Source organism: Haemaphysalis longicornis, unplaced genomic scaffold, assembly GCF_048455015.1.
Source record: "Haemaphysalis longicornis isolate Haplotype H1 unplaced genomic scaffold, Haemaphysalis longicornis Haplotype H1 scaffold_1, whole genome shotgun sequence".
NCBI classification, from domain to species: domain Eukaryota; kingdom Metazoa; phylum Arthropoda; class Arachnida; order Ixodida; family Ixodidae; genus Haemaphysalis; species Haemaphysalis longicornis.
The window spans coordinates 398014123-398158301 of NW_027526203.1; the positions used below are offsets into that span (position 1 = coordinate 398014123).

Genomic DNA, 144179 nt, shown 5'->3' on the forward strand with positions numbered 1-144179 from the left:
AGGCCTTCGATATCCGGGCTCCGAATAACTTCTCCCGTTAGCAAACGCCAAAGGTAGTCGGATCCAATGAGCAGACCGAGGCCGGGCTCTGAATCTACTCCTATGAACATCTGCTGGTCAGCAAAGACCTTGCCCTGCCTTCGCAGATCTTCTACGAAAGAGATATCAGCTGATGGTGCTGATACATCTTGGCAGATGACAGGTACCACTATCGCTTCGATGGAGTGGACATCTGTAGCGTGTTGGCTCCGAAGGGGAACTTGAACGACTTTTCGCTTCTGCGCACACGGAGTAGAAGCATTGCCGAACGTGTTGAATGCGACCGTCGTCTCGTTCACAACCTTCAAACGCAGCTTGGTTGCGAGGTCTTCGGTGATGAACGACCTCTGGCTTCCGCCGTCGAGTATACCTCGAACGAGTCGGCTCCTCCCGTCGTGGCTCAACCATGCTCGGAACGTCTGAAGGTACACCTCATTGTCTTTAGAACGATCGTTCGACTGTTCGTTGCTGCTCTCTCCAGACGCTTGAACCGGGGCCGATACGCAGACCGTTGTTCCCGGTGCACCCTCGGTTGCATTATTGCCTTTGAACGAAGGGTCGCACATGGTGGTTGCATGCCTCCCGTGGCACGACGCGCAACTCAATCTGGCCCTGCAGTTTCTCGCTTGGTGACCCTTGGTCGTGCACCTAAAACATCTTCTGTCCCTTGCGAGATGCTCTTTCTTAGTAGCCAGCGAGAGGTCGGCGGTGCATGAACGCGTGCTGTGCTTCTGGGAATGGCAAAAGAAGCACTCCTCCTTTCGGTCTTTGCGGGCAGTGACGTGTAATGCCGACGCCGTGAAGGGGCAACTTCGCTGCTTCTCTGGTCGGTTGCCAGCAACTTGTCGCTGGGACAACTCGCAGCACTGCTCGCGGCTCTCTAGCTCCATCCTCACAAAGGTGAGCAGCTCTTTCAATTTATCGTCCGCTTCAGCTGTCACTGCCAATGAGCGGGCTGGGAGTGCCTTGTCTGCTGGGGAAGGGTTCAGCTCTCCCGATGAATTGGCTGGAGGAGGGCCGTACCCTGGGGAGGAGGTCAGCTCTCGATGCCGCTTCTCTTTAGTAAAATTCAGCACAATATCGTGTGGGAGCGCGTGCTGCAATATATCTACGAGCATGGCAGAGAAGCTGCAGGTGGGCACCTTCAGAGAGTTCAAGCAGCGGCTATGCAGCTGCACCGCATCGTAGAGCTGCCTGAGCCCCCGTATGTCAGCAGACGATTTTACAGGCGACAGATTCCTCAGTGCGGAAAGATGATGCTGCTGAATCCTTCGCTTGTTCCCGTATCGCTGCTTGAGGATTTCTATATATCATCCGCATAACAGGCGTCTGTGGTCGGTAAGCCTGCGATTGCTGCAGCCGCCTCCCCCATCACGTAACGGCGCAGATAATAAAACTTCGACGTGGGCGTCAGAGCGTTGTTGTTGTGGATGGTTTGCTCGAACTGCTCCCAGAAACCCGTCCAAAGCTGAAGCTCACCTCGAAAGACCGGTACGTCCAGCGGCGGAAGCCGAGGTCCCGAGGTCGTGGCCGCACTTTCCTGTCTGAACGGGACCATTTCGTTAACAGCCGGCGAATGTGGGGCGTTCTGAGCGGCTCGTTCAAGAAAGTCGATCTTGCATCGAATTTCCGCCAACGTGTCGAGGGTCCTATCATTGTATTCCTCGGCCGCTTGATACTCGATGTCTTGTTCCTCCGCCGTAAGGAAGGCCTCGAGCTCCTCGCTGATCTTCAAGAGCTCGGCGTGGTTGGCCATGAGTCGATCTTGCAAGCCCGTGAGCTTGGCGATGTCTTGACATCCAGCGTCGAGCAACGAGCGAGCTTCCTTTATAAGCCTCGTATTCTTGGCTCTTCGCGGAGAAATCTTGCTCTTCAGTCGCTCCATTACGCGGTAGGCTGCACCTAATCGTCCCCCCAGCCGTGACGTTCCAGGACCACTTCGTTAAACGATTCCTCCCCCACTCGCAGCGCGAAGGGGCGGAGCAGATGAAAGACGGGCCCTTGAGGTCGTGCGTTGAAGTCAATCGTTGCCGCACGGGGTTTTCGGCACCAAATGTTAAGAAAGGGGCGGGCGAAGAGAAGCAGAGAGGCAGGAGGCCACCGTTCCGAGCAGTTTCTTCTTCTTCTCTTTATTCCTCTACCTCTTTTTCTACACTCATCTCAATCGCCGCTTCGAGACCATGCATTTCGGCAGCCATTCTAGGCGCGCAGAGTTCGATATATCGGATGTGAACTTCGTTATAAGGAATATTTTCCCCATGTATTTCTGTAACTAAAATATTTTTGTTCGATATATAGCATAATTCGCTCTATCCGGGTTCGTTATAGCCGGGTTTGACTGTACACTACTGTCCGCTTGGTGCGCTTGTGTGCCCTTTCAAGCCGTGTTACGCATAGAGTTTCTTACTAGTATACTTAGTAAGAAACTATATGGTGTTACGATGAGCCGGTTTCTATATATGCTCTGAGTTCGCCCGACGTGCGGCGCCTGCGCGCTTCGCTAAAAAAGCGTGCCAAATCCGTCCGTCTGTGTTCCATATATGGCGATGTATACGCTCGGCGGATATCAGCGTCGACGCCCGAAGTGGCGTAGTCGGCGAGCATCGTAAAGCGGGCCGAAGGTTCGGTGTTTTCACTCCGGCTCGAGCGTCTCGACATTCGGGGACGTGCTTTCGCACGGGGAAGTGCCGTTCCGTTCACCGAAAAGCAACCACACCTTTTTCTTTTCTGTAGCAGGCCGCCATGCATGAGACAAATTCAACCAAGCTTTTTTTTGTGGGATAGCTGTTAGCAAAAACAAGTCCCTGGCCTGCGTCTCGACTGTGCGGTAGCTTTTTATGAGTTAACGATGGATCTCTGGCTTAATTTCTTGCAGTATTAGCGTGACGGGGTTCATCTGCAAGATCGGTTCGTAACAAACAAACGTCATCACGGCCAGAATGTCTGAAAAGCACCAAAACTACACACAATCATAGATGCTCGTTGACGCCCATGCACTGTATGCCAAGTTCTCGCACCGCCGCACGCAGGCAACGCTGGTCTACCAGAAGCGGATGCTTGTAGGTCGCCGGGAGAACTGGTTTGCGAGTATTTTCCTCCTTTCCAGGGCCAAATGCACTGGGGTAGAGCACGGTGTAAGAAATAGTTGGGTAGAGCCATAGAGTTTATTACCTTATACACTACAGATATGGTGGCTAGAAGGGGGAGGTGGCGTCAGTGCGCTTGCTCCGCTCATGGGAAAGCGATTCTTCTTTTCATGACACGGCCGCGGTGGCGGGGGTGGCGCTCCGGTCAGCTCTTCGACAAGTAGTATAACTCTATGTTTCGACACCCGTTGAAAGCGAAGCACGGGTGGGGTTGGCGTATGACCAGGAGCGTTCACTTCGTTTGAAATGCGCTTTACGTTCCGTCGTCTTTTTATTAGTTTGCACACGTGTTTCTTTGTGCCTTGTAGGCTGAGCTTGTCACTTTTTGAAAACTAATTTTCTGTCAGTACTGAAAGCGGTAATCCAGAGCTCATTGCAAAACTCAATGAGCTCTGGCGTTAAACGGAAAGCGTCGCCGATGCACGGCTTTGCGTTTTTCAATTCGTCGTTTCCGTTAGGTTGAGGTACGTAGCTACCGTTATATTTACAGTTTGGTTTCCATGGTAACTACCACACTTTTCACTTACCGGAACTACGAAAGGAGAAATTCCGTTGAGCCCATGGCTGTTTCGCATTCAGGGTTCCCTACGGGAAGATGGCGTAATTTTATTAGATGCGACAGGGCTATGTCCCTCCCTTGTCGTTGTTGCGCCATCCACACCCCCACTGTGCATGCTCGGCTTGCTGAACGCCCAGTGATGTCTTACCCTTTAATGGCTCCTGGAGCGACAGTGTTACCGGTGTCTTCCTGGGCCGGCCCGAGATGAGCCGAGCATGCGCAGTGGGGGTGTGGACGGCGCCACAACAAGGGAGGGACATAGCCCCGACCATGAGATGCTGGAGCGACAGAGTTGCCGGTGTCTTCCTGGGCCGGCACGAGACGAGCACGCTTCCCCTTTAAGGGCTCCTGGAGCGGCAGTGTTGCCGGTGTCTTCCTGGGCCGGCGGATGGATGGACGACGGACGACGGAGCCGAAAGCATGAGATGCTTTGCGTCTAAAAAGCGCGTACAGGACGCCTACGGGCGGCCTACCTGCCACGGCGACGACGAACGCTACCGCGGTAGCGTCGTCGCCTTTTAAGTGCGAGTAACGCGCCTTATATCTTTAACGCATTCAAACTACGTCGTCAGCGGCGTGCGTTGGCGACTCAGCGGTGTTATAGCGGCTTGATAACTGCGTGGTGTACACGTGATACTACAAACCCGATGGAAGAGATGGAAGAGAAGGCGGCGAGGCGGTGGGCTGCGGGGGCCGAGCGCAAGCGCCGCAAGCGGGCCGACAACCGTGCATTCGCACTTTCACATTCTCCCCCTCGGGGAAATGCGGGGGAATTTTTTTGCACAATGACGCTACCGACGCCCATGGAGACGCAAGCGCTCCCAATAACTCCCCAACCGTGCCTGATATCGCGAAATGTGAACCGCAAAGCGCCGATTCGGCGAAGCACGAGATTGCTGGGACTGAAAATGTTGCAGCATTTACAGTTTGTACCATGGATCACCAGAACCTTGCATTCGAAAAAGTCGTTTTCTTCACTGGAATCGAGAGAGAGAGAAAAATTACTTTACTCCCACCTCCCCTCGCGGGAACCCCTGTGTAGATGCGACGCATAGGGGGTTCCGTTGTTGTTTCCGTTAGGTTGATTCTCCTATCGCGTGAAACGTGCCGTGAATCCCCTGCCGCGGCTATGACGCAACTTGGCGCGGCTATGACGCAACACAATCCACTTTAATCCAATACAATCCAAATCCAATCCAATCCACGCCAAGCCAATCCACTCGAATCCGATCCAATGCCCCTCGCGAGAGTGTTCGCTATCGGAGAGGAGAGGGGGTGAGCTGCTGAGAGCGCAGCTCGCGCGGCGAGGAGAATGGGGGAGGGGTGTGGACGGACAACAACAACGCCGTATGGAGGGACAAGGCGAGTGAATGAGATGCAGTCGCATCTAAAAATTACTTTTATTGAGGCCATTTCAGGTGGCCCTTGCCGGCGTCAGGCGGGGTGGAACCCTATTCACGAGTCCTATACCTTCACTGCAATTGAGCGCAGTACGTCTTAAAGTGAAAATTTTCTTTCAAGCCACATAGTGAATAACGCAGAGGCCACTAACAGTGCAATGGCGCAAGAGCTGGTTGTGGAAGCGGATACCTACTTGATTCCCTGCAAACGATTTGGCGGAAAGGGTGAGTTTGCTGCTAACCCCAAACGCCAAAAAAGACCTGTGGTGGGAAGACCTGTGGTGCTAAAATTAAGAGTGCTGTATTAGCAGAGTGAATTAGTTTATTTTGCTTCTCAGGAGGAAGTGCTGCTGTATGCAAGTATACCCACGTACTTTTTCACTCTTCGTGTTTGTGTAAATGTAAAAAAACTGATCACCGTAGTTGAAGACGTAGCAATTTAATTTTTTTTGTCATCGAAATTGAACACTGCAGTACTCAAATGCAAACTTTTTCCATTGAATTTACAGTTCAGCCTTGATATTAGTGCATTTTTTTAAAGAAAATAAAGTACCTTTACTGTTATTTCTCCTAGTTGCAGACTTAATCCATTTTTTATTTGCTTTCAGTAAAATGTTGGCAGTCTAAATATGAACAGGAAAGAGATTATATATACATCAAAAATGAACAATTTGTTTCTTCTGCTACTTGTTTCTTTCTTCTTGCGTGTATTCGTTAGTATACACTTGTTTTTTTCTTCCGTGTATTCGTTAGTATACACTCGGCTTTTAAAAAATGGCGGTTTTCGTGCTCTTTGTGTTTATACAAACGGGTACGGTCCCTTCTTAGTATTCTGTCTAAAATAACGTCGAGTACAGAATGGCAAGCGTGGAGCGGGATTGCATAGGTTATGCGTATCGGAAAAGAACGCGTTGAAGTGCTGAGTGAGAGTTGCGAAGTATATGCCACTTCAAGCCACCTGCGTGCCTAGTAAAATTACACTTGCGCATGTGGTGAACTTCTGCTGGTTAGCGCTTCCGTCGCGCGCCGAGTCGTAGAGCGGCCAGGCGGGCATCGAACTACGGAAAGCAGCGCCACCGTGCGCCAGGCATGAACCGGCGCATCGCTTTTGACCAGCCCTTGGCGTCACCTCCCCCTTCTAGCCACCATACTACAGAGGAATCTGGCGCTAGCGTCTATGCGGCTCACATCAAGGCCGTCTGTGTCATCATGGGCCGCCCTTATACCATGCGCTCGCCTTAGTTTCATCCTTGGCTTGGATTGAAACGTTTTAGTGGCCGTATATTCGAACACAGTGCCACAAAAGCGCAAATAATGGTGGGTTATCTTATAAGTGGAAAATAAAACAGGCTTTTTCAAAGCTAAGGAAAAAGGAAGCAATGAGTATTTTTGCCGGAACGGTTGTGCCTGCTGTTCTGCAGGTCAAGCTGGTAGTTAACATTAACCCATTAGAGATTCCCATTTTATTAATTTTATCATTATATCAAATAACAGAGCACAAGGACGCGGGTTCGATTCCCGGCCGTGGCGGCCGCTTTTGTGATTGGAGGCGAGAGGCAAAAACGCCCATGTGTACGAGATTTCGGCGCACGTTAAAGATCCCTAGGTGGTCAAAATCAATCCGGAGCCCTCCACGGCGCGCCTCATCGTCTGTGAAGCGTCGGCGCATTAAAGCCTACAATCAATTAATATCAAATAATAAGCTTCAAAAGCGCGGAAATGTTTTTGAGCGTGTCTATGAAAACGTCGCCTTCGAGGTGAACCGGTGCACCGACGGTCAGCTACAGTTCAACAAAACTTGTTGCTGAGCGAGTTGGTTCATGCTTGAAAAAGGAAAACGTAGCGTAGTGTTAAACAGTGGTGAGCGAAGACAAGATATGGACGGCCGCAGGCGCCTGTATCTGTCGTATCTGGTCTTCGTCGAAGTACACAAAGTTTCGTTTTTTTTTTTTTCGTCAGCTACAACTTTCGCGGCGGCATATTACCCGCTCAGTCATACGTTCCTTCGACTACGGCATGACCAACGTTATGTACGATCACGCAATGCCTGCTCTTTCACCAAGCACGCAGTTGCCACGGCTCACAGCTAACACAGAACAGCAATGCGGAACACGGAACAGCAATTCGGAACAGCAAGGAACACGTTGAAAACACAAAACATGGAGACTTTGTTGTGGTTCGTCCCCTGTTTATTCCATATTCCATTATACATGCTAGAGACTCTGCTGCCCCCCCCCCCCCCCCCCACTAACCCCTCATTTCTTCTTGATCGGACCTCGCTGTCGCGTGGCGGGCCGCTCGGAGTATAGACCACCGTACTGGTACTTTGCCTTCTGGTCGTACGGTTTCAGGATCTGAAAGCTGCACAGTAGCGTCTCGTCCACGGACATCATGGCCCCGGCGTTGTCGAACTCTCCGCAGTAGTTTGGAGCTGAGAAGAGTGTCACCAGGTGGCGCTTGCCGAAGAACTCATAACCATCCTCCACCACCTGGTGGGCTCTGCAGATCAGGTCGAAGTCGTGACGGTTGAGGAACTTGCAGACCACGTCGGGACCAAAGGTGAAAGACACGCCGCGGTCGTTCTCCTCCCAGCCGCGGACGTCCTTGTCGGGATCTGACCAGAGAAGGTCACACACCAGGCCTGTGTCTGGGACGTCTGTCGGTCGCCTGATGTTCCTGATTTGCTCCATTGTCTGCAAGTCGGGAGACAGCCCTCCGTGACAGCAGAAGATCTTCTTGTTGACTATCGCAGCGATGGGAAGACAGTCAAAGCAGTCTGTGAAGGTCTTCCACAGCTTCACGGTGTAGCGGCGCTTGCAGTCGTCGTAGAAGCCGTACATGCGGTTTATGGAGGCGCACTCGTGGTTGCCCCGCAGCAAGAAGAATTTCTTGGGGTACTTGATTTTGTAGGCCAGCAAAAGACAAATGGTCTCGAGGGACTGGGGGCCCCGGTCCACGTAGTCCCCCAGGAACAGGTAGTTGGCCTCCGGGGGGAAGCCGCCATACTCCAAGAGCCGCAGCAGGTCCGTGTATTGACCATGGATGTCGCCGACGATCTTCAGCGGCGCCTCCAGTTCCAGCAGGGTCGGCTGGTCGAGGAAGATCTCGCGCGATTTGAGGCACAGGCCGCGCACCTCCGCCTCCGCCAGGTCCACCGTCGTTCCTGGGCGGCGACCCCGGACCTCCAGGAGCCTGGCAATGATGCCGTCTACGTTCAGCCCGCCCTCCGCCATCTTCACCCTTTGATGCTTGAACGCAGGGCTAAGGCAGGGAAAGCGTTCGGTTGCACGAGGCAAGAGATGCGATGGCGACAGCCGGCGTTGCGTGGCAGAAGAAGAAGAAGATGATGATGGTAGCATTGCTTCTGGCTAGTGCGAGTGATGATCAGAATGGCCACCGCAGAAACCGGTATGTAGACGATGCTCACGCTATTTTCCCGACCACTTAAGAGAAGGACGCAGGGCTAAGGTAGGGAGGTGTTTATTGGGACATTCCCGACCGAGCAGCAGTTAGAACCAACGATGACGATGACGACGACGACGACGACGATGATGATGATGATGGTCGCTCGAGGCAAAGGATGCGATAATGGGTGCGCTCCAATTTCCCCTTTACAGGGCATCGCTACCGTCTTAGCGGACAATCCGCCATATCAAGCTCCGTTCCAATTCTAACGAAGCCGGTAACGAAGGCTACTCCGAGGAGACACCATCGTAGTCAACAACGATGCAGGCTACCTTTCTGTATGAACTAAATGTGGCCAACGCCAACTTTTTGCATACTAATGTTGTAACAAACTAACTTGTTTTTATTAAATGCTTTGTATAATTTACAAGTGATAAAGATGTTTTTGCTTATTTTATTCACGGAATGTTTACAATAATAATGCCGTCATTTTTTTTTATGAAACTGTGGCTTGCGTTTGTTAACATGTCTGCTACCAGGATTTCCTTCATGGTCCTGACCGCTGCGCTGTTCCATCTCTTATTGGTTTAGACGTCTAATTAACTGCTTCGTAACGCACTAGCAGCAGCATAAGATAAGATAACTAGCGGTAGTACCCGGCATAGCCCGGGTTTTCCGGTATAACAGTGGTATAACTCAGGAAGGAAAGCCAACAGTCAAGACCACCGATGAAGGCATGTGGGAACTAGTGCACCATTTTAAGTGCAGAGCACTTTATGGGCTCGCCTTGTCGTCTTAGCTCGCTCACGGTCGATGCGACTGCCGGAATCAGGCGGCGCAGCGAGATAATGGACCCAAGTAGAGCCTTTTGTACCGGGGTCAGGGAGTCACGCTGAGGTAGCTAAGGCTTCGAAATCCACGTGGTTGAAATAGCCATAACCGTTCGAACCTCGTGAACCGCTGGCGCTTGTCATGCATCTCCCCGTTGTTTATCGCGACGAAAACTGCAGGTACATTTCAGGCAAAATCTGTGTATATAACCGGCAGCCCCAGCGTTCATTTAGTTACGAACGCTCATCGGGTTGGTTTTTACGAAGCGAAAAAAGCGCCCGCTCAAGAAAAAAATGGCGCGTTCGAAATGACGCAGAAAGGCTACAGTCGCGCAAGAAAAAAATGGTGCGTTCAAAATGCCGCAGAAAGGCTCCAGCCGCGCAAGAAAAAAATGGCGCGTTCGAAATGACGCAAAACAGCTCCAGCATACGAAATTAAAGCAAGCACAAAAAGAACAGAACTCCCGCTAGCGCAGTTTTAGGCAGGGGGCGCGCGAGCACAGCGAAGGCGGGAAATTTGAAATGCATTGGGTGGCAGCAGTGAGCTGAGCGGATAACGGCGCTGCAGCCCATTATGGCGAATCAATGCTCTGCACTTCCAACAGCTTTCACATTGAGTGGAACGGCTTTAATTTTTATTACCTTCGTGCTTTTTGTTTTTGTGATGCGCAAAGTTTGTCTCCAAATTTTTTTTTAGGGGCGAAGCTCCTTAAGGCGTGGGTCTGCCCATCCTCGACGTATGTATGTAGCCACCTCTAGTTTAGTACTTGGATTGTTTACTAGATGGCGTGGCTACCTCTAGATTAGTTCTTGGATTGTTAACTAGATGGCGGTACTTGTATATGATGAAAAGATGCGCTTGGATTGTTTACTAGATGGCGTGGCTACCTCTAGTTTAGTTCTTGGATTGTTTACTAGATAGCGGGGAGCGTTGTAATAAAATCCGTTCGCTGTTGGCGCGCGCTCGGAGTCGCCCGATGGATAAAGGCCGACCTCCATGCAGCGAAATGTAGGCGAAAAGGCGGCGAACGTCGCCCGGCGGCGGCCGCTCCGCCGCCGGCGTCGAAAATACGGCTGTTCGTCGGCGATCTACGCGAGCTAGATGTCGAACGCGCGGCGGCGAACGCGACCGGAAGCGGCAAACTGCATTTTGAGGCCGCAGCCAATCACAGCCTCGTACTTCGTTGTACTTCCTGTCCTGTCTTCCATCGGCGGCGTTCGCCGGGTCACGTTGCATGGAGGTTGGGGTGGACGAAAACTGAGCGGCGCGTCAAACCACGGCGTCCGCCGCGAACAAATAAAAGTTGATTTGTATATATACACACACAGTGTTTCTCACGTCCTTCTTGATGATGTAGTGGGCGAACTTTCACTGAAGAGTCACGGTTTTACCGATGATTTCCCCTCAGGAGCTTCGCCCACTCATCATCATTCACCCCGTGGATATGCTGTGAAATTTTTTGTTGTTGTTCTGTTCCATGCGCAGGTGGAATCTCCTGTCTCCAGTCCTCCCTGACCCACGTGCATATCACGGCATTGTATAGAATGCCGTGATATGCGTCGTACCTTTTTTATACTTCGCTTTTGTGTTTTGCTTGTATCCTCCCACGGTTTCTTCAATTCCTCGATGAGGTCTTCGTCTGTGCTTGGTAGTTATGTATCAATCTTTTGAGTTGATGTGTTGTTGCCATTTTACTCTCTCTGTTTCCCATTAAAGACCGAAGTAGGTGCGACGTGGCACCTACTTCGTACGTCGTACGTACGTACGACGAGTGCCGAGTGTACCTTGTAGTGTAGTGCAGAATCGGGACCAATTTTGCTGGCTGAGCTGCTTTGCATATTCAGCTGCTTCTTTCGTTAGCCGAGCTATACGGACCCAAATCTTTCTGTTGGTTCTATGTTTTTTCCAACATTTGGTTAGTCCTCTTCGGGCTTCTCAACGGTGTAGTAAGTGCGTGTCTACAGCCGGGCAATCTTCGGTCAGCGTAATTTCCTTCGTATGTTTTTGGGTGGCTGCAAGCACTTGTGCTGTCCATTCGTCTATTGCTTGGATGGGGCAGGCTGGTGCCGTTTCGCGGAATTTTTGCCAATCTGTGATGCGAGCTGTGCCTATCTTCAAGGATCGGGCTTTGTGATGGGGTAGCTGCAGCTGGATCATGTAATGATCGCTGCCGAGTGTTTCGTCTATGCATTCCCAAATTGGATCTTTGATGCCATGGGTCAGCGTAAGGTCCGGGGTCGTGTCGCGAAAGGCACTGTTGCCAATTCTGGTTGGAGTATCTATGTTGTTACACAGATGAAAATTGTTATTACAAATCGCTTCGTATAATTTCTGCCCTTTCGTGTTGTCTGTTTGATACCCCCACGTAGTATGGTGTGCATTAAAATCACCGACGATTATCAAGGCACGTCCTTTGGCGCGCTACTTAACCGTCTTGAAAAGTTGATCGATTTTACCCAGGGATGATGATGGGAGACTGTAAATATTCAAAATGAATATGCTGGCTTGAATCATCTTGTCCGGGATAATCTCGACAAATGTATAATCCAAGCCTGTTGGTAGGGTATGCACCTGTGCTGCCTGGCTTGCTTGAACCAGGATCGCTGTCCTCGGGAATGAGCCCGCTCGTCACAAGCCCACTCGTCACCGGAGAACTCGTCATAGGCCAACTCGTCACACCGGCCTTTTGGTACAGTGCCATCTCGAGACAGGAACTCTCGTGCAAGGCGCCTTTTCGTCGCAGGGATTTCGTTACACCGCGGCCGGGTGAACAAAAGCCTGGAAGCCTTGAACGGAAATTGGCGTTGAAAGCCGGTCTGAGGCTGGTTTCTACAATGGTGAATTCGTTACGGCCTAGACCCGCTGTCCTCGCTCTATTATCAGTAGCGGGTCTAGGCCCGCTCGTCACAAGTCCACTCGTCATAGGCCAACTCGTCACAGGTAAACTGGTCAGGAATGCCAACTCGTCACAGGGCATTTCGTACGAGGAATTCTCGTATCACCGGAATATTCGTCACACGGAAAACTCGCATTACGAGCTTGTTTTCTAAAGCGATGTTTCCGCCTGCTATATAATGATGTAATGCTATAAAATGATGTAGGTGAGCGAGTGTTCTTTCAAAGTTTTTAACGCAGGAAGTTAGGTAAATATTCCTCCATACCGAGGTATATTAAAATGATAATAGCATGCAAATTCGTATTACATGGCACGCAAAGAAAGTAAACAAATTGTTATAAATGACACAGTGAACAGGTTGTACACGAAATAAAAAAATGTTTATTGCACTCGCTTTGTACTGTTGTACTATTTGTACTATTGCACTGTTGTCTCACTTTGTAGGCGTCTTCAACGCTGGGTTGCGACGTTGTTCACTTCATCAGTACCGGAAGCGGATGTTGCGAGCAATATTCCGAAGCGTATTTATTGACTGTGGCTCAGCCGTCGTGATCAGCCAGGATTCTTGCGATGTGAACGTTGACATCGTGGTACTTGCGAGCGAACCATGGGGGGTGCCGTCCGACGATGAATGTACCACCACCATGAAAAGCGACAACGGAACAGTTAACAAAAGGCCCCACAAAAGGCCCCTCGTCGGGTCAATGTAAACCCGACGAGGGCGCGTTGAGTCGAAATAAACAGGTTTTTTGGACTCGACACCCCCATTTATAAGCGGACGGGGTGGGTCAGAGAGCCGTCGCGGCGAGTGCAGTCAACGTGGAGGCAGGGGGTGGGTTAGCTCGCTCGTCGGGCTAAGTCGGCGGGCCGCGGGGAGCAGAATACCGTATTTGCGCGGTTCTAACGCGCCCCCAATCGTAACGCGCGGGTAACTTCGCGCAGGAAAATTCGAAAAAAAAAAATTTCACAGCATATCCACGGGGTGAATGATGATGAGTGGGCGAAGCTCCTGAGGGGAAATCATCGGTAAAACCGTGACTCTTCAGTGAAAGTTCGCCCACTACATCATCAAGAAAGACGTGAGAAACACTGTGTGTGTATATATACAAATCAACTTTTATTTGTTCGCGGCGGACGCCGTGGTTTGACGCGCCGCTCAGTTTTCGTCCACCCCAACCTCAATGCAACGTGACCCGGCGAACGCCGCCGATGGAAGACAGGACAGGAAGTACAACGAAGTACGAGGCTGTGATTGGCTGCGGCCTCAAAATGCAGTTTGCCGCTTCCGGTCGCGTTCGCCGCCGCGCGTTCGACATCTAGCTCGCGTAGATCGCCGACGAACAGCCGTATTTTCGACGCCGGCGGCGGAGCGGCCGCCGCCGGGCGACGTTCGCCGCCTTTTCGCCTACATTTCGCTGCATGGAGGTCGGCCTTTATCCATCGGGCAACTCCGAGCGCGCGCCAACAGCGAACGGATTTTATTACAACGCTCCCCGCCATCTAGTAAACAATCCAAGAACTAAACTAGAGCTAGCCACGCCATCTAGTAAACAATCCAAGCGCATCTTTTCATCATATACAAGTACCGCCATCTAGTAAACAATCCAAGAACTAATCTAGAGGTAGCCACGCCATCTAGTAAACAATCCAAGAACTAAACTAGAGGTGGCTACATACACACGTCGAGGATGGACAGACCCACGCCTTAAGGAGCTTCGCCCCTAAAAAAAAGTGACACTGACGGTACTGCGCAGATGGAAAAGACATGACACCACGTACCTGGAAGAGGGAGATTTTATTTGGCGTATGCAGCTCTCAACGCGCCATGCGATTTCGATTCAACGCGCTTTAGTGACGCTAAACGCACCCTCGCAGGGTCAATGTAAACGGGGCTATGGACTCGACGAGAAAGGGTCGAGTCGACTGGTGGGTTCAGCTACCTCGCCCCCTCCCGACCCCACCCCATCGAAAGAATTGAGGTGAGGGGAGCGGTGGGGTTCCCGGAAAAAGGGCTACCGTATTTTCACGATTCTAACGCGCACTCTCTTTTACTAAAAGGTAACCTTAATATTTGCGTGCGCGTTACAATCGGGCTCAAAACCGAAACAGGCTTTAAAGCAGCCAGCAGCATTGCAGCATTGCCATGCGCAACGGACACGAAGTCCCCACAAAATCCTACTCAATCCAATAAAAACAATCCGTCAACACCACGTGAGTGAATTTCGGCGCACTGATTCCTCAATGGCATACCGCATACCAGACTTGGCAGTAATGAAATTACAGTAATTAAATTACTTTTTGCTGTACTTCAGGCCAGTAATTTCATGGAAATTACTCATTACTTTGCCAATTACTTTTGACTACGATATAGCCTGTCCGCTTCTCTTACAGCATAAAAAGTTGACCAAAAAAAGTTGGCCAAGTATAGAGTTCCAATGCCCATAGAGTCTTTGGGCATTGGAACTCTACGAACACGAAGGAAACAACGTTTAATATCTCTCTCCTTCAAGGAGAGAGATATATGTACATGGGCGCCCTGCTACCGACATTGCGGTCCCTTCAACGATCGCTTCACAGTCCTCGGGAACTTAAATACTGCACGCCGATGCTCGATGGCATCAAAAGCGGCCTCGAAAAAAGGTACGTTGCTGACAGTCTTATTACGTTATGAACAATATGAAATTGTTCGGCGCTGCTACAATCTGAGGTACTTCGTTGTTGGTGCACAGCGTATACGTCCAATTATTATGATTTACAGCGCGCATTACTGAGATCATCAAACCCAACTAATAGCTACACAATTATCGTTGCATACTCGATGACATTATAAGACAGTACGCTAATTGCTCCCTGCGCTGTTCACATATAAACAATATTTTATCTTCTTTTTTATCTCAACGTATGGCATGTTTAACGTATGACAAGCACAACAATATTACAATCAACAAAAAATAAAATTATTCCCTGTGCAGCCATTCACTTCACTCATTCATGATATTGTTCCAGATTCTCGAAACCCCTCGAGGACCCAAACAACCTGGTTGCTGCCGCAACCCGTCCCCGCTTCAAGTTGGCGTGGCTCGACGACGAGCGCCTTGAGGGGAAAAAACTGGCAGCTGGTTCGGAGCCACTTCAACGAACTTTCCCTGCGATGAAAGCACCGGAAGCAACACGGCAGAATTCAAAGATGCCGGCGATGGCTTCTTCAAGATCAGGAGGGCCGGGCCAATTCAGCCGCCAAGCGATGAACTCGAGCGTTCGAGGAGCAGCGGCATCGCCGATTGTACTGTTTTCGAAGGGTACCCGAACATGAAAAAGTTCTTCATTATGTTCAACACAACCCTGCCCTCATCCGCGCCAGCGGAGCGTCTTTTTAGCATGGCAAAAGACACTCTGTCGTATTTGAATCGCAGCTCCTTCTGAGATGTAATAAAGATATCTAACATATCAATGTATAGCGCTGTAAATAAACTGTACATAAGTTGGTGTATAAACAAATATTTTTTGGGATTGCAGTGTATATGTATGAGTGTTAATAAAGTGTATATGAGCTGGTAGTGTATGAGTGATGAATTTTTGTTAAAGTAATTTCAAAGTAATTTCATTACTGTTGAAAAGTATAGTAATGTAATGTCATTACTTTCGGTCACCTGTAATTTGTAATGTAATTTAATTACTTTTTAGAAGTAATTTTGCCATCTATGCCGCATACCTGGGTCAGCTGTTGCACATTTTTTTTTGTTTCTGCAATTAGCCCGCAACGCTTAGAATTATGAAGATCAAGGCACTTGAAATCGCAAGCAGCTTCAGTGTTTCCCGTTATGACTTCATTACCAGCAGGAGCTGGATAAGCAATCTTATGAAGCGCAATCCTTTTTGGCTTCCACAGCTGCATGCGCCAAATAATATCTCCCTCTTCCAGGTACGTGGTGTCATGTCTTTTCCATCTGCGCAGTACCGTCAGTGTCAATTTTTGTTCTTCGAATGTTCCTGCGCAAAGTTACCCGCGCGTTACCTCGTGATGTAAACGGGGCTATTGTGGCTGCCCTCGCCGGCGGGCGCTTGGGTGACCGTGAATTCGCCGAAAGCGGCTTGTGTCCAGCAGCGGCGTCAGTCCCCGCCGCGTCATTGTGCACAAAGCCAGGTCGCTTCCCGTCGATGAGGGGGGAAAACCGTACGGCCGTGCGCCGATCGTAACAGCATCTCCGGCCGGCGGGAAGCTCCCGACGACATTGGTTTCCAGCCCATGTAGGAGGGAGGCTTGTCCCAGGTAGACACTTCGGGCCGGCCCACAAACACCTCAATCAGTCCTTCCCGAGGGTAACTGTACGTTCTCATTGTTTTAACACGACGAAGCGGTCGGAATCATGGTCGGAATCACACACCCACCCACCCACCCACCCACCCACCCTAACACACACACACACACACACACACACACACACACACACACACACACACACACACACACACACACACACACACACACACACACACACACACACACACACAACAACAACAACAACTACAAAGCAAGCAGGCGCAAAAACAATCTCCTGAAAGACCACCAGGCTGCCTCGAAAGTTGATTGATTGTAGGGTTTAACGCGCCGACGCAACGCAGGCGATGAGGCGCGCAGTAGTGGAGGGCTCCGGATTAATTTTGACCACCTGGGGATCTTTAACGTGCGCCGAAATCTCGTGCACACGGGCGTTTCTGCTTTTCGCCTCCATCAGAAAAGCGGCCGCCGCGGCCGGGAATCGAACCCGCGACCCCGTGCGCAGCAGCCCAACGCCTTAGCCACTGAGCCACCGCGGCGGGTCTGCCTCGAAAGTCAAACACACTGACTAAAACACATCTAACCTGGCAACACTCAACACCAGAATATGAACTAATTATAAATAAACCTGGTATGCAAAACGAATCAACAAAGGGACTCATCAACCGCAGAACTCAATTATGGCAATAACAAAAATATTTCAGGAAAAAAAAAAACACATGAAACCATATTCCTCAAGGCAATCTCTACACTAGGGGCAGCGGCTAAGGCCGTCAGCATTGCCATTGAGCTTCCCCTTTTTGTAACGGACCTCAAATGAGTACTGCTGTAAAGCGAGGCTTCAGCGCAGGAGGCGGCCGTTCTTGGCGGGAATTGTGTGCAACCATGTGAGGGGACAGGGGTCAGCGTCAATAACAAAACGTGAGCCGGCGACCCGTAACCAACCATTATTTCAGTATTTTAATCTCTAACGGACGTTCACTACCCTCTGAAAGATCGAACAGTATTTGAAAAACTCCGCGACATTGAATTGATAGCGACACTGGGCCTCCTCGATTATCAGTCCCGGATCGTCCGCGGACTGCCCGAGACGCTATCCGGCGCTCGATTTTTCTATGTATTCTTATGGGACTTCCGGTCTGAAGGCAGTCCTCGGACTGCCCGCGGATCGTCCAGGACTGGTAAATCGAGGATCCCCACTGTTGACCGTGGCTTCTTCTACACTGGTAAGTGGCTCGATGTACTCGTAGATCTAGCAACCATAGGTTTGAACAGCCATAATGAAGGGAGATGTTTCTGCTCGCCCTCATATTTTACCACCCAGATAATGGCCACTCATTCGATGCCGTGATCTACTACGGGTACGAGTTCACGTTAGTCCTGTGGGTTCTTTTTGTGCCGTTGATTCTGCGTCGAGTGACTTCATCCTGGCAGCTGCCGTCACTTTTGTTGTTGGCAAGGTAAGCTTAGGGCAGACCTTTCTTTAGTTTCTTACTCGAGGTGCTTGTCCTGGTTGATGTTAGGCAGCGTAGCCTTAGTGGTGTATTGTTAGCCAGCGTTTCAAAGCAGGCAGAGTTCGACTCAGTGTTAGATCCCTGCACAGAGTTCCGCGCGAAATATTTTGCCGACTTGATTGATTGATTGTAGGGTTTAACGCGCCGACGCAACGCAGGCGATGAGGCGCGCCGTAGTGGAGGGCTCCGGATTAATTTTGACCACCTGGGGATCTTTAACGTGCGCCGAAATCTCGTACACACGGGCGTTTTTGCTTTTCGCCTCCATCAGAAAAGCGGCCGCCGCGGCCGGGAATCGAACCCGCGACCTCGTGCTCAGCAGCGCAACGCCTTAGCCACTGAGCCACCGCGGCGGGTATTTTGCCGACTTCCAATTTGGTTGAATTTTTATTTATGGACACTTCAAGAGGATAACTGCATTTACCCAGATAGCTACAACTATTTTGCCAATTTACCAAGTTGTGCAAGAAGTTAAAAAAAGCTATAAAATGAATATAGTTTGGAAAAGAATCTTGTTTCGTGCGCTTCCCGCGTGATCAGAGTTGATTTTTGCTCTTAGAAAGTGGGGATTTATTACAGACGCTTCAAAGGTGGCGTCGGTATCTCCGCAGGCGCAACTTGGTGAAAGACGCCCTCGTCGATGAGAGGAAATTTTGTGCACTGTTCATGAAGGACGCGGATGCAGTGGAAAAACGTGATGGGTGCGCTGCTGTTCTGTGGTGGTCTCGTCGCTGCGGTCTTGCACAAGACGTCGATTGGCTGTGCATGCATGTGAGAAGGCGTCAAATTGTCCCTATTAATAAAAAAGAGTGTAGGAAAGTACAAAATCAACAGTGCATAAAGACACCAAAACAAACATGATACAGTAAATGCCTCAAAACAGTACAGCACATGTACGAAGTAAAAAATATGGTCCGCACAATATATTGACATCAATAGAAAAATATATTTGCAAGAAAACACGTAAAGCTCGGGTGAGGTGGCTTGGTTTTAACGGAGCAGTGCGGTTTGAACGGAGCAGTAGGTATCCAGTGACATTGTTTGTCAGCCGTACTTTATTGCCTCGGCTAGAGATGAGCAAACCTTCAACATTCCGAAATCATTTGCTGTATTAGCATCTGTCGGGTACGAAACTATTGTGCGAAACGTCTTCAGTTTTTCGAAAGTAGACGCCTACTCTTTGGATTTCGCGGTCGAGTGCAGAACTGGTACGGCGCACGACGCCGCGCTTTCGTAATTTAAAATACCCATTTTTGAAAAGTCATGCGAAGCAAGAAACAAGCGCAAGGCTGCTGTTTCATTGGTTCGGCATTTTATACGTGGTTTTAGTAAGTCATGCGATAGCTTTATCGAGCCCTAAAATTGCTGCGTGGGTAAGTTGCGACGACGACGTAAGATAACAGAGTTTCTCAAGTAAGTCCAAGGACGTACGCCATTATTTATAAGCGAACTCTCGGATATAGCGTGGATCTTCGTGTTCCATTTATCCGTGAACGCCTACACGACTGACTGCTTTCGAACTCCAAACGTCAACAACTTCGCTGCCATCGACGCGATGGCAGCGAAGTTGTTGAGGTTTGGAGTTCTGAAGACGATGAGGCTCAGTGAAAGCGAAACGATGTGGCAGGCAAGAGACAAAAATGAAAGCACAATTATTGGTCTGTGCGCAGCTAACAGTGTCGGAAAGTGTTCGCCAAAAAGATAAAATAGGCTGGTGCACCTCACCTTTTCCCACAAGCTTTTAAGGTAGAAATAATGGTTTTTCCTTTCTTTACTGCGACGCTGATTGTAGTTTCTCAGCGTAGGCTTTTCTCAGCGCGGAACGAAGGTTCTTGCCCGTGAAGGACTTGGGGATGCTGTCAACGAACTCCAGTCCACCGTGCAAGTGCTTTTGGTAGCTGGACTGATCTGGGAAGGAAACATACACGCACTTGAGAGCTGCAGTCCTGAAAAGGGGATCCGTGGAGCCCATATTGTCCACCGAGATACTTAAGGGGGAAGGAGAGGAAAAGGGGCCCACGAAACCCGCAATGTTGAGTGGCATTATCATCCCCCTATGTCCGTCTTTTCCGGTTCATTTAAGCTAAGATGTAAACGGTTGGCTTTATCGCAAAGGGTACAATCTTTTGACTCCTGTGCACAACCCGAGTTGTTAGCTTGGCTTTCTAACTTATAGCACCACAGCTTTCTGAGAAAGTTTCAACATACAGGAAAAATGTACAAGTGCTGAAATTTGGTAAGAACAGTTGCTTACATAACCTACATCTTCACATCGCTTTCTGAAACGAGGACCTCTACAACTACTGTTTTAACCCCGCTGCGTCTATAGTTCATACCACAAGCTGCGTGCAGCACTGTTTAGACTACATTGTTGCCAATCGAGCGCCCACTGAGGGCGCCTAACAAACCGCCAAGGAAAGCGAGAATAAGCGCGGGGCCTTGGGGTCCCACCTGGCGGGAAGGGAAACTGAAAGGCCCTTTCAAAACACCCTTCACGGTGAGTTAGGCGCCCTCAGTGGGCGTTCGATTGACAACAATGTAGCCTTCACAGCGCTGCATGCAGGTTGTGGTATGATCTATAGTATTTATATCGAATAAATGAAGAGTAGATGCAGTGATTACCATTACTCTAATATGAACATAAGCGCACTGATAGCTGGACAAATATTAGACGTGACCCCCCCCCCCCCCCCCCCCCCCCCCCCCAATTACCCAGAATGTCGCCACAAGGTGCGGAACATTTCACGCGAACATGAACGACCTTCTGGCCTGTGTTGCCTCCCATGCAGCGTAGGCAGTCAAACAAGATATGAAGCACTTCTTAGGACGAACTCATGACGGAAGCAGGCAGAGCACGTTCCACATATTCGTGTTGTTTCTGCTTGCTTCCTTCATTTTGAATTGTGTGGTTGGAAGGTAGCGCTTGTGAGCCAACCGGTGTGTCGAACCGAAACAGAACGAGAACCAAACCGGTATTTTTTTTCTGCAACAGAATATGAACCGGAACTACTATTTTTTTAACTATACTTAACTCGAACCGGAACTGAACAAAAACACATCCGCAACAAAAACGGTTACCGGTTCGGGACGAAACGATTCGACCATCCATTCTGTGCATATACAATGCGCGGTCAGTGTCATTCTGAATTTTTTCCCTTCGCGTGCCATCAACTTCGTAATCTCAAACGCACTTTTTCCTTATAGATCAGTCACAACACTGTCAGCGCACTCTTCGTGGTCGCAACATACTTAAAGAGGCGCGCACCACTGCTGCAATGGTGTATTGCAGGTGGTCGCGCGATCAGAGTGTAAGGCTGGGCAAATGAAATGTCGCACTATCGGCAGCCTGCATGCAGGCGATATGAGACATTGACTTTGACCTTCCTTCTGCGACTGTGCCGGGCATTCAGGCCGCAAGATTGTTGTAGCGCGCAGCGGTGAAGGTTCACCCCTAAACGTGCCTCCTTGTTTAATTTCATAATTTAAAGTGTAAATATTTGACAAATATGAGCCGTGCAGTGGCTTAGTGAGTGGCCAAGCCGTGGGCTGCTGACCGCAAGGATCCGGGTTCGATCGCCGCTCCCGGCGGCCCATTTTTCTGTTTTAGACGGAAAGAGAAAACTCCCATTTAGAGATCTCAACGCATGTTAAGGCTTCTTACGTCGTTAAGCTATTCTGCAGCCCTGTAATGTATACGGGCGCGCTTCGTACCACGTATACGTAGCATGAGGGCATCAAACGCGCCAATACTTTGCCCATCACGTGGTTTAAAATTATTACTGGCAGAGTTCATACACGAATATTTTCTCTTTTTTGATGCTTTCAGCCATCGAATGAGCCCAAAACCAAAGGCAGATTTTTCTTCAGACATCCGTTCCTTTGCTTGACCTTTCACATAACCAAACGCGAAGGCAGCGGACGCCGTGGTGCCTGGTATAATCGTCAGTTTGTTCGGTGTGCAGAGCGGACCAGTTCGAGTTTTTTTAACGCACCCAAACAATGATAACAGACATAGCAGCGAAAACTGTTAGCGTATGGTACGCGTTTTATCCTTAAAAAAACTGAACCCCCGACCTTGCAGGCAGTACGTATTTCGTTAGTACGTATTTCGTCAGGCAGTATGCAAGAAAGGCAGGCCGCTCCATGGCATGGTCTCATGCGCCTAGCCAGGTCGGCAGGCTCACTGAGGAGTGAGCTCACACATCCCCCACTCATCACTCACGAGTGAGTGGTTTGTAGGCCTCACCATCGTTTCGGCCTGGCGAGTGCGAGAACAATGATACTCCGCAAATATTTAAAATAATGTTTAGTGCTAATCAGTAAGGAATTCGTATAGTATAAGTAGTAAGTAGTAGTATAGTATATAGTATAAGTAAGGAATTCGTATAGTATTCGTATATATAAGAAGGGTCGAGGAACGATCCTTAATAAATATTTACTGGAGAAATCGTTTAAAAAAATATGCGCAATATTAATTGCGCGTAAAACAACCATAACACCTACGCAGAAACGCTCTTTACAAAAAGTCTTCTCAGAGATATTGAAGAAAAGTAAATCAATGTAGTATCGGGATCCACGAAAAACCCTTAATACATCATTGCAGGAAAAATCGTTTCCAAGAAATTGAGTCTATTGGTAATTATGCGTAATTGTATTTGATATAAACTCAATTTGTTTTTTTCTTTTTGTTCTTTTTTTAGTCATTTATGTGCACACCAGAAACTCTATTTGTATCGAAATCGCCCTGCAGTGAAACGTCTGGGGGCCTACTTGTTGGTGTGCTGATATGTCCGCGCACCGAAATTCCGCGTAAAAATAACTCAGTTAAAACGTGTTATTCTATTCCTTACGGTCCGTAGATTTTGGATGGTGTTCTAGTTGATTCTTTTGCTTTGTTCAACGATTTGTTACCAGAATTTTTATTCGAGACATTGGTGGCAGTGAAGCCATTTTTTTACTTAGAAGCTATATATCATTCGTTCGTATGCATTTCTTGTTGTCGTGGTGCGTCAGCAGGATTGTTCAGCAGAATGCAATATGAAGCAAAGCGAAATTTCACCGAATTCCGACACATGGGCATTTTCGTTCCTTGCTGCCATTAGAAAACGGACGCAGCGGCCGGGAGAATCGGCGTCCTTGCGACCAGCAGCACAACTAATTAGCCCCTGAACAACTTCTGCGGGTTAACCACTAAACCTAATTAACACTGTTCAATTAAAACTAATCTTCAGCCACAGAAGCTGTTTAGCGCTGCTTCTATATCGGTAACAATCGTGCGCGACGGGTTTCATTGTCATGCAGCGATGCTGTCTTTCTTTTTTTGCTCCGTCGTCCTCCATCACTGCATTCGGGGTTTTCCCAAATGCGGGCCAGGGCCGTCTATTTGTTCTTTGCTTCGACGAGAAGGTGTCCGTTGTAGGCAATTATAATGAGTTCGAATGCTTGCAAGCGCTCGCGAGCTCCCTGCGCCAAAGCCTGCAATAGCACTGTCCCCACGTAGTCTTCTGCCCTACGCCGGTGCTAGTAGCGCGCCGCCGATCGCGCAAAAACGCTTCGTCACGTCTGTCTAGACAGACGAGTGAAGCGTCGTCTGCGCTTGCAGACGATGCTTTAGCTGCCCGGTTTTTGAGACGCTCGAAGTACCCTCGTTCCCGTGCTTGGATTTCGGGACGTTTTACGCAATTGCCTGCGTGGAAACGTCGAGTAAATCATTGGGCATACTTTCCTAAATGGGTGTGCGAGTTGTGGGGATATGTGTAGTGATAGAAACGTGTTTCAGGCCGTTTCCCGTGGAATAAACGACGACTGATATCCGTCTGGGCGTGCCGCGAAGTTTCCGTCGGTATCCGTTGCCCTCTGAACTGCAGTGAACTGAACCTTCCCGCGGTTTGGAGCCTTCAAAAGGTGACATGGTTGGATTTACCATTTTCAAACCAGGTGGTGGTAGGCAAGTTGGCCACAACAAAAATTTTCCGCGTCGGACGCTGCAGTGCGCCTAAGGTCTGTTTTTGCGTCAGCCACAGAGGTGGCGGAGGAGGCTGCAGGTGAGGAGCAACTTAGAAGTCATGCTCTGGTGCTTGTGCGTTAACTAGTGATGATGATGATACATGGAGTTTCCTACGGAATGTGTGCGCCGCCGGCTGTCTCGAAGGATGGATCAGCATGGAACCAAGATTGCCGGTAAGCTTACTATTTAAACCGTCATTTCCCCTGAGTGGAAATAGTGCGTAATCCGCTCATGGGAAGTTAAAAATAACCACTGTAGTTGCGGCAAACGGGCTGGGAAAATTGCAACATTTTTCTCGCTGCATTTCGTGGATCCTATTGTGCTTCGTGTTTCGTGACAGCGTTTGTGAATCACCATACCTTATGTCAGGGAAGGGAAGTGTCAGCACTCCGCAAGTTTTTCGAATGGCAGCAGAGCCCTCGGTATTTTTTTTCGATTCGAATGCCGGTTTGTACGGTCGAAAATGACTAACAAACTATCGCCGATTTAAACTTCTACATATATACCTCGTGAACTTCCAAGAATAACACCGGTGACGCAGGTGACGCAGGTGAGTTGGGCTTTGAGTGCAACGTCATTGCGACAGGTGAAGTGCTTCGTGAGCGGCGCATAGACGCTTCGTCACTGACGTCCAGACACCCGGTCGCTTTCTGTGCCTTCGTTTGGAGGCTGCTCCTTTCTTAAAAGCACCGTTTCGCGAACGCGAGTGCTCCTGCACGACGGCTTCCCAGACAGCCTTTCTTGGGCTACTTAGACATTTTGTTACGTCCGTCCGTCCGTCCGTCCGTCCGTCCGTCCGTCCGTCCGTCCGTCCGTCCGTCCGTCCGTCCGTCCGTCCGCGTGCGTGCGTGCGTGCGTGCGTGCGTGCGTGCGTGCGTGCGTGCGTGCGTGCGTGCGTGCGTGCGTGCGTGCGTGCGTGCGTGCGTGCGTGCGTGCGTGCGTGCGTGCGTGCGTGCGTGTGTGTGTGTGTGTGTGTGTGTGTGTGTGTGTGTGTGTGTGTGTGTGTGTGTGTGTGTGTGTGTGTGTGTGTGTGTGTGTGTGTGTGTGTGTGTGTGTGTGTGTGTGTGTGTGTGTGTGTGTGTGTGTGTGTGTGTGTGTGTGTGTGTGTGTGTGTGTGTGTGTGTGTGAGAGAGAGTGTGTGTGTGTGAGTGTGTGTGCGTGTGTGAGAGTGTGAGAGTGAAACTGACTGACTGACTGACTGACTGAGAGTGTTGAGGGCCAGTGGTGAGCGCGAGCGCGAGGGAGTGCTAGTGGTGAGCGGGAGCCCGTGTGAGTGCGAGTGACGAGGACGAGCAATGAGCGGGAGCGCGAATGAGTGCTTGAGATATTTTTTTAGTGGGTGCGAGTGAGTGACGTCCAGTTTTGCCGAGGTATGCCTAGCCTTCATAGTGACTTGCTGGCTATAGTCCAACTCACTCCTGCTGCTACTCATCCCGGAGGGGGAACACTGCTGTCTCCCCCAAAGAGTTCCCTCTCGTTGTTCACAAGCCAAGTTACCCTTCCAGTTTCTGATTGCATAATCTGTACTATAAAGTTCGGCAGTGTAGCGGAAGTTACGATGGCAGGCGTCAGGAGGGCGGGAGACGTAATTACAGTGACGCGCACATGCGAGATAGCTATGGCTCAACATACGCTGCGAGATCGCCGGTGCGGAAGCCACAACAGCAACACTGACAATCCAAGCCTCCGCCACCGGTGACCAGCCTACTCCACGAATGCGTCGCCAACACCGACACAAACGCAACCCCACAACACTTGAAGATTCTCTACCAGACAATCACATTAAGGTGATACTTCGCCCACAAGCCCACAAGGAGAACCTTACCAGTGTCGATGCCGCGACTCCCGCTGATCTTCTACAAGACCAAGTCGATCTACCTCGACACGCGGCGGACCAACCACGTCGCCACTACCGATCTAACTTCATTTGGGTGAGTATCCTGACAGAAGCTCGGGCGCAACGCTACCTTGAGCTCCCTTTCCTGCCCTGGAAGGAAGTCACACCCTTGCCAACCACATTCCTCCTCCCAGCGACGCTGTAGTAGGTGCCAGCTTCACGGTGCCGCCAGAATATGATGCGAACACTATCCTTCACGGCCTGTTGGATCGCAACCAGTCGATACGAATCTAATAAGGTACGTTGTTGGGCTAGTTGGTCGGTCATACTTAAGGGGATGTATAACGCTAAAAAAGACGAAGCACGGCACAAGGACGAAGCGCTCACTTTCAACTACTGGTTTATTGAAGCAAGCACTTATTTATAACAACGGATTACATAAAAACGAGCAAACTAAGCGACGCAAACCAAAAAAAAGGAAAAACAAATTTGATATTCCACAGCACATTGTTATCGCCCCCTTCTCGAGCCATGGGCTTCCAAGTCAGAAATCTCTTTTGGCGATGAAGCAATTGATGCTTGACTAATGCATCTGTCCGTCCGGCTTTGAAAATTTCCAGTACTGCCACTGTTGCTCTGGTTGTCTGGTTCTTGCTTTTAAAGCAAAGCTTTCTACCTCTACCCCCCAAGGGTTCTTTCGCGACCGTTGGTGTCACCAGAAAACTCCGGCGAACAAATAAAAGAATTTACTGGCACCGCCGCGAATCGAACCTGGAACTAATAGACTAACAAAGCGAGAGCCCGTTGTCTTACCGATTTAGCTACGAGCCCACGCAAAGACAGGGAAGACAGGTGGTGTACTCACCAAGTACATCTACGGGTTTACCCCCTGCGTTCTCGCTGAATGCCACGTGAAAGCGTCACGCGACCACTCACGCCCGTCTAGCGGCCCTGTGCGCACCTTGCTCATGTGCTAAGGGTTACAAAAATTAAAGGAAATTCACACCAATGCATGGCATTTCATTTCTAGTACGCCAATGTGCTAACGCCTGTGGCCTCAGTGTTCACGTAAAAAATCACAGCTCCTTGTCGTTCGCCCTCACGCCAAATCAAGGAATACATTCAAATACTCCTTGATGGCCAGACCATCACTCCAGGCCCCACCATCAAGATCCTGAGCCTACATCTCGAGGCTAACACCAAGAGTGACGTCTCCTTGCATCGCCTCAAAAACAGCAATAATCAAATCATACACATGATCAGGCGAATTGCCACCAAGAAGCGAAACCTAAAGGAATCCGGTACCTTTCGATTAATTGAAGATTTTGTCCTCTCGAGAGTCACTTACGTCAACCCCATGTCTTCTTCTCGACAAGGAAGACATAGAGATGCTTTATATAATGATTAGAAAGGCGGTCAAGCAGGCCATTGGTCTTCTCATGAGTACGTCCACACAGAGGCTGCTTAGCACGGGACTCCACAACACGGTGGAAGAGATGATAGAAGGCCATCTTTCAAACCAGAAGGTCCGACTCAGAACTGCGGTGGGTAACCGCATGCTTCACCAGATTGGCTGGGCAGCCCAGAATGTCACTCCGCTTGACGTACTCCCAGACTCTTGGCGACTAAAACTAAAGATGCTCCCTTTGCTTAGAAATATGAACCCCTCACATGACGAGGGTCACCGAAAAGCACGGGCTCAAGCGCTAAACACCACCCTCGGTGGGGATCACGCAGTTATCTACACAGACGCCTGCAAATATCGAGGGCAGCAATACGCCATCATCGTGGCTACCTCTAGAACCAACCTCCTTGCGTGTACCTCGCTTAGGACCCAAGAAATGGCGGCAGCGGAAGAGGCAGCCGTCACTTTGGCTCTCACTCAACCAGGGGTTCGGAGGGTAGTCACCGATTTACAGCAAACCTACTGGAATTACCAGTTGGGTTGGGTGTCCTGACCTGCACTGCGCGTGCTAAAAAACCACTCCCCAAACGGTTCCATTCAGTTCATCTGGACACCCCCTCACGCTTCAATGGAGGGCAACAAATACGCCCACCCAACAAGCCTGCGCTTTTACCGTAATCCCGTGCTATGGAGCTGCACGAGGACAGTCACCCGCTTGTCACGTTCAGGGAGATAACCCAGCATTATCGCCTTCTTAGACAGTCCGTACCTTCGCCTTACCCTGACCTTTCCAGAGAACAACAAACTACCCTACGACTCATACAATCCGGGCTCCTTCCCACAGCCTACGCGTCTTCACTTAATGCATCCGAATCGCTACGACGCTGAATGTAAATTTTGCTCAGAAGTAGGAACACTCCGCCCCGTAATCGGGGTGTGCGACTTTAGCCCTGAGCACCATCCTCTCTTTCCGTCAACTACCCAACAAGAGCAATGGGAGATGCTGCTGTCTAGCCCTTTTCTACCTACCCAGCTTCAGCGGGTGGAAGGAACACAGGCCGCGCGGACTGCATATGGGCCCCACAGAAGAAGGAATCACTCCCCAGGGCTGCACTCTGGGCCGTTCAGAAATCTGAACAGAAGTATTTCTTCCTCCTCCCCCTCCTTCTCTGCCGCAAATCTCGTCGCCTCCGTCCGCGGCGTATAGACGGAGAAGTCAGATCGTCTAACACCGGGTTGGAGCTTACTCTAATTTTATAAAAAAGTTTCCACTCTTGTGCTACACCAATACAACTCAACCAAACACCGTTCATTGATCATGCATTGCTTTAACCTTACCAAGAATATGTCTTTGAAGTAATAAATGGTGTGTTTAAGTGCATTCCACTTCTCTCTGGTTTTACTATTCGTAGAGCGATGTGAGTGAATTAAAGTGACGTGGTAATCGTTATGGGCGCCGTTTACAGCTTTGCTTTCCAACCACATTCACGGGGTGGATTGGCGCGAATTTTTTAGCAATATCTTGCAGTTTAAAAACAAAGGCACGCATCCACAATCACGACAGTGCTGCCCAAACGTGGCCCTGCTTCTGCCGCACGTTTTAGTTATGCTCCCTCAATCTGAAGTTTATGCATCGACCCGCTTGACCAATACGCATTCCTTGCCACACTGAGTCGGAAAGGAGTATACCACGCCTTCTGCTCATGGTACGAAATGATTTTCGTGCTTTATCGAGCACCCTTTCGGTACAAAACGTCGACCTTTGCACGCTTTTCAATCTTTTTAATATTATGGGGAATTCTGTGCAAATACGGTATTGCCACTCTTATTGCGTGGTTCGTCAGCGTTTCGCGCGTGTCCTTGGTCTTTAGCTCTATGTTTAAGTTTTGCGGCCAACCCTTCACCCACTGTAATAAGTAAAGGTTTCGGATACCCAGAGGCAGAAAGCCGTTCCTTTTGATATAAATAAGTGGTTATAAGTGGTTATAAATAAGTGCTTTTTTCAACAAACCAGTAGTTGAAAGTTAGCGCTTTGTTCTTGTGCATCCTTTCCGTCCTAGCTTCGTCTTTTTTTGCGCTATGCACCCCCTTCAGTACCCTTCGAATCATCGACGCAAAGCAGCTTAACAGCTCTAGTCGTGGAAGTCCTCTTTCAAGGCACTACAGTACTCTATTAGATCCGCTACAGGGTAGCCACTATGCGTTGCAACCCCCTCAAAAGAAAACAAGGGGCATGCTTTTCCTTCTGGCGCCCCGGCCACCGTAAAGACGTATGCCCTCATCCACCCACTGCGAAACGCTGCACCACCTGCGGTACACCACACCCCAGCCAAGCCACCCCTGCACGCCTTTGTGTATCATATGTGGCGCGGCCCACCTCACTGGGTCGGTTGGATGCTCCAACCGCTTGAAACCACAGCGCAAGGCCATTCCTCCAGCCATGACTGGGCAACATATTGCTTCACTGAAGACAAGCGGCACGCCACCTGCCACTTCAGCACCCATGCACCGAAACCATCACCAATACCACCGGCAAGCCTTCATACAGCCAAGTTGCACAAGGATTCCCTTCTCACCCGCCCAGAGGCCCGTCATCGCAGGTGAGCCCCCAGAGCCCTCCCAAACTACCCCATCCCTCTCTACCCAATTCCCTACCCCCAACGCGCAGGCAGGGCACTAGATACTAAACACTTATTTCGCGAAATGAAAACAGTGCGCGAAACAATCCTTAAAAGAACACGCGCCTTGCGCACGAAAATCACTCTCTCCGCCGACGTCTCAACTCCCCCACCCTGTGTACCCCCAGCCACACAAACACAGGCACAAGCACAAGCTACCCTTGAATCGGACTCCCACCCTCCGCATTTCAAGGGAAAAGCAGGATCTGACTAACCTCGCCAAGCTAAGGCGAGGTTAGTCCACCCACCACGCAGCAGGAACTTCGTGCAGAATTTCAATAGCTTTTAGCATCATTTGAAAACAAAACGACTGGGCAAATAACTGCGCTCCAGGGATCCATGCATGACCTTCACGCCGAAGTACTTGAATGGATGCGCACCATTACCCAACCGCACCTTGAAACAGCCCCTCCCATTCTAGCGCCCCTGTACGTTCCTCTTCATATTGAAGCTGACTCCGACCAGAATCCCCAATGCAGTGTTGTATGGCAATGGATACCGAAACAAACGGAACACCCTGCAGGCGCTCTTCACCCCATTGTACAAAACCCCTGATATTATAGCCTTACAAGAGGGTGGACCCAACGTATAACTCCTGAATTACACACCCTACCTCAACCCTAACTTTCTTCAAGTGGCCACGCTAATTCAGAGCAACTATAGTGTAGAGCAGCACATTTTCTCTTCGAACATCCCTCACATCTTCACCGTTATACTGCCGACGAAACTCGGACAGACCAGACTCCACGTTCTCAATATATATATAGCTCTCCAAAGCAAACAAAACACACCTTCGGCGACCTCTTCCACTCTGCTCTCGCAATCGCTAGAGTACCCCTTCACGACAACGTGTACCAAATATTACACCTCTGCGTAGAGCAGGGGTCGCACAAACACGAAAAAAAGATTTCACTTTATCTCCTGGCTCACCAACCATACCTTGCCGCCACACTTGCGCGCTCTGACGCAGTTCTTTCCGGCTCTGACGCGCCTCTATGACGCACGAGACACTGCCCAGTGCGGCGCCGCGAACGCGAACCACAGCGACAGCGCTCACCGTGCAACCGGAATCTGGTGGGCGGAGCATGCGCGTCGAGTGCTAAAAAAAAAAAAAGCGTGCGCAGGGCTTGGCCAACAGCACAGCCAATGACTGCACGTGCATCAAGGAGGGTTATGCATTGCCCTGTTTCTCTCGGTGGTCTTGCGCCGGGTCGATGACGTCGCGGCTTCCACAGTGCTTCGGAGGAGCTACTAGAGGAGGAGAGCCCCAGGCTTTATGGGTGACCCCTTTTAATGAGCGATAACTCGGCTAATACTTAACGAATTTAAACAATTTTTGCGGGACGACGTTCCTTGGATAGTACTCCAGTGACTGCGCACGCAAAATCGTAAGATTCGGCAGCCTATTTAGGGCCCCTTTAACGCCCCTCACACCGCACCACCAAGAAAGGAGGCCTCCTCTGGGACACTATTTAAGCACTCCACATTACAGCACACAATGAGTACGACCTAGCCACCCGCATTGGCACCAGCGTTCAACGCGACACGCTACTTAGCTGACCTTACACTATCGCACTGCCTCGGTCCGGCCACTTCGCAACCTACTCCACATGCACTGGGAAGTGACCATGACGTTACCGAACTCAACACTTCACTACAGCTATCCCCCCACGAACATCCCACTCACACTAAGATCACAGATTGGGAAGCCTTCTGATTACACAACCAACACTTACCGCCCCCACAAGGTAGCACAGGGGAGGGCCTAGAGGAGTGGGTCTTTAAAATTCTGCGTACAAAACAAGAGCACGATCGCCCAATCGACCCGGACATCCCTGCGGAGTATGTAGACTCTAAAATGCTTCACCCTTGGGAAGCATATGGTAGTCTCGAGCGTCGGTGGAAGCGTCACAAACACCGCCATCGACCCCGCCGCGAGCTAAATTTACTTCGGCAGGAAATCACCTAACATGCAACCTATCTGGCCAGAACTAGCTAGCTCTAACTATGCGACTACTATGAGGGGCAAGCTCTCCATGCATCGCAATTGGGCATTACTCCGCCATCTCCTCGATCCCACAAAATATCTAACGCACCGACATACGTGTAGCTTTTCCATAGTTTAAACTTTTCCAAAGAGGCCATGCTTCGTCAACTCCAAACAAAATACATTCTGAAGCCATCTCCTTCTGACTCGACTCCTCTTTTCTACAACGGCACTCCCAATCCGAAGCTAGATGCTGAGCTTACGCTAAAGGAGGCAGAGGCAGCCCTACGCGCCCTGCGCCGGTAAACGGCTCCCGGCACAGACAGAATTTCGAGCAAAATTCTTCGTCATCTCGATGACACATATATAGACCACTTCACCCAACTCTTCGATACACACCGGAAAGCTGGCACGCTACCTAGGAGTTGGAAGCATTCCAAAATCACTTTAATCCCCAAGCCAGCCCAGTCCGACCAACCTCACTCACCTCCTGCATCGGTAAACTTTCCGAACACGTCATCCACAATTGACTATTCGCATACCTTGAAGAACACTCTCTTTCTCCCCAACCGATGACATCTCGCTTTGGGTCACGAAAGGCAGCGATGCCCACATAGAGGCCACACTCTCAGCAGGGGCTGCCACGGTCTCCCGTCTTGCGGCACAAGCGGCCTTGACTTGCTCGACAGCTAAATTGGCGCTCTTACTTCCTCCACTTCGGGCTAGGCCCACTCCCCCGACCTCCATTCAGATTATCCTGGACGGACACCCAATCCCCCTGGTCTCCCAGCTACGCCTTCTCGGCATACATCTCCAAGCCAACAGAGACAGACTCTATTGTCACCCCTTTTAAAGACGAATGCACCGCGCGGGATGTCCGGTGTCTTCGTCTTATCAGACGGCGTTCAGGAACCCATGCTCCCTGGCGGCATCCTCGCCAGTTGGATGACAGCAGCTTGTATCTCGGGAAGAGAGCTGATTAATGTGGCCTCCCACTGCTCATTACTTCTTATATGTATGCCTTGTTCGAAGGCATGTGGTTTATTGGGGCATTGTCATGCCATGTGTTGTAGTGTGGCTGCTGCAATGTCACACTACTTGCATCTGTCCGTGTACCTATCTGGATAGCTGCCGTGACACCTGCGCATTCAACTGCTTGCCATTTGTTTAGCGCAGTGCGGGCAGCAGGACATTTCATTCGGAGCAGCCTATAGTGCTAGGTAATCTCTCGGTAAGTTGCCAGTCTGTCCCTCCCCCTCCTTCCCCACCCCGTCACAGACGGCACGTTGTCGGATTCGAAGTGAGCCTGGTTCGTGTATCCTCGCGCTGCTTCATCTCCAATCTCGTTCTCCAGAAGAGACGAGAGAGCTAGCGTCCATACCAGGTGGATGTGCCTTGAAACAGAGGTCGCGCTGTTCGTAAGTATTTTTGCAGCTGTGGTGGAGATCCTACCGAGCGCATAGTTGCGCATGGTGGGATTGGAGTCCTATATGACGGTAGTAGTCTGCGTGCCCGAATTGCAAGAGATATGACCACCTCTTCGCCCGTTTCTGGGTTGGACGTAGGGATTGAGCAGGATGAGGTGGCGTTTCCCTGGTGACCTACTACCACGGCCACTACCGCACGTTGGCCAGGGTAGCCCGCCGTCTCGACGTATCATACCGCTGGATTTGAGCTGTACTGCTTGTAGAGCACCTCAGCACGGGAAAGCCGACAGTCTTGATGGTACTCCGTATGCATGTTTCTATGGAGCGGGGCCACACTGATTTTGGCTCGTAGGTCCTCTTCAAAGGTGTCTTTGGTTCACTTCTAGTCCGCGTAAGGTTTGTGCAGCGACTCCAGAATGGCCCACCCAGTTGGGGTCCCAGCCAGCCTGTTGTACAAACACCATACATCTCTCGCGCACCCACACAATCCTCACTATTGGTCTCATCAAACGTATCGCGTCTCGGAGACATCGACTAACAAAATTAGAACGGCTTGCACTGGTGCGGCGCTTCCAGATGAGCCGTTTTTGCTATCACCTCCTGCACGCACCGCTCACCCGGTCCGTGTACATGTCCTAAACGTGCTTTACGGGCTACAAAAGCTCTGATCACGTACCTGCAGCACACAGATCTAGACCAATGTTTGTAAATAATTCAATGCTTCTGTGCGCATCAACTTCTTCAACATCATCCTCATAATCTTTATCACGTCATCATCTGGCGTAGCAAGTTAGGCATTTTAGCCCGGCTAACATCGCCAGACTTCATTAAGGATCGTTCTCTCTCGCTCTCAACGCGGCTTATTCGACGCTTTACTTCGTACAGCCTATCGCTCCGTGCTACTGCTGCAACGACACGCACCCTGCTAACGACTTCTCGCACTTGGAATACAAAATACCATAGATGAACTAATTGAAGCCCATCGCCTCGCCCAGCTCACGCGCCATTCCCAGACCCCGGCTGGTCGGCAGATCTTTGAGCGAATCCATGCCAACCAGACCCTCCAGCTCATCCCCTGGCTTTTCCGCTCACGTCACCCGATCCCGCGCAATGTGCATCCAACTTACCACCACGGACGCCGTCTTGCCCGCGCCCAGGCACACCTCTCCCGCTACCCCCCCCCCCCCCCCCCCCCTTTGAGTACATGCTCCACGTAGACGCAGCGGCTTACCCAACCCGTCCGGCCTTCGCACTTGCTGTAGTAGGCGCTTCTCCAGCATCCACTCAGGACTCAGCTACAATCGCCCCCTCTTCAGTAACTGCGGAGGAAGCAGCCAACGCCCTTGCCCTTACTCAATTACCTACCCCCCATATCATTTTATCTGACTCCCAAACTGCCATGCGAAATTACACAACGGGCGTCATTTCTGTCGCCGCCTTCAAAATTCATCTTCAGAATCCTCCTGCCCACCCCGTAATGCTGCTGTGGATTCCAGCTGTTACGAATCAGCCCACCGCTGGGCTTTGTTTCAACACTCCTCAGATGTGCGGCGAAGCCTCCACTACGTGCGCCTTTCAAGCAGGCCCCCTTTGTCGGTAACTCGCGCTTGCAGCCGACAATTCAAACAAGCTGTGACAGGCCTGGACCAGGCGCCTCGCTATCGGCGCGATCAAACTTCGATGGCGGCCGACGCAACACGCGGAAACTTGTCCCAAGGACGCAGAAGCTGTTGCGGAGACCTCCTCTCTCCCCTCTTTCGGACTCAGCGTGCGCCGCTACCACCGACTGCTCACGAACTCTGGAAAGAGTGTTGTGTGTGTCTGTGCCGTTCGTGACGTGTGCACAATCTAGAGGGAACGCTTGTTTTGACCGTTGGCGCTTTGGGTATAAATAAGACCCCCCAAGCGCTGTAGTTCATTCCTGTTTGAGCAGTGAATCAATGCTGTCACTCTGCTCGAGTCCTGTACTGTAACCTCGCCTGTCGGGGCATTGTTCTTTGGCTTCGGCTCATCTCTCGCTTTGAAGTAAACAGTTACGTTTGCCTATGGCTTCTGGACTTCTTCACAGCTGCATCATTGGCTGGCCGCTCGCTTCAACTCGCTACCAAACGTATGTCCGAGGCGATGGAGCTCGGCTCGGGTCGGCCTTCCCGTATGCAGCAACGGGTTGTCAGCGGTGGGATGACAACGTCGCAACAACTGGTGGCAGCGGTGGGATGACAACGTCGCAACACGGCCCGCACCGGCGTGGGGTGTAATGAGACGACACACCAACACGCCCGAGCTTTGATATCCCGGGCTCCCGTTTCTTTTATGCCTACACACGGCATCCCCGAAATGTCCCACTCGATCCTTCTCATGCGGACATAACTCAACATTACCGCCTCCTCCGCAGGAACCTACCTCCACTGCACCCTTCACTCACTCCGCCGGCAGCGCACATGTGGCAGCTCTTACAGAAACACGGTTTCCCACAGCGAACACTCCTTGTGCACACCCACCCACACCAATTGGCCTCCCCTCACTGCCCTTCGTGTGGTGAACAGGACACACCCTTCCACTCCCTATGCGAGTGTACGCGCGACCCTTTCCCCCCTTGGTGAACAGGACACACTCTTCCACTTCCTATGTGAGTGTACGCGTGACCCTTTCCTTCCTGTCCCCTCCACCTATCACTGGGAGTACGCTCTGGGTAGCTCTGACCTGAAAAACCAAGACGCCGTCACGGCCAGAGCAGGGGGCCACCACCCGTTAAATGAAGTGGCGCTACTACTAGCACTACTACGACTACTGGAAATGCGTTTCAGTGATCAGCATTCATGTAGTCACTGAACGTTAAGTGAAACTTTTAATTTAATTTTGGCTACCAACCTTCAGCAGGTGCCTGCTAACGATTTATTTCATTTCATTTCATTTCATTTATTTTACCCTCAAGGCCAGGGGCTTTACAGAGGGGAGTGGGTGAAAACAACAAAAGGTACAACAAAAGCAGCATGAGTGATGGTATACATTATCAGATAGTGCCGGCAAAAACGGTGTCAACTAAGTTCCTTCGGAACTGTAGAGGCTCTGTGATGGCAGCTGTTGGCCCGGGAAGGTGGTTCCAGTCCTGCGATGTCCTGGGTATAAATGACTGCGAACATGTCTTAGTGTGACAATGCATTACTCCTACCTTATGCTGATGATCAATGCGTGAAGAGACATAGGATGGTGAAGGAATGAAGGATGTGCGGAGAACCGGAGTATGGTAAAAAATTTTGTGGAAGAAACAAAGACGGAAGTACCGGCGACGAGTTGCTAGTTCTGATAAACAAAGTGAGTTTTTCATGGAAGTGACACTCGATGTACGACTATAATTACGGTAGATGAAACGGGCGGCATTATTTTGAACGCGTTCAAGAGAGTTAGTCAGGGTTGCACAGCTCGGGTCCCAAATTGGGGAAGCATATTCAAGTTTTGGGCGGACTAATGTTTTATACAGCAGTGTTTTTAGGTCAACCGGGGCAGTAGAAAAGTTTCGGCGTAGGTAGCCTAGGGTTCTATTGGCATTGTTAATTATGTTATCAATGTGAACAGACCAGGTGAGATCTGAGGATATGTTTACTCCCAAATAGCGGTAAGATGTTACAAACTCGAGAATAGAACTGTTAAGGTTATAGGAAGGTAGAGCAGAAGGTTTAAGTCTTGAAACACGTAAAATTTTGCACTTGTTAGGGTTTAGTTCCATCTTCCATGTGTTGCACCAGGACGTGATTGCGTTAATATCTGTTTGCAAAAGTTTAATATCGTTGTCATCATTAATTTCGCGAAAAATAACGCAATCATCCGCGAACAAGTGGATGTTAGACGAAACGCAGCCAGGTAGATCATTCACGTAAATTAAAAATAGCAGGGGACCTAGGACAGAGCCTTGTGGGATGCCAGAATAAACGGGACTGGGTGAAGATTCGTGATTATTGGCGACTACATACTGTGACCTATTAACGAGAAACAATTCAAGCCATGAAAGAAGATTAGCATCAAGGTTTAGTTTACTCAGTTTTAAAAGAAGTAGATTGTGAGAGACTTTATCGAACGCTTTAGCGAAATCAAGGAATACACAGTCTGCGCATGAGCGGCGGTCCAAAATCAAATGAAGCTTATGAGTGAATGATAACAGTTGCGTTTCGCACGAGAACGTCTTGCGGAAGCCGTGTTGAGCCGGGGTAAAAAAGGAGTTCGATTCAAGAAAATTTATGAGACTAGAAAAGATAACATGTTCAAGGATTTTACATGGGATACTTGTTAGTGATATGGGGCGATAATTACAGGGGGAATGTCTATTACCGGACTTGTGCAGCGGGACCACCTTCCCGACCTTGAAATCAGCAGGTATTTCGTGGGTGTCCAGGGACTGCTGGAATATTTTAGATAGGGCAACAGAACAACAGGCAACAGTGTTTCTCAGAAATTTTGCGGAAATTAAATCTGGACCTGGACTGGAAGACACTTTCAATGATTCGATTATTTTTGCTACACCACGCGGATCGATTACAATAGGAGTCATTAAGGGGTAATCAAAATTGGACGTACATATCGGAGCCGAGCTAACTGTACGAACGAAATTTTTGCAGAATTCGGTATTAAGGACAAAAGGGCACTCGGTGTCGGGCACAGACTGGTCATTGCTATCTGTTAGTTGAATACAGTTACTTTTGGCCGGATTAATGACGCTCCAAAATTTATGTGGGTTACTAGCGAGCAACGATGGTAACGTGTTTTGAAAAAAAATCGTTTTTGCTTGTTTTACCGCTGAAATATATTCGGTATTAGCGGCCTTGTACGCGTCCCAACGGACAGTCGAGGTTTGACATTTCTTTGCAGCTCGGTATAATCTTTTTTTGCGATTTGACAGTCTCTTTAGATAAGAGTTATACCATGGCGTTTTAGTATTTGTTTTGAGACTGCGTGAAGGGATATACTTACGAACTAGTTCATGGACCTTATTTTTAAACGTTTTCCAATTATGCTCCAATGAGTGTTCCGCGAAGTTTTCTATGAATGCATCTACAAATATTGAGAGTTCACTATTTATGGCTTCAAAGTTTGCCCTTCCGTAATCATGAATTACTTTCGTGGTACGCGTGTTTTTAGGAACTGGAAGGTTTATCTCAAATGATAAAGTAAGATGGTCGCTCATTACGGGTAAATATGCTATCTCCGAGACTACTTCAGGATATGTTGTTAGAATTAGGTCCAGTGTGTTAGCCGTGTCGTTCGTTATTCTAGTTGGCTTAGTGACTATTTGCGAAAAATTAAACAAAGAACAGAGATCTAGGAATTCATTGGTATTCGAGGTTTGCGAACTAGATACTGGCTGATCTGATTTCCAGGAAATATTTGGGAAGTTGAAGTCACCCATTAGAAAGATTGGTGCAGAGGGATGTCGCGTAGTGACAATATTAAGAGCGTCGTGCAATTCGGCGTTAAAGGAAGGCGGATACGTTGGCGAGCGGTAGCAGACTGCAAATATGAACTTACGATGGTTTATTTCTACGCATGCCCAAACAGTTTCCAGTTCACTATTGACGTGGATGACATGAGACTGTAGCGATTTCTTGATAGCAAGTAGCACACCACCACCCCGGCGCGAAGTCCGGTCACAGCGATAAATTGAGAAGGATGATACAGCATTAAAGAATTCACTGTCATGAACATTGGAATGAAGCCAAGTTTCAGTTAGAGCGATGATGTCAGCATTGCAAGTGTCAACCAGAGAGTTAAAAGATTCGCGCTTGTTAGTGATGCTTCGAACATTCGCAAGTAGAACGTTAATGCGTGGTGCCAACAAAGATACATCAGCTCCCCTCAATGCATCCTAGCTGTCATTGACGAGTGCATTCGGTCCATTATCAACATCCAAGGGTGCGCGTGTCACTTCCTTAATGCTGTCCGTTGCCCTTTCGTACATGAAACATTTATTATTTGCAAAAAGCTTGTTGTGCGGTAGTGTGAAGGACAATGGTTGTGGCCGGTTTTTAGCAAACTCTATAAGCTTTCTTCGCGCCAACCGCGTGGCTGGTGAAAAGTCATCCGAAATAGAGACTTCTTGTAGTTTTAGCTTTGGTCGGGCGGAAAATATCTTTTCTTTGAATCTAAAGTTGGCCAGTTTCATGATCACGGGACGGCATTTCGTTTCATCGAACGTACCAAGGCGATGTGCGCGTTCAACTACACTTTGGGGAAAAACTTCACCAAGCGCGGATGAAAGAACTGCTAGTGTTTTTTCTTCAGTTTGCTGCCACGTCTCGCGCGAGTCGGGAATGCCGTGAAAAATTACATTGTTTCGCCTTGAGCGATCCTCAAGGTCATCAAGTCGGGAATTCAGTAGCAACTGCTGAACTGCTACTCGCTCTGTGGCTTCTTCGATACCCGCAAGGTTGTCACCGTAAGCGTCGCACGCGCAAGCTTTACTTTCAAGGCATTCAAGACGACGAGACATGTCATGCAGTTTCAGTTCTAAGGACTGGTGGCTGGATTTCAGTTCTTTAACATCCGACATCACTTCAGCTTGTGTTTTAGCCATTTCAGTGGTCCTTTCGTTAATTTCTTTAAGGAGCTCGAGTACAGTGGCATATCCTTCAGGCTGAGCTTCATCCTGAGCTGCAGAGTCGGTTCGTGAGGCACCCTTCTTATTGGGGCCGGGATTAGTCTCGACATCCCCCGACTGCAGGAGCAAAAGTGCGACATCAATACACTCACACAATGTCACACATAACACTTGTGGGCATGGGAGCAGTAACAGAAAGCGGTTGTCGCTTCGTTTAGCGAAGATAGCGAGGCAGTTACGCACCTGCGGTACGAAGAAACGGTGTGCGTCAGGCATTGTGCCACGAGCGCTGCTCCCATGCCCACTGAAGGGGACATCGGCGTGAGGGCTGCTTATGTCCATGCTGGCTACTGTAGGGGTCGCTTCAAACGGTTCCACAATCCAGCAGGGAGCGGATTGCTTGCAGATAGCGCCGAGTCGACGAGGGGGGACGATAACGACGGTTGGCGAACGGGTAATCCAAGCTTCAACAAACCGAGGATGAGCATCACACGTGGGAACGCCAGCTGTCGTAGAACCGTGAAGCTGTGACGAATGAAGGCACCAACAGGCTGTCACGGTCAGCAAAACCTGCGGTACGAAGAAACGGTGTGCGTCAGGCATTGTGCCACGAGCGCTGCTCCCATGCCCACTGAAGGGGACATCGGCGTGAGGGCTGCTTATGTCCATGCTGGCTACTGTAGGGGTCGCTTCAAACGGTTCCACAATCCAGCAGGGAGCGGATTGCTTGCAGATAGCGCCGAGTCGACGAGGGGGGACGATAACGACGGTTGGCGAACGGGTAATCCAAGCTTCAACAAACCGAGGATGAGCATCACACGTGGGAACGCCAGCTGTCGTAGAACCGTGAAGCTGTGACGAATGAAGGCACCAACAGGCTGTCACGGTCAGCAAAACCTGCGGTACGAAGAAACGGTGTGCGTCAGGCATTGTGCCACGAGCGCTGCTCCCATGCCCACAATTTTGTACCCATCGTAGGGTACAAAATACAGTGAACTCCCGTTAAGACGAACTCGAAGGGACCAGGATAATTTGTTCATCTTATCAGACGTTCGTCTTATCAGAAGCCCTCCCCCCAAAAAAAGAATCGGAAATACGCCCATGTGCATGCAAATATCTTGCTTCAAAACGGTGAATAAAGTAGACCCTTACAATGGAGGAAAAAGACAAAAAAATCATTTATTTGAGTGCGCAACTTGATAGCAGACTGTCTTCTACTTTTGTCTGGTTTTATCCAGTCCAAGCGATGACGGAGAGCGTACGCCCGCTATCGCAAGTGACCACGCAGCAGATACAGGGAGGGGACTCTTCGCTTTCTCGGCGGTGACGCGGTGGGACTCGCGTCACGAACCGAAGCGAACTCGCATGCTCCTGCTGAGAAACGGCGTTGGTCAGGAGAGCTGATACGTTCGCGAACAGGAAGTCTCCGTCGTTGCTTTTTTATACTTTTTTCATGCTCCTAGTTTTGTGCCTCTCTCCTTCAGAGCAGAGCGACCACAAAATTCGCCCTCGCTATTTTTTTTCTTTGCATTTCCGCTGGCTCCATGGGTTGAAGGGTGGGAGAAGTGGTAGCTATATCCGCGTCTCTTTTTTTAGTCTCTCCCTCCCTTCCTCGGTGGCATAAATTCGCTTCGCGCTGTGGTTTTCTTTCAATTTTCTTTCCCTCTGGTCGCGTGAATGCCCCGCCGCACCCCGCCAAGACTGCCATGTTCGCTGTCCAAAATCGCCAGCAGTGGTCAACCCGAAAGTTGTTCGTCTTAACCGAAGAGTACCTGCAAAGCTGTTCGTCTTAAATGGAGTTTTTACATTGGGTCTGAGGAAAACCAAACAAAAGTTCCCACGTTGTTCGGCATAAGCGAGAATTCGTCTAAACCGAGTTGGTCTTAACGGGATGTCACTGTAATTGAATTGAGAGGGTCGCGTTTACGTGGCTGTCATAGGATTTTTTTTTTTGCTACAACTGATGAAGAAAGTACACCGTGCCCCCGGCTGATGCACGGAGGTGACACGCCGGTACGCAGGCTTAACTCCCGAGAGAGGGAGAGATACTTTATTGGTCCTCCGGGATCAGGTATTTGTGGTGGAGGATGCCCAGATGGCCGCCGCGTCCGCTAGGGCCCAGGAGTGACTCCTCCTACAGGTCGCGCAGCATTTGCTCCCACAGGTGAGGGGAAGGAAGGGGTTATGGGTTTGCGGGGCGTTTGCAGAGGGAATGGCAGTGAGTGTCGAGTGCCCCTCAAGCTGAAAAGGTGGGGAAAGTAAAGAGGTGTGGGTGAGTGTGTATTACGCATGTGCTTGGTAGGGGAAAGTGATATTACCGCGAATAAAGTTGCAGATGGCCTGCTGAGAGTCAGATGGGACGACTTGGGGGAAGAGGGGGGGGGGGGGGGGGGGCGGCTCAGGACGAGCGCATGGGTAATGAGCGCTTCCCCCGCCGTGGTTGTGTTGGTAGTGAAAGCGGTGACCGCAGGTGACGTTTCGCGGTGTTTAGTGGCCAACACCAGTGCGCAGGTTTGTGAAAGGAGAGTGTGGCATCAGTGTGTTGTGTGTGTGGGCATGGTTGGTATAGTTTGGCGTGGGATTTGGCTCGTTTCAGTCTCGCCGCGATGCATGGAAAGATGGATGGATGTGGCGAGGGATAGGGCGGATTCAAATGCGGTTACGGATGTGAGGTGGGATGGGGAGAGGGAAAGGGTTGGGTTGTGGAGGTATGTTCGTTAACGTTATCGGTTTAACTCTTAGCGGGATGGGCGATTCTATAAAGGGGATTGGATTTTTATTTTTTTAATGTTGTCTTTAAAAGTGCCCTACTTTTATAGAGAAAAGCATTATTTTGATTGAAGTACATTGTTCTTATGGCTGCTTTATATAACGCATTTCACCAGCGACGAAGTTAATCGAACCGGTTCGCGAACCTGTTCAAAGCTTGCGAACCTATTCGTGAACCGGTACGGTACGTGATTTATTGAACTTGAACTGAACCGGAACGAAATAAATTCACCCGAACCGTAACCGAACCGGTATTCTTTTTGGTTTGACACACTGGAACCAACTCAAAGCATGTCATGTACAAGGCCGTCCACTTTAGGTGCGAACACGGCGCAGCGTGGCCGCGCATCGAAGCTTAGCGGCGCAGGCGCATAGAGGCTTGAAGGCGGGGCTTCGTGTCGTCTGCTAACGCGGGAGCGCGCCGTGCTTGCTTTGGTACGCCTTGCGGGAAAGCGCACTTCTCTTACTGCGCCGCGTCGTGTAGTTTCTGCGTGCGACTACTGTGCGTGTCCCTATTAGATGCGACGCTCAGAGCATCTCTTGTCGGCGGCCCTGTCCTTTCTGCGTGCGTCCGTTGTTGTCCGCGTGCGTCCGTTGTCCGCAGCCCCTCTCCCGCTCTCCTCTCCGATAGAGAACACTCTCTCGCGAGGGGCATTGCATTGGATTCGATTGGATTCGATTGGCTTGGCTTGGATTGGATTGGATTGGATTAGATTAGATTAAAGGGGATTATGTTGGATTGTGTTGCGTCATAGCCGCGGCCGACGCACTGGCGCCGGCGCGTGCCCAGGTGAGAGCGTGTGTGGCCCAGCGCGCTCTCACTCCGCCGGTGGGCGGCGCTGCGCGCGGTGCTGCGCATGTGCAGTACTCTCTCTCTCCTCGGTTTCCTCTCCTTCGGCCGCGCTGCGCATATACAGGGTGTTGCAACGATAACTGGAACGCTTTAAAAAATTTTCCTGAGCGATCCGCCGCTCTGTTTGCGCTCAAACTTCACACAAAGGTCGCATTTTGTGGTCTATTTTGTTTGACACCGGGAACAACAACGGTACTTACCTGTTTATTCTGAAAATAAATGAAAACGATTTTCGCCTATGGGAAAATGGCCGCTGATTTGAACGTGCGAGCCAGCGCAAGTTGATGTTGGAACGACGGAACCACCTGCAGAGTGAAACGCACGTTTGGGATTCACGTACGGAGCCAAATGGTGCAGCAGACGATCAGAAAATGCACCTAGAAATGAGCTAACAGACGATCAGAAAACCCGGTTTTCGGGCTCGCACGTCCAAATCGCCGCCATTTTCCCATAGGCGAAAATCGTTTTTATTTTTTTTCAAAATAAACAGGTAAGTACCGTTGTTGTTCCCGGTTCCAAACAAAATAGACCACAAAATGCGACCTTTATGTGAAGTTTGAGCGTGAACAGAGCGGCGGATCGCTCAGGAAAAATTTTTAAAGTGTTCCAGTTATCGTTGCAACACCCTGTATAGTGCCTAGAAAATAACCGGTGTGCCGCTCTCCGGCGGCCTTTCGGTCGACGGTTGCTCTCCGCTTGCGCTTGAACCCCCTCAGCGTCGCATCACACCAGGGTTCCCGCGAGGGGGGTGGGCGTAATTTTTTCAGGTCCGCGGTCCCAGATAAATACATCTATTGTTGCAAACATTTCAGAACTGGCTTGGTTTGGTTTAATGAGAGACTCTGTAGAGGAGTGCTACATATAATTTCGGCCACCAGGATTTATTTCATACGCACTGGTATTACGCAGCACATTGGTGCCTGTGCATTTTGCCTCCTAGGAACTTTGGTCGCACCGAATGAATTTCGATCTCACGACTTTGGTATCGATGTGTTTTTTTTTTCATATATATTAATATCGCGCATCGTCGAGATGGTTTAAGCAGTCTCCCAGCCAGTGGGTTACGCACCCAGCACAATCGTCCTGCTCTCCGGCCGAGTCCTGGACTGGTTCCACTCTAGTCTGCTACATTATAATTAATATGCCATTGCTTGCGCTGCCTACTTGGCTTGTTGTTGGGAGACAGGGGCTGGTCCCTTTGATGCCACTTGCTACGTATCCTCCTTTCTGGTACGACCCGCACTTCCTCGCAAGGGGCCTACGTGAGTAATGAAGCTGTGGTCACCAGTTCCATGCTACGCAATTGTGGAACAGCTTCGCCGTTGTTGAGGTCCACAACTTCTGCATTCTTTTCTTTACCATCCTCACACACACTGCTTAACCAAACGCCCCGAAATGAAAAATCACTAATATGTCTTGTACGTTTTCAATTTGCTTAATAATGCAAGCAATGCCTTACATATAAACAAACACTTGCATTGTGGACTGAGCGTATTCTGATTTCTTTTCCTATGGCGATGGCGATGGCGATTGTGGCTGTACCCTTTGCAGCGGGTCGCCGCGTTTCACACGGCGGAGCCAAAAAAGAAAAAAAAGAAAGAAAACACAGTTTCCACATTATGTGCGGCGCAGAGCACCGTGAGACCACCAGTGTTCCAGGCGCCTCTTTGTCACCTCTACTACCTTCCCACGCTCGGTCTCGGTTTTCTCTTCGGCGAAGCCAAGCGCGACATGTACGGCTGTGGTGCGGGCGGCGGGGAGGATGTCTGGGCAGTTGACAACCACGTGCGCAATAGTCTCTTCGGCGCCTCCGCAGAGGGCGCAAGTCGTCGACAGGCCCGTCGTGAAGCGCGCCCGCCATACTCGAGTACGCAACACCCCGCCCCTCGCCTCCGCAAGCAGGCCGCTGCCCCTGGAGTTGTCAAACAGTGTCTCCCGGCGAATGTCCTCCTTGTGGGTGCAGCACACCTCCAGAGACGGCTTCGCTGTCGCCAGCCCCCGCCACTCTGCCTTCTCGGACCGCTGCACCTGGGCCCGGACCACCTCCCTCGACGGGTTCACCGTGACGAGTGTCGCCGCTGTCAGTCCGAAGCGGTCCCGAAGTGCTCTGGTCCTCTTCGTCCACCTCGTTGGCTGGCTGGCGTAGATGGTGTGCAGGAGTGTCTGACGAGCCACGTTTGTGACAGGCAAGCGAAGCAACCTGTTCTCGTAGCTCGCCTTCGCCACTGCTTCCCTCGCTGCGAATGTGGACCACCCCATGTCCCCCTGCACCGCCTCCGTCGTACACTGCCCATGGGTGCCCAGTGCCAGTCGCCCCACCCATCGCTGGCACCGTTCCAGGAACTCGCGGGTGCCCGAGGACAGACAGAGCACGGCGTTCCCGTATGTGATGCCCGGCACGGCGACCAACTTCCATAGTGCCCTGGTCACCTCGTACCTGTTGAACGACCACAGGGACTGGCGGACCAGCATGCCCTTACTGCGGGATGCCCTTGCCTTGAGCTCGCTCTCATACTCGGCGAGGTAGCAACTGGTCCCAGTGGTCAGCCTCACGCCCAGGTACTTCGCCGTTTGGACCAAGTGGATCGTGGCTCCCTGCAGGCGCCAGGTGGGGGCTGTCTGCTGTGCCCCCACACCCCAAGCCATCACGACACACTTGGCTGGGTTAAAGACAAGATGGCGCTCGGTCATGCCCATGGCACAGGTGTCCAGCAGCTGTTGCAGTTCCTGCGGGGAGCCAGCAAGGACCGCAAAATCGTCCGCGTACACGAGCGCCGGAATGTTCACCACCACTGTCTGGCCACCCTCCTTATGTTCCAGCCTGAAGCCCTGGCCGGATCCCTGGAGGCGTCCTAGCACCCCCCCAACATACAGCATGAAGAGGAGAGGCGACAGAGGACAGCCCTGTCTCAGCCCCTGCGTAACCTCAACCGGTGCTGCCGTGTGACCCTCCCAGACCACCTGCGCTGTTACATTTGCGTAGATGGCTCGAAGCAGGTCCACGTCCTTCTCCTCCAGGCCGTACCTATCCAGGATGGTCCACAGGAGCTCCCGGTCCACACTGTCATAGGCCTTGCTGATGTCGAGGAGAGCGACATAGAGGGGAAGGTTGGTGCGCTGCGCGATCTCCATGCACTGGGTGAGCACATATAGGCAGTCATCAATGCGCCGACCTGCCCGGAAACCCATCTGCAGCTCTCCCAGCAGGCCCTTCCTCTCTGCCCACCCCTGCAGTCGCTCCCGCACCACCTGCATCGCCATCCTGTACAGCACGGGGGTCACCGCAATGGGCCTGTAATTCATTGGGTCCGTCTTGTCCCCAGCCCCCTTGTACAGTGGCCTTAACAGACTCCTTGACCATTCCTCAGGGATGGCAGCCTTCTCCAGAGTCTCAGTCAGGAACCTGCCCACTTGTCTGCACATTAGGGGGCCCAAAACTTTCACCAAGCCCATTGGGACACCGTCACCGCCAGGTGCCGTTCCAGGGCTCACCTTCTTCACTGCCCGTTCCAGCTCCCTCTCTGTGGGAGGAAGACGGAGTGCCGCTTCACACTGGGACGACTCCTTGCCGCTGCAGTGGATCCACAGATCCGTGCACCCACTCTGCTGCTCCGGGGGGCCCCTGACTGCTTGCAGTGACTGTAGCCAATTGTTCCACACTGGCAAACAGTCCTTCCCCTCTACCGTGTTGCCCTCTGGTGCCCGCAGAGATGTGCCCGTTGCCGTCCGTGTGTCCCTCTTGATTTTCTGCCAGAAACGCTTAGGCGCCTGACGGCCCGCCGCCTTGATCTCCTCCATGAACTGCTTGTTGGCCCCTCTGATGCTGGTCTGCGCCAGCGCTGCTGCTGAGCGTTTGCAGTCCAGGAAAGTCTCCCATGCTCTGCGAGTAGCCTCAGGGTCCCCAGCCTTGTTCAGGTGTCGATGGAGGCGGCTGGCCTCCTTTCTCTGCTGTATTGCAGCAGCCACCTCGGCATTCCACCACGCCTTTGGGCAGTGTGACCGTGCTCTCAAAGGCACCTGCCTGCTCATCTCATCCCGCATCACCCCCATCATTCCTGCGTACGTGGTAATCTATTCCGCCCTCATTTCCAGTCGATCCGCCACTTTCTGGAGCTGCCGTTCATTGAGTCGTGTCTGCCGGTTCCCCTGACGTCTTGAGTGATTGCTGTGCCCCCGGAATGTCAGCACGATACGGTTGTGGTCACTTCCCAGATTCCCCTTCCCGTCCTCGTGAATGATCATTGCGTCCAACACCGCATAAAGGCCCTCGGACATCAAACAGTAGTCAATGCACGACTGTAGATCACGTACAGCCCATGTCACCCTGCCGGTGCATTTGCCTGCGAGGTTGCCTATCACTAGGCCCTCGTCTTCCGCCAACCCCAACAGCAAGTTGCCACTGGCATCAGGGCGGTCACCAAGGTCATCTATGTGGGCATTGAAGTCGCCCACTAAGAGGATCTCATGCTCCTCTCGCAGGCTCTGGATGTCCTTTCGTAGACATGCACTCATTTCCACGTTGTGATCCCTCGAGTTGCCTGTCCACCAGTAGACCACTGCCAGGGCAACGGGTTTCCCAGCAATGGACCCCCTCAACCACATGCGCTCCCGGCATGTGGTGAGTGTTCTAGTCCATCGCTGGGGTTCTGCCCATAGGCATCCTAGGTCACCCCCACGGCGTTCCGAGCAGGCCCTGTTACACCCCTCCCACCCCAAGCCTGGCTCACTCGGAGGGGCTTCCTCCTCACGTAAGTGGGTCTCAATCACTGCAAATACTGCAATGTGTTCATCTCGCATTTGCTTGGTGAGCTCCCCCCACTTCTGTTCACTCCTGGCGCCATGCAGGTTGAGGACAGCCACCATCATCTCCTGTGCCTGCTTTCGACGGGGCCTCCTGTGTCTGCGGGGACGCTCTCTCCAAGCCCATCTGCAGCTAGCCTCTTCCCCCGCCGCTGGTAGCCAGGGTGCACTGTCCCCAGCCCCCGTTGAAGGGCCATGGTGCCCTAGATCTGCGTGCCCAGTTGTCTGAGGATTTGACCAAGCTGGCGGACCAGTTGGACCTCGTTGGGCTCCCTGCTGCAGAGCCCCAACCTGCTGCTCCTCCTGCCACCAGCGGTAGCTTTCGCTGGTCTGGGACTTTTGACGAAAGCAGGTGGACGGTGCCCTAAAAAAGAGCTGAACCTCCTGCTCAGCCTTACACCAAACACATCCGCTGACGTCTTTGAGTAGCGAACTCCCTCCAGGCTTGCTTCCCCAGCCGGGCGAGATGGCCACACCATTTCCACCATCGGGCCAGCCTCCCGACTATTTACGATATTGTTGTCGATTTCCATGAGTTCGTTTATCGCATTCGAAGTCGCATCGGACAATCTGCGAGCGTCTTCAAGCTAGACTTAGCATTTGACACTCCGATCAAAAACATTTAAGGAAGCTTGCACTTATTGACAAGACGAATGGTGAAGCTGTAGTACGTGAGCATTACCGGACACCGTTCAGTTTTAATATCATTGCTTATCTGCATAGTTGCGATGCTAGTAATCGTCGTTATATACATTAAAGAGGTCGTCGTCGTCTTCGCGGCGAGTGGTGGATGCGAAGTCATCGTCAGCATTTTATCCTTCCATCATCTCTTCGTCATCGACTCGAGGCAGTGGTGGCGGGATCCGCAAGTCGTCGCGGGAAGGATTCGCACACTCTTAGCCATGTCTCCAATTATCCATAATGGCTTCTAGGGAATGTGGCGGTCGCGATGACCTCTCCCCAAGCAGGGTGTCTCGTCATGTTTAGCATTAGGTCTTTAGCATTAGCGCTGGAGTTCTTTTTTAGATGCGCGGGAGCGGCTGACAACATTGCTGGCGTTTTTTTTTTTTTTTTTTTTTTTTGCGAAAGCCGCTGCACGATTTTGGGACTCGGCGGTTACGCAAGGCAAGTGCTCACTAGCGCTCAGTATTTTCTTGTTCCTCGCGGTTTTTGGGAGTTTCTTTTATTTTCGTTAAATCCACTGCGCGTAACGGGGCGCTCGGCGGTCACCGCGAGGCGCGCACCCATGCACGAGCGCTTGGAATTTTCTTGGTATTTTTTCATGCAACGGTGAACTTACGCCAGTAACAACAGCTCCGCTGTTGAAAAAGTGGGCCGGAAGGCATATCGGGTCATATGGCCGTCTGCTTTAGGTACCACACGCAGAAAAAGCTTTGTTTCTTGTTCTTCTTTAATTTTATTGTGCGGTAAAGTCCTGAGAAACCCGCCAGGAATTGACCTGGCCCGCTACGGTGACTCAGTGATTAGGGCGCTTGGCTATACTGAGCCGGGAGACCCATGTTCGATCGCAGTAGCAGGTTCCGCTTTTCAAAGGAGGCGATATGGAAGAAAGCGCGTTTCCTGCACGGTATCAGTGCACGGTAAAGAGCCTCTGGTAGTTATCCGGAGCCCTTCTCTACAGCGCCATCGTAGCAAGAGTCGTTTCGCGGCGTTAAACCCTCTAACCCCTGACAAACCATTCCTGAAATGCCTTCAGCAATAAATGCATTTAACTGGGACCGCGGGCCTTAAAAGAGGAAGCACTCAGTTGTCGTACGCAGAAACTACACAAACGCGGCGCAGTGAGAAAAGTGCGCTTTCGCGCAACGCGGACGCGGCGCGCTAAGACGCTACAAGCATGGCGAGCAAGACTCTACAAGCCTGCTGGCTTTCCAGCAAAGCAAGCACGGCGCGCTCCCTCGCTAGCAGACGACACGAAGCCCCGCCTCCAAGCCCCAATGCGCCTGCGCCGCTTACCTTCGATGCGCGGCCGCGGCTTGTGGCGGCTTGTGCGCTGGCGCTCCGCAGAGCGAGGCCATAGTATTGCGGAGAGCGCGAACACGGGTGGCGCTGCGACGCGCGTCTCTGTGACGTCAGCTTAGGGATTCTCGCATTTGTCGTCTGCTTCACTCAGGCTCGCTCTCCCTGCTGTTTCTTTGCGCTCAGTCAACGTCTGATGCTCGTCCGCACCAGAATTGGCGTGTGGGTAAATTTTATCATATTAATAGGCTTAAAATCGCACACTAGCTCATGGTGTGAGGTAAAGTTTAGTTTTGGATACCGCTACGGAAGAAACATTGCCGGCGTCGTCCCCTTCCTTGCGAAGCCTGTCCAGTGCGAAGCGCGAAGAGTCGGAGCTAGGCGTAAGCTTCTGTATTGAGCAATCTTTCGAACAAAAGGAACAGTCAGCTGCTCATGACCGACAACAGCAAAAATGGAAGACCAAAACGAAATCTAGGCCTTTAGGGCTGTTGGCTTTGGCAGAAAGCATTACGATTCCCGGTAATCATATGTTAGGTAAAACTGTTTTCGAAACCTTGCCGAACGCTCCAAAGTATTGTATCGCATCGCTTTACGTTGTCATGGCATGAAAGTATGCCGACATTCACTATGGGCTGCAAAAACTGTAGGTTATTGAGTTCCAAATAACCCACTGTGTATATAGGCGCGTGCTAGTTTTATACCAGGCTCCTAACCAGTAGCAGGTTTATTAAGCGAAACGAGTCACGTCTACGTTAAAGATACAATAACACTATGTTTGTTCATACCTGAAGGGATATTTCGGTACAGTTTCCAAAGCCAAATATCTTCCCCATATTCGGATATGCGTTATAGGAAAACTGTACTCAAGAGGAGGAGGAGTAGGGGGAGGAGTAGAAAACTTTATTTAACAATGAAATCGAGCTGGTTAGAGGACCGGGTCCTCAGACCAAGACAAGAAAGTAAAAGTAATTTTCTTCAATTGATAGACCGGCATCCTGAGTGGAATAGGATTTGTTCTTTGCGCCTGAAAGGGTTGGAAAGCAATAAAGACCTGCTTAGAAATATTCATCGGTTTAGATTCTTGTAATATATGCAGGTATACTATTTATTGCGTTAGTTATCGAGTATTTCAGGCCTTCAACACCGTAATCATGTCATCATTGTTCGAGTTGATAGTCAGTTCGTTATGACAACGATGGTTACGATATAAATTCGGAGCACAAAAGCCGCCTTCTAGTACTGTGGACAGCGTTGTTTGGGGCGTGATCGCGGTGGCGTAGCACAAACCTTCTCATTGTATTTGCATGTGAATAAACAAAGCACGCTGCGGTTATGCACCTTCTTGCACGCAGCCGCAATGAAAGCCACTTTGTGAAGAAGGGAATGTATGCCATACAACCTGAACAAAATATCCACAATGTGAGACTCCCAAACACCCCCAAACCTCCTAATAAGACGTTTGTGACGGTGCAGAAAAATTATTCGTTGGGAAGAAAAAAACAAACCAGAAACATTCATCTGATACAAGACAACAACGCAAGAAATAGAAGACTGCCGTTTTATTTCCTGCTGTGCGATGTGCGTGTGGGCTCGCTGCTTGGTACGTAGCATTAGACTGTTGAGTCTTCATAAGAACATCTCAAAAATACTGCAGGAAAGCCTGCGGATTTTGGATACTTATCGAGGAGCTCTGAGCGCTGATCCTTGCGCGAATAAGCTAGACAGGACGAGTTACACACGACCTTCTGACCGATGCTCTGAAGAAAGTTCTCTATATCATCGTGTGTTGCAAACTAGTGGGGGACACAGCTTCAAATTATTCAGATGCGTCAGAAGCTGGCAAAATAACTGAATCACTAGAAATACGCTTTTTATGCACTACACCAACAAAGCGGGCGATTTCTAGCACAGACACTGCTGCCCCTCACAAGCGGAGTGTAGCAGACGACAGCGGCGCGAGTCCCTAAGCCGACGTCAGAGCCAGGGGGCGCCACTCAAACATCTCACCGCCAATAGACATAGGGTGCCTCCTCGATGCGCGCCCGCTCCGCTGAGCGGGCTCGCATCGAGGCACCCTACGAGGCCACGCTGTGCCCTGTTCTCACCTAAAGTGGACGGCCCTATACATCCAATAATGGTGTAGCGGAAGAACGACGCAAGGAAGAGCGGGCCATGGCTGCCCGGAACAGGTATGATTGATTTACAGACATACACAGCGGGAGATTTTTCAAGTGTTAGTATTAAATCTGTTGAGACATTCTTTCACGGTTGCTAATTCAGTTGGAGAAGCATCTTGTGCTCCGCTGTATGGTATGACGCACATTTTTGTGCGAATCTTGGTCAACGGTAAGAGTGGGAACCTGTAGAGAATGGGCACTTACCAGCCACGGTCATAAGGAGTGCGTCCCTGACGTCCGCACTGGGCTCGTACCCGGGTCGGAGCACGACAAACGCCCTGGCCGCCTCGCCGTAGTCGTCGTGGGCTACGCCCACCACGGCGGCCTCCTGGACGGCGTCGTGCTGAAGCAGCAGGCCTTCCAGCTCGGCGGGAGGCACTTGCTGGTCCATGCACTTTATGAGGTCCTTCATCCGGTCCGTGATGTAGAACAGGCCCTCCTTGTCGTAGTAGCCCATGTCGCCTGCAGACGAGCCAGGTGTCCCACCGGTTGCCCCCAGAACTGGCTGAAGCTGAGCAAGTCGGCTGCACTGGTTTCCCCTTCGCACCTCAGGCGGGGAGGGCACAACGAGGCATATATAGAGCAAAGGTGCCGCCTTAGGCGTTTTTAATGCTTCCAGTTTGTTGTAATACGTAGATCGTGGTCGAAGCGCGACTAGGCTATCCGGCTTTTGCTTTGCTTGCAAAAGGTGTAAGAGTCAGCCTGCCTGCTCGCCGTAAAAAAAACATGGTACGCATGGTAATATGCACTGGGTACATTGGCAGTTTTTAGGTGTGATGTCATCGTGCTATAACCAGACTGACACTGCTTCCGAAGCGTCGGGACTTCGCTGTGGGAAAGTATTACCAGAAATGACGTGCTTGTACCTGTTCGCAAAAAGCCGTCCTCGTCGTAAAGGTCCGCAGTGGCCCCGGGGTTGTTCAGGTAACCGATGCTGCAGCAAGGGCTTTTGATGCAAAGTTCTCCCTGCTGTCCAGGGCCTAGTTTTTTGCCAGTGTCAATGTCCACAACCTGCGATACGTTATTCACCTGAATTGAATGACTTATACCAGTCATGATGTATTACAAAACGATATATACAACCCAAGACCATTCTTCAGATCAATTAAGAGCAGTTCCGGCGGTCCACTTGCGGTGCGCTTACCTTTAGTTCAGATAGGAAACTAGGTGCCCCGACGCAATCGATGCCGAGGTTTTGCGCCAAGGTAAATGTACCGGCACCGAAACTTTCCGTGAGTCCATAACCTGTACAGACATTAACATTTGAATGCCGTTACTCTGGTCTTCAGTGGCTGGCTCATGCAAAGTGGCATACAAATAATGCCACGAGCGCAATTTATGACGCGATGAAAGCTTAGTGAAAGAATATCGCTCCTCCACGAAGAGCGGTTCCTACTTGTTTTTTAAGAAATCGTAGATGCATCATTCTTTTATTACAGCCCAGCTCTAGGATGGTATATTGCCTATGGTTTGGTTGACCATATATACAGCGTAAAACATGCCTACTTTTCTTGGCCGGTGCTTGAAAAAATACCGTAGGATTATTATGACTACATGTGGCTATACAGCTTAATAAAGTGATAGAAAATGTCGTAGCAATAAGTAAGGCAGAACTGGGGGCACTTGGCCTATAATATTGTTGCTATAGAAACAAGTTTAGTTATAGTGTGTGCAGTGTAGAAAATTCTATTTTCTTCCCATAATTTTACTTAATTAGTGATTTGCAACTCGCTAGAAAGGAAATAAAAAATATAGGCACCCGTTCAATTCCAGAAGTGTTACAAGACTGCACCCTGAAAACTGACTGTGCGTTTTGGCAGTGTCGAAAATTCTAGCGTCTTTGCTTTCTCCACTGCAAACTCTGCCCCGTAGTCTCTGTTCTGCAGGCAGTTCTGTGGGATACATTGTCTTTTTACTGAAGCAAGTGAGACAACAGCCACACTTCGCGTAACCTTACTTGCAGTGCAGCCACGGGGAACATTATGACATATTTTAATCATTCATTTTTCCTGAGAGTCAGGTCACATTTGTGGGTATGCTTGAAAGTGGTAGTAAACTGCACTCAAGTGTAATACAAAGGGAAAAGAGTAAATCACTCAGCATTACAGTTGCATTGTTGAACAACTGACATAGCTCGGAAACTATTCCGAAAAAACAAAATTTTTGGGTTGCTAGCAGCGATGCAAACGCTCACAGCCAGCGATTGTGGATTGTTCAGAGCACGCGAAACATATATTTACCGAATCGGGTCAAGATAATCGGTGGGAACGTCTGAACAGAATTATAGCGAGTCTGTATGGTATGGCAACAACAGGTTATTTATCCGCTGCGGTGGCTCAATGGCTAAGGCGTTGTGCTGCTAAGCCCAAGGACGCGCGTTTGGATCCCGGCCACGGCGGCCGCTTTTCTGGTGGGCTTTTTCGCGAAACGCGAAGAAGCCCGTGTGTTCGATATTTCGGCGCACGTTAAATATCCCCAGGTGGTCAAAATTAATTCGGAGCCCTCCACTACTGCGCGCCTCATCGCCTATGTGCAAAAACCTCACAATCAAACAATAGGTTATTTCCTTATGAGCCTCGATTTATGTCGGTCATCTTTGGAGAAGGCAAATGGTGACTCATGGCTAATTCGTCAACTTAATAGGGTTCCGAAGGCTGCAATTTTACGTGCGCAGTCGCTGGAGTACTTATCGAAGGGACGCCCTCTTACAAAAATGATTTGGAAATGTTAAGTAGTTATTAGCCGAGTTATCGCTCATTAAAAGTGGCAATTTTAAGGCCTGGGGATTTCGTTCTTATCTCGCGCCTCAAAACACTGGATGGCGCTCACCAGTTTGGAATAAGACCACCAAGCACCTGTTGATGTCATTTTTGCTCCATGATACGCGCAGTCATTGGCCCCATTCGGCAGTACGCCCACTTTTTTTTTTTTTTTTTTTTTTGCAGCCGGCGCGCATGTTACTATATTCGCCGCGAGATCGACATGTAGGTGGCGACAGCGTCGCGCTGCTAGTGTGGATGCTCCGCTGAGCGGCCCGTAAGAATGCACACAGTGGGCGCGCTTCGTGCCTTTTCCCCGCCGTATGTGCGCACGAAAGGCGCAAACAAGAGTTGTATGCTGTAGTTCGGTTCCTCAACGTTCAATGTATAGCATGGAAGCGGCAGTAAGTTTTCATTACTACGCCAAAAAAGCGACGACCCATCGGGAATCTCAGAATGGCCGTAATAGTGACAATGAACTTGTACGCCGTGGCTCGTAGCAAGCTCGATCTTTCGAGACTATGGCTTTGAGCCGTCAATAAAAGCATAAGCAGAAACAAATCATGAAGCCTCGATCTCTGAAATTCAGTTTACAACTGCAATCTCAATCGCTTTCACTGGTAGCATGACGCATTCTTGCATATGTGGGATGCCCTGAAATGGTAACACTACCTACCTGCCCCGACATTCTTTCTAAGAGCTTACGATATTTTTTGTGTGTTCGAAAGGCAACATAAAATTACTGAATTTTGATCAGCGCAGAGGTATAAATGTAGCCGCTATAACGGGTCTTTTAAATGAAATTTTAGCGTACTCTGAATGAAGGTTTGATGAATAACGGTGTCGGATCACTTATTTACGGCTTTCGTCGCAAGTGAACTTGCGAATTGAATTGTCAACGCACGCAACAAGCAACATCTCATGCTTAGCTAGGTTTTCGCAAAATGACAAGCAGGTTTACAGTGTGCAAACCATAAGCTTCTGGGACCTCACAGTGAGCAAAATTTTCTGTTACGTCTGCTCTGTTGACTATTTGCGTTCCTTTTAAAATATAACAGGTGCCTGCAACAGCGAGATGTGTATGCATTCTTGCGTAAGGTCGCTTACGAACCCTAAAGATGACAAATGAAGTTGCGCTGTTGCAGATGTAGTAAAACGATTCCTTTTTATTTCTCGTTGCGAAACAGCGCAACGGGTTCCCGGTAACTACTTTGTTTTGTAAACTGAACATCGCCTTTGTCTTGGCATTTAATTCTTGAGGATTGGTTAAAAAATGCAAGGATAAAAGTTTTCTGTAGTTTTCTGTGCATTTCGTCTTTTTATTTTTTCGGGAGGAGTGGGGTCTGCCACCGTTGCAAGAGCAGCGAGAAGAGAACGCATGTAACGCGAAAAGCCAAACGTTGTTTATAAGTATTACTTACAATCGAAAGTACGCTAGGCGTGGTGTTCTGTAGCGATGAAAAAGCATTACTTCAACACGTATTTTCAAAACTGATTAACCCCCTTTGGTCCGAGATTGTCCAGGAATTGTCTCTCTCCTTTTTCAAAATTGTATTGAAAGCAAGCATTGTGGGAAAAAATTAAAAAAAAAAAAAACAGCGAGCCATGGCACACACCCCTCACACATGTGGGCAACAACGTGCATTATATTACGTGATTTTTCCTCTTTCTTTTAACTTAGGTCCACCTTAAGAGGTTAAGACGTGACCATATTAGGCATTTGGTTATGCTGAGTGAGACACACTTCTGGACAAGGTGATTTATCGCGGGATTTGAAAATGTTATATATGAAAATGACACACGAAATGTCACATGACAGATGCAAACTCACAACTGCTTAATTTTACCCAGAAATCCCCCCTAAATACTTTTGCGCATCCATAGAAACGTATTTTAAATAATACGTAAAATTAGCAACTCAGTATAAACAACGACTGTCCAAAAATGGTATTTATTTTAGAAAAGGTACGGGAAGAACACGATCACACAGGCGCATGCGGATAAAATACGTCCCCGGTAATGTATGGGCGATAGCTCACGGGTCGTGGCAAGTGTAATTGTTTTTGTTTCTTTCTTCTTTCTATAAGGAAACGGCGTAATTTTAGAAGGGCGTGGCAAATGCACGGCTAGGCACAGGTCTTGTCGCTTCTTACCCGTTTCGCGTACTAAACTTTTATCCTTCATATAATCACCACGCCACTTTCTAAAAGCACCCTTCGACGTCCCCGAAACGGCAGACGGCTGCACTCAACAATACGAAAAGTGAAATGTGTGGAAGCAATATTTATAACACGTTTTACACTCAAGCGGTGACCACGGCGAAGATTTTTCGTGGAATTAAACCAGCGCATTAACCCGCAAAGGCCGCTGATTATTGCGTTTCTAGACGAAATGCGCAAGCAGAGGTAACTATGTCATTGCTTACTGTCAAATGAGTACACATATTGGTTGTTTTGTCGTGTGCAGCACGCGTCTTGCGCCGCGCGCAACGTAAACAAGCAGAATCCACACTAGGTGCGGTTCGTCCCGCCGCCGCCAGGGGCCGACTGTGTTCGCGCTCGGGGTGAATAGTGGTGTCGCGTCTTCACATCCTTTCTCGCGTCAACCACTCTCACTGATGTGTGTTATTTCATATTAGGGGAACCTGGCGTTAAGGAACAGGAAAAGGGAGGGGGGGGGGGGGGTACTGCTAAACACAACACGCTTGCCGACGACAATTTTTGTAAATTTCACCAACGACTTGCGGCCCGCTTGCGTTTCTCGTAATCGGCGTTGTTGCAGCTAACAGGTCCCTCCGTGGACGGTTTACGTAAAGAATTTAGGTTTAGCATCACGGCAGTTATTCGGTCGCCGCTTTCACGCACGTGCGAGCTCGTCCGTATTTTTTAAAGCAGCCGAGAAATGGCGAAGTTTTTAGGTTAGTGCATGCGTTTTTTATTGCGCCATTTTTCCACAGGGCATAACGACCATGAAGAGACTCTGTACAAAACACATGATAGTATAGATGGTGATGATGATGTTTGAATGTTAATGGCGCAAGGCCAGCTAGGGCTTTCTTCCACCAGATTTCTTCCATCGATTTCTTCCACCAGATGGCCTTGAGATCGAAGTTCCCCGCGCGGCAGCTCAACCTTATCTGGCAGCTTGGTGAGCCGCTGTGTCCACATCTAAAAAATATCTTACACCGCGGACCAGAGAAATTGTGGAAGTGTTCATCAAAACTACGTGATATTCGGACGCGACGTCAGAGGGCAAGACTAATATTTCGGAAACGAGTACCTCTAAGAAATGACTGCAACGTTCAACTCAAGAACTACACCCAATCAGAAATTCAAGGCTGATAATCCCGTACTTATTACGAATCTTGCAAACCGGCGTAACATTGAACGGTCAGCTTCTGCCCCTTATCAGGAGTTGCCCCTGCGAGGGATAACAGGCGTAGTACTTGTGTGGTAAACATGCCCGACATGTTCTGTGTAAAGCGCGGCATTCACCCCCTCTCTTCGTTAAAAAACAGATGTTTACTGAACTTAAATGCGTGGCACCATTTGGGGGGAGGGGGGGGGTGTTGAAAAAAGATGATGAAACAATATGGTTTTTTGTCATTTACTGTCACTGTCAAGCCTATATGCCTTCTTTACTGCTTATCATAATTATTTATCATTGTTGTTCCGAAAGTGGCTGAAGATGTGCATGGTGTGACTTTCGGATCCTGCTTCAGTTATTTCAACACATTCCCTGCTTTTGCTTTTGATGTGCAATGTGTTTTTTTTTCTTGCTTTTTTGTCATCATGCTAGCAGGCGGTATCATTGTGTCCCGATGTAGTAGGCTAAAGCGACCATACAGGTGACGCTGTAGGTTTGATTTGATTGATTGATTGTAGGGTTTAACGCGCCGACGCAACGCAGGCGATGAGGCGCGCCGTAGTGGAGGACTCCGGATTAATTTTGACCACCTGGGGATCTTTATCGTGCGCCGAAATCTCGTACACACGGGCGTTTTTGCTTTTCGCCTCCATCAGAAAAGCGGCCGCCGCGGCCGGGAATCGAACCCGCGACCTCGTGCTCAGCAGCGCAACGCCTTAGCCACTGAGCCACCGCGGCGGGTTGACGCTGTAGGACATACTGTATGTGGCATCGCGTTAATTTTATATAAATACTACATAACTCTGCTGCTATTGTCACTGTGTTCTGCAAGAAATATTTTAATAGCGTAAATAGTTAACCTTATTTCTATGTATGCATGTGCGAATATGTGTGGTGTGCTCACGTATGGGCGAGCATTCGCATATTCGCGTGGTAACCATATGCACACGTGTAAATCCACTTGGCAGTGGCAGTGGAAAGGGCCGTAACCATACCCCCTCCGTAGATGACCATGTTTCACTGCGCACCACAGAATGTGGAAAGGCCAGCTTACGAACACAAAGCTTACATCGATATCTTTAAAGTAGGGTTCACGTCTAAACACAAATGCACTGCTAAGCAGGCATTTTTCCATAGGCAATATAAGATGTAGTACCGTATTTACTCGCGGAATGATCGCACTTTTTTTTTTCAAAGAAATTGATGCCAATTTAAGGGTGCGTTCATTACGCGGGATAACTTTTTTGCGAAAAACGTGTGAGCACAACAAACGCAAGCAAGTTGCGGGTCAAAATTTTTACAATAATGCTCATGAACATAATAAAAATAATAAATAAAAACAGACTAAAAACTCCGCACACCGCTCCAGCCGCTTTGCAAAGTGACGCAAAATGCACTGTTTTCATGCATGCGCTGGAACGAGTCCGCTGCGAGGTGACATCAGGTCAACCGCTGTCACACTGCGGGATATCAAAAGAGATCTGGCTGCAGACGCAGAAGGCTGAGCGCGCTTTTTTTCTTTGTCTTGTGAGTACATTATGTGCCTTTAATGATAGTTTCTTCCTCAGCAATATTGAACGCATGCTTGCCGATATCGCGAATATCGGCAAGTCTGCCGCAATAACGTAGCTATGTCCTATTTGAAAGGGACGGAAAGGGACGTAAGCACGAACATCATCAGCTAGACTTGGCACCCATACGGCATATTTCTGCGGCAAGTTCTGGGTGCGTTCATTGCGCGGGAAATAACAAGAAAATCGAATTTTGACGACACACTTCAGGGGTGCGATCATTATGCGAGTAAATACGGTATATCAAAATATGGAGGGCCTAAGACCTTTTTTATGAATTTTCCCATACTCTCAACACGAATCCCCGAGTTTTTGTTTCACACGGAACGCTAAAAATCAACACAGTCCAAACAATGCGAAAATGATGCAGTGATGCAATTGTCGTCGTGTTGAAATTTTAGATGCGACGCTGAGAGCATCTCTTGTCGGCGGCCCTATCCTTCCTGCGTGCGTCCGTTGTTGTTGTCCGCAGCCACTCTCCCCCTCTCCTCTCCGATAGCGAACACTGTCTCGCGAGGGGCATTGGATTGGATTCGATTGGCTTGGCTTGACTTGAATTTGGATTGGATTAAAGTGGATTGTGTTGCGTCATAGCCGCGGCACTCTCTCTCTCCGCGGTCACCTCTCCTTCGGGCGCGCTGCGCATATAACCGGTGTTGCGACCGGGCGGGGGCACCCGATCCGTTCTCCGTGGCCTCCAACATACGATGGGTAGAGTGTATGGTGCGAGCGGCCATCCGCTGTTGCAGCCGTGAAGTAGTCCAGAGCAGTAGGATAACGTAACTGTTTACTTCATAGCGAGAGGTGAGCCGAAGCCAAAGAAACACACAATGCCCTGACGGGCGAGGTTACAATACAGGACACGAGCAGAGCGACCGCATGGATTCGCTGCTCCGACAGGAATGATTTTCAGCGTTTGTGCTGCTTCTATTTATACCCGAAAACGCCCCCAAGAGTAACACGCCACGAAATCACAGACACACACACACACTCTTTCCATAGTTCGTGAGTCATTCATGGCTTCGTCCCACATGGCGTCCGAGAGGGGGGGGGGGGGGGGGGGAGAGGGTCCTTGAAAGGTGCCGGGGTCGCGCTATCAACTGCTGATCGCGCCGATAGCGAAAACGTCTGAGCCGGGAAGGTCAAGGCGGGACTCACCGACGCGCAGGTGCCTGAAGGGTGTGGCGAACGTCATGAAGCATGCCTAGGCGTGCCGCTGGCAGCCGCCATGCAGAGGCGCGTTGCAAAGCGAGGTGACTGACCCGGCATGTCGAGACACGAAAGTACGATTCACCGACACGCGGGCGCACGTGGTCGATTCCCACGTGGTGGTTGATGCGGGAAAAATACGGCGGCGTTGGCCGATTCGTAACACCGGTGTGCCGCTCTCCGGCGGCCTTTCGGTCGACGATTGCTCTCCGCTTGCGCTTGAACGCCCCTCACCATCGCATCACACCAGGGTTCCCGCGAGGGGAGGTGGGCGCAATTTTTTAAGGGTCGTACATCACAGTTTTTCTCAAATAAGCTAGTTAAACAGCAGTTCTGAGTCATCCATGACAGAGGGATGAAATATACCAGAGTGGAGGTGATGTTGGTCGCCTCACCACTCCGGTTATAATTTTTTTCTTTTGTTCAGAGAATGCTATTCGTAACAACCGGCAGAGGAGGTTGCCGTTTAGGGCATTCTTTTCGGCCTTTATCGCCTAAGAGCGCGAATGTTTAGAGGCCGCGGTTATACAAGGGATTTGGTGATAATCACCCCTCCCCCATCCAAATTTTAAATAATGGCGCTTGGACGCAATAATTGTATCTATTGAAGAGCTACAATAAAGCTATTACGCTTTCTCTGTGAATGTCCCGGCGCTGCGTACAGTCATGGACAAGTGAATAGCGAACACGAAAATATGAACCACAACACGCATAATTGAAAAATACTGTTCGTTGAGGCCCAATAACAGCGCAGTACTGGTATATTTGGAAAGCCACAATCCACAAAGTTTGTTTCTCTAACTAAGCCACGCGTCATTTTGACATCCATGGAAAGAAATTGCGCCATTTGTGTGCTCTGGTTCATATTTTCGTGTTCGCGTTTCATTTGCCCATGGCTTACATGCTGCAAACAATACACCAGGAACATAATTTTGAAAGCATTGCAACCACGAAAGCGAGAAGTGGCACTCTCACTATTGCAGAAAACATTATCGTTGAGGTAAATTAAAGCGTATCTGGGGGGTGCCCGTTGGCACTGTACATACCCTGTCCAAGTGCGTAGAGCTTTAGTTTGCCGCGGGCCTGGGCTGCCAATTGAGGCGGTGTTGTACTTCCGCCGACACTGACAACTTTTAAGCTGCTCAAGTCGTATTTATCAAGGAGTGGACTTCTGAGCAGTGTGCCAAGGTATGTTGGAAACACGAACAGGGCCGTCGCCTGCAACGAAGAAAAAAGAGAGAAAGAGCTGTTTGCTATATCTCGAGGCCGTCATTGGCAGGGTTAGTCACGCCATTCCCATTTTTAGTTTTACGAACGACGATATAGCTATATTTCTCTCGACAAAAACGTCATGTTACTTCGATATATTAAAATTTTGTTGCATCGAAATTCTGCATCTAGCATGCAGAAACATAACCAATGCACTTTTAAGTTGTAAGGACTAATTTGGAGGACCTTACACTGCATTCAGAGGCCATGCAATTCATATGATAGGAATTGCATGGCATCTTGCGGCCCAGCTGATCGCGTGTAGCAGAGCGTTTCAAGGCTGCTGGGCGGAGGTCTCGCCCTCGGCGTCAAAGTCACTGCCTGGGTCCTCTTGCCTGCGCGTGTCCAAGCGCGTCCTGCACCATGGAGTTGTTCGCAATCGTAAATTCCTCGGCAGCAGCGATGCAGGAGTCAAGAACGACCCTGCCATTTTCCCGGCACCTCCATGTTTCTTCGAGGTCGGCCTCAAACTGCCGCGCCATAACTGAGCGTATGGAAAGCGAATGGAGCCCCTTCATGGTCATCCGCTCTGTTGGGTTCTTCAGTTCCACTCGATGTCGCATCCACATAGTTTGCGAATCGACCCCGCAGCATCAAAGCACCCGCATAAGCCAAATGCTCCTTGGCCTGTCCGCGGAGAGAACTCTAGGCTTAGCATCGCGGCATATATTTGATCGCCGCTTTCACTAGCAGCCCAATCGATAACCGATAATGCAATTGAGGGATGGTAGTCAGACTCCGTGGCTCCACTCATCACGAGGAAGAGAATGAACTGCGGTACACGCCCCTACTCCTGTACGCTGCGCATCATACCGCTCTTCAGTCGAGATAGACGCTCATATCCTCATATACTGTATATTGTCGTGGGTCAGCTGGTGTGGCAGTTATTGCTGATTGCAAATAAATAGCCACCACAACCTGCAGGCATGAGTGGATCTAGCATCAACGCTGTTGTAATCACTGGATCTCAAAGTTCGGAACGACAGGAAAAACAGGCGTAGATGTTTTCTGGCCACACTGCATTGATACTTCTGAAGATCAGAGGACGACATGGAACGGGGCAGCCCAGAAAGTATATATTCGTAACGGTTCACGCTTGCTCAGCGCGCATTGGTAGGAGACGATGGGCGGCCCCTTTTGAACAGTGCTCCACCGGCCTTCCCCTGGCGACAATTTTATCCTACCTTGTGCTTGGCGATGGCTGGGACGAGAACGCTTGGGTCAGGGCTGGAAAGAATGACGAGCACGTCTCCCCGGGCGAAGCAGCAGTTCACCATGCAGATGCCGGATGTGTGACTGAAGGGGCCCGTGGCCAGCATAACAGCGGGGACGCTGGAACCAGGAGCTCTTCTGTAAGGCACCGCCAAACGGAACCATTAACAGTTAGCGTTGCATACACACGCATCGTTATGATCTATGTGTGTCAGCTGCTGTCCGCTTTGCCGCGCGAAGAGCACAGGAGGTCCTTCGATGCGCGTAGGCATTCGCAATTATTCGTGCCATAGTGATTTGGCGAGGATGCTGTTTCACGTGTGCGTCGTCGTTCACCTTCACTCATCTCCACTAACTGGGTAGCATAGTCGGGAAGACGTATTCCGCCATGCAGTGGTGCTCAGTGCTCTTTTATTATGTTTTATAGAGTGAAACTAAGGAATTGAAATAAAAATGGGGCCAGAAGGAAAGAAATAAGAAAGAGGGATAGGCGGCGGAGGAGGTAGGAGCCGACAAATGGGTCACTGAAAACATGAAAACACAAGGTATACGTAAGCTGATACATTTCACCAGCACTTGCATGCGGGATTAATCGCTTTCTTTCTCCGGCGGATCGGCGATAGGCCTGATATTGTTGCCTAATACACGCTGCTTATTGTTCTATTAGCGAGTTTTAGCTGACCGTTTTTCACGGTCCGCTCCGCTCCGATAGCAAGCGGTAGCGCCATTGCTCATGCGTGCCGCGCTTGGCCGCGAACGCGGTTGTGCTGAGCGTGCCGCCGATACCGGGGCGTACCGTCGAAAACGGTTGGCTAAAACTCTCTAATTCCTCCAAGCTGGCTGAAAAATTAACTTGGCTTGAGCGCGGAAGTAGTGATCGCGTTCCCAATGTAGAAAACTAGTATTTGATGCCAAAATTATGCGAACCTTCACAGTTAATTTATATGTATTTTTGGTCACGTAAGAATTAATATTGACTGAATTATTGTTTCAAGCACTGTACGACTCTGGTATCATTTATAAGGTCACGCGACATATATTACGCGCGCTACAACATCAACAGCAACTAAGTTTGAGAGTGTTTTATCTCTTATATCGACTACAACCCACGCTTTGCGAGATGCGATCGTGTGAATTACTTGCTATAAGTGGATCCATCTGCTCTCTTCACCTGTTTGGTTCGAACGTGGTTAAAGCAGCCTTTAACAGCGCGGCAATGTCATAAATGTTGTTGAGTCAATGCGGCATGTCTTAGACTTCTGGTTCGGAGAAAAAAGAAAGGATGGAGGTGTCCTGACCCGGCCGCTGTCATGTAGGCGACGGCGTTCCTGTGCGAGATCATGACGCCCTTGGGCTTCCCTGTGGTGCCGCTCGAGTAGAGGACGAGCAGTAGGCTCGCCGGATCTGCGGCCGGTGGGGCCAAATACTCGGACAGCGCCGTCTTCCGCAGTGGCTCGAATGGCAGCGCGGATGCGTGGATTCCGAACACCACGATCGTCTGCGTGTTGTAATAGTTCACCGTTTTCAACTATCAAGCCTCTGAAGTTCGCGCCAAAACTCGCGGAGGCCGGCCCTTCCGTTTAAAGGAGTCATGCAGACAAAATAAAAGTTGGTTTTATTAAAAAAAGTTTCATGTTTTATTGCGACCCCCCCCCCCCCCTCCTCCGCGCTTATACGGGACCAAAGGATACTTTATTCACTGAGAAATTAAACAATTTATGTCAGCTTTGATTCTCCCGCTGAATCTTGTGTTTCGTGACGTCTGCGATGAGGCATCCAGAATTCAAGTTTGGAGACCCTAGGCCATGTTTCGACCACTCTCGTGGCGTTTACCGCATAATGGAAAAATCAATCCGAAAGTGCCATCCTCCTCTCTGCATCTTCCTTGCCGATTTCCTATGACGAGGCGTATGACGCTTACTCTGGCAGGCTTGGCTTGACCGCGCTACTGCGCGGCAGGCCGAACCTCCGACAGTCAGAGTCAGTCGGGCGGCCGGCGGCGGGTCGTCGCAGTTCGTTCGCTCAGTTGAAACTAAGCCACGACACCATTTGTGCCTGGAAAAATGAGCTTCTAGTTTGTTAGTTTGTAGACTGTATCAAGCTTAGTAAAGTCTATGAAGTCAATGTAGCTCAACACAAGCGCACATGCGACGCTTCGCTGATTGGTACGCTCGGGCGGGAGAAGTAATATAAGTAATATAATATAAGTAATATAAGTAATAATCAATTAAAATCAACCTAAACTTTATTTATTTATTTATTTATTTATTTATTTGTTTAATACTGCCACCCTGAGTGCCATTCCTTTGGCAGGAGTGAGAATACAAGTTTACATTAACAAGCACTCAATAATTGACTGGATGCACACTAAACAACACAGAAAGAGAAAAACAGAAACTCGAGAGACACTGGCATTATCTGTCGAAGAACAAGACAAAACAGAAAAAAAACAATAGAGAAAGCGCATACCTAGACAGAAATGTACGCGCAAGACACTTTTTAACGCACCACTGCAGAAAATTGGGCAGATAAAAAGTTGGGCACAAATCTGGCTGACAACTTTTACTGTAAAGCGTAAAACCGAGGCACGGGAAGCACTTATTGCGCTGGGTGAACAAGCACAGCGGTCAGCAGCACGAACACTTTGCCATCGCTTTTCCTAAGGAACGCATTCCCTAGTAATAAGATATTCGTAGGAATTTGGGGGACGCTTACTGCACAAGCTTTATTCAAGAAAGATGAGGCGCGCCATAGTGGAGGGTTCCGGATTAATTTTGACCACCTGGGGATCCTTAACGTGCTCCGAAATCTCGTACACACGGACGTTTTTGCTTTTCACCTCCATCAGAAAAGCGGCCGCCGCGGCCGGTAATCGAACCCGCGCCATCGGGCTCAGCAGCACAACGCCTTAGCCACTGAGCCACCGCGGCGGGTAAAACTACAGAGGCGCCCAGATTTATCTTCAGCGTCACCTCTCCCCAGGCTATGTCGCCGAATTCGTTTTTCAATCTTTTCACGATTATCATTTCTCCGCTTCCTTTGTGCATTTTTCTTCCTCTCTCCGTTACTATGACTAACTGTCTTGACCAATCGCCCTTGTTGCGGCTGTACTCGTGCTTAACGGGACACTAAAGGCTGAATGAAATTTTGTTTGAACTGAAAGATCGTACGTTTCGTACCACTCTCAGCTTTTGTTCGACGAAAACGATGCATTATTTGCTGAGAAATGAGTAAATAAAGACGTCATTTCTCTCTCCGGTTTTCTTTTCATTTTTTCGTGGCGTAGCCATTGCGTAACAAAGTAGGAGCGAGGCACCGGTGCGTTCTAGGCGCCCTCACGCTGGCAACGGTAGCTTATACGTCTGCAAGCCATGGCCGATACCGACAATGATTAACTGGCCGAGGTGGCTGGCTTGGACTTTAATGGTTTGTCTTCGAAAGAACGAGAAATGCTTTTTGTCGTATCTGAGATGCCATGGAAACAACAGCGCATCCACCGTTTCACGAAGCCACACACCTGTGAGGCGATACCTGAAACGGGTACGCCGCGTGAGCTTTCTCCGACGCCGCTCAAGCGAGCTCCCGCGCAATGGCGCCACTGACGCGCGATAAACAGTGCGTCAGTGAAATGCGATCAGTTGCGTCCGCGCTCTCCTCTTCGAGCACTCGAACTCGATAAGCTAACAGTGAAGATGTTTTTGTACGCTCGAATAAACCGCCGGACACATATTTCGGCCTGCGCACATACCATTTCAGTAGTCCTGCCCGGCTCTCCTTGGCCCAAGCGTAGAGCTATGCGACGCTTACGGATGATCAACAGGTGCTCGTGGCGAACGGAGGAGCACAAGGTAATTACTCCTTTGCCTTTCACGGGCAATAAGGTTCGGACCGGGCGCCGGTACACATTACAATATCCGCGTGCGTAGAACAGAAGATTAGAAGCGCAGGCGGGTCGCTGACACATCTTATTCCTTTTGCCGCTTCCTGCCAGGGTTATTGCTTGCAGGAGCTCGTTCACCGTCGTAGATTATTAACTTCGCTAATTGCGCACCAACATAAAGCACGTATTTTCCAAAAACGAAACTGAAAACATGTTGGACGACTCCGAAGCGTGAGGGGCGCAGCCTGTCTCGCAATGTATAGAAGCTGTAGTCTGTGTTTTTTAAATAAGATGAGCTCACGTAAAGTTTTAATTTTGCATTTATTTCACGTGCTTAACCACCTAAGAACTGTTTATGTCAGGAAAACATTTGTAGATGTTTCTCCAATGAGCTCTCGCCGTTCACCACTTTTGTGAAGTCAAAAACCGTAGTACCCGAAAGCGTACGGGGCGTCGACCCCCGTTTTCACGTTTCTGGCATTTTCTGCTTTATTAAACAACTGCTACTCACGAGAATGGAGTATTTAGATTGTCGGCGCCGTAATCTATCGATGCAGGCCAACGTTTTCTTACATTTTAGTGTCCGTTTAAAGACCAAGTGCAGGGAAAATTTCGACGCCTTGAAAACCCCATTTCCGTATAGTTCTTCTAAAAAGACTTCTAGAGTCTGAACATGACAGCTGAAATAAGGACATCCATGCCGCAAACGATCAACAAAAAAAAAAAGAAGTACGGCTGGCGAGTACTACTCCCCAATGCGATATTTGTGCGCAGCGGGAACTGTAGTCTTCTCGGTCACGTCGCATAGCTGTTGCGTCTCAGGAAGTGATTGTGTGAACAGCGAACGCACGGCGGCGCGCGCTACTCTGTCGTTATCTCGCAGCGGGTCGCCGCCGCCCAGCATGTCGTTGTAAGTCGTGTTTGAACCTCCAGCGCAAATGTCACGTGGTTTGGATGAGCCACGCGACGAGGACGACGCGAAGAACAACCACCGGTTGCCTCACTCGTTGTTTAGCACTCACTCGTGGGTTCTCTCGACGGCAGCGATGGTTAGCCTCTGCGTCGGCGGCACGAACTGCGTCTCAGGAAGTGAACGCACATTACTGTCGAGCGCACGACGGCACGTGCTGCTATGGCGTCATCTCGCAGCGCGTCGACACCACCCAGCATGTCTCACTGCGTTCCCCTCACACTTTCGCCATGCGTCGCCGCCGAGAAGCGTCTCGTGCAGGCTCAGCATACCGCCCTTCCCCTCACACTTTAGCCACACTTTCCTCCGCCGTTTTCTTTCTGTCTTCGCTCGCTGGGTTACGACACCGACGCCGATGTCAAACCACAGTAACGGTCGCCACAGTGCTGCGCACTAAAGTCAACGATTTTGAAACTGAAATTCCGGAGAGCGCGGCCTTTACAGCCAGTCTGAAGTGATGTTGCAGCCGGCGGGCCACCAGCTCGTGCACAGTAAAGGCCGTTTATTAAAACGCCCTAGGCCCTATGCCGTCTAGGCAAACATGCGTAAAGGTTATATGCGGAGATGATCCCCTAGAAAGAATGCTTACTCACTATCTGACAATTCCCACTCGAAGTTTTTACATTTTTTTTATATTTTCGTTTCTTTTCGTCATGACGTGCTTGTATGCCAGTAAAATAGAACGGTTTTTTGCTCATTTTAATGTTTTTTCTCGAGGGCCTCTTTTTTGTAATTTTTTTTTTATTGCCCTGTTCACAAGTTTGTGAGTAGTGGTCAGAGCACCTTGATGGACGGGATCTCCTTTTGGGCAGCGACGACTTTCTCCACAGTCTCCTGGTCGGTGAAGACGAGGACAGGCCTCGAGTCTCCGAACTGGTGGCAGAGCTCTCCTGCATGCGGCCCAAGAAGACACTCGAGTTGAAGTGTTCGATATGCCGTTGTTCAGATCAGTTTTCGGGAATCCCTTCACTAGGTGTCGGTGCATGCAGCCCTTGAAGGGGCCATGCGGGCAAAATACAAGTTTGCTTTATTCGAAAGAGTTCGTGTTTTATAGTGCCCCTTGCGCTTGTTCAGCAGCAAATGGTGCCGCATTCACTGTGAAATTAATCAATTTAGGTTAAAATTTTGATTCTCCCGCCAAATCGCGAGTTTTCGGGACGTCAGCAATGAAGTCATAAGTGCGCGTATTCAAACGAACTTCAAGTGCGTCTTTGGCTCTGCAGCCTTGCTTGCGGTCAGTCCTCCCAGATGGCGCTACCATACTCATCCTCGGACCGTTGTCCGCCGTTGGTTTGTTTTTGACAGTATTTGCACCTGGCTTGTTCTTACTGTAGACAGTAATCGTTTCGTGACACATGGGGTATCCTCGACAAACAGGGTCATGTAAGACAACGTCGCTTACGCCAATCGGCCAGTGTCATGTAAGACAACCTTAAAGCGGGGACTGCTGTGCAGCTAAAACAAGCATAGTGCGCCCAGTACCAACAGCAAGTTGGCCTAAATGGATAGATTGGCGTCCCCAGAAAACGAATATAGCAGTCTCTGGGGCAGTACCTTTAAAATAATCTCGTAAATAATAGATAAAATTATGCTATCAGTCGCCCAGCAGAGATGATGTAAACAGCGACTGAGCGGATGTGCTAAGAGTCACGTGAGGAACGTACAGAACGAGAAGCTCGCACACAAGCTCTTAAAGAAACACACAAAACATTTCTTTACGCGTTAAATTTCATAAGTCATAAACAATTAGTAAAGCACGCAAATGCTCACGTACTGCCATTCAGGTACTCGTACACCGGAGTATGCTCGTTTTCACACTACGGATTGGCCGCGGTTACAAGTGGAACCAGCAGATGGCGCCACGTATCAAGTCGAGTGCACCGAAGGGACTAAAATCATACTATCCATAACGAGCATAAGAGCGCCCCTGACGTCGTTCTTGGTGCGGCTGCACTGCTTGCTAGACATTTCGTAGGTAAAGTAAAAGGTAGGGCGGCACATTCACATTGTTTAGCCCACTATCGCACGTCCCGTGCGGCACCCAGGTTGGCGCACCCAGAGCGGCAGCCTGCGGACGTTTAGAGCAGGAAAGTTGTTTTTTAGTGGTTCCTGCGGCCGGGATGATGCGCTTGGTAGGTTTTAGGTTTCCTGCTAGACCACACCGCTGTATCAATCACTTCCGGCCTCCCTTTACGTCACGCAAAACGTCATGAAATGGCGGGAGGGAGGAAATGCGGGTAACTCCTAGGCAGTTCAAGCATCTTTCGCCGCCGAATAAACTCTGAGAGGGCTACGGGGCAGTTGAACTTTTTTCTGAGCCCAACTTGCTAGTTGCTTTCAGTGCCCCTTTAAGGAGAGACCATGAAGGGCACTAACGTTGCGAGAGGTTGGGCTTGGCGAGCACGACGCAGCCACCGGCGAGCACGACGCCGTAGAAAGCGACGACGGCGTCCAAGCTGCTCCCGCAGTGAAGCCCCGCCATGTCACCCGGCCCGAAGCCCAGATCGCGTAGGCCCCCGGCCACCCGGGAACACTGCTCCTCCAGCTGCTCGTAGTTACAGCGCTCGCCCGTCGCGTTTTCGATCTGCGGCCAGAGAATCGCTTTTTGTTTTATTTTTGAACTCACAGAGCAACAAAGAAGGACGAGCAGAAGGCCTGCCAGTGTTAGTTCACTGTGGCCGTCATAAGAAGCTCCTCTCGGTTGATAAAACCTGCTTTCTGAGGGTCTCAACAAACCTCGAGTTGAGCAAGGGAACAAGAACAGCCTCGAGAGCACACAACTTATCTTACTGACGCAACGTATTCGAAGGTATACAGGGGCTCCAAGCGAGTGCATTTGCTTCGTACAAATTATTAGAATTCGCTTTGCAGCTTCACAGCGCCATGCTATTGCTGCTTTTTCCTACAGCAAAGAAGGTTGAGATTCATTGTGAATGTATTTTCGTGTCTTCGACATGAACAAAGATGATGTAGCAGATATTAAAAGAAGAATTTGGATTTTTATTACGTAAGGTCACTGATGGGCAAAGAGCCCCAAAAACGTATTTGTGGGCTTCCTATGGTTAATTTTATCAAATATTCATGGTACGGGTATGATCTAATTGAAATTGTTCAACATTGGATGTATTGACCCTTGATCAAAAATGTGAAAGCGGCCATTATGACCGATTATAATGGCGATGGTATTCTACAGAAAGGTCCCGGCAGCGTATTTAACAAACGTTTTCGCTTTTACGCATCCCGCGTTCCCCTTCTTTTCACGTCTTATCAGAGGGATCGCAGAATTCATTAAACGCGTTGGAAGTCCCAATCAATCGAACGATACTAAGCCGTCCGTATTCTCTAACAGAATGCGTAGAATTGCCCTTACAACACTTTCAAGTAAAAAAAAAATGGCTGTGTATGCGCTTGCCTCGAATGTCATCGAAAGACATTTGCAAGTGCGACATTTTTCCTTCTGTCGCCGCTACCTCTTAACGTCCTCTCCTATCTCCCCAACCACTAACGCTGTTCTTTTCCCCCTTCCGTCCACCCACAGTGGAATAATTCGTAGTTTGTTAAATTCGATTATATTTTCCCGCCTTTGTACTACTCGCGAGCCATCAGTCGAGGCCTTTTCTGTGCATTGTTCTAAAAAGCTGATCGGATAGTCGTTTCCTTAATATTAATAGCGGATATGTTATGGGGATGGTCTTGACGATAGTCGGGTGTAGCGTATAATCCCCAGTCTTCGCAGTAGAGTGCCTGATGTCCAGCGTCTGTTTGATAACACTCAGGACTTCGAAAGCCTTCTCGTCATCGCGCACCAACGGTTCGGCCTCCACTTTCGGCATATCAGCGTTGCTGCCGAAGACAAAGATCACAAGGTGCAAAAGTCAATACAAGCAACTCCGTCTGGCCTCGACGTCCCCGGCGATCCACTTATGAATCGCGCCAAATGAACCATCGAATTTGCTAGTGGCACGGAGTTCGTCGTGGTGGAGCACAGTCCACAGCCCCTCGAACGCCAGTGACTGGAACTGCGGGCTCATGGTCCATACCTTTTGGAAGTTTCGCACTATAAAACGGAGTGCCTCGTTGTTCAGCGGCGAGTATACCCTTTGCGCACGGCCAGCTGGTAGGTACCGACGCAGTTGCCCGGTTCCAGGCTGTCTCCTATCAGCTTGATGCAATCACTTCGCACCGCTGAGATGTCGACCGCGTCTGCGAACTGCAGAACCTCGATAACGTTTTGTAGTGACGTCCTCTTGGAGCGGTACGTGGTATGCAAGGTCGACGATGAGTTTCAGCATTTGTGCACTCAGGTCACTCACGAAAACGTGGATGATGGGGAGCCACCTGGCATAATTTACCAACTCTCCCTGCTCGTCGCCGACACTGGCGTCCGGTGCGTCGCATATACCGGTGCAGTGCGCGCCGCAGCCCACGTAGCTATCGGCGAGAACGAAGCGGTGAACCAAAAGCACACCGCCATCGGAGGTCCTGAACTTGACGTCGCAGTACTGGCCGGCTTGTCTCAGAGTCATCAGTATGGGCATATATACTAGAACGAGCCACAGCGTCTGGTGAGCGTCTGGACTGGCGGCCGCCGCCGCTGAAGAACTGTTGGGCAGACGCGGTCGCGACGGCGCTGTCGTTGCGGGTGCCGCATTCCTCGACGCCATTACCAGCGGCCTCCATGGTGTGTGAGGTCCACGAAGGTCCGTACAAGGTAGAGGGGCGCCGAGCAAGCAGAGCTGAGCGGACCGACAGCGGTGCCGCTTTTGCAACCACCCTGCTCGCGACCAACGCCAGCTTACTGACCGACTCGAATCAGCAGCTTCCGCAAGCCACCGCATTGCGGCAACCAGCGGCACGCGGTGACTGCAACCAATGGGAACACCGACCCCAGCACGCGCCAAAGGAAGACAACGATGAAGCGCACGCGATGCGCGGAACACGAGATGGGCGTGACAAGGCGCCTAAAGTGTTAGTTGCTCTTCTTGAGTTTGTTTTGGCTGTACAAAACTCTGACTTTTGTTTTTACTCCAACTTCTGCCATCGATCGACCTTTTCTTTTAGGAATTCTGGTGTTTGAGTGTGTGTTGTCCGTTCAATATTATTTGTTCCTAAGTCGCCGTATTTTAAAGCGGGCACATTATGCTCTCAAAGCTCCTGATTCCTGGCCAATCCCAGAAATTGTTATGCGCGGGAATGAAATTAGCAACAACAGCAACAACCACAGGAACATTGAGGCAGCTCGGCGGGACAGTCAGTGTGCTGGCAAGGGCTCGTATTCGACAAACCTGGCCGCCTACACGCACCCCACGTGAGCCCTTTGAATAAGGGGCTCACGCGTAAGCAGCTCACTCGGAGTTCACGATTCTGTGTCCTTGTGTATATTCGCGCTGTAGCTTTTTTTTTTTTAATGAAGTACCTACTCGCGAAACAGTACACTTTGCTACCCTTTTCTGCGTCGTACTAGAGGAGTTGCAGTACTAATAAACATGTTGGTATGCTAAACCGTCATGAAAGATACCGAACTATTCTTATTTCCGAAAAGAGTGTGTAGAATTTGCCTAAGAAAATATGCTGCAGTAAAAAATAATAATGTCTGCTAAATGAGGCAACCCACTAGGGTTCGTACCCACGCTTTACGGGAAAAACCCACGAGTTTACCCCTAGGCTACCAGAGGCTTGTAGGCTACCAGAGGCCTGTAGAGATTACCGGTCTTTGAACACCAAGACCGTTCAGGCCTGACCGCTATCTACTACCCAACCTCCAAGACTTCACCGCCAGTCTACACGCGGCCACAATATCCTCTAAAATAGACTTAGTCCGTGCATGCCACCAGATCCCCGTTGCAGAAGAAGACATCCACAAAACTGCCATCATAACCGCATTCAGCCCGTTTGAATTTATGCGCATGCCATTTGGAACATTTGGAATCCGCAACGATGCACAAAAATTTCAGAGTCTCATTGATGCCTTAACACGGGGGCTACCGTTCGTCTCCTACGTTGACGACACTCTGGTGGCCAGCGCATCCCTGGAAGAGCATATCAAGCATCTGCGCCTTCTCTTAGAGCATCTCGCTGCTCATGGCATCGTCATCGTCTCCAAGAGCGAGTTTGGTGCCACTGCTGTAGATTTCCTTGGTCATCGTTTGGACACCACTGGCATTCGTCCACCTCCCTCCAAGGCCCAGCCCATCATCGACTTTACCAAGCCAGTGTCGGTGACAAAGCTCTGCCAGTTCCTAGGGCCAGTAAAGGTTTACCTCCGCTTCATTAGGAACAGTGCCACGCTGCTCGAACCTCTCGACAGGCTGCTTTGCACGAAACGCTCGTCTACTTCACTTGAATGGGACCGCCTGCAGCCGAAAGTGCTTTTGGAGCCATCAAACACGCTATGGCCGGCGCTGCACTGCTGGCTCACATGAAACCGGTTTTTCCGTTGGAACTCATCACCGACGGGTCAAATTCAGCAGTCGGAGCTGTCCTTCAGCAGCGAGTTCAAGGCGGGTGGCAACCGCTAGCCTTTTTCTCCAAGTGCATGACACCGGCTCAGGCACGATATAGTGTTCTTGCGAACATCTAGCCATGTACCTCGCTCTTCGTCACTTCAAACACCACCTTGAAGAACGCAAGTTCACGATCTTCACCGATCACAACCCGCTCACGTTCGCCTTAAACCGCCCTGACACCCTCTACACTCCACGAAAGGTGCGTCAACTAGCACACCCCTCCGAGTTTACGTCCGACATTCAGCACGTCAGTGATGCGGCCAATACTCCCGCGGACACCCTCAGTCGCATGGACGATGTAAATTCCCTTTCACCGACAACGCATGAAGTACCTACCGACCCGCTTGGCGTTCACGAACTAGCTACGACGCAAGTCAACGACAGCGAGCTCTCCCGTCTGCGTGCAGTACCTACAGCACTCAAGCTTGAAGATGTACCGTTTTGTGGTGGACCCATCGTCTGAGACACGTCCACAGGGGTTCCCCAACCCTTCCTGCCTGTCTTACATCGCCGCCGCTTGTTTGACACCATCCACAACATGGCCCATTCCGGTATTCGGGAAACTCAGAAACTCATTGCATCCAGCTACGTTTGGCCACATATGAATGCTGACATTCGAGACTGGGTACGTGCCTGCACGCCGTGCCAGCGTTCAAAAGTCTGACGGCATTCTTTGCCCCCTTCCAAACCATTCCTCAGGCCCGATGAATGTTTTTACGTCGTTCACATTGAGCTCGTCGGCCAGCTGCCCCCTTGACAAGGTTACCGGCACACCCTGACCTGTGTTGACCGGTTTACACGTTGGCCAGAAACCTGCCCTCTCCCCGACATCACGGCCTCCACAGTAACTTCAGCCTTTGTTTCTACCTGGGTGGCGCGCTACGGATGTCCTTTGACCGTTACTGATCCCGGCCCGCAGTTCGAGGCTTCCCTGTTTACAGAACTACTACACCTTCTCGGCAGGACTAGTCTACGAACAGCTGCGCACTATTCGCAGTCGTACGTCCTCGTCGAGCGTTTCCATCGACACCTCAAGGCTTCACTCACTGCGCACGTCTGCCCAACAGAGTGGGTCCAACGACTACCTCTGACGCTTTTCGGAATCCGATGTGCGTACAACGTGGGCCTTTCGGGCACGTATGCTGAGCTCGTCTACGGTACATCTCTGCGTTTGCCGGCGGACCTGTTCGACGAGTTTTCGCACCCCCACCCTGCCAACGACTACGTACATCGATCAGCTACAAGCCAACGTTACTTCTAGTAAAGTTTCTACAAGCAGTGTTTCGGCACCTTCGGCCTCAGCCCACACGCCTTGCCAAAGTACCAGACGGCTTACATGCACCCATACCTTCAAACTGCCACGCATGTTTTTGTGCAGTACGGACCCGTTTCCGATCACTGCGGCCTCATTACCTTGGTCCGTACCCGGTGGTTCACCGCCACTCGACTACGTTCGTCCTGGACTTCAATGGATCCCAAGGCACCGTGGCCATTTAACGACTGAAGCCCGCCTACCTCGAGCCTTCCGCCAAAGTCACTTCGCTCGAGACTGCTCTGCCCCCTTCAACAAGACCACCTCGACATGTTCACTAAAAACAAGCATGACGTTTTCGCTCGTCACCCTCGCTCCTCTCTTGGAGGGGAGCCCTATAGAAGCAGCTCCAGCGGCAACGGTGGATTGAGCGCCGCGCCTCGCGCAGCAGCCCGAGCGACATTGCGTGAAATGATGCGCGGCAGCGCCAGTGCACGAGGACACCGGGGGCCGAATTCTCTAAAACGACGGGGCGTCACTTTGAAACGACGGGGTAGCGCCATGCAAATGCATGTGTTCTGGGGTTGGGACCGTCACTTTGGGGAAGCTGTGCACTCAGTGTGAGCCGCAGAAAAGCACTGTGGCAAGGGCGCGAAGCGACAAGTGAAATGATGGGGGCCAGTAGGTGTCGCTTCGCGCCCTTGCCACAGTGCTTCTCTGCAGCACACACTGTGTGCACAGCTTCCCCAAAGCGACGGCCCCAACCCCGGAACAGATGCATTTGCATGGCGCTGCCCCGTCGTTTCAAAGCGACGCCCCGTCGTTTTAGAGAATTCGGCCCCGGGTCTTGCTCAGTTATCACAAAATAGAATCTGCCTTGCCTTGCAGAGGAACGGTCGTCCTGTCCGAGGCTCCTTTCTTTCGCCCCGACATAACGCCCTACACAGTTATACAGCGCACGATCATCGGCATACAAACGTATGTTTATAGGTGTTCCAGAGATGGCCTCGACGACATCATGAATAAATATAATAAATAAGAGATCACCGAGCACAGAGCCTTGCGGTACACCTGACGTGATTTCAACTCGGGAGGACTGCACATGGTTGAAAAAAACAAGTTGAGATCGAGAACGCAAGTAATCCGCAATCCAACCAAGTAATTTGGAGTCGTTTAGGGAGGCACTAAGTTTAAGAAGTTTTTTATAGCACACGTTATCAAATGCTTTATTAGTTGCCTCCATCTGTCCCTGTTTTTAAGAAATGTAGCAATATCACGGGGGAATTCTAAGAGTTGCGTTGTTGTTGAAAATCCAGCTAGGAAGCCATGCCGGCACCGGGACAGAAAGTTGTTCGTGTGCAAATACTCAACAATACGTTTATGAATAACGCGTTCTAGGAGTTTGCAGCTTGTTGAAATTAAGGAAATTGGCCTGTGATTTGGAATGAGCTGCTTATTGCCATATTTAAATAATGGGAAACATTTTCTGTCTTTAAAAGTATTAAAACAGCGACTTTATGAAAGAGATTTATTAAAAATGACTCTAAAATAACTAGCGCACCATTCGGAGCGATACTACCAGTATATTCGACGTCGGAGCCCCTTCCATTCCGAGGAAGGGCGCAAGCGCTTTTTATGTCCGACACGAATACCAGGTCTATTGACGGTTCCGTTTGACGCGCTGTGGAGCCACAAATCGCGCGATACCCTATAACCAAATAGTAAGTAAACTGAAGGCAGCTGAAGGCTTCGCCTGGCGTGCTATGAAACCACGAGTTACGTGAATTTCGCTTCTTACTACACCAGATCATGGGCCGCAAAAGGTTTGCGCCTTGAAATAACAATCCGATATTCCAGATTACACAGAGAACATGAAGCAAGAATGTAGGCGTAAAGGAAAGCTGAGTAAACGCAAAAACAGTGTTCGTAAATCTGTAAACATTTTAATAATTACTTGCTAGATTCTAACAAAATGGGAAGATATTTCAAAATGTTCATTGCACCTTTTGCGAACTCATTCGTAACGTATTAGTTTCGTAGCGCTCAATAAAGTAGCGGAGCGTTTTCTGTAGTTCTTTGTGTTGAACCCAAGTAATTTCATAACGATATTTTCACCCCAATACGGCCGGACGCTCAGTAAATCCTTCAGGTGTCATCCTCACCAGGGCAGTCCGCTCCCTGAATTTCTGCCATGTGTTACGCAGGTGAGTCACAAAGTCGATGTCAGGAACGGGCAGCTCCGGCATACTCGACCGCACGACCCCATCCTCAATTACAGCGCCCTGGCTGTAGGCAGGGAGATGGGAATGGCTCTGGCATGGTAACTTGGTGTCTGGCATGCCGAACTTTCTCGGGGATGGTCCTGGAAAGAAACAACGGTAGGCGCACGGATATTACTTACCCTTTCGCAAGGACAGGAATCCTTGTATTCTGTGCAAGCTTTATTATGAATTACACGTGGTCAGCGAGAATGATTGTGCGAGAATGATGAGAATGATTGTGAGAACAGTTGTGCATATGGGAAACCATGCAGGCACGGATTTAGAGAAAAAGTGGAGGGCGGAGCTATTTCGATTGTTCCTTTTGATTGGAACGCATTTTTGCAGCGTCAGCTGTAGCTGCTGCGGCGTCCTCCGCGCAATACGGTCTTCATCCGTGGTTGCGAGAAATTACCGGCCTCCTCATCTACGTAATGACGGCGCGTGTACTCGCAAGCGAAAACCCAAGACGTTGGAAGTGTTTATTCTAATGTGGAAGCATTAAATGTCCCATTGAGCAAAATAAATAAGAAAGAATTGGCGCAGTTTGCACTAGTGGTACAAGGGTGGAGAAACAGAAGAGCTGGCGGCCCCTCTCCCTTCGTCGGAGACCCGGATGTTGCACCTCACATGGACTTCCGAACTTGCCGCTGAAAGTTCTCCATGACTGGCAGGCCCGGATCGTTTTGTCCGCAGCTTTTCACCTCTCTCCCGAAGTGGAGCGCGTTGGCACGGCAACCGGCTTCGCGAACTCGGTGTCTGTATGCTTGGCGTCTGTGCTCTCCACTTCAGGCGCGAACGCGCGTGAGCTGGCGAGTAGAAGAGCATCACGCCATGAACGCTGGGTGGAGTGTTCTTGAACGTCGAACTGGCCGACGCCGGGCGCTCCTCACGAAGCGCACGCTCACGCGTGTTCAGTCTTTTTTCTTGCTATTTTTTTCTTCTGCTAACGCTGCACGGCGGAACTAAAAGCTTAAACAGCTCTAGGTGTCGTCGTCCACGTCAGCACTGTCATCAGCGTCGGTAACAGCAAAACGGCTCCTTCGAAGACGTTCCATAGCACGAGGCGTTCCTTAGTAGCCGCGATAGGTGGCCGTCCACGTCAGTACACCGCAAATGAAGGAAGAAAAGAAGCCAGCCCAACGAGTGAACAGAGAAGCAGCGGATCGAATTCGCCATCGCCGTCAACTTTTCCGTCACGCGGCGGCAGAAACGAGAAGTGACGGATCGCGTAGGAGACAGATAGAAGCCATTCCAAAGCGTTATGCCGATGGCAAAGCAAATCTTCTCGCGTAGCAAGATTACAAAGCCTTCCGATAACGTGAGGCGCAAGAAAGGCGCCTCTGGCATCCTATGGCATAAGAAGTGCTTATGTCCCCCATGCAGACTTCTTTTACCAGCAGCGTCCTCCCACCATATCATCCTTATAGATTTCTTTGAACCCCACGCGTGTATTTAGATGCGGGGTTGTCCAAGGAGCTCGAAGTTGTTAATTGTATCAGAAGCCATCTTCAAGCTCACTATCAGCTCTGGCTATGAGATGGCGCACGCATTCCTCTGCAGAGTCGCCATAGGCTACCGTAGCGTTGTCGTGGTTGCGAGGAATCATACAGGTGAAACTTTCATGCCGAAGTATGCAAGCATACCGGCACATTATTCTTTTGATTGATTGTGAGGTTTAACGCGCCGACGCAACGCAGGCGATGAGACGCGCCGTAGTGGAGGGATCCAGATTAATTTCGACCCCCTGGGGATCTTTAACGTGCGCCGAGATCTCGAACACACGGGCGTTTTCGCTTTTCACCTCCATCAGAAAATCGTCCACCGCGGCCAAGCATCGAACTCGCGTCCTTGGGCTCAGCAGCACAACGCCTTAGCCACTGAGCCACCGCGGTGCGTGATCCTTCAAATAATTACGAACCGAGAAAAGATCGGAGGAATAACGACGGCCCGTCGAGCGAGCGCCAATAAACGTCATGCTGGTACTTGATAATGCAAATACTAAGTGCAACGAACCGAGAAAAGATCGGAGGAACAACGACGGCCTGTCGAGCGTGCACCAGTAAACGTCATGCTGGTACTGGTGCCAGTAAACTGTACTGGTGCCAGTAACCGTCATGGCTGTGCGTGCGTGAGCGCGCGCGCACGCGCACAGGCAGGAAGTTTACTGGCACCAGTTATAAAGTTTTCCTTATTTCTCTCTACTGAAAGCGCTGAATTCTTGGCGGGAAATGAAAAACTAGACGAAATGCAGACATGACAACGTAGGCCTGAGCTTGCTATTCAACAACAATAGGCTCGTATGGCACGCGCTCCCTCTGATTGACTGAGAAGACAGGAAGTAATTTAAATAGTTTGCGGGAAGGCTTACGCCACACACCGCAATTTCAGCTTGCGTAAAGGAGACATGCTGTTACGCAAAAGCTTGCAAATGGCAGCTCCTGTCGCCGTGAAATAGGGCAAAGAATTTCACCGACCTTGGGAATCGTGAAATACCCGTGAATTTGCAGCAGGAGCAGTTTCGCATGACGCGTGGTTTAAAGCTGTTTTCTATCGAAACAAATAATTGTTCTCAATGTTTCCAAGTCAGCAATTGAAGAGCATACAAATAACGTGCCTTATTTTATTTTTATGGTTGGCAATAAAACCAAAATTACTTGTTTGGCGTAAGAGCAACAAAAGAGGCCAGTACAAGCTTCTCCATGACAAAGAGGACCCAACGCGTGGCATTTGTCCGCACTTCTCCTGGTAAGCTGGTGGGTCACATGGATTGAGTTCGAGCTTGACGATTGAGTGAATCGGCGGCATCAGTACGCTCTGCCGTTATCAGGCGTGGCGTTTTGTTCTCATTACCGCGTCATGCAACCGATGGTCCCGGCCGTCTTTTAAATGCAGAGCATTTCAGTAACTCACGATGTCACCCGCGTTGACGTCCGTAGTCCGCATCGCTCCCCCTACACTATATAAAAAAATAAAAAATCACGCCATATCCACGGAATGAATGATGATAAGTGGGGCGAAGCTCGGGAGGGGGAGATCATCGATAACCGTAACTCTCCCGTGAAAGTTCTCTATACTTCCTCCGAAGATGGTCGGGCTTCACTGAGCAACACTCATTATGGACAAGCCATCTTACAAAGACTTAAAGTCGGCTGCACCTCTACACACAAACACATTGCTGGGAAGACTTTTTTTTTTAAATGCAGAGCATTTCAGTAACTCACGATGTCACCCGCGTTGGCGTCCGTAGTCCGCATCGCTCCCCCTACACTATATAAAGAAATAATACCGGCGCCAGGTTTCGATCCCACGCCTCTGCGGGCGGAACGCAAGGTACATGGTGCTCTAGCCACTGCGCCACAAAGCCGACACAGAATAGACGCTTACGAACGCGCCTTATATCCTTGACTCATTCAGCCGTCGGCCACAGCTGCGCCCTCTCCCCCGCGTCCTCCTCCCCTTCTCTCCGCTCACAACACCCTCTCTCGCCGCGTTCGGTTCGGGCGCACAACAGGTGGGGACGTGCGCAACACCCTCTCTCGCCGCGTTGGGTTCGCGCTGAGCAACAGTCGGTTCGCGCGCAAGAACAGGGGGGGGGGGGGGTGCGCTCGCATCGCGCTCTCTCGCCGCGGTCGGTTCGCGCTTAAACCACATATGTCGTTCGCGCGCGCTCCGGTCGCTAACATCTGTGGTGTGATCGTGACGTCAACATCACGCGTTCGTGTGGTGGCGCGATTTCGGCGCTATAACACTCTCTCACGAGGGGCATTGGATTGGATTCGATTGGATTGGCTTAGATTGGCTTGGCTTGGCTTGGCTTGGATTGGTTTGGATTGGATTAGATTAAAGTGGATTGTGTTGGATTGTGCTGCGTCATAGCCGCGCCACGTTGCGTCATAGCCGCTCCACGTTGCGTCATAGCCGCGGCAGGGGGTTCACGGCACGTTTCACGTTTCACCATCGACTTCATCGACAATGTCTACGCTGGAAGACAACAATTACAACAACAACAACCAATACGTAATCCATACGACTTGCAGGCGCACCCCCCGCGGAAATGCTCTGCATTTGATCGTGCCCCTCGCGAGGGGGATGTTTTTTTCTGTGATAGCGCCATAAACTTGTAACATAAGAGCAGACAATAGTGTGGCGGCGGTGACGGTCGGTAATGTGATTACGCAACAAAGCTTGCATTCAAGCAGAGAGCTCAACAATGTTACTAAAAGCGATTAAAAGAAATAAATAGATAAGTCAAAGAAGTTTGTGTGATGTTCTTTCGTAGAGTTTCTTACAATATACACTAGAGAGGAATCTGGCGCTAGCGTCAATGTGGCTCATATCAAGGCTACCTGTGTCGTGTCGTCATGGGCCTCTATTATACCACAGGCCGCCTTAGTTTCGTCATTGGCTTGGATAGAAACGTTTTAGTGGCCATATATTCGAACTCGGTGACCCAGAAATGCAAAAAATGGTGTGCTATTATATAATTGAAAAATAAAACAGGCTGTTTTAAAGCTGAGAAAAAAAGATGTAAAGGGTATTTTTGCGGAACAGTTGTGCCTACTATTCTGCAGACCAAGCTGGTGGTTAACAACAACGTTAATATTTTCTAGGAAACTTATTAGAGAATCTTATGTTATTAATTTTACTATTACATCAAATAATGAGTTGTTTGAAGAGCTTGGAAATATTTTTGAGCTTGCCTATGAGACAACAAAGTTCGATGTCAGTATGTCTGTTGCCTATGAGAACGTCGCCTTTGTAGTGAACCAGAGCACCGACCGTCAGCTAGTTTGACAAAACTCGCGCCTCATCGCCTGCGTTGCGTCGGCGCGTTAAACCCTACAATAAAAAAAAGTTTGACAAAACTCGTTGCTGAGCGAGTTGCTTCATACTTGAAGAAAAATTCTGAGCCCTTCCACCCCGTGAAGAGGAATGGCCAGCAAAGCTGCGGTGCCGAGCCTCCACGTGAGGTTTGACTGGGTCATAGTTTTCTTTTTTTTTTAAGGCCTACTGATTCTATGGGGGTAGAATCTCTAATAAGAAAGCTTAAACTAAACGTCACAGCAGGAATTGATGACATCGGGACGTCCGAGATAAAGTCAATTGCACCGTTTATCTCCGAAGTTATAGCATATATAATAAACCTTACCTTGAGCACTGGTGTCTTCCCAAAAAAGTGAAAAGTTGCAAAAGTCACTCCCATATTCAAGAGCGGTGATCCAGAGAACCAATCAAATTACCGCCCTATCTCCGTGCTAACAACGCTATCTAAAATTTTTGAGGGTGTTATTTTGGACAGACTCGTTTCTTTCTTTGATATACACGGTATAATAACAGACAGCCAATACGGTTTTCGGAAAGGGCGTTCGACTGAGCAGGCGTTACTTCTTATCGAGGACACAATATTAGCTAACATGGAAAATCGAAAATACACGCTTGGACTGTTCTTAGACATTAAGAAAGCCTTTGCCTCCATACAGTATGACCTGCTGCTTAATAAGTTGTTCATTTATGGTGTACGTGGAATTGCCCAAGATCTTATTAAGTCCTATTTGCAACACCGTTACCAAACTGTGAATGTTGATGGCACAATGTCTTCAAAATTAAGGTTGAAACAGGGTGTCCCACCGGGCTCGATTTTAGGACCGTTCCTTTTCCTTGCATATATAAATGATATTGTTTCGATACCCCATTCACCACAACTCATAATGTGTGCAGATGACACTAATATCTTTTTTACGTCTAATAATTTTGCGTCACTTGAAAGCAGCGTTAACGATTACATGCGACGCCTGTCAAACTGGCTGAAAAATAACAGGTTACAATTGAATGCCAAAAAAACTACGTACATCATATTTCGCCCTATAAATAAACCGTTATGCACCACTTTTAAAGTTATGTTCAATAACCAGCTCCTTGAAAAGGTTAGAGAGCAAAAGTTCCTTGGCGTTTGGTTTCAGGAGGAATTATCATGGAAAGCACACGTTGAACACTTATGGATATAATTGGCTCGAACTGTTGGCACCCTGTACAAGTTAACAACATTAATTCCGCTTTGGCTAAAAAAACTTCTTTACCGGTCTTTGTTCTATTCGAAGCTCTGTTATGGATTATTAGTCTGGGGAACAACGACGTCCGGCAATTATAGTAAAATAATTGTGCTACAGAAGAAAGTGCTTAGATGTTTTGAAAACTATCACGGAAACTACCAGAGTCTGTCGACATCTCCCCTGTTTTTGAAACACGATATATTAAAAGCAGACCAGCTTTACTATTTTAAGCTGCTTCAGTACATACAACAAAATAACCTTTGCTCGCCGGGCTTAGATAACGATTCAGGTTATTCAATTCGACAAAAAAAGAGGAGAATGCCGAAAACAGGACAAATTATGGCAAACACACAACTGGACATCAAACACTTTTTATACTTAATAAATTAAATGGTAAAATAGATTTCACGCGCTCGGTAAGTGCGTTTAAACAGCACATTAAGAATGTATTGCAGTCACTCGGTCTCCACTATACCAGTTGATATTGCCTGCCATTTTTTGTTCACGCAGTCTAGCTGAAATTTTCTGGTTTGTTTTTCTTGCTTTATATTTGTGAATGGCGTTACCGTGCTTAGCGAAATATTATACATATGTGTATAGTTATTCACTGTGTCATGAGAAATGCATGTACTATTGGTGTAACATTGATTGATTGATTGTAGGGTTTTAACGCGCCGACGCAACGCAGGCGTTGAGGCGCGCCGTAGTGGAGGGCTCCGGATTAATTTTGACCACCTGGGGATCTTTAACGTGCGCCGAAATCTCGTACACACGGGCGTTTTTGCTTTTCGCCTCCATCAGAGAAGCGGCCGCCGCGGCCGGGAATCGAACCCGCGACCTTGTGCTCAGCAGCGCAACTATTGGTGTAACAATTTGATCAGTTGTAAGCGTTTTTTATTATTATTTTATTTTCTTTTTTATTTTATTTTTGTATCGGTTGTATCAGCTGTTTTATATTATTTTGTGAACTTGCTCGTATATATTTTGGATGTAGTTATTTTCTTGGTGTTCTTTTACTAGACAAGTTGCTTTAGATTTTTTTCTCTTTTTTTTTGTGGCAAACTTTGCTCTGTACATATACCCAAACTGTCTATATCCTATGCGTAAAATGTACACGCAACGTTGTTGAACTGCAGAGGGACAGAGTCCTCGTCAGGCGATTTAGCCTTTAGTCTCTGTCCCTGTAGCACACTATGTTTTTTGGTTTCTTCGAATAAAGGATAAAGGATAGGCCAAGGGGTGCACGAAGCAAAACACGTTTGTTTGTAATTTGCGGTTGAGCATTGTTCCTGGTTATTAACTGAAAGTCCAGTCCTGTCCAGTCACTGCTCCTCGCGCATGCTCAGCACGCCTCTTCACGAGCCGCGTGAAACGGCTATCAAGCGGCTCCGACGCATCGTCAGAGTTGGCTACTGTGCAATTGAGGTTCACACCTGAGCACCGCCGGCGCCAGTGCGTCTGCCGCGGCTATGACGCCGCGCAATCCAACACAATCCACTTTAATCCAATCAAATCCAAACCCAATCCAAGCCAAGCCAAGCCAAGCCAATCGAATCCAATCCAATGCCCCTCGCGCTTGCGCAGAACGGCCCTTCACGGCACACGCGAAACTGCTCACCCTCGGCCAGTGTAGCTTACGCTACAAAACACTCAGGAATCGTGGGTAGAAATTTATTATAGCGCGGGTATGCTAATCACGGCGCATGCTCTATGAAGGCCGTAGGACCTTTTTAATTTTGTATGATTTTTTTGTGTCCCGGGGGCGTGGCGCGCAGTTTTACGATTCCGGCTCCGCAACATGGCGCTACGCTCGCTAGCGATTCCTGTCTACATCGCTCTGGGACCGGAGACGATCTGCTGGATCCTAGCCATTTACAGCTTTGCTGTAAAAATTAAGACGGTATCTGAAGCTGACAAGAAAAACACATTTCTGGAGGTCAAATTTGGCGTCAACACCACAAGGCGATCGAGTAACGTTGATCCAAAAGCAAGCGAAAGGCGGATGTCGAGCTAAAGAACATCATACAATTTTTTTTACCGTATCTATTTATTTCTCTCAATCGCTTTTAGTAACATAGCTGGGTTCTCTGCTTCAATGCAAGCTTTGTTGCGTTATCACCTTCCCTGCCGCCAGCGCGCAACCACGCCATCGTCTGCTGCTATGTTACAAGTTTATGGCGTGATCACAGAAAAAGACGGCCGCGACCATCGCTTCTATGACACATAAGAGCAGCGAAGCGCTACGCCTGATAACCGCGGAGCGCACTGATGTCGATGATTCACTCATTCGTCAAGCTCGACTTCAATCAGCGCTGTAATGAACCAAATAGTCACTTTTCTTTGCTATTTTTATCTTGATTTCGATCATGTGACCCAACAGCTTACTAGGACGAGCATGGACAAATGCCATGCATTGGGTTCTCTTTGTCACGGGGAGGCTTGTACTGCCCTCTTATGTTGCGGTTACGCCAAACAAATAATTTTTATTTTATAGCCAGACATAAAAGCAAAATACTGCACGTTATTTGTATGCTCCATGATCGCTGACTTGGAAGCAGTTGAAACTATAGTTTGTTTCAGTAGGAAACATGCTTTAAACAGCGCGCATGCGAAACTGCGCCTGCTGCAAATTGCCGCACATTTTGCGGCGCCGTAAGCCGGGGCAATTTTCTGCCCTATTTTGCTTGTATTTTGCGACAAAAACAGCCGCCATTTTCAAGCTGTTACGTAGCCTTACGTCACTTTTACGCCGGCTGAAGTTGCCAATGCATGACGTAATCGTTCCCGCCAACTGTTTAAATTACGTCACGCCTTCTCAGCCAATCACAGAGGGGGTGTGTATTACAAGCAGTATTGTTGTTGAATAGCAAAGACAGGCTTACGTTGTCATGTCCGGGGTAGTTAGTCTAGTTTTTCATTGCAGGCCAAGAATTATGCGCTTTCAGTAAAGAGAAATGAGGCAAACTTTAGAACTGGTGCCCGTCACGTCATAAAACGTCAAAATGACGACAGCACACACAACCGCTTTGTCAACCGGAATCACGTGACCATAACTGAAAGCCAATCAGAAAAGACTTCCGGCAAATTGCCTGAATTGCCGGCAATTTGTGCAGTCGAGAATAGGGCCCCGGGTCCACTCTGCCATTGCCGGTTTGGACCAACGTTTATTATAAACGCTGGTTTGGACGGTTTGGACGCGCCTAAGCTCGCGCGGGAGTCGCAAGCGACACCCGCGCCACCGCTGCGCGCCGATGTATTGCGGGAAAGCCTGCCGCATGCCTAAGGAGAGCGATGCCTTACATTTTTTTCTGAAAAAAACATCCCTCTCGCGAGGGGCACGATCAAATGAAGAGCATTTCCGCGGGGGGTGCGCCTGCAAGTCGTATGGATTACGTATTGGTTGTTGTAATTGTTGTCTTCCAGCGTAGACATTGTCGATGAAGTCGATGGTGAAACGTGCCGTGAACCCCCTGCCGCGGCTATGACGCAACGTGGCGCGGCTATGACGCAGCACAATCCAACACAATCCACTTTAATCCAATCTAATCCAATCCAAACCAATTCAATCCAAGCCAATCCAAATCCAATCCAAGCCAATCCAAGCCAAGCCAAGCCAATCAAATCGAATCCAATCCAATGCCCCTCGCGAGAGAGTGTTATAGCGCCGAAATCGCGCCACTACACGAACGCGTGATGTTGACGTCACGATCACGCCACAGATGTTAGCGACCGGAGCGCGCGCGAACGACATATGTGGTTTAAGCGCGAACCGACCGCGGCGAGAGAGCGCGATGCGAGCGCCCCCCCCCTGTTCTTGCGCGCGAACCGACTGTTGCTCAGCGCGAACCCAACGCGGCGAGAGAGGGTGTTGCCCACGTCCCCACCTGTTGTGCGCCCGAACCGAACGCGGCGAGAGAGGGTGTTGTGAGCGGAGAGAAGGGGAGGAGGACGCGGGGGAGAGGGCGCAGCTGTGGCCGACGGCTGAATGAGTCAAGGATATAAGGCGCGTTCGTAAGCGTCTATTCTGTGTCGGCTTTGTGGCGCAGTGGGTAGAGCATCATGTACCTTGCGTTCCGCCCGCAGATTCGTGGGATCGAAACCTGGCGCCGGTAAGTATTATTTTTTTATATGGTGTAGGGGGAGCGATGCGGACTACGGACGTCAACGCGGGTGACATCGTGAGTTACTGAAATGCTCTGCATTTAAAAAAAAGTCTTCCCAGCAATGTCTTTGTGTGTAGAGGTGCAGCCGACTTTAGGTCTTTGTAAGATGGCTTGTCCATAATGAGTGTTGCTCAGTGAAGCCCGACCATCTTCGGAGGAAGTATCATTACAGAAAGTGGCTCTAACTCTTGTTTTATTGAAACTGTCCCTAAACAAATTATGTGAAAATTAGCCGCCGAGACGACTTGAACGTTGCGCGAGGTTTATTTACTTTTCAAAATTACACATATCTCGCAGTGAAGCTGTAAATATTGTGGAATTCCCGTCTGCTGTCAATACATGGGCTTCTACGGGAAGGAAACGGTCAGCCCTATGTCTGTCGACTGGAATGAAACTCTAGTTCGTCAAAGCTTCATTCAGGAAATTAACCAGGAAGTATGCTCAATCGCAAATTACAACCAAACGTGTTTTGCTTCATGCACCCCTTGGACTATGGCCCAGTCAAAGCATATATCGCTCACGTTGAGACTCGCCACCACAGCTTTGCTAGTGATCCTTCTTCACAGAGTGGAAGGGCACTGATTTTTTTGTCCTTTTCTGACCCTTAAGAAAGAAAGAAAGAAAGAAAGAAAGAAAGAAAGAAAGAAAGAAAGAAAAGAAAAGAAAAGCTGCATTGCGGCATGAGTTAACTTGACTTTCTGTATAGGGGTGTTAAGTCCCTTGCTCCTCCGTTGTACCTAAAAGAAGGGACACTAACAAAGCTGCCGCAACGCTCTATAAAAGAAAAGTACACACTTGAACAGGCAGTGAGTACGTATATTACATAACCCGCCGAGTCTAATGCAAGAACCGCAAGTACTAGATTACACATTAAAGTGTATGGGCTACTTCGCTATATGTGGTGGTGGTGATGATGATTAGGTTTATTAGCGAATGGATCTAGCCTTGCGTGCTTTGCCGGCAATGGCTCCCCCGATCAACACCTTCTTGGCGCTATGCGCGAGGAATCACCAGGAGTCACTTGATCAGCACCTTTTTGCCGCTATGCGCGGGAAATCACCAAAAGTCACTGATGCGCGTGTCCCATAAAAACCCGAGGATAAAGCGCAAAATGCCTCTTCCGGTGATCCAATGGCCTATAGAAAAAATTATGTCGTCCAAAGAGGCATGCGGAGATGCTCTCCTTCGAGGTTTTAAACAAAGCTAACCTCTTCGTCGCATGCTCTCGGTAGTATACGAGAAAATGTCCGATGTCGCCTGTTACACAACACATTGCGCACAGAGGTGAGGAGATAAGGTTCAGCTGCTTATGAAGCCACGCCGGTGTTCCCGCTGAGTTGGTCCGGACGCTGGTAAAGAATTCCAAAGGACGCGGACGAGAGGGACACATGAGGACAAAAGACACCGCTATTGCGTGTCTGTCCTTGGTCTCTTTTGTGTACGTGTCATTTTTCCCCTAAATATTTTGGAAAATAAGAACGTTAGTGTAACTGTAGTTTTACTCTATTTTGTGCTCGAAACATTACTAGACTACACATAAAAATGTGCGATGCCCATGCCCGTTGCGTAATTTATCGATTTCGCTATTACTCCTTTTAGACAACTTAATGGCGAGACAAAAGTATAAACTAAGAAGAGCAACGTTTGGTTCAACACAGACAACTTTTCATTTTTCGTAGTTGCTATACTGTGCATGCCTATTTGATCTCTTATTTTTCAATGACATTTCAATGGCCACACCATGCAACATGCTTAAAATAGACACTACAGACTGGTTCGGCACTTACGAATTGGGACGTCATTGCTTGTAATTGCAGGCATATGTACTCACTCACTCAGCGCTAAATTCTGACAAGGTAGGAGAACGCCGGTGCTTCTAGATGCTATAGGACACACGAGCCTCTCTTCGCAGAGTTGCCTTCGAAGGGAATATTAAGAGGCAGAGGGGAGACGTCAGACCGGGATTTCATACAGCGTCACTGAACCAGCTAGGCAGTTTCCGCTAGATCTGGCTCTCTGTCTCGTTCAAGGCTAAGTTTTATGCGACACGTTTTGGGCCTGCAAAACGCAGCTGCTTGCGTCATGTTTGCCCTGCGTTCATAGAAGGGGAGGTATGCACGCCAATCTTTTTTTTTTATTTTGGTTCTCCTGCGAGCTCGTATGCAGTCTACAGGCGAGTTAAACGCAGCGGCGGTGTCACTCCATGGCCTACTTTAAACAGCAGCGGCTACACGTTTTAGTCCTAACAAAGAAGCAGCGCTGCCGCAATGGGGAACCACCTGCTTTTCGAGCCAGTCCAATATGCAACACTTAGCAAGCTTTTACAGTGCTGTAAGCAACAGAGTTTCGTTGCCCTTCTGAGAATCTGGTATGGACAATATTTTGGGGGGAGTCATTGTCAAATGTGGACACCCCGCGTTCACTATAGGAACGCCCCACGAACGTTTCCTGGTGCCCTTTTCTTCGGCATATAAGCTCTGACATGGGTGGTTGGAGTAAACACGGCATAATATCGTCCGAATTAAGGCAGTCTATTAATCCTGAAGTCGACGGCACAATACTCGAAAGTACATCTAAACAAATTACTACACAGTACGCACTATTATTCCCAGTCAAAAATAACACTGTGTCCAATAATTCACCACAATGGGCACAATCGAACGCACTCGCAATCGAACGAACTATTGGACCACTCAGGCAATAAAAGTGTTGCAGCTGCGACCGATAGGACTCTGTTTCTTTTACACTTTGAAATTCTTGTTTTTCTTGTTCTTCAAACCATGACTGTCAATGTTTGGCCTGATCACTGATGAAGGATTATCATTGCATTGTGTTCATTTTATGCCCATGGCCGATTGATTTGTGTGCAAATCTGTATTATTTCTGGTTATTTCTTCCGACTGCTCATTTTTGACATGATCTTGCGCACTTTTGAACAAGAGGCCCCCCCCACAGTGACATATACTATGGGACCTCTTTCTTCATTTCTTACAAATTGATGCACTGTAATATTTGCGACCTTCCTAATAAACTTCCAACTTAAAACTTAAAACAATATTGAGGCACAATGCAGTCAATTGACGCTCGCCTGGATTGAAATATCCTCACTGGCTATACAGTTCTCCAATTGGGCCCAATAACCCGCAACATTGCAACAGAACTGGAGTAAGTTGAAGTTCGCATGCTTGGAACGCATTGGGTCACGGCCACGCGCTCCACGGCCATGGGCTCCGCGGAGCGCCACGACGGGCGCCGCGGAAATATTGCGGCACGTGCGCAAATAAAGCCAAAGGTGGAGAGAGCTGCGCGCCGTCTGCTACACTTCCTCCCGCTTCACCGGCGCGCTCTTGTACGAAAGCACTGCAGCCACGGCGATCTGTTGCAAGTGGCAGGAAATGCAGATGACGCGACGCTATCTCTGCTTTTGGCAATGTGCACGGCCGGGCTAGAGCAAAGGCACGCGCGCCGCCGCTACAGCGAACTAGAATATTGTAATAGTGGCAAAAGCGGCACCGGCAATGTGGCTAAAAGGGGAAGTGTGACGGACGGGAGCGAAGGACTGCACAGAATCGCAATGAAAGACGCCGGGCGTTTTAGATGGCGCGCTGCCTCTCTGAGAGGTGCCGTCACCCCGTCGCTGACCGAAACCACGCAGGTAGTGTGCTGCGCAGCGGCAGATTGTTTGAGCTGGTGCACCTTCGCAATACGCTGACATGCAGGGATGTAGCTCTTTATTCCTATTATTACACTACTACAATGCATACAGTAATGTTGTCGGTGAGGCATGAAACAAGACAGTAGAGAAAATGTACGAGAAGTGTTCGACGTTGCTTTTCCTTCTTCGATTCGCATCCTTGCTTCTTAAGATGTCCTAGGAATGTGAATTTGCTAAACTCAACTGTCGTCTGCGTATACGGGCGGCTGCCAGTTCATTTTAATATTTACAGGGGGAAAAGGGGCCGCCTTTGCCTGAAAAAAGCGTTCTTTTTGACATGGGGGGGGGGGGGGAGGAGGAGGTACGCTGATATCTATTGCCTTACCGCTTCCCTAATGTGTATTCATGTACGCGCTGCCCCCTTCCTCCGAGCACATTTTGCCAACAGACGCACTTGCCTGCGGAATTTTTCCTTTCTGGTTTGCAACGCACGGCTCATGGAAGCCACAGTTCAGAGAGATAAAAAAAAAAAAAGAATGGGAACTGCGCAGTGCTTTATGTTCAGGGGATCCTCGCGGCTGCTTTCGGCGAAGCAAACCTCGAACATTTCACTTTGTTATGTTAAGAACATTTGCGCGAATGCATGATACAACGCAGTAGTTATCGAAGTCCAGCTATTTTGCGCTCGGTTTATTTTCTTCAGTTTTATTGTGCGTGCTTGCATGCAGGCGTATCCTCATCAATTCAAAATTGACCGTCAGTAGTTTGCCACACCTAAACGTATACAGCCTTGGCATAAACACTCCGCACAGCTATTTTGATCAAAGCGATCTGAGGGGCTAGTTGGTGTATAGACATGATGTAATAAAAATGCGCATGTAAGGACGAGTCAAGCGAAGGAAGACAACACACAGCGCATACTAACAAACTGGGTTTATTTCCGCGCGCATATATACTCCATCCATCGGGAACAAACAGAAAAAGAAAAAGAAAGACAACAAAGTAGCTAAGACCGACAAAGTTACACGCAAGCAGTCACAGAACGGTCAATCGTGAACCAGAAATGCGATTTCTTTAGAAGATAAAGATATCGATGCAGTCCTAATGCACTCGTCACCCGCACGTGCTATTTCCCTTGTCTCTATTATTTCCCGGGTGAGGAGGTCATGGCTCCTAGCAAGCACCTCCGTTTTCTTTAAAAAAGGGAAACATCCGCAATCACGGCAATGTATGCCAAGATGCCTTGAAGAATTAATGACATTGTTCCTGTGCTCCATAAGCATATATCGTTAATACATGGGCCGGTCTGGCCAATGTACACTTTTTTGCACCACACCTTCTGTACAGGCAACGAACCTGTTCTGGTGTTCTGTTTTGCACCCACTTCGTTCTTTTTTTGCGCCGTTGACCTGCCTACAGAGCTTGGACAGTTTATTAGGCGCGGAGATTGCAACATCGGCCCTTGCTCGCTTGGCGATGCGTTTCAAGTTATGGCTGAACCGCTGAATGTACGGGATCACTGCAACTTTTTGGTTGCGAGTGGAATACACCGCAACGGACGGGCTCACCAAACCTCGCGCTGAAAGCTTAGCCTCTTTGAGCACTTTTTCGGCAACCGAAACAAGGTGTGAAGGGTATCCAGACTTGGACAACCGCTCCGCCTGCTGCGTGAGGCTTGCTGTCATCGAGTGCGGGCAGGATTTCGCCAAGGCATTCTTAACGCATAGGGAGGCAATGGCCTTCTTGACCAGCTTTGAGTGGGTGGACCCAAACGGAAGGAGCGGTTTTTTCGCCCTGGGGGTGTAAGCCCAACAAATGTGATTGTTGGCGAAGTGAAGATTTAGGTCTAAAAATCTGATGTGGACCCCGTGGGGAAGCTCGCTAGTAACAGCTAATGGTTGGAGGTGCTCACTAAAAAGAGCTATGGCCTGCTCAGCGGGGGCTCCGAAGTCGTGGTGAGGGCAGTCTAATATTAACAGATAATCATCCACGTAACGGAAAACTTTCAGCACCTTCGTTTTATCAAGAGAATCGTGAATTTTTCTGTACAGGTGTGCAAGGAATAAATCGTTTAGCGCAGGCGCAATGCAAGAGCCGATACATACGCCGTTCTTCTGAATGAGTACATGGACAGCAGCTCTATAGAAACCCACCAGCAGTCGTTCCTGCGTTATTTAAAAAGGTAACGCCGAGTTTGGCAATACATTCTCGAACGCAGGTGAGCAGGTGAGATTATCTGTTAATATTAGGGAGTGTTGTATAGTCTTCAGTGCATTTTTTTTACGCCCATCCGTGCTTTTGTTCATTTGTAGCAATCATCTGATAACCACACTATCGCCGTTAGCTGCCGACTGCGCAACTTTCCAGTGACATCGGTGGAGCGCGAGGGGGAAAATAGTTGTGAAAGAGGTGTCAGGGGTGGTGAGGAGGAGCCCGGAGCAGCGCCGAGTAAATCGATGACACCGGAATAAAAACGGGGGGGGGGGTTAGACATATACTGCTTTGCAGTAAAAAACGCCTGCGGAAACACGTCGCTACCCGCACGAGTGTTTGGCCCTCATGGCTCTTTGCGGAATGTTTGACATTGACCTTGCGTCGCTGTGTAAAAAATGTTTCACCGTCTGTTCAATCCTAACTTTGTGAAACAAAAGAAAAGAACTGCTCAAGAGCGCGTGAGCAGCGTGCCTGTTTAGGCCTGACAAGGTGACAAACCGTGCCTGTTCACGCCTCACCAGCGTCTTGAAGGACTTTGCTATTGCCTTAATATAGAAAAAAAAGTAAAAACCCTTGCCTTGCTCTGCAAACGCCTGAGTGATGCTCCTTTTCTTCGCAAAATCTTCAAGCTTTTGTTTTTGTACATCTAAAATACTTACGCTCGTTTCGAATGTGAAAATGCACTTCGATTATTAAATTGGTGTTACCGCGAGCCAAAATTAAACAGAAGTACGCACGCGAACTAGCCGATGTGGACAGCTTATTTTCTCGGTTTCCTTCTCGTGAGGTGATATCTTTTAGGTACAGACACGCCTTAATGAGAGAACTGGTAGTACAAGCCGGCGTTCCTTTGATTTCAATGCGGGTTTAAATGTTAAGGCAACATTACATGAGACCTGCCATTTCGGGAGTTTTTGGATTGAGAGAGATATATTTAGGCCTGTAGTAGATAATGTTTGCGATGCCGGTCACTGGCATTAATATTTAACCCCCTCTTTTCATTTCATATTTTTGTCATATTCATCGTGAAACCCGCCGCGGTGAATCAGTGGCTAAGGCGTTTTGCTGCTGAGCCCAAGGACGCCGGTTCGAGTCTCGGCCGCAGCGGCCGCTTTCCTGATGAAGGCGAAAAGCGAAAACGCCCATGCGTTCGAGATTTCGGCGCACGTCAAAGATCCCCAGGCGGTCAAAATTAATCCCGGAGCCCTCCAATACAGCGTGCCTCATCGCGTGTGTAGCGTCGGCAGATAAACCTCGCAATCAATCAATCAATCAATCAATCAATCAATCAATCAATCAATCAATCAATCAATCAATCAATCAATCAATCAATCAATCAATCAATCAATCAATCAATCAATCAATAAATCAATCAATCAATCAATCAATCAATCAATCAATCAATCAATCAATATGTTCGTCATGAAGGGTCTGTTGTTATCGCCTTTGACACCATTCGCTTTACTCCCGCATGTCCAAATAGGTCTCTGTTTAGGGTTAGTCTACCAAATTTAGGGGAAATCTCCCAGGTGGAGTGAGTTTCTGCGAAGGAAAATTCTACATCCACCTAAATGCCGCCGTATGGCTACGAAAGAAAGCTATACAGTTTTCTCACAAACTTCGCAGTTGAAGAAAAATTCGTCCTGGTCCTGGATTCAGTGCGGGGTGCTTCGACGATAACTTCTAGCTGTGCGCGCGTGATAAACCTTTCGTGCATTGCGGGGAAGATCCCTGTATGGCGGTGAAAACAGCTCCTTCTGAGCTTCGACAGGTATTGACAAGTCCAGCCGACACACAGGCTGGGAGAGAAGTAGCTGGGTGTTCGCGTGCGTCGTATTCCTGGAATATTGGAGCTGCTACCGCTTTCCTGTATATTCTCCCGAATACGCTTTGCACAGGTCGTAAAAATATCCCCTCGGCTGTTACCCCAATATGGAGGAGATTGTGTTTGTCATTTTGCTAAAAAGCCTGGTAATCGGGCCAATGACATGACGTCACCACCTCCCCTTCCGGTGCAGTGCACGCGATAAGAACCCCAGGTAAGTTCACAGCCGTTTATACCGTGCACACAGTGTACCATCATGACAGTTATCAGTGCAAACAAGTTTTCGAGTACTGGCAATGCAGGTAAATGTTCTTAAGGTATTAGAGGTTACTCCGTTCGATCTAATAGCTTTGATGAAATGGCGCTCACGAAAACGGTATTTAATGACACAGAGTTCGATGAAAAACCCGGTCCCAATAGCCTGCTAGCCCATTAGAAACATCTGCAGTTTTGCGCTCTAATTCACCACGTTAGCACGGTTTTTTATGTTATGTTAAAAACCTAACATAAGGGGTAATGTCAAGGGGTATTCCACAGGGGGGGGGGGGGGGGTAGGAAAATATAGTCCCGGAACAACTGGGGGGGGGGGGCTGGAAGTAACGTTAAAAAATGTTTCCGCAACACCCTTCAACATGCTCTTCTTTCGTGTGAGATCCAGCTTAGTGTCGTGACACTGTGTCTGCTGCGAAAAAAAAAAATGTCCATAAAGCAATCCTGCCATTTTGGTCGATTTGTACTTATATCGACCTGCAATATTAAAAAAGGCTGTGCGAGAGGGGCACAGGGTAATAGTAAAAACTGCGTTAAACCGGGGTCCTCCCCCTCCCTTCGCAACCAAAGTTTGCCATTGACCAAAAGTTTTCAAACACGAATAATGGCTGCAGGCAGCAATGAACTCTTTTGGCAAGATAAACTTTGGAGGAGGAAGAATAAACTTTTATTGAGGCCCAATCCGACTCCGTGTGTGGAGGCAGACCAGTGGGGAGACTCCTTAGCCCAGAAGTCCCTGGCTCTGGCTGGCAGTCCGAGCCCGTCTCACCAGGTTAAGCTGGGAGCCGGGTTCAGAACTGGACAGCTGCGCCGCCCACTGTGAAGGGCAAGGGTGGGGATTGGGAGGGAGGTCGGGTGTGTGGGAGCCTTCCCATACGATGTGATAAAGTGTACCCCTTTCGGGGCAAAACTAGCACTGTGGTGAGTGAGAGGTGGGGAAAATCAAATGCCAAAGTGTATTGTGAGGGAAGGTCCGGGTTTGAAGTTGACAGAGAGTGATTTCATCGGCTTTTGTTAGAGACAGGTGAGGTGGAGGGAAGGTGCGACGAGAGAGCTTGTAGTGTGTGAGTATGTCATTGTAGGTGAGTAGGGGGTGGGCATCCAGGGTGGTAGGAGGGGGGTCGGGGGCAATGGCCCGGTGTACCACTTCTCGGGCCGCGTCGTGCGCCGCTTCATTGCCGGCCAACCCACAATGGCCAGCGGTCCATAAAATGTGGCACTCCTCAGCGAGGTAAGAGGAGTGTTCAATAATGCGTAGGGCAGTGCGAGGGAGTAGACCTTTTTGAAGGTGTCGGTAGGCTTCCTGCGAGTCCGTGATTACTGTCACGTAGTCACGACGAGTGGAGGTAAGGGACAGCGCAATGGCTATCTCTTCCGCTTCAGTTTGTGTTGAGGCTCGCGTGGAGGCAGTGGCGACGGTACGTTTTTGACTATCTACAGTCGCGACGGCGTAAGTCGATCGGTTGGGGTATGGGGATGCATCGACGTAAAGCGTGTCCGCAGATGCTGGTAGTGGGTGCGGATGTAGTTGGTTCGCGCGGTGCGACGACCATCGTGGATGCCTGGGTGCATGTTCCGGGGTAGCGGGGCGACTTGAATGCGAGCGCGTAGTAGGGGGGGAAGACCTGCCAGGCGGTGAGGCTGAGTCGGGGTTGGATAGCCGAAACGAGCTAAGGTACTACAGCCAGTGGGTGTAAGCTTAAGGCGTTGGAATTGCGAAGTTCTTTGAGCTTCGCAGAGCTCTGTCCAAGTATTATGTATTCCCAAGCGTAAAAACAAGTCAGTAGAGGTGTTAGTGGGGAGGCCGAGTGCAGTTTTGTATGCTTGCCTAATTAAAATGTCAAGTTTCTTGTGCTCTGCTGGTTTGAGGGACAGGTAAGGAGCTTCGTATGTAAGGCGACAGATGAGGAAAGCTTGAACCAGACGTGCAGTTTCAGCTTCTTTGAGACCAGTACGTTGGTGGGTGATGCGCTTAACTAGTTGTGCCAATTGAGTAACTGTGCGTTGAAGTGCGAGGATGGTGTGCGAGCCGGAGCCATCTCGTGGGATTGTGAGTCCGAGTACCCTGAGATGGGTTACTACAGGAACGGGGCGAGTCTCTATAGTAAGAGCCGGGTCCGGCGTCGGCGCCGTGTGTCGTCCCCGAGTTCTCTGCTGAAGGGTTAGCAGTGCGGATTTTTCCGGGGAACAGGTCAGACCAAGATGAACTTTTGCTGAAAGAATAAACCTTAGCAGCAACTCCCAACTATGGAACCAAATGTAACCGCAATCAAATGACCTGCCGCGGTGGCTCAGTAGCTCAGGGGTTGTGCTGATGAGCCTAAGTAGCGAATTCGATCCAGGCCGCGTATTTCCAAACGCCTGGCTGTACAGCACCCCACGGGACATGTGTTTTCGCTCGATGCAGAACGTTAATTAAACGTGGTAATAGGCTGCATCCTGGACCTAAAGCGACCTCTAACATACAAAATCACCATTATTATGAAAAATAACTCGTATAATTGAGTTTATGAGAAAAAAACTGCCATAGAAAAATAAAAGGTATACACACTGGAGCTCGAACCCAGGCCGTGAGCGCCAGTATACAGAGCTCTACCTCGAGACCACAGAGACCGAACGGCGGGTCCCGTTCATCAGGAGTTACATACAGTAGCGCACGCAGTGACATCGCACATGTTACGTGGGGTGCTGTGAAGCGAAGCATTTTAGGGTGCCTCGATGTATACGCGCTCTCCGCCGTTGGCATCGAGGCACCATAAAGCGTTTGGAAACACGCATCCCGGCCACGGCGGCCGCTTTTCTGATTGAGGCGAAAAGCGCAAACACCCGTACGTCGGTGCTTCGGAGTTCCCAGGTGGTGGAGACCAATCCGGAGCCCCCCACTAAATGGAGCGCCTTACAGCTCATTTGCAGATACCGGGCACAACCCCAATATTTGAATTTGAATTACCGAACCATCTGGCCTTTAAAATTTAATTAAACGGCCAGATCAGTTCGTCCTTGTACTTTTGTACTTTTTTTTTTACAAATTTACTTGCAAGTTCCACCTGGGCGTGCCAGGTAAAATGCCCTATAGCAGTTTTCAGTTAGATTACAGTACCACCTATAGAAAGGATTGAACGGTGCAGTGTAGGGACAATGTGGTATTGCGTATTGCAGAAATTTTGTAAAATCCGCAACCAACCATTATTTCTGTACTTTAATCTCTAACGGACGTTCACTACCCTCTGAAAGATCTAACAGTATTTGAAAACCTCCGCGACATTGAATTGATAGCGACACTGTTGACCGTGGCTTCTTCTATACTGGTAAGTGGCTCGATATACTCGTAGATCTAGTAACCATAGGTTTGAACAGCGATAATGAAGGGAGATGTTTCTGCTCGCCCTCATATTTTACCGCCCAGATAATGGCCACTCATTCGATGCCGTGATCTACTATGGGTACGAGTTCACATTGGTATTCCTTTGGGTTCTTTTTTGTGCCGTTGATTTAGCGTCGAGTGACTTCATCCTGGCAGCCGCCGTCACTTGTGTTGTTGGCAAGGTAAGCTTAGGACAGACCTGTCTTCAGTTTCTTACTCGAGGTGCGTGTCCTGGTTGATGTTAGGCAGCGTAGCCTTAGTGGTATATTGTTAGCCAGCGTTTCAAAGCAGGCAGAGTTCGACCCAGTGTTGGATCCCTGCATTGAGCTCCGCGCGAAATATTTTGCCGCCACTTTTAACACCAGAATAGTATCGAAGGTCGTTTTTGGTTGCATTTTTATTTAAGGACACTTCAAGAAGATAACTGCATTTACCCAGATAGCTAGAACTATTTTGTCAATTTACCAAGTTGTGCAAGAAGTTAAGCAAAGCTATAAAAATTGCGCCCACCTCCCCGCGAGGGGAACCCTGTGTAGATGCGACACATCGTGGGGTTCACTTGGTGTTTCCGTTGGATTGATTCTGAAATCGCGTGAAACGTGTCGGGAACGCGTATGATTATTATGTTTTATGATTATTATTATGTTTTAATGGCCAATCTTCGTCAATCTCTCTAAGTGGTATGCTTGGGGCTTCGCTGTCTCAACGACCTTTACTCCATCATTGTTGCTGTAAGTGGGAGCTTCTCTTCTTTTATTGCAAGTGTTAATCATTTCCCCATCATGCGTTGGATCAGTAACATCTTGACGTAGTTTGAATGAGTCAAGGATATCAGGCGCGTTCGTAGCATTTGATTCTGCCTCGGTTTTGTGGCGCACTGGGAAGAGCACCATGTACCTCGCGTTCCGCCCACAGGGTCGTGGGATCGAAACCGGGCGCCGCTAACTATTATTTTTTTTTGTGGTGTAGGGGGAGGGGCGGACGACAACAACGTCGAGGACGCTGCATGGACAAGGCGAATGAATGAGATGCAGTCTCATCTAAAATGAATATAGTTTGGAAAAGAATCTTGCATGTTTTGTGCGCTTCCCGCGTGATCAGAGTTGATTTTTGCCCTTAGAAAGTGGGGATTTATTGCAGACGCTTCAAGGGTGGCGTCGGTATCTCTGCAGGCGCAACTTGGTGAAAGACGCCCTCGTCGATGAGAGGAAATCTTGTGCACGGTTCATGAAGGACGCGCATGCAGTGGAAAAACGTGATGGGTGCGCTGCTGTTCTGTGGTGGTCTCGTCGCTGTGGTCTTGCACGAGACGTCGATTGGCTGTGCATGCATGTGAGAAGACGTCAAATTGTCCCTGTTAATAAAAAAGAGTGTAGGAAAGTACAAAATCAACAGTGCATAAAGACACCAAAACAAACATGATACAGTAAATGCCTCCAAACAGTAGAGCACACGTACGCAGTCAAAAATATGGTCCGCACAATATATTGACATGAATAGAAAAATATATCTGCAAGAAAACACGTAAAGCTCGGGTAAGGTGGCTTGGTTTTAACGGAGCAGTGCGGTTTTAACGGAGCAGTAGGTATCCAGTGAAATTGTTTGTCAGCCGTACTTTATTGCCTCGGCTAGAGATGAGCAAACCTTCAACATTCCGAAATCATTTGCCGTTTTAGCATCCGTCGGGTACGAAACTAATGTGCGAAACGACTTCAGTTTTTCGAAAGAGACGCCTATTCTTTTTGTTTGGCGGTCGAGTGCAGAACTGGTACGGCGCACGACGCCACGCTTTTGTAATTTAAAATACCCATTTTTGAAAAGTCATCCGAAGCAAGAAACAAGCGCAAGGCTGCTGTTTCATTGGTTCGGCATTTTATACGTGGTTCTAGTACGTCATGCGATAGCTTTATCGAGCCCAAGACGATGAGGCTGAGTGAAAGTGAAACGATGTGGCAGGCACGAGGCAAAAATGAAAGCGCTATGCGCAGCTAACAGTGTCGGAAAGTGTTCGCCAAAAGGATAAAATAGGCTGCTGCACCTCACCTTTGCCCACAAGCTTTTGAGGTAGAAATAATGGTTTTTCCTTCCTTCACTGCGACGCTGATTGTAGTTTCTCAGCGTAGGCTTTTCTCAGCGCGGAACGAAGGTTCTTGCCCGTGAAGGACTTGGGGATGCTGTCGACGAACTCCAGTCCACCGTGCAAGTGCTTGTGGTAGCTGGACTGATCTGGGAAGGAAACATACACGCACTTGAGAGCTGCAGTCCTGAAAAGGGGATCCGTGGAGCCCATATTGTCCACCGAGACACTTAAGGGGGGGAAGGAGAGGAAAAGGGGCCCACGAAACCCGCAATGTTGAGTGGCATTATCATCCCCCTATGTCCGTCTTTTCCGGTTCATTTAAGCTAAGATGTAAACGGTTGGCTTTATCGCAAAGGGTACAATCTTTTGACTCCTGTGCACAACCCGAGTTGTTAGCTTGGCTTTCTAACTTATAGCACCACAGCTTTCTGAGAAAGTTTCAACATACAGGAAAAATGTACAAGTGCTGAAATTTGGTAAGAACAGTTGCTTACATAACCTACATCTTCACATCGCTTTCTGAAACGAGGACCTCTACAACTACTGTTTTTACTCGAGTGCGTCTAGTATTTATCTCTTAGAAATAAATAGTAGATGCAGTGATTATCATTACTCTAATATGAACACAGGAGCAATAATAGCTGGAAAAACATCAGATGTGCTGCCTCCCAATCACCCAGAATGTCGCCACAAGGTGCAAAACATTTCACGCGAAGATGAACGACCTTCTGGCCTGTGTTGCCTCCCATGCAGCATAGGCAGTCAAACGGGGCATGAAGCACTTCTTAGGACGAACTCATGACGGAAGCAGGCAGAGCACGTTCCACATATTCGTGTTGTTTCTGTTTGCTTCCTTCATTTTGAATTGTGTGGTTGGAAGGTAGCGCTTGTGAGCCAACCAGTTTGTCGAACCGAAACAGAACGAGAACCAAACCGGTATTTTTTTTCTGCAACAGAATCTGAACCCGAAATATTATTTTTTGAGCTATACTTAACTCGAACCGGAACTGAAAAACCACACAACCGCAACAAAAAGTGGTTACCGGTTCGGAACGAAACGATCCGACCATCCATTCTGTCCATATACAATGCGCGGTGAAATTCATTTTGAGTTTCTTCCCTTCGCGTGCCATCAACTTCGAAATCTCAAACGCACATTTTTTTTACAGGTCAGTCAAAACACTATCAGCGCACACTTCGTGGTCGCAACATGGCAGAAGAGACTCGCACCTCTGTTGCAATGGTGTACTGCAGCTGGTCGCGCGATCAGAGTGCAAGGCTGGGCAAATGAAATGTCGCACTATCGGCAGCCTGCAGGCGATACGAGACATCGACTTTGACCTTCCCTCTGCGACTGTGCCGGGGCATTCAGGCCGCAAGATTTTTACAGGGCGCAGCTGAGAAGGCTCACCCCTAAACGTGCCTCCTTGTTGAATTTCGTAATTTCGTTAAAAGGTCGCGCTCATGGAAAGGGTGAATATTCGACAAATGTGAGACGCGTGCAGTGGCTTAGTGAGTGGCCAAGCCGTGGGCTGCTGACCGCAAGGATGCGGGTTCGATCGCCGCTCCCGGCGGCCTATTTTTCTGTTTTAAACGGAAAGAGAAAACGCCCATTTAGAGATCTAAACGCATGTTAAGGCTCCTCACGTCGTTAAGTTATTCCACAGCCCTGTAATGTATACGGGCGTGCTTCGTACCACATACGTAGCATGGGGGCATCAAACGCGCCAATACTTCTTGATAAGTGTATTGAAACGGACGGGGTATGCCCATCACGTGGTTCTATATTATTACTAGCAGAGTTCATACACGAATATTTTCTGTCTTTTTTTTGCTGCTGTCAGCCATCGATTGAGCCCAAAACCGAAAAGCACATTTTGCCTTAGACTTCCGTTCCTTTGCTCGACCTTTCACATAACCAAAGGCTCCATCACTCAAGACAGTCCTCCTCGCCTCTGTGCCCACAGTGTGGTGTGCGTGAAGACCTCCAACACCTAATATGTGACTGTGCGCGCTTTACTACACAAAGAGTGTCTCTCGCAGTGTCCCTGGGCCGGCCGCTGTCCGGAAAACTAGAACTGAGGGACGTATTAGGTCCTTGGAACTCTTCCAAACGTGTCGCTCGTGCAACGAAAGCCTTATTGGCATACCTAAAAGACACAAGTCTTGATCAGACTTTGTAATTAGTTAAAATCATATGTATTCCTCTTCATCATTATAATTATCATCGTCATCGCATTCATCTGGCGTAGCAAGCCAGGCATCTTAGCTGGGCTGACATCGCCAGTTTTCATTAAAGACTGTTCTCTTTCTCTCTCTTGCAGCGAGCTCCGTGATGCTTAATATAATCGCCAGTTTTTCCGGACGAGTAGAGCTGACCAATTCGAGTTTTTTTCTTAACGCACACAAATAACGTTGACAGACATAGCAACAAAAACTGTTAGTTTATAGCATGCATTTTATCCTTCCGTGACCTTGCAGGCAGGAAGTATTTCGTCTTGGAAGAAAAAAACAGCTCTAAAGTACATGACACATGCAGAAAGGCAGGTCACTCCCTCACGGTCTCATTCGCCTAGCCTCATGGGTCGGCAGGATCACTCATGAGTGAGCGCACACATCACCCATTCGCCACTCACTAGTGACTCGTGTGTGAGCCTCACTCTTGTTTCGGGCTGCCGAGTGCGAGTATGAATGAGTGTGAGAGCCACTCGCGGTAAGCCTCAGCCACCACTCACGAGTGTGAACGCCACTCACCACTTGTGAGTGGTGAGTGACGCTTATGAGTGGTACCGGCTGACAGTGATCACGGCTCATTCATATCACTGATGCTCACAGTCTATACTTTTGTAAAAAAGACGTTGCTGCTCGGCAAAATGTTTAAAAGATTGGTTAAGTCTGGGAGAAAAGTAAGTAAAATAAATAGGATCGAGTAACGATTCTTAATATTTTCTCGAGAAATCGTTTAAAAAAAATGCACAATATTATTGATGCGTAAAACAACCATAGCGCAGAAATACTTTTTACAAAAATTGTTCTTAGAGATCTTGAAAAAACGTAAATCAATAAAACGGGATTGACGAACCACCCCTAATACATTATTACAGGAGAAATTGTTTCCATCTGTCATTATGCGTATAATTTAAACAATAATAGGAACATCGACAAAGATGTAATTGATTTCAATTGTTCACTTTGCTTTTCTTTTGTTAACCAATCATTGGCGGGCCAGAACTCCTTTTGTATCGAAATCGCCCTGCAGTGAAACGTCCGTGTGCCTAACTGTCCGTGTGCTGATATTTGCGCGAACAGAAAGTCCGTGTGCAAATAACCCAATAAAAACGTGTCATTCTATTCCTTGCGTTGCGTAGATTTTGTATTGTGTTATAGTTGATTGTTTTTCTTCATTCAACGACTTGTTATCACAATTTCTATTCGAGAAATTGGTGGCAGTGAAGCCATTTTTTTACAGCGAAGCTATATATCGCTATTTCGCATGTATTTCTTCTGGTAGTGGCCCGTCAGCAGGATTGTTCAGCAGAATGCAATGTGCGGCAAGCGAAATTCCACCGAATCTCGACACATGTGCCACCACCGCGCTATGAACCTTGTTTCCATCGAACGGCCGTGCATGGGCGTTGTCGCGTTCTTTGCTGCCATCAGAAAACGGCCGCAGCGGCCGGGATAAAATCGACCTCCTTGCGACCAGCAGTACAACTCATTAGCCACTGACCAACTTCTGCGGGTTAACCCCTACACCTAATAAACACTGTTCAATTACAATTAATCTTCAGCCACAAAAGCTGTTTAGCGCTGTTTTGTATCGGTAACCATCGTGCACGATGATTTTCATCCGAATGCAGCGATGCTGTTCTTATTTTTCGAATTTTTTTGCTCCGTCGTCTAGCTGCACCACTGCATTCGTGGTTTTCTCAAACGCGGGCCCAAGAGCCGTCCGTTTGTTCTTTGTTCCGACGAGAAGGTGATTGCCGTTGTCGGTAATTGTAATGACTTGCGATGCTTGCATTGCTTTAAAGACGCAAGTGCTCGCGAGCTCCCTGCGATAAGCCGGCGATACCACAATGTCACCACGTTGTCTTCTGCCCGACGCCGGTGCTAGCGCGCCGCCGACCACGCTAAAACGCTTCGTCACGTCTGTCCAGACGGACGAGTGAGTGCAGCATCGTCTGCAGCCATCGCTCGCAGCAGACGATGCTTCAACTGCAGTGCGTCTGGGACGCTCGGTGTAGCCTCGTTCCCGTGCTTGGATTTCGGGCCGTTGTACGCAGTTGCGTGCGTTAAAACGTCGTGTAAAATGTTGGGCATACTTTCCTCAATGGGTGTGCGAGTTGTGCAGACATGTGTAGCAGTGACAGAGACGCGTAGTTCAGGGCATTCCCCGTGGACTACACGACGACTGATATCTGTCGGTGCGTGCTGTGAAGTTTCTGTCGGTACTCGTTGCCCTCTGAACTGCGGTCAGCTGTTCAGAGCTTTCAAAAGGTGACAACTGGTTAGGTTTACCATTTCCAAGCCAGATGTTGGTGGACAAGTTCGCCACAACAAAAATTTTCCGCTTCGGGAGCTTCACTGCGCGTACGGTCTGTTCTTCCCTCAGCCACAGTGGTGGTGTAGGAGACGGCAGGTGAGGAGAAACTGAGAGGACATACCCTGGGACTTGTGCGTTGGCTAAAAATGACGATGAAAGAAGGAGTTTCCTACGGAAGTTGTGTGCCTCCAGCTGGCTCGCAGAGTGGATCAGCATGGAACCAAGAGTGCCGGTAAGCTAGCTATTTAAACCATCATTTCCCCTGAATGGAAACAGTGCATATATATAATCCGCTCATGGGAAGTTAATAATAGCCGCTGTAGTTGAGGCATACGGGTTGGGGAAATAGCAAGATTTTTCTGACTGCACTTTGTGCACCGTCTTGTGCTTCGTGTTTAGTGACAGCGTTTGTGAATAACCCTAACTTATGTCAGGAAAGGGAAGTGTCAGCACTTCGTAAGTTTTGGATCAGCAGTAAGGTCCTGTGCATTTTTTTTGTGGGAGAGAGAGAGAGAGAGAGAGAGAGAGAGAGAGAGAGAGAGAGAGAGAGAGAGAGAGAGAGAGAGAGAGAGAGAGAGAGAGAGAGAGAGAGAGAGAGAGAGAGGAGAGAGAGAGAGAGAGAGAGAGAGAGAGAATAAATTTAATGAAGACCAGCGATGTTAGCCGAGCTGTCGGGCTGGCTTGCTATGCTAGACTTTTTTTTTTTTTTTTTTTGCGATTCGAAAACTGGTTTTCACGGTAGAAAAATTGCTCGAACAAACTCTCGCCGAAATTCTCCATTACCGATATATAGAGCATGTATACCTCATAAACTTCCAGCGGTAACGCCGGTAACGCCGAGACACGGCGAAGTTGGGCTTTGAGTGCAACGTCCTTGCGCCAGGGAAAGTGCTTCGCCAGGCACCCCGCACCACACATTACTTTAACTAAGGTGCAATCGCTGGCTTGACGTTTGCTCCAGATTAAGACGTTCCCCAACCCTGTAGCGGACAGCCGCTATTGCCAGTACACAGATCAATGCAAAATTTGTAGAGGCAGAGCGGAACTCGAGCACATGGTTTGGTCGTGCCCCAGAAACAGTAAACAGGTCCAGCAGAAAGGACGCTCTTTTTTAGACATTAGAACCCTAAAGCAGTGGGAGACCGCGCTGCTCAGCTCCGATCCCGAAGTGCAAGTCCTGCTCGTCCGCATGACTGAAGACGCCGCCGGAGTTCAAGGACTCTTGGCTGCCGCATAAAGGGGGGAAGAAGACCGAAGAGGATCTCCAACCTCTTCCTTTTTCCTCGACATCATACCGGGCACACAGTAAAGTTGTTCTCTCTCTCTCTCGTGAGCGGCGCGCAGACGCTTCGTCACCGATGTCCAGACACCCGGTCGCTTTGCGTGCCTTCGTTTGGAGGCTGCTCCTTCCTTAGCAGCACCTCTTCGCGAACGTGAGCGCTCCTGCACGAGGGTTAAAGACGATGGTCTTTCTTTGGCTACTTAAAAATTTTGCTCTGTCTGTCTGTCTGTCTGTCTGTCTGTCTGTCTGTCTGTCTGTCTGTCTGTCTGTCTGTCTGTCTGTCTGTGCGAATGACTGAGAGAGTGCGAGTGGTGAGTGGGAGCGCGAGTGAGTGCGAATGATGAGGGCTAGTAATGAGCGTGAGAGCGAGTGAGTGCTTGAGGAAAAATCTATTTTTTTATTAAGTGCGAGTGCGTGATGTCCAGTTTTTCAGAGGTATGCCTAGCCTTCATCCTGACTTTTATTGGCTAGTACAACTCACTCCTGCTGCTACTCGTCCCGAGAGCGACCGGCTTAGATCTATCAAGGCGGTCATCGTCACCTCGGTCATGATCACCGCGTTCTTCAGACTACAATTTACCCTTCCAGATTCTAATTGCATAATCTGTAATAAAGTTCGGCATTGTAGCGGAAGTTACGATGGCGGGTATCAGGAGGAAAGGGGACCTATCTACAGTGACGCACACATCGCGAGATAGCTATTTGGAAATGCGTTTCAGTGATCAGGGCATTAATGTAACGACTTACCTTTAACACAATTTTGGCAACCATCATCCAGCAGGGGACTGCTAACAATTTATACTAGGTGACAAAACAATCCAATTCAGAGGTCCCGTTTATGCGGCTGTTATAGGATTTTTTTTATGCTACGGCTGACGAAGATTGTACACCATGCCCACTGGTCACGCACGGAGGTGTCCCGCCGGTTCGCAGGCTTAACCCTACAGAGAGAGGGGGAGAGGTAGGTAGACTTTATTGGTCCTCTCCTGGTTCAGGTGTTGAGGGTGGGGGAGGCCCAGATGGCCACCGCAACAGCCAGTACCCAGGAGGTTCTCAGGACTTATCCTGACTCCTCCAGGTTGCGCAACATTTTCTCCCCGAGGTGAGAGGTAGGAAGGGGATTATGGGTCTGAGAGGCATTCGCAGACGAAATGGTAGCAAGTGTCGAGTGCCCCGCAGACTGGACAGGTGGGGGAAATAAAGAGGTGGGGGTGAGTGTGTATTAGACATACGCTCGGTGTGGGAAAGTGTGTGTGCGGAGTATGCGCAGCATTTGCGCTGCCTTCAAGGAGAGGTGTCGGTGCGGAGGTGGGTATTGGTGGCGTTGGAGGTGGTAGTGCAGGGTAATCTCCCTGTATTGCAGGAGGGGGTCGGCTTGCATGCAGGGGCATCGGGTGTAGCCACAGTTGAAATGGCGGCTCGGTCGGTAAGTTTGCGAGAATGGTCGTGCAACGTGGCGAGTCGGGCTAGTTGTGCACTTGCATCTTGGGGAACAGCTCGAAACGACGGGGACACAAGAAACAACTGAAAGGACAAGCACTGTCTATCAACAGAGTACAACTCTGTCTATCGACAGAGTACAGAGCACGACCAGAGATTGTCGTGCACCATCTCATTAGCGCCGGCCGCATGTGACGGTGACCGCATGTGACGTTTGGTGGTGTTTAGTGGCCAACAACAGTGCGTAGGTTTGTGAAAGGAGAGTGTGGCATCAGTGTATTGTGTGCATGGGCATGGTGGGTATAGTTTGGCGTGGGATTTGGCTCGTTTTAGTCTCGCCGCGATGCATAGAAAGTTGGGTGGATGTGGCGAGGGATGGGGCGGATTCAAATGCGGTCACGGATGTGAGGTGGGATGGGGAGAGGAAAGGGTTGGGTTGTGGGGGTATGTTCGTTAACTTTAGAGGTTTAACTCTTAGCGGGATGGGCGATTCTATAGAGGGTATTGGATTTTTATTTTTTTAACGTTATCTTTAAAACTGCCCTAATTTTATAGAGAAAAGCATTATTTTGAATGAAGTACTTGTTCTTATGGCTGCTTTATATAACGCATTTCACCAGTGACGAAATTCATCGAACCGGTTCGCGAACCTGTTCAAAGCTTGCCGAACCTATTCGAGAGCCGGTACGGTACGTGATTTAGTTGAACTTGAACTGAACCGGAACGAAATAAATTCACCCGAGCCGTAACTGAAACGGTATTCTTTTTGGTTTGGCACACTAGAACCAACTCAAAGAATGCCATATACATCCAATAATGGTGTAGCGGAAGAACGACGCAAGGAAGAGCCGGGCCATGGCTGCCGGGAACAGGTATGATTGATTTATTGACATACCCAGCGGGAGATCTAAGAAATGCTAGTATTAAATCTGCTGAGACATTTCTTCCAGCTTACTAACTCAGAAGGAAAAGCATCTTGTGCTCCGCCGTATGGTATGGCGCACAATTTTGTGCGAATATTGGTCAACGGTAAGAGTGGGAACCTGTAGAGAATGGCGCTTACCAGCCACGGTCCTAAGGAGTGCGTCCCTGACGTCCGCACTGGGCTCGTGCCCGGGTCGGAGCACGACAAACGCCCTGGCCGCCTCGCCGTAGTCGTCGTGGGCTACGCCCACCACGGCGGCCTCCTGGACGGCGTCGTGCTGCAGCAGCAGGCCTTCCAGCTCGGCGGAGGCACTTGCTGGTCCATGCACTTTATGAGGTCCTTCACCCGGTCCGTGATGTAGAACAGGCCCTCCTTGTCGTAGTAGCCCATGTCGCCTGCACACAAGTCAGGCGTCCCACCGGTTGCCCCCAGAACTGACTGAAGCTGAGCAAGCCGACTGCACTGGTTCCCCCTTCGCACCTCAAACGGGGAGGGTGCAAAGAGGCATATATAGAGCAAAGATGCCGCCTTAGGCGTTTTTAAGGCTTCGTTTTTTGTACTAGATCGTGGTAGAAGCGGCTATCCGGCTTTTGCTTTGCTTGCAAAAGGTGTAAGAGTCAGCCTGCTTGCTCGTCCTAAAAAAAACCTTGGTACGCATGTAATGTGCACTGAGTACATTGGTAGTTTTTAGGTGTGATGTCATCGTGCTATGACCAGAATGGCACTGCTTCTGAAGCGTCGGGACTTGGTTGTGAGAAAGGATTACCAGAAATGACATGCTTGTACCTGTTCGCAAAAAGCCGTCCTCATCGTAAAGGTCCGCAGTGGCCCCGGGGTTGTTCAGGTAACCGATGCTGCAGCAAGGGCTTTTGATGCAAAGTTCTCCCTGCTCTCCAGGGCCTAGTTTTTTGCCAGTGTCAATGTCCACAACCTGCGATATGTTATTCACTTGTATTGAGTGACATACCATTCAAGCGGTATAACCCAAAACGAAATATACAACTCTAACCGTTCTTTGGGGTAATTTATAACAATTTCCTACTTTCCTTTTGATATGCACTTACCTTCAGTTTAGATAGGAGGCTCGGTGTCCCGATGCAATCGATGCCAAGGTTTTGTCCCAAGGTAAATGTTCCGGCGCCGAAACTTTCCGTGAGTCCATAACCTGGGTAGACATGTCGTAAAACTGTATTGCAGTTTCTGGCTCATGTCAAGATGCAGAGAAATAATATCCGTAAACAGGGTTTACTATGATAAGAAAGCTTTAAGGCTTGAATAACAAGTGCATCGCTTCTGGACAAGACATGCAATGCACCAGTCGTGGGCAGTCTCCCTCTCGCGCCCCGAGCACGAACCAATTTGCCACGCAATGCAACATGCCTTGGAGTCAAAAATGGCGGTGGTTTTGTCAAAATAGAGCTCAAATTGACCATCCATCGCTTCCGCCCCTGCCGCAATCAGCCGCACTCCTCCTTTCTCGCGGCTCTGTATGCAACGCCGCGGCTGTATACGCACATTCGTTAAGGGGGCTCGTAACGCTGCAGGACCTCATCCATGGCGTACTGCTAAGAGGCCCCCATAGCGCCACGATGGTGGACAAGCACTTTTGTGGGTCAACCATGCCAACTTCTAAACCTAGCCTTACTGGGACTTAGTGTGAGAGCTACTCCTGCCACCTCTTTATGCAAGGGATCCTCCCGTGAGCGAGTCGCGGATGATGAACACCTTGTGAAGTGTGTGCGTTCTGCCTACGCCCACCGAATCAAAGTATTTTAATTTAACGCGCAAATGGGGGGGAGGGGGGGGGGGGGTCAGACGACCGTGGCCCTACAGGAGAGACGAGGCTTTTTTCGAGGGAGACGACTAAGCACATCTTCATGGCAAGCAACATTGCCTTTTTCTTTTGGGATGAAGTAGAAGGTTTCGTGCACACCCTGGCAACTAATTCATTTGGTGGAACCTGGTACCTGGACGTGGAGTATCGTAAGACCTCAAAGGCCAGCGTTATAGGCCTAGGCGAGCGCATACTCTGCAGTGACTGCTGCTATTCTAGCAAGCTGATACACACGCACACAGTAATATATAGCCCTCAGCGGTAGATTGTCTTACGCTTTACAAGAAGTATGGCTCGTACTCAGATGCCTGTGTGGGTACTGTAAAGCCGACCAATTTACTACATATCGAAAGAGTAACACATACCGGCTGTGGGGTATTAGACAACATTTTATAAGCGGGAATGTTTGCTGCTTTCACACGATATTCGGTGGCTTGCGCAGCCAAGCCGTCCGTCAAATTTGTTTTGTTTGGCTCTGAACAAAATTCTCAGCAACGGCCAGCAGAAGTGCCGTTGAACATTGTTTTTGGCCTGTCGTGCGCGAGGACGCAAGTGTTTAGAGGCGATAAACCTTTTAATATTTTTTTATATTTTGTAATACAATATAAAATATAATATAATATTTTATCATGCTACTCAACCCCCGCTCCCCCCTCCCCCCTCCCAAACAAAAGGAAGGTTGTTGAACGCTACGACGTCCTTCACTTTTTTCTATGCCTTTTGAACTGCATAGTACGGCTAATAAACTTTCTTCGTATAAATGCAGCGGCGCTCTGTACATACACCAGGAACGTACATTATTGAAAGCAAAGCAACGCTGAAGGCTGTAAGACCAAGAACGCGACCAGCCACAATCGTAGCGTTGCATAAAAACGTGTTAATGTAAAATTAATGCGCCCGAATATCAGGGGACCCTGAATAACATTTTCATTCTGTACGTACCCTGTCCAAGTGCGTAGAGCTTTAACTTGGCACGGGCCTCGGCCGCCAATTCAGGCGGTGTAGTACTTCCACCGACACTGACAACCTTTAGGCTGCTCAAGTCGTACTTGTCAAAGAGCGGACTTCTGAGCAGCATCCTGAGGTACGTCGGAAACTGGAACATGAACGTGCCCTGCAACGAACAAAAAAGGAACACGCTGTTTGCTATGTCTAGTAGTGCCAGTGCCCCCATTTGCAGGGGTCACATTTTTCGCTTTATGAATTGCAGTAGCTTATTCGTGTCCTTCCGGAGAATTTTTTTTTTGCTGAGTGAAAGAAGTACTAGTAAGGTTGGATGGTAGTTCTTTACACTGGACTTCCGCACCAATGTTGTGTGTACGTCATTTTGGTGGTCTGCGGTGGTAACTCATGGTGCGGCACTGATGACCCGACGACAACCGCTGGAGTGGGATTTTAGAACTTTATATTTACGTAAAAAACAAATACAGAATGTTTACAGACTAAAGTTACACTTCAACGACGTAAAAAAATGGCCGCGTATCTGCTTCCTTCGCTGCAATGTCACTGAAAGACGATAGTCTACTTCCATAGTAGTGGGAACTTGTTCGGTTTAGAAGAAAGAAAATAATTGGACTGGGGATATTATTGAACTGATCTGGGGTTCACCGGCATTCAACCCAGTCCGGGCGATGGGAATGTTGCTGGGTCGGACTCCCACCCTCCGCATTTCAAGGGAAAAGCAGGATCTGACTAACCTCGCCAAGCTAAGGCGAGGTTAGTCCACCCACCACGCAGCAGGAACTTCGTGCAGAATTTCAATAGCTTTTAGCATCATTTGAAAACAAAACGACTGGGCAAATAACTGCGCTCCAGGGATCCATGCATGACCTTCACGCCGAAGTACTTGAATGGATGCGCACCATTACCCAACCGCACCTTGAAACAGCCCCTCCCATTCTAGCGCCCCTGTACGTCCCTCTTCCTATTGAAGCTGACTCCGACCAGAATCCCCAATGCAGTGTTGTATGGCAATGGATACCGAAACAAACGGAACACCCTGCAGGCGCTCTTCACCCCAAAACCCCTGATATTATAGCCTTACAAGAGGGTGGACCCAACGTATAACTCCTGAATTACACACCCTACCTCAACCCTAACTTTCTTCAAGTGGCCACGCTAATTCAGCGCAACTATAGTGTAGAGCAGCACATTTTCTCTTCGAACATCCCTCACATCTTCACCGTTATACTGCCGACGAAACTCGGACAGACCAGACTCCACGTTCTCAATATATATATAGCTCTCCAAAGCAAACAAAACACACCTTCGGCGACCTCTTCCACTCTGCTCTCGCAATCGCCAACTGTCATCCACTCCTCATTTTAGGTGACCTTAACGCCCCTGGGTGAAGATTTTAGAATACACTTTTTAGAATTAGAATTATCTGGTATGCCTTATATTCATGTACCTAGTGCATCACCCGAGAAGGCCCTTGCGCTGTTGGTGAGCGCTTCAAATAAATAAATAAATAAATAAATAAATAAATAAATAAATAAATAAATAAATAAATAAATAAATGTTTAGACAAGAGGCTGGTTGCTGTTCAGCTGCTGTTCAACTTTCTGCTGCATTTTGCGGCCGCGGTCGTCACCACTTGACAAGGCCCCTGGACAGTGCTCGAACGCTCGCTCGCCAGGAGCAACCTGTTCGCCACCGTAGGTACCTTCACATCTCAAGGCGGCTCGTATTGCACGCTCAGCAGCTGTGTCTACCCCCTTTCCGCTTCCCTTTCCCCGTGTGCGATGCGTCGCCCTTTCACAGGACCCTCCTCAGACCCTCCGGCGCATGATCACCGGCTCGCCCCTTTTGTTTCGATTTTCTGAGCGGTGTACAACTTTAATAAGGCGAAGACAGCCTTAGATCTCTGTGTTTCTTGCAAGCGCGCTGTGAGGCACAGAAAATCGGTTGTATAAAAAAAGTTGAGGTCGTGGTTGAAGTGAGTGCGAAAGGAAACAGCACAGCAATGCAGGAGGAAGGTCGGACAATGGCTCCGATAAAGGAAGACGCAGCGCGCGCAGGTAGAGAGAGAGAGAGAGAGAGAGAGAGAGAGAGAGAGAGAGAGAGAGAGAGAGAGAGAGAGAGAGAGAGAGAGAGAGAGAGAGAGAGAGAGAGAGAGAGAGAGAGAGAGAGAGAGAGAGAGAGAGAGAGAGAAACTTTATTGCGATAAGGACTTTAGGACTATAGTTGTAGACAAAGGAACTTGGCAGGACGCCTTGGCCAAATTTCTGCAAAGATAGTTGGCAAGACTCCCCGTAGAAGGCCCGTTCTTAATCAAGAAGTCAGACGAGGTGGTGCATTTCCTGAAGGACTCGAGGCCTGTGTCGTGCTTCTCTGTGGATGTGTCGGACCCTTTCTACAGCGTGCCGCGTGCCTCAGCTTTGGAAGCGGTTGAACAATGCATTGATGCTTATGGATGTGTAAAGTTCTAAAATGAATGTGGAAGGAGTACCAGAGATTTCCTCGGTCTTCTAAGCATGGACTACCTTGAGTCCTTATAAATTGAATTTGGGGGGACGGTATTTGCCCAGAGAGAAGGAATAAGCATCGGCTCCTGCATTGCCCCCGTTCTATGTGACATTTATTTGGCTCGGGGAGACCGAGGGCTAGAAGAAAGCCTGGGTATCTTTGGCATAGTGAAATGTTTTAGATACGTTGATGATTTCTTGGTGTGTATGGTTCCCGGAAGCGTTAATGAAAGCATCGTACAGGAGATCTTGGGAAAGTTGAAAGCGGCACATGAAGGGCTAGACTTCACCTTTGAGTTGCCGGCAAATAACGTCCTTCAGTACTTAGATTTGAAGTTAAGTTTTGAACTAAGACACACGTGTTGGTGCTACCATACCACGAGTGAGAAGCAGCTTTTGCCTTTTGATTCGGCACACAGCAAGCTGGTAAAGCGTGGTATAGCCAAAGCTTGTCTAACGCAGGCGATAAAGAAGTCTTGTTTCCATGCTATTGCGGAAAGCTTAGATAACCAAGCTGCGAGGCTCCGAAATAGAGGCTGCCCACAATCTTTGATAGGTTCTGTGGCGGAAAAGATCCTTTCGGTAGATATTAAAGGAAGGCAGGTCAAGCGGGAAAAACAGGACAAACGTCCTGTGGTGATCCAGTATATTCATGGACTGTCTCATCGGTTAAAAAAAGTTGCCGCGAGACACGAGGTTCCGGTGGTTTTTTCCGCTCCGCAGAAACTTTCGAAGTTGTGCAATTTGGTCGATAAAAAGATAGGTAGCCACAGCAGAGGAATGACTGGTGAGCGCAGCTGTGGTGTAGCGCACATGCGCAAGTTTGTTGATTGTTGCATGGGTGTTGTCTACAAAAATCTCTCTTTCGTGCACAAGGGCATATATAGGGCAAACAGGACGTTGCCTTAACGAGCGGCTCAAGGAGCACCGCGCGCTATGTTAGCAGAAGACCATTTCGGGTAATCTCTCATTGCACTGCTTCGACTGTAAAAGCGCTCCGGCAGTCAAATGCGCTCCGGCATTCAATGATACTGAGGTCCTGTTCAAATCAAATGATAAAATAACCAGAGAAATTTTGGAGGCATTTTGCATGACATCGGGAATAGAAGGAGAGTGCGTTAGCTCCCCTTCCATTACCTTGCTAGAGAGAGAAAAGGAGTATCTCCGGTACAAATAAACAAAGAAATTTGACGCATGCGCACAGTGTTGGCATAAGTGGTGGATCATCTATATATTTCCTTCTTCTTTGTTGAATAAACTTCAGTTGTTAGTAGCGCCTCACTCATTCTGTCTGGTTTTCATTCGCTCTACGTTTGTCCCTTGTGTTACAAAAAAGCGCTTTTCCAACCATGTACAGCAAAGTGTTTGTTTGAATGAGGCGCCATAAGCGTTCTTTAGAGTGAGAGACGGTAGGATGAGCCGGCGGGAATATGCGGCGGGCGATGCGGTAATGCTCAGTTATTTCCCGATAGCTAAGCAAGCTGTCTCGGGCTGCTCTGGCTCCGTGTAAGGGTACGAGGCTCGGGCCTGCTCGGACAGTGAGTTCTCGAGCTGCTTTGTTGGCTGCCTCGTTGCCCCCCAGCCATGTATGGGCAGGATCAGCTCCACGGGGTCGGAAGGGGGATTTTGAACAAGAATTTACTGCACGTGCGGCAGAGTCCTACCTTCCTTTAGCGCTGCTGCTTCCCTTTACCGGCCGGTGCATCATCTGTGAAGGCCGGTAAAGGGAAGCAGCAGCGCTAAAGGAAGGTAGGACGCTGCCGCACGTGCAGTACCAGACGCCTTCAGAACTGAAGGTGTGGACGGGGACGAACAGAGGGCCCCTGGGGATGCCGAGTGAGTGGAATGAGCTTTGGAGGGTGCTGTCCCATTGGCTGGTCAAGTGGTGTGGGGCGCGGCTGCGAAGTTCGCCAGAAAGTTCATCAGCAGCTCAAGGAAGGTCCAATTAGGCTTTAGCCTTCACATTCATTACCAAAATGATTACCTTTAATAGGGATGTCCAGGGGTTTAAAAGGCGTTTTAAGTTATGATATTCGTTAAAATAACGCACCACACAAAGAGGCAACTTCTAGCGAGACTATTTCGGAGCTTTGGTCACACCTGACTTGCCAGGGCCAGCACGGCTACGCAGGGCAACGGGCATGAGAAAACATGCGCTCCATCTGGTGTGTAAAATTTACGGGAAACGATACCTGCGTTTATTTGACCTTTTAGTAAATGGCGCGACATGCCCTCAAATATTTTTACACGGTTTTTTTTCGGGAGTGGCAGGGGGTTAGGTAAAGAGGCAACACTAGTATACTCGGGCGTGGCAGAGGGTGTGCGTGTCTTGTCTCCCAAGTTATATTTGGAGTGACAGTGAAAGGGTTAATACAAAACCAATTTTTGTAAAGCATGGCTGCAGCGACGCATCGTTACCTTTCTCTGCCTTCCACCGATCATTTCTACAGGTCTGGCTGCGTTTAAAATCGAGATCGTCTTAGACAGTTCTAAGCTTTCACCATAGTTTTCTGTACCTCACGCGTTCCATAAAACAGAGATCTAAGGATTTCAGTTGAAAAACCCGAATGTGGACATGTCATGTGGGCACATGGGAGTATTGACCTTGGGCCAATGACCCTAATGCGAAGCTATGGGAGGCACTGCCGGCCAGCGACTGCTGTGAAGACCAGATCGGTCTGATTCAGCAGGCACGCAAATCAGCAGAGGCCGTTGGAGCCCTGGACCAAGGGTACCACCCTTGCTGGCCCCGTCGAGAACTGCAGCACGTGGCACAAGACCCCGGTGGAGTGCCGCCCAACCACTAAGAAATATAAAATAAAGTTTTTTTTTTCCTCCCAAGATATGATGGAAAAAAGCGTTGACATTCTTGGTCAATCTCCCGTGTGAATTGGCACCATCTGTCCGTGGGCAAAGATGGCGCATGTTCCTGCGACAGGCCCCGCTACGTGAGCTTGTAGCAGGAACAGCATGTATCTTGTCGTTCCTATTTCCAGTTGCGGCGAAATTTACGAGCGATGGTGAATTATACCGTCTCCTGTTCCTTAGAACACGCCACAAAGCTTGTATACAGAACTCACAAATATAACATGCGATCGGTGTAGACACGTGGTCGAGCAGTTACGATTCGTAACTCAGAAGCTAGAGGGCTTGGGCTCGATACCCCAAACGTCAGCTGGCAAAAGGGTTTTGGTTTTTATATATGTGCTTCGCACTGTGCGCCCCGATACCCACGATGGACAGACGGCGAGATACAATCGGGGACAAAAAGTGTCCCTGTTATTAACTGTTGACAACTGTCGCTTTAGAAGAACAAAAATGATAAATTAGAAGTGGTTGCACCCGCCAGAGCGATGACTCCGCGGAACTCCAGCAATTCCACTGGTGTTTGGTAACATATGAATGATCCCACTTCTATGAGAAGGAACTCAGGTTCCCCGAACATATAGCCTGACTACCGTTCATGGGACAGCAAGGGCGTTCATGCGACTGCAAGGCTTTATTCCGTACCTCGTAAAACGGAATGAGGAGCTCTCATCATGGTGGCAAGTGATGTTGCATTCGGATCCTTCCAATCTGGAGCAGCGCTCTGGGGCGGTATTTTCATATTTGTCCGTTTTGAAAACGTCTGCTTTGCGTCCCTTTCATCGTGACGTACTTCCGGTTAAGCAGAGGGCATTTGATAATACCGTAAGTTCCGTAACTGCTTTTGCAAACGCATTTTAACGAACTGAAACCATCTAGAACTATCTTTTTTTATGTGTTTATCTGAACGTGTCTAGAAAATCTAATCGCGATGAAATTTTTTTGTGACGACGTTGAAAGTTTTAACCGCAAGGGGACGAACGTCCAAAGGTGGCAGCTGCAGCCAGCTGTTTCCTGTGCCAGTAAAGTGTAAACAATGCTACGGCTACTCAGTTTTTTTTTTGTGCGCTTGGTGCCCGTTTTGAGGTCGGTGACAATGACCGTGAATCAAAATAACCCTCCCGTTACGTATTTTGACATCGACGCACTTTCAGCATGCTGACGCGATATTTTCCAAGAACCTAGAATGGTGCCTTACGCTGTTACATTTTCGTTGTGCTCTACAAGGGAAAAAATGTGGTGTAACTGGTGAGTGTTTTTGTTTCTTGACGACGTACCTGTTGCGCGTGAAGCCTACGAACGTTAAGCTGGTATATGTAATCGTCAAGTACCAATAAACGGTTATAAATTTCATGCGGAGTGCTTGTGTAATTGTGGTTGTCGGCTCGACAGCCATCGAGCTAGCAGACGATCGTTTATTTCATTGCATGATGGCGACGGCGTGGGTACAGCGGCTCACAGAGGGAACTACGACAGAGATATCGTCTCTTCTCTGGCGATCGCTGAATGAAAGCCACCGGTAGCGAAAAAACAAAGGGCGCATATCACTTGATCCTCGACACTGAGCCTCGACACTGAGACACTGAGCCTCGACATCCGGCCAAGTTCATCCCAGAGCTCGAAGCAAAGACACCGCTCAGTCCTCTTCGACAGGCGGAAATGCTTCTGTAGGCATTTCGAATGCGTCTACATTACTTCTCGACCGCCTGTTCCGCCGGAGAGTCAACAACAAGGCGATAACCGGACAATTCATGATTTACCTTCGTCTTTTTCAAATTCAAATCGTCTGCTCCGAGAAGCCGCGAAATAGCTCCGCCACGCTTGCGTTACGTCACATCCGGTTGTTCGCTTTTAGCCAATCAGGGCTCGCTCACAACGGACACTTTTGAAACGGACACAAAAGGGACAAACACGAGAATACCGGTCCTGATCAGACCGCTCCTAAGGAGGGATGGTTGTCAGACTCCGTGGTTCCACTTGTCACGAGGAGGAGAATAAGGTGTAGAACGCGCCCCTAATGCTGCATGCTGGCGCTTCATACCGCTCTTCACTCAAGGTGATAGACGCTTATAACCACAGGTAAATTCTCATGAGTCAGCTGGTGCGGCAAGTATTGTAACCAGGCATGAGTGGATAGCTTTCTGCAAAGCAGTTGCAATAATTACGTGTAGGGACTTTGCAATTTTGAACCGCAAAAGAAAAAAATGGCCGTGTATCTGCTCCTTTCGTTGCAAATGTCGTCAAAAGACGATAGTCTTTTGCCAAGGAAATGCCCCCGTTTGCTTTCCCGCTCACCTATCATGCTGTTCCTGTACCGTCGCGCTCATTCCAAGGTAAACACGCTAAAGGTTTGAGCAAGGCGATTTGAATTTACCGCGTTCCACTGCTAAGGCCGGGTTCCTCGATGCCAGCGCTGCAGTACGGCGGAGACGCGCGTGAATGGAGGCGGACGACTAGAAGGTTTATAGAGCCGCGTGGCCGTGCTCCACGTGCGTTCCAAGCAGAACGTGGAACCTAGCTAGTGGAACCTTTCGTTGCTGTTGCCGCGTGATTTTTCATATGCCGCCAGGAGGCGGCGGTTTTCTGCAGTAGATGTAGAAATCATTTGCTATCGAAAAACCAAGCATCCATGAATTTTTTAATAAAGGAACACTGTAAATATCCCTTGTGTACTAATTTTCTGTATTGTATTTGCGTAATGTCTTGTTCTTGTTCAACAAAGTTGACATGTATGAACATATAAACCGGGCTTAGACGTTTACGTGTGGCTGTGAGTATATAAGATTATTGCGCAATATCAATTTTTACTTTGGCCGGGTGGCTGAATCGAGTCACAGACAGACAGACATACAGACAGACCAAAATTTCTGGGTTTAAGTAGCCCAAGAAAGACTATCGTCTTTAATAGCCATTGTTGTTTTCCCACCACACCGCAATGAAGATCGGAGGATCACATGGCACGGGACAGGCCAGATCGCAAAGTACTCGTAATGGTTCCCGTTTGCTCAGCGCACATTGGCGGGAGATAATGGGCATTCATTTTTGTAAATGCTCCATGCAAAATTTTACTCTTCATCTGTAGTTAGCATGTTAGCGAGCGGAGTGGTCCAGAAGGGCTCCACCGACCATCCCCTGGAGGCAATTTCATCATACCTTGTGCTTGGCAATGGCCGGGATGAGAACGCTGGGGTCAGGGCTGGACAGAATGACGTACACGTCTCCCCGGGAGAAGCCGTGAATCACCATGCAAATGCCGGACGCATGTGTGAAGGGTGCCGTGCCCATCACAACAGCGGGGACGTCGGAACCCGGAGCTGCACTGCAAGGCACCGCCAACAGGAACCATTAACAATTACGCATGGCATTGCGTTGTATACACACGCATCGTTATGTTGTCTATATGTCAGCTGCTGTTCGCTTCCCGGCGTGCAGAGCAAAGAACAATCGTTGCTACCTTGAAGCCCTGAAAATTACTACAGGTTTTCCCGCTCAATTTAGTCCAATCGCCATACAATTTAATCCAAGCGCCATCTAATTTAATCCATACGCCATATAATTTAATACAGGTGCCAGCTAATTTATTCAAAGTGCCAACCAATTTAATCTCTTCGCAAACCAAATTATCCAGCTATCAGAAAAATGTTTAGGAGTGTTTTGTGTGAAATTAGGCGCAGCTTTGCGGACTTTGTTGCGCGTGGTATGGTGAAAACGTGGTGTTTCTTGATCCATCGTGTGCAAAATATGTTATGCGCACAGCGTAATGTACATTTACTAACACGCGCAGACAATTGGTGCCGCGTGCTGTGAGCTGATCGTCTGCGAGAGCACCGTCGATAACTCACGTCAGAAGTATTATCTGCTCTTCTCGTAACAATGCCTTCGGAAGCTCCTTTAATAAAAGCACATTACTTAAATGCCATTTGCATTCTGCTTTTCAATTAGTGAATGCTTTTCTGCAGTGTTAAGCATTATTTACAAATTATAATATTGTTTGTGAGATTGTCAGAAATATCGCCTGTTCGCGACGAATTGTCGTCTGCTCGCGTAACAATTCGCTGGCAAATCTGCTGGCGTAACAAAACGCTAGCAGACGATACTTTTGGCGATCTCGCAGACGATCAGCACATGGCACGGACGGATCAAACGAGACCACTCTTCTGGTCTGCGGGTGTTAGCATATGCCCATTAAGCTGCGCGCATATGATATTTTGCACATATATATAATGGATTTAGAAACAACGTTTTCACCACAACACGGGCAAAAACGTCGGCAGAGCTGCGGCAAATTTCGCACAAAACACTTCTGAACATTCTTCTGATAGCTGGATTAATTTGGTTGACGAAGGAATTAAATAGGTTGGCCCTTGGATTAAATTCGCTGGCACCTGGATTAAATTGGATGGCGCTTTGGTGAAATTTGCTGGCTTCTGGAATACATTTTATGGCGATTGGATTAAATTGTGCGGGAAAACCTGTAGTTTCATGGTGATTTTTCAATAATGTGTCGCATGAGCGTCGTCGGTAACGTTAGCATCGGTCATCTGGGTTAAATTGGTTAGAGTTTATGAAGATTAATTCCGCCAGCGCTGCTATGGAACGTCAGTGTTCGTCTCTTACTGTGCGTACAATTCATTCATTCATCAGCCCGTTTTTGACCTCTGCAGGAAGAGGGCCTCTCCCGGTATGGGAGATTTAACGGCAGTAGACTGCACCAGGGCTGTCAGATCCTGTGCTGGTGAGGGACGCTTGCATTCCTGATTTCTCGAATACTTGTAATGCCGAGTCCCCTTTTCAACTCATGTATCGCTATTTAGGGGGAGAGGGATGCAAGTATTTCTCGGCATTACTGAGTAATGGGTTTGTTTGCCTCTTTTCTGACAATTATTTTTCTCCCCGATGGTGAGCAGAGGGAAGTGAGACCCTGGCATGCATGCACCTTATAATCAGAAGAAGCACACCAAAAGCAGATCGCATGAGGGCCGCGCCCGTTGCGTTCAACGCGCCTGTACGCAAGTGAGAGCCTAAAGAGCCTGCTGCGTACAGCGCTAACTGATAATATAAAAATTAGGTCAAAAGGAAGGAAACATGAAAGACTGAAGAGGGGCCGTTATGAGACGACAGGTGGGTCACTGAAAACGTGAATACTATAGCTCACGAATGGGGTACTATAGCCGGCCTCCATACGAAAACTCGTCAGCTGTTATAATTCACCAGCAGTTGGTGCACACGCATGCGGGATTAATTGCGTTTTTTCCAGGCGGATTGACCAAATAGCGGTTATCGTTGTCTATACACGTTGCTTAGTGTTTTCGTTCCGCCAAACTGGCACAATTAACTTGGCTTGCGCGCGGGAGTAGTTGATCGCGTTCTGGGCGTAGAAAACGTTTGAAAAGCGGAGCAGTTGTGGGAAGAACAACAAAGCTGGTGTTGAATAAATGAATTTATTGAACGGGAAATTGAAAGTCCACCAGCACACACGCACGCACGCATGCAGCGCTTGAGGAGGGAAAGGAACGGGAGAGGAAGCGATTCCTTCCGCGCGAGCGCTCGTTCACGTTCGAGCCGGCACAAGAGAATCACAGCGGTCCTGTTTCAGCAGATTTCACACTGGGTGGAACTGGGTTTAGTAGCTCAGTTACTTAATGTGTATTCGAGCACATGAGTATTAATATCGCCTGAATGATTGCTTCAAGCACAGTATAACGCCTGCCATACGACGTGTATCACACGCGATGTCACCTTGCAAACAGCAACGAAGTCTTAGAGTGCTTTATTTTTTATATCGAACGTATTTCACACGAGAAACGAACTTGTGAAATACTAGTGATGAGTGGAACTATCAGCTCTCGTCAACTTTTCGGTTCGTACGTGATCAACGCAGCCTTTAACAGCGTGTTACTGGCATGAACGTCGTGGAGTAGATGCGGCATGCCTTAGACCTTCGGACAGAAGGAAAAGGGGGGAGGCTTCCTGACCTGGCCGCGGTCATGAAGGCGACGACGTTTCTGTGCGAGAGCATCACGCCCTTGGGCATCCCTGTAGTGCCGCTCGAGTAGAGGACCAACAGAAGGCTCGCTGGATCTGCGGCCGGTGGGGCCGGATGCTCGGACAGCGCCGTCTTCCGCAGTGGCTCGAATGGCAGTGCGGCAGCGTGGCTTCCGAACACCACCAACGTCTGCGCGTTGTAATATTTCATCGTTTTCAATTGACTATCACGCCTCTAAATTTCGCGCCACAACTCGCCGAGGCCACCACTATATAGCGGTTTATAGCATTTAAGTATGCTGGGACATGCCATCATACGCATCTTTTCTTGGTGCACAGCGGGGAACAAAATGCTTACTTGTTTCGAGCAGCAACCCATGCCCGAAGCCCATTCTGGCTCTGTACAACTGTCTAATGCTACCGGCTTTATGGTGGGCCAAGAAGATACCCAATATAATTTTGGTTTCCCACGTCACTGACGAAAACTGAAAAGCTTCTACACGCCCTATAGAACATACACAGGTAAGTACATGCGAGAACAGCCCAGGCCCGAATTCTGCGAAGAGCTGCTTTATCGTTTAGCTTACAGTAAAACATAAGTCCTTTCCTAGAGTTTGAAACCAAAGTGGTCGGGCCTCATAGTTCCTTCGTCAGATCTCGCAACTAAATTTCAAACGCAACAGGATTTTGCTCAACTTGCGCATAACATGCGTAACCACACGAGCAGGGCCAGACGCCGCCGTCTTTGCGTTATTTTTTATTTTTTTTTGCTAAACTTAAAGTTCAATGTGGCATTGAATAGCGAACTTTGCAATGCCATGCTCTATTTTATCCAGGAATGTTAAGAATTAAAAGAAGTGCGCGCCCCAGACACGTTACAGGATACAGGCGTTTAGTCAGACCAAGGGCTTTTATTCACCAAGGATAAGCCCATTCCTAGGCTGTCTTTTTTAAGAGAAGACCTGCGCTACACGTCACGGAAGTGCCTTGTCGCGCACTTACCACGTACTGCCGCAGGTGAAAGTTTTTATTTTACATTTTGCATTGTGGACCAGAACAACTACGAAAATCTCATTCTTACGGCATACGTAATTTTATTGTGGATGGCACCGTCATCAGAACACACATTGATATAAAGCAATACTCCCATGAAACTATCATCTTGTAATGTAATGCCTGCATAAGGTGCCCTTGCGTGCATTACCTCCTGTATCACGTGCGCGGATTTGCGCCACACGGAATACTGATTTTAGCCTGCAGTTTACAACTTCACCGACATTAAAGAAACCACAATAATCGACAACAATATCATAAGAGAGGCCTGAAAGGCGCTTTTTAATTACCAAGTGGGCGTATGCAACCCTATAGCCCCCTCCGAAAAAAGGAAATCCTGGCTACGCTCCTGCATATAGCCCCGTGGCCTGCAGGTCAAACATACATATAAACGCGTCTATAGGTACTGTGGTGACCCCTAGAAGGATCATGCTTACTCACTGTCTGCATTTCGCACTGAAAGTTTCTATATTTTCTTGGTATTTTCATTTGTTGTTTTCTTTTCGTTGCCTGCTTGCATGCCAGTAAAGTAGAACGCTTTCTTTCTCATTCCATATCTCTTTTTCTCGTCCGCCTTCTTTTTGTAGATCGTTTTTCTATTGCGCAGTTCAGAAATTTGTGAGTAGTGGTCAGAGCACCTTGATGGACGGGACCTTCTGCTGGGCAGCGGCGACTTTCTCCACAATCGCCTGGTCGCTGAAGACGAGGACGGGTTTCGCATCTCCGAACTGGTGGCAGAGCTCTCCTGCACGTGGCCCGAAAAGACCACTGAGTTGCAACGTTCGATGGGCCGTTGTTCTGTTCAGTCCCTTCCCTACTCCTCGGTGCATGCAGCCCTTATAATTGGCGTTTCTAAAGTAGAGACCGTGAAGGGCACTAACGTTGCGAGAGGTTGGGCTTGGCGAGCACGATGCAGCCGCCGGCGAGCACGACGCCGTAGAAAGCAATGATGGCGTCCAAGCTGCTCCCGCAGTGAAAACCCGCCATGTCACCCGGCCCGAAGCCCAGACCGCGTAGGCCCGCGGCCACCCGGGAACACTGCTCCTCCAGCTGCTCGTAGCTACAGCGCTCGCCCGTCGCGTTTTCGATCTGCGGCCAGAGAATCGCTTTTGAGTTTTAGCCACGACATGAACGTTGAATTGTCGTGACCCGCCACTGGTAGTCGCCTGTGGCATTCTAAGATTCCGTTGGAAAGTAAAACCTGCTTTCCCGAAGATCAGCGGCCCTTGAGTTCGATAAACAAAATATTAACATCATTGCTTGCTCGTGGCTCAGCTCACTGCCGAGGGCCTGAAGCACGTTCTGGGTAGGCATACAGCGAGTTCGTTTCTGTGGCACTAATGGATGTCATTCGCCTGGAAGCTTCACCATCATGCGATCGTGCATCTAATGAGCTTCATTGTCAACGTATAATTAGGTGTTCTTCATGAACAGAGATGTTAAATTTCTGATTATTATTATTATTATTATTATTATTATTATTATTATTATTATTATTATTATTATTATTATTATTATTATTATTATTATTATTATTATTATTATTATTATTATTATTATTATTATTATATTACTATCATTATTATTATATTACTATCATTATTATTAGCTGCTACAACATTCATGGCGCAAAAGTTGATCTAAAACATGATACTTTTTAAATTCCAAAATTTCAGGGTGACTTGTGCCCTGTGCTGCGAATCCGATTTCAGTGAACGTACAATCAGTGCTCTGAATATCTTCATATATTTAATGGTTCCCCAAGTCTGTTTCTCAAACATGTCTGTTAGATTGTCTTGAAATAACCGCCGACTTTTCTTATCCTCGTCTTCATGATCCATAATTGACATTTATGCTGTCACGTCAGCGTGAAACATAGTCAAGGCCATCCTTTCGTTCTTAGCTTTTCTCTACTCCCTTCCTTGATTGTGTCGTTTCCCTAGTGTGCATGCTATTTTTGCTCTTTGCGCTTCACGAGATATCCGCAACAATAGCGAGTTTTAGCTCACCGACGGTCCGCTCCGCTCCGATAGCAAGCGGGAGCGCCATTGCGCATGGGTGGCACGCCTGGCCGCGAACGGCATTGGCTCCGGTTTCGCTGAGCGCGCCGCCGGTACAGGAGCGGACCTTCGAAGACGGTCAGCTAAAACTCTCTAATAACGATATTTTCGCGGCTTGATACGAGAAGAGGCTCCGCCAATCATTCCGGTGTCATCCTCACCAGGGCAGTTCGCTCCCTGAATTTCTGCCATGCCTTCCGGAGGCACGTCGCAAAATCGATGTCAGGAATGGGCAGCTCCGGCATACACGACCGCACGACTCCATCCTCAATTACAGCGCCCTGGCTGTAAAAGGGGCGCTGAGGGTGGTGCCCCTGACCGGATGACTGGGTATCAGCCATGCCGAGCTTCGGTCTTGTAGTTGATTGTCCTAGAAGGAAACAACAGAATGCGCATTGGTATAATTTACACTTTCTCGAGGGCACATTTCTTCATATTCTGCGGTTGATTGCCCTAGAAGGAAACAACAGAATGCGCATTGGTATAATTTACACTTTCTCGAGGGCACATTTCTTCATATTCTGCGGAATTAGCAAGAACAACGGGTGATCAGTGAGAATGATTGGCCGCGTATAAATATGCATAAAAGCCAGGGACAGATTTAAAGGAGCCATGCACAAAAATGCAAGTCTCATTCATTCGAACGATTGCCTCGTTAGAATAACACTGGCACGACTTTTAACGTAAACTTCACTCATATAAGCTATAATATTAGGGAAAAAAAGAGAATGGCCACGCGACCCACTAGCTCATTTCCCGCACTATACCTATGACGTATTAGGGGCAACTGTGTGATTGGCTGCAGCCGGCAAAATCCAACGCAAATTAAATACAACTTATAAGCTTTCAGAACGGGCTATTTGCGCTCAAATTTAATGCGTATTCTTTTTATAGCAGTAAGAATGGTGGATGGGGTAAACTATGGAAGGTACGAGCGCACACGTAAACATAGAAGCACCAGTGCGTACTGCGCGTACTATGCCTGTTACAGCTGCACAGCTGTCCGGCACGTTGAGCTTACACTGGCCAACTGACATAAGTGACATTGTCTTCTGTGGCTCTGTTCGTCGAGCATACCCAATGTTTCACAAAACAAGTACAATCAACCATAACAAATATTATCCAGGCGCAAATCCGGTCAAAAACAAAGCAAGGATGGACAGTGGCCCCGAGGGTGGACAGTGGCCCCGAGGACTGACAGTTAACAAGGCGTTCCGCCGTTCGGTGCAGCCTTAGCCGGATACTTACGTTCGCTTCAGTACTTGTCCGGGATACGCCATCGCAGACGTATCGAAACACACGATTCAGCGGAAGAATAAAAATTATGAAAGAAATAGTTTAATTTCTCAGTGCATAAAGCATCGTTTATGGCCGGACAAGCGGTCGGGCACTATAAAAATCAAAATCTTTCGAATAAAAGAAACTTTTATTTTGTCTGCACGGCCCCTTTATGGAAGGAAGAGGGGGGGGGGGGGCTGCGCTATGTGGAATGCGACCATTCCTTTTTCCAAATTCTTAAAAAAAGGTCGTGCAACTTACTAACAGAGCACGAACCAGTTACTTGTCCCAGTATAAACTAGGTACTTAGTGGATTTTACTAACTGGCCATGCATAACCTAGTAAAAATGTACGCATGACAATGTGGATCGGCTGAGCATGCAGCGTGACATAGACACATTCAACTCGCACATATCACACTTAGACGACCAACAAATAAATTGAGCAAGAAAACCAATGGAATGCACGAGGAGAGCGAGTATCGAGATTTTGTCGCACGTAAAAGGTTCCCATCTGGTCTAAATTAATCCGGGGCCGCCCACTACGGCGCGCGTTGTAGACTCATAGCCCAGGGGTCGTCTGTACGGCGCGTCAGACCCCACATTCAATATTTCAATCTCCCACACGTTAAAATACCCGTTATTCAACCTCGGCGACTGTCCTTCACAGGCCAATGATTGTCATCATCATCATTGTAGGGTTTAACGCGCCGACGCAACGGAGGCGATGAGGCGCGCCGTAGTGGAGGGCTCCGGATTAATTTTGACCCCCTGGGGATCTTTATCGTGCGCCGAAATCTCGCCGTACGGGCGTTTTTGCTTTTTGCCTCCATCAGAAAAGCGGCCGCCGCGGCCGGGAATCGAACCCGCGACCTCGTACTCAGCAGCGCAACGCCTTAGCGGCCTATGATCGTCATTGCCGTGCGAAAATGCTGAGCCTTTCCGTGACGTGCGAAAAACTTGGGCATTTCAGAAACGGCTCAGCATTTAACGGCCACGGTGAGGAAGCTTAAATTTGGTAGAGCCTACATTTGCTATCATTGATTTATTTTTTGGCACGTTGAAAATGAAGCAAGAATATACCACCGCCCCATCGACAGCGTACGCTGAAACACACACACACACACACACACACACACACACACACACACACACACACACACACACACACACACACACACACACACACACACACACACACACACACACACACACACACACACACACACACACACACACACACACACACACACACACACACACACACACACACACACACACACGCACGCTCACGCGCACGCGCACGCGCACGCGCACGCGCACGCACGCACGCACGCACGCACACACGCACACACACGCGCGCACGCGCACGCGCACGCACGCACGCGCGCGAACTCCCGTTAAGACAGTACAGCGCTTGTACTGTCTTTTCGTTCGTTAGTCCCCGTCTCTGCGCTGTTTTTCCCCCTGAGAAACTCCCGTCAGTACAAACTCGGTTAAGGCGAATTCTCGTTTCCGCTAACAACGTGGCGGGGACGTTTGTTTGGTTTTTCTTATATTCGAAGAAAAAAACTCCGCTGAAGACGAACAGCCTTGCACGTACGCTTCGGTTAAGACAAACAACTTTCGGGGTGACCACCACTGCTGGCGCTTCTGGGTAGCGAACATGGCAGTCTTGGCGGGGTACGGCGGGGCATTCACGCGACCAGAGGGAAAGAAAAGTAAAACAAAACCACAGCGCGAAGCGAATTCGTGAATTCGGAGGTATGTGTTTGTGTGTGTGTGTGTGGGGGGGGGGGGGGGGGGGGGAGAGCGACAAAAAAAGAGACGCGAATAAAGCTACCACTTCTCTCATCCTTCTTCCCGTGGAGCCAGGGGCAAAGCAAAGAAAATAAAAAGAGCGAGGGAGCGTTTTGTGGCCGGTCTGGTCTGGAGGAGAGAGGCGCAAAACTAGAAGTACAAAAAGAAAATGCGCGCCAATCCTCTCTGTGAATGTGTATGCGACATCACTTAAATCACTCTGGCTCTACAAATAGTAAAACCAGAGACAAGTGAAATGCACTGAACTACAACCTTTTATTTCTTGAAAGAGATATTCTTTGCTAAGGTTAAATCAATGCATGATTCATGAAAGGTGTTTGTTTGAGTTGTATTGGGGAAGCACATGAGTGGAAACTTTTTTTTTATAAAACTAAAGGAAGCTCAAATACGGTGTTACACGATCTCACTTCTCCGTCTCTGCCGCCGCTGACAGAGGCGACGAAATCGGAGAGAGATGGAGGAGCAAATACTTTTATTCAGATTTCTGAACGGCTCAGAGCGCTAGAAAGGGGAGCGGTTCCTTCGGCACTGGAGCCCATATGCATTCCGCGCCGCCTGTGCTCTGTGCACCAACTGAAGCTGGGCAGACAGAGAGAGCTGGACAGCAACATGTCCCGTTGCTGTTGTTGGGTAGTTGACGGGAAGACAGGAGGGTGCTCAGGGCTAAAGTCGCCCACTCCGGTAATGTGGTGGAGTGTTTCTACTTCTGAGCAAAATTAACATTCAGCGTCGTAGCGATTCGGGTGCATTGAGGGAAGGCGCGTCGTATGGTACGAGCCGTAGGGTAGTTGTTCCGTGGAAAGTTAAGGATGAGGCAGGGGTAGGCTCTGTCGCTGAAGGCGATAATGCTGGGTTATGTCCCTGAACGTATCAAGCGGGTGACTGTCCTCGTGCAGCTCCGTAGCATGGGGAGAGGGGCAAAAGCGCAGGCCTGTTGGTGGGCGTATTCGTTGTACTCCATGGAAGCGTGAGAAGGCGTCTAGATGAGCTGAATGGAACCGATTGGGCAGTGCTCTTTTAGCACACGCAGTGCAGCTCGGGACACTCACCCCGAATTGTAATTCTGCTAGGCTTGTTGGTAATCAGTGACTACCTTCCAAACCCATGGTAAAGCGAGAGCCAAGGCGATGGCTGCCTCTTCTGCTGCCGTCATGTCTTGGGTCTTGAGTGCGGCACACGCAATGAGGTTGGTTCTGGTGTAGCCACGATGATGGGGTACTGCTGCCCTCGATGTTGGGAGGCGTCTGTGTAGATAACTGCATGATCCCCCACGAGGGTGGTCTGAGCGCTTGAGCCAGTGCTTGTCGGCGACCCTCGTGCGGTGAAGGGTTCAAATTTCTTGGTAAAGGGGGGAGCATCTTAGTTCTTGTCGCCAAGAGTCCGGGAGTACATCAGGAGGAGTCACATTTTGCGCTGCCCGGCCAATCTGGTGAAGGATGCAGCGACCCAGTACAGTCATGCTCAATCGGAGCTCTTCCACGCGTAGTGGAGCCCCATCCTAAGCAGCCTATCCGTGGAAGCACTCAGGGGAAGACCAATTTCCCACTTAACCGCATTATAATCATTATACCAAGCATCTTTATGTCCTCCTTGCCTAGAAGATAGGGGTGACGTAAGTGATTCTCTAGAGGACAAAAGCTTGAATTAATCGATGGGTATTGGCTTCCTTGAGGCCTCGCTTCTTGGTGGCGACTCGCCTGATCATGTGTATGATTTGATTGATGCTGTGTTTGAGGCGCTGCAAGGATCGTCACTCTTGTTGTTGGAATGGAGATGTAGGCCCAGGATTTTGATGATGGGGCTTGGAGTGATGGCGATGGCCTGGCCATTAAGGAGTATTTGAGTGTCTTCCTTGATGTGTCGTTTGGCGTGAGGGCGGACGACAAGGAGCTCTGATTTTTTAGGTGAACACTGGAGTCCACAGGCTTTAGCATATTGGTGTACTAGAAGTGAGATAGCATGCGTTGGTCTGAGCTTTCTTTAATTTTTGTAAGTCCTAGCGCATGCTGAAGGTGCGCACACGGCCGCTACACGTGCCGTGGGTGGAGCGCACAGTGGCGCGAGAGGTCGCGTGACGCTATTACGTGGCATTCATTGACTTGATTGATTGTAGGGTTTAACGCGCCGAAGCAACGCAGGCGATGAGGCGTGTCGTAGTGGAGGGCTCCAGATTAATTTTGACCACCTGGGGATCTTTAACGTGCGCCGAAATCTTGTACACACGGGCGTTTTCGCTTTTCGCCTCCATCAGAAAAGCAGCCGCCACTGCCGGGAATTGAACCCGCGACCTTACGTGGCATTCAGCGAGAACGCAGGGATCTGGCTGAACCGCACCGCCTCTCTTCTCCGCACCGAGAACGCACCGCCTGTCTTCTCCGTTTCCACGTGGGATCGTAGCCCAATCGGTACAAGTGGCTCACGCTCCGTTACTATATTAGTTCGAGGTTCGTTTCCTGGCGGTGCCAGTAACTTCTTTCATTTGTTCGCGGGAGTTTTCTGTTGACACCAACGGTCGCGAAACAACCCTTCGGGGGTAGAGGAAAAAAGCTTTGCGTTAAAAAGTAGAAGAAAACTCAAAGACGGAGACCTTCTGTTCGCGAACGTAGCAGCTCTCCTCACTAATGCAGTTTCTTAGCGGGAACATGTGAGTTTGCGACGGTTCGCGTCGCGCGTCCCACCGCGGCACCGTCTAGAAAGCGAATAGTTCCCTCTTTGTCTCTGCTGCATTGTCGCTTCAGGTAGAGGGTGTACGCTTTTCGTCGTCGCTTCGACGGGAGAAAACCAGCCAAGAGCATTTGAAGACAGTCTTCTATCAAGTTGCGCACTCAAATAATTTTTTTGTCTTCTTTCTCCATTGCAAGTCTACTTCATTCCCTGTCTTAAAGCAAGATATTTGCATGCAGCTAGGCGTGTTGTCGATTCTTTTTTTGGGAGGGCTTCTGATAAGACGCACAAATTATCATCGTCCCTTCGAGTTCCGAAAACCGGACCTGAACCGGTATTTTTGCCGGAACTGAACCCGAACCCGAACCATTATTTTTTGGCACGTTGAACCCGAACCGGAACTGAACCGAAAAAGCAATAACGGTTCCCGGTTCACGATGAAACGGTTTGATCATCAGCTGTTAATAATGCGCGGTCAACGCTACTCGGGTATTTTCTTTTTCGCACCATGGGTTTAGTAACTTCTCACGCAATTTCCCCTTCAGATCGGTCAACACTTTGTTCGTCGTTGCAATATGAAGGAAGGTAGGCGCACCAATGTTGCAATGGCATGCTACTTCTGGCAGCGCGAAAAGTATGCAAAGCTGAGCAAACGAAATGTCCAACTGCCGGAAGCCTGCAGGCCTTCCCTCGCTGCAACTGTGTAAGCGCAATAGGGCCGCAGGACTGCTGCACTGCGCAACGGCGAAGGCCAACACCCATAATATGCATACTTGTTGCATTTCATACTTCTCTTTAAGGAGGTCGCGTACCTGGAGAGTGCCGGTAAGTGTGAACCTCAAAATCTGCTCTATGGGTGAGCCATTGGCTGCTAACCACAAGGGTGCGAGTTCGGCCCCCGCACCCGACTGCTGGTTTCCTGATGTAGACGAAAACGAAAACTTGCATGTGTAGATTTCGACGCACGTTAAAGATCCTCAGGTGATCTAAATTTTTTGTCGGTCTTTATTACACGGTGTGCCTCATAGCACAGAAGTAGCTTCAAGGCATCAAACCGACCAATATTTTTGGGAGGTGTGCTTCTATTCGAAAACAAAAAGTACAGGCCCCACCGCATGGTTTTCAGTTATTCCACGCCGAGTTCACACACGAACAACTCCTGCTCTTTTTTGCTGCATTCAGCCATCGAATGAGCAAAAAAGCAATGCCGAAGAAAACCACGGAGCAAGACCCCTCTACCCCCATAGATATCAAACACCTAGAGCACTGGGAAACCCTGCTGCGCAGCTCTGATCCTCTAACGCAGCTACGCCTTGCCCAGAGGGCTGAAGATGCCGCGGGGGCCAAGATCTCCTGGCTGACTAACGCGGCAAAGAGAGTCCAAGCTCTCTACTTCTGGGCAAATAAAGTTCTCTCTCTCTCTCTCTCTCTCTCTCTCTCTCTCTCTCTCTCTCTCTCTCTCTCTCTCTCTCTCTCTCTCTCTCTCTCTCTCTCTCTCTCTCTCTCTCTCTCTCTCTCTCTCTCTCTCTCTCTCTCTCTCGGCTTGGCGATTCTTTTATGCTCAGATTTAAGCGCAGCAAAAGAGGCGACGAGTGACCTGTGGACCTTTCTCTGTTGCCCAAATTCGCATTATGCATCCAAAAAGCAGTCGGAGAGGCACCGGCAGGGAAGCTTTTGGATGCTGTCGTGTTTCTTCTCCTTTTTGTTTTTTTGGCTTTGAGAACACAAACATTGAAATTAAATCCGTGTTGGTTCGCATCCTGCGGGTTTCTCAGGAGGTCATTCCTGAAACACTTCGAAACTTGCGGGCTGTCCTGGGGTTGAAATGGGGGAGGGGGGGAACTCGCGATATAGCTATACGCTAAGGATCCTCTGGGACGCAGAGGAAACCTGCAAACAAACAAAAAAATAAACCACTTAAAAAATAAATTACATACCTGGCATTTTTTAACAGCGGAGCTGTTGTAGCTGCCCTGTAGCGCGTAACCTGTGTGGCGTGTAACGCGTTAAACATTGCCAATAAATTACCAATAAATTGCCAATGAATAATTAAATTACGAATAAATTGCCGAGCGCTGGTGAGCGCGTGCCTCGCGGTGACCGCCGAGAGTTCCCAGTACACGCGAAGGCTTTAGCAAAAAAAAAAAAAAAAAAAAAAAAAACACGGGGGAAAGCCGGCTTTCCCCGGTTTCTTTTTTTTTGTTTTGTTTGGCCTTAAAGAGCGATAAAATGCCGAGCGCTCGTGAGCGCGTGCCTCGCGGCGACCGCTGTTCATCCTTTGCTTGCGCCGTGGACAACAAAGCTGGGCGCACACTACCGCTTAGAAAATTCCGCTTGAAAAATTTGATCTTGGAAAAATAGGCTACGGTCGAACAGCAGGCGACGAGTGGTAAATGACCGATACACGGGTTACTATGTGCGCTACTCATGGTATACATGAAGGTTGCAACTCTCGCGGGTTCCTTATTTCTTGTAACGTTTGGCAAACAAAAGAATGCGTAGTACTTCCATAAAAGCCTACCGAACGTCCAGAATAAAAGAAAATGCGGGCGCGCATAGTACGAACGGCAAACTCAAAACTCTCGCACGATAAATTACGAGCTGACCGATGCGGTGCGCCTTAACTACCAGCAGGGAGGAGTGCTCCTCGGCAAATACAGGTCTAGAAAACAGCTCACTTTGGAACCTTTTTTCATTTCCTGACTATGCATGCGATCTAGCTATAATATTACTGCGCGAAGGGAAGTCGACACCCTCAAGCGACTTCACGCACGGCTCGAGTCACGCTTCCGTTGAGAAATAATAATAACAAAAAAGATGTGTACGCTATTTCTGTGGTCGTCCTTGTATCATCTTTGAGCACAGCAAGTTACACGGCAGTATTTGGGCATCTTGGACAACGATAAATGCCGACGTGCGCGTCACTAACCCCGGGATATCATGTATACAGCGGTAACCGGAGATCCGGGAATCCCCCAACATGACGGAAGCGCACGCGGTTCCCGCAAGAGGGCGCCAGTTTTTGCATAAGGTCTATTGCACAGCCAATGCAATTCAGGCCCTTTTTTCTTTCACGTACCATCAACTTCGTACCCGCTGGAGCACTTTCCCCTCCAGACAATTGAATATATCATGCTCTATGTAACAACAGGGGAAATGAACGAGCGCCAATGTAGCAATGATCTGTTGCTGCTGGAAGCGCGAGCGTAGTGCAAGCTTACCAAACAAAATGTCCTCGGCAGCTTGCAGGGGATATAAAACAACTTTGCCCTTCTCTAGCTGCGACTTTATTGGAGCAGTCAGGCTGCAGGAGTGCTCCACTGCACTACAGCGAAAGCCCTCACCCGATGTGTGCAAACTTTTTGAATTTCATAATTTGTTTAAAAGGTCCAACACCTGCAATTTGTTAATACTTGACAAGTGTGACCGCAGGAGCTGCTCAGTGGCTAAGCCGTTTGCTGCTGACCACAAGTGGCCTCGGTCTCCCTTCCCCACGACCGTTTTTTCTGAAGTAGATGGAAATAGAGAACGTCCATGTATCGAGATTTTGATCCACGTTTAATATCACCAGCTGGTTAAAATAAGTCTGCCGGCCTGCAACATAAGCTGCGCCTCGGAGCAAAGATAAAGCACGGGACATCAAATGCGCCAGTTTTTTTTTTTAAAGATGTGCTTACACGGAAAACAACAAAAAAAGAAAAGGCGAATCGTGTTGTTTTAAAATATTACGCAAAAAGTAAATAAAACGGAATAAGTAAAAAAAAAGTACCGAAACGTGGATATTGCTCTATACTTTTCTTTGTCCTGCCTTTAGTTCCGTGGTCAGTTTTTGAGGACAGTACAGTGGAAAAGTTCCGTTTTTTACAGATACAAATAACAACAGATATGTCAGGGAAAACTGTTAAGGTTCGCACTTAATCTCTTGGCAAGAAACTGCAGCCCTCGACCTTCTCTTGGAAGCAGAAACAGTAACAAAGCAGATGACACGTGCAGAAAGGCAGGCCGGTACCTCGCACTGTCCCATTCGCCCAGCGATCATCCTTTCTGCTTGTTCTGCAGTTTTGTCTTTTTCAGATCTTCTTTTTTTTCGAATGTGCACTTTTACTGACTGCATAACTCGCTACATTACTTCTACTGCTACTCGTTCCGCAGGGGACGAGTACGGGACTGCTGTGGACGAATTAAAGAGCGGCTACCCAAAAAAGTCCCATCTCATGCTCCGCGCGTCAAATTTCCCTGTCATTTTGTAACAGCATAATCTGCTATAATATTCCGCAATGTAGTACACGGAACGATAGGCGGGGGTTAGGCGGTACGATAACATACAGATTGTAATGCGCACATTCGGTATAGCTATCGCAAAAGGAATTGCAGTGGACAGGGCAATAATGCAGTGACTGAGCGTTAACTAAAGCTAACTTTTAACACAAGTGTGGCTAACACATTCGATGAGGTGACAGCTAACATATTATTCAGGGTGACCAAATAATCTAATTTATTGGTAGTATTTATGTGCCTGTTGTAGGATCTTTCTGTTTTGTTACAAATATAAAAAATGTGCGCCATTGGTATTAAGCGCTGGTATTTGAATGCGCCAGTACGCAGACCTAAATTTAAGGCTTCAAGGTTAGCGTGATGGGCGATTCCCTAGCGACGATTGCGATTTCAACAAAAAAGGAAAGGGCAGAAAATATATCCCACCGTCATATCTCTTGGCGGTGGCTTTATGAATAGTCGCTAGGACAACATAAAGTCTGGGCGAGAAGTAGGTGGTAAATCGTCGCCACTTCATCTGTTTTTCCAATATCTCGTAATTGTTTAAAGTTTGCTTTGAAATTGTTGTTGTTGTTTGTTCGTTTATTTAATCGCCTCAAGGCTTAGTGGACACTAAGCGGGTCCGATCTATATCAAGGAATCCAGGTTGGCCTCCCGGATATAGTCCAGCAAGGAACTGTAGGCAGGACCATGGAGCCACCGATGGTAATGCGTGTCTTGCCGCAAATTTAGGCCTGCTGCCATCAAACATTTCCTTCGAATGTCCTTAGTTACAGGGCATGTCCATATTAGGTGGTGAAGGTCTGCCGGAACGTTCAGGTTAGACATTTCACATGCCCTCGGTAGTCCCCTTTCCATCCACTCGTGCGGGCAGGAGTAAGAGCCACGCCCAGTCGGATCCTTCGTAGTACAACCTCCTCCATTCTGGTAAGGTTGAGGGGGAGGAGAACCGAACACGGAGGTATGAGAGCACGCGTTCGGCGTCGAAGATCCTCCTTTGCAGCCATTCTTTTGGCCCATGGGTCACTTGGGAGCTGGGCGGGGGATGGTGGGGCCGGGCAGTTGTGTGACAGGAAGTCAGCCTGTTCATTTCCTACAATACTGGTGTGACCAGGAACCCATGACACAACCACTTTGGATGGAATTTTGCTGTGGAGCTGGTGGATGCCTTGACAGATGATGGTGGTCGGCGCAACCTGTTCCAAATAGTGGATCCCTTTCGTAGAGTCGGTACGAAGACTGCTGGTTGTCAAGTCTTCATTGGAAGCGGCTGCACACAGTAGGGCGTGGTGTATAGCCTGCAATTCCAGCAGGATTGGGGTGCATGTGGCAGAGGCGTAGGCAATACGTCCTTCGATGCTGGGATGAGTGGGGCTGGTCCACGCTGTGACTCCATGCGTTCCTGTGCATGAAGCGTCGGTGTAGAGGAGGTATTTTTCGTCTGGTCACGGGTTATTTGAGAGGGGAGAGAGCTGTACTTTACCCTCCTTGGTCCGCCTTCTCTGCAGATGGCTTGTCTTGTTGGAGGTTATAATCGTATAACCCCAGGGTGGAAGCTTATCCTGACTTTCCGTAGGAGCCAAGGTGCCCAGGTTGAAGTAGTCGTACAGTGCATGGCCGTTCTGCAGACAAGCATACTTTGACAGTCGCACAGCTCGGCGTTGATTTATGAGCTCGTCAATTGTGTTGAGCTGAGCTTGTTCCTGAAGGACCGCTATCGGGGTGATTCGAGGGAGACCGGTGACGACTCGCATGGCTTCTCTATTAATAGCTTCCAGTTTAGCATGTTGGGATACGGTTAGACGCTGAAACTGGGCTTCATATACCAGTCGTGGTTGGAGCACAGCGCACGCCAGCCTCCGAGCGACCTCAGTTCTTGCACCGCCCACTTTTGGCGCAATGCGGCGGATTAGGCGAATGGTATTTCCAGCCGTTTGCCTCACTGCTTTAAGCCATGCTGTAGCGGTACCAGCCTGGTGAATATGCAGGCCCAGAATACGGAGCTCTGTTGCTTCAGCAAGCTGATGAGCGCCCATGCGTATAGATGGAAGGTGGACGGCGAGCTTCTTGCGGCCAGCTTTGTTAGCGACTGTCATGTACTTCGTCATCTCGGCGGATACAGTAAGACCAACCTTCGCTGTAAATGCCTGGATAACTTCAAAAGCCTTCTGCAGCGCTGTATACTGCATCTGTACGTTTTTGTGCATCGACCATACTGTGACATCATCCGCGTAAATGAGGAAGCGTGTGTGCTGCACAGTGTCGAGCTGCCACGCTAAGTGAATAAATACAATGTTAAAAAGTATGGGTGACAGCACAGCTCCCTGGGGGACACCACGCACCGAGTGAAACAGTCCTACTGGCTTCCCTTCTACACGGACAGCGAATGTACGGTTTTTTAAAAAGGCGGCGACATAATCAACCACACGACGTGGCAGGCCCAGCTCAAGCATAGCACGTATGATAGCTTCGTGGGATAGATTATCATACGCCTTTGAAATATCGGTTGCCAGTATGGTACGAGTGGCGTGGCTGTATACGAGGAAATATTCAAGATGTCTTCGGACAACATCGCCAAACAGTATGCTCCAAAGTGTGCGATTTGATGTACGGCCATTCATACCGTAGCACCACCGTAGCCACCTTTCACGGGAAAGAACCTTTTGGTATTGTCGGGCTTTGGCTGTAAGGTGGTTAACCCTGATCCTGTCCTGGAGGAAGTCGGGATTTCTCCGAGCAGCGATATAGCTGTTTTCCGTGCCGCCCACAAATTAAGGAGGTGCATGTCAGGGTTCGGTTTGGCCTCCTCTATCCACGTTTCGATCGTAGCCTCCTTTATCTTTTGAGTCAGTGTACTGCGTAATGTAGATCCCGATAGCGGCACGTCCGCAGTAAGTGAACGGAATTTGCCCCAGTTGGTAATACAGGCCTTTCGCTTGTCTTTGGAGGTAGTGTGCGGGCGTAGATGAATAAGTATGGGGAGGTGATCATTGCCCCAGGCGTCTGGCTGTACCTGCCAGTTGGGCGTCCGATTTCCCATCCACCACGTTAGATCGGGAGAATTTGTAGTAGTCGTGCGGGTAGGCTTGAAAGGAGCGTTGAGAAGCTGACACGCCGCGTCGAAAAAGGTCTCATTTTTGTGCTACAGCGGGAGGTCATTGCGTATCCCCATTCCATGTGTGGTGCATTAAAGTCACCACCGACAAGGATTGGGACGCCCGGGTACGCTCTTCGTAAATGAGCAAACCAGCCAAGACGTATACGGGCCGATGGCGTATAAGATCGAGACGAGTATAACGGTACCGCGCGGAAGACGTGCGTGAACAGCAACTACTTCCTGGTTGGTGTTACAGCAAGCATTAAGGTCTATCTGTGTATGTGGGTATTGAGCAGATACATACACGGCAGCCTTGCCGGGATGGGAATCCGCGGCATTCTTGCGCCCATCTGGTATGGTAGGGAAATGATACCTAAAAAATCCATGTAGTGGGTGCAATATGTTCCTGCAAGAGCAGTGCCCACTCGGAATTTCAGTTCTCCGATTTTGTTTGCGAGGCCCCGGTGATTCCACTGTAGGATGCTAAGTGAGTTGACGTTGAGAGTTTTGCGTTGTCCCGAGTTTGCTGCTCTCTAGGGACTGCTACCGCTATTGTGCGAGGAGGGGTGATACAAAGTCCAGGAGCGTCAAAACAGCCGCGGCTATCGGAGATGAAAGGGGAGCGAGGAGGATGCGCACAGCCTCAATGAGAGAGGACAGCACCGAACACAGGCCCCTAGTGTTTCGCTCGTCTTTTGGTTTCCGCTGATGTTGCATTGAAGCTCGGCGAGCAGAGGCTGAAGGCGTAGTTGGAGTCGTAGCCGGTGCCATCACAGGCACCTCTGTAGATGCAGGTGGTTCCGCGTGCCTGGGAGTAGTATCATGCTGGGCTGCTGGAGATCGCTCTGCCAGTGCTGGTGCAGCAAGGGGCGGCTGCTTTGGCCCGCGTTGAGGAACAGGGTACGGCCGGAAAGTCCTCCTCGGCGTACTTTAAGATCGGACCCGCAGTTTGCTTGGTTCAAGTTTCCTTGCGCCCTGTGCCACGCCTTTGCATAAAAAGCCGATTTTACTGACTTGTAGTCCGTGTTGTTAGCAGACTTGAGCTTAAAAATAGCCTTCTGATCACGACGGGCTGAGCACTTAGCAGATGTGGATTCGTGATTTTTGCTGCAGTTCGGGCAGCAAACCTTTTCAGCGGAACAGCCCGTACGATCATGGCTGCCACCGCACCGGGAACATCGCAAGGAACTTTTGCACACTTCAGACATGTGCCCAAAGCGCTGGCAATTTTTGCACTGCCTGGGTGTTTCCACGTAGTTGTACACCCGGTAGCGCGTGTATCCGATGATTACGTGCTCGGGTATTGTTTCCGTGCCGAACACAATCTGAGCACTCTGATGTTTTCCCGAGTCTGGGGCAGATTTTACTGGCGCCCTCAGGCGCAAGGCATTAAGAATGTCTTGATTAGAAAGGTCCATAGTGACTCCCCTAATCACTTCCACTCCGCAGTTGCTGGGCCTTGGCTCATATACCTGCACCTTGATCCCCGCAATGCTAGAAATCTTCAAGATGCGCTTGGTGGCGTCAGCATTGCGCGTGTCGATGGCGAGAAGGTTCAGCCGATAGTTGGGACGTACTTGTAGCACACTGCCTGGAGCCAAAGATTCCAATCCCTCTTTGAGAACAAGGGGATTGTAACGGGTGATTAGTTTCAAGGAATCGAGAGGCTTTACGACCACGACAATCCCGTGTCTAAGAGGGCTCGGGACTGCACTCACGTCAAGAGGCCTATAGGAACGTTTAGAGGCACGGTGGCGCTTCTCAGGTACAGCGGGCTGAAACGGCTGGGACTTTTCATCCTGAGTTGCGTTTTCGTTTCCATATATGATGGTCCCAGAAGTCCAGTCAGTGATGTCGGAAAAATCGTCCATGTCGTCCGGCAGAGGCTGCTCGGAAAAGACCACAGGAGGACTCACTTGTCCAGGAGGAAGCGACGTCCCGGAGGATCCAGGATCGGTGCTGCAGGGGCTTGAAGCGGCCGGCGGGCCTGACAAGGCAGCAACAATGGAGGCACCAATGATTCCAGGCTCCGTGGCAGGGCCTGGTGGGTCACCCGACGGTTGGCCGAGAAATGTTGTTGGCGGCGGCAAACACACGGCCCCGCCCGTTGCCGGAAACATATTTAAACCTCTAAACACCAAATTGCCAGCAATTTGTTCGATTCAAGTCTAATAACACAAAATAACACAGAGATAAGGTCGCGGGGAACAGCAGCATTTTGAATTTTTGTTTGTATTTTGGTTTGACTGTTGTTTTAAACTACTAAATGTTTTTTTTCTAATTTAAGTGAAAATTCAACTCATCGAACCGGTTCGCAAACCGGTTGAAGCTTTCAAGCTCCCGAACCGGCTCGCGAACCGGTATTTTTTACGGGTCGACACACTGTATATATATATATATATATATATATATATATATTTACACTCAATGACACCAGTTGGAACCGGAAACACCTCCGAAGTGAGGAAGCAATAGATCTTACGGACTAATGCGCAGGTAATGGCATTATGCGACAATTATTATAAAGTACCGACTGAAGTCATGCTTGCCTTTGATTAGATTTCAAAATTAATGGATGAAAGATTACCCTCTTACCACGCATTGCAACGCGTGGCGGGTAACATAACCCGCCATGCGCCACTGTTACAGCGACTGAAACACAGCTGTTGCTCGCATGGCGATCTTCTAGGCGGCAGTACTTACGGGAAACTTCGTAGCCAGCAGCGGCAGAGCGGCTTACTCACTTCAGCTATCTGGGTGACGACGTGCTGCTGCAAGGATCCTCCGCTGCAGCAGAGCACTCCGATGCGTATGCCCATGGATATCTTCGCTTTCGACATCCGTTACGCGAAGACAATCGCTTTGTTTGTTCAGTCGAGGGCGTACACCGCTTCAGATATAAGGGGGCGTCAGCGAGAGTGCGCCTTACGTCACTTGGAAGCTACCCAGATCGCCGTGCAATGTGAGAGACCTACCGTGGTGGCGCTGAGGCCAGGGACGGAGTCCGATTTTGAAGAGCTGTTTACTGAGCGATAGGAGGGATACTGCTTTAAGGGCTTCCCCATGTGGCCGGTGAGCCACGGGTCGGAAAAGCTTCTTCCGATGAGCGTAAAACAAATACCTTACTCGAC

General features: G+C 49.2%; 1 protein-coding gene and 2 pseudogenes across 3 annotated transcripts; all 3 read right to left on the reverse strand.

The window, feature by feature from the left end:
* Positions 1-7399: 7399 nt before the first annotated feature.
* On the reverse strand, positions 7400-8377 carry LOC144172296 (serine/threonine-protein phosphatase PP1-beta catalytic subunit pseudogene; annotated as a pseudogene).
* Positions 8378-18479: 10102 nt separating this feature from the next.
* LOC144155361 (luciferin 4-monooxygenase-like) lies at positions 18480-91096 on the reverse strand. Of its 2 annotated transcripts, none has more exons than XM_077686732.1 (12): positions 90837-91096; positions 78738-78937; positions 71194-71401; positions 69601-69707; positions 65266-65465; positions 63940-64105; positions 62533-62704; positions 53726-53826; positions 53448-53592; positions 52786-53043; positions 19795-19977; positions 18480-18862 (listed from the first exon to the last, which is right to left on the reverse strand). In XM_077686732.1, exons 1-11 carry the CDS (start codon positions 90868-90870, stop codon positions 19841-19843), a joined length of 1728 nt encoding a protein of 575 aa, XP_077542858.1. In that variant the 5' UTR covers positions 90871-91096; the 3' UTR covers positions 18480-18862; positions 19795-19840. The 2 variants fall into 2 exon arrangements, with proteins under 2 accessions (XP_077542858.1, XP_077542859.1); XM_077686733.1 differs by having other exon boundaries at positions 18481-18862; positions 90881-91095.
* Positions 91097-101480: 10384 nt separating this feature from the next.
* On the reverse strand, positions 101481-143105 carry LOC144155362 (luciferin 4-monooxygenase-like; annotated as a pseudogene). Its single transcript, XR_013319560.1, has 12 exons — positions 142965-143105; positions 128076-128284; positions 126736-126943; positions 126493-126599; positions 124792-124991; positions 121970-122135; positions 113427-113598; positions 111715-111815; positions 111437-111581; positions 110789-111045; positions 102421-102603; positions 101481-101731 (listed from the first exon to the last, which is right to left on the reverse strand). The product of XR_013319560.1 is annotated as a luciferin 4-monooxygenase-like (transcript).
* Between the last annotated feature and the right edge of the window lie 1074 nt (positions 143106-144179).

Bases quoted from the DNA above. Each gene is read 5' to 3' on its own strand.
- LOC144155361 (XM_077686732.1), bottom strand. From the start codon at position 90,870: ATGCCTGCAATTACAAGCAATGACGTCCCAATTC. The intron at 69,708-71,193 runs GTTAGTGCCCTT...GGCCGCATGCAG, and splicing joins CAAGCCCAACCTCTCGCAAC to GAGAGCTCTGCCACCAGTTC. The intron at 53,593-53,725 runs GTAAGCGCACCG...AACGTATCGCAG, and splicing joins GTTTCCTATCTGAACTAAAG to GTTGTGGACATTGACACTGG.